The sequence below is a fragment of the Lepisma saccharinum genome, chromosome 20 (assembly GCF_977018435.1).
Source record: "Lepisma saccharinum chromosome 20, izLepSacc3.1, whole genome shotgun sequence".
In the NCBI taxonomy this organism is placed as follows: Eukaryota; Metazoa; Arthropoda; class Insecta; order Zygentoma; family Lepismatidae; genus Lepisma; species Lepisma saccharinum.
Genome location: NC_139248.1, coordinates 22579647 through 22723825, shown reverse-complemented (window position 1 = coordinate 22723825; position 144179 = coordinate 22579647). Strand labels below are relative to the sequence as shown.

Sequence of the window (144179 nt, the reverse complement as noted above, 5' to 3'; positions counted from 1 at the left end):
GAATAGAGGTTGACATTCTAGTGTGTTCGAAATGGTCACGTCATCTATGAAAAATAGATGAATTATTACTGGTACGGTGATCAATTTCGATGAATTCCTTGTGTCCTAAATCATTTTGTTACCTCAAAAAATATGTTCATGTAACCATACGGGTATTGTTTCTCCCGCATTAGTAATATGACAGTTCAGAAAACGAATAGCAACTTAACTAATAATCTCTTCAATTCTGAACAGATTTTTCAATCTTACTTGTTCATTACTTCTGAGCAGTGGCGTAGCGTTATAGTACGCCCGTACGCCCGGCGTTCCCAGATTTAAAATTTCAAAAATGCTTAAATGCTGTGATTATAAAGTAAAACGTGACTAATTTCATATATGTTTGACCTTCATGGCATCATAATAGCTATTTTTCGCGATCCGCTTGCAACGCTCCACTCTCAACACTCGTTCTAGCATCTCTTTTCAATGCCTTTCCCGGCCGGACGCCGAGCAGGTTCGGCGTACAGGACTCTATATTCCTTGCTGCCTTTCTGGAGGGAAAGCTTCGATTTCTACAGCACGTGCGTAAATGGTCTCTCTTACGCCAGCGTACGAGAGGTCTACTGTGATTGGTTCATGTGACCCTTCCTGCCTTCTGAAGCAGACGACAGCGTCAGAATTCCTACCCGGTTCTTCGTTCTTCGCGCTCATGCAACTCGTGCTATGTGATGCTACAATACGCAATATTGACTGACGTAACTTTACCAATCTCAAATATACTGCTTCTTAATGGCCACTGCATTGTATAATTTATCGCACGAACAGCGATGTGGTAGAAATTCAGCCTGTGGCTGCCCTACCACTTAACCCGCAAAACTATTATTTTTTATTGTATTTTTTCGTTATTATCAAACTACTTAATAATGTGTGAATGGAAATGTTTAGCATTCATTTGAAAACTCTTAACATCGAATGGTCTCTGGAGAAAATTATTTTAAAATGTTTATCAGCATTCCCAAGATGTAATAAACAGTGGTCTGAATTACTAATCGTCACTGTTACGTCAGTAGAGTGTACGATATTTGGATCATCCACTCTGCTTTTCACAGTGCGCCAAGACGACAGAGGTCCCTGGTTCGAATCCCGGCGTGAGCACGGGTGTTCTTTGTCAGTGTCCCTTCATCAATATCATCACTCATATTCATATTCGCAATTAACCAAAAGTGGTAGAAAAGCGAAATAAAATAAACCAAATCAATCAGTAGTTGGATCGCCCACGACAATGACGTCTACTGTTGTGCAGAGGCGCTTGTGAGTCAGGTAGGTTTTAAATGACTTGCGTCATGCAGAAAGATATAAAAAAAGGTATAGAACACCAGAGTTCAAAACATCTGTGGCATAGTGAGCCATCTAATTTTCTAGCTAAAACATGCAATGATGATGTTTTATTGAAAACCCAGCTTACTTCAGGCAAATAAACAATACCTTTGGCGACTAATACCATAAGTAAATTATTAAGCAAGAAAGGGCCGACTCTTCCTTCGGACTTGGCGTTCCCACCCGAAATGTCCATGCTACGCCACTGCTTCTGAGTGATATTTTGTCAAAATAGCTTTTAATTAGCCTAGGAATACTTCATGGACAATGAACAAAGAATTGGTTTTCCGTGTGTGTTTTAAATCATTCCTAATAAGACGTTCGTTTTAATCCAAACATTCAGTGGCGGCGATTAGGAGGAGCGGGAAGTAGGGGAAGTAGTTCTCCCGCCACATTTTGCCACTTCTTGCCCCCGCACTATGGTCTCTTTATGCTAAGCCTTTTCTTCCAAGAAAAAGTATATTGTCCTTGCCCCTCAAATGTGGGCACCCAATCTCCGCCACTACAAACATTCAGATAAATTTGTCAGTTGTACAAACCTTGTATGCTAAGAAAAGTGACCCCCAAGGAGTAAGAAAACTCTTTCAGTCAAAAACTCATACGATAAAAATACTATACTCAGGAAGATGCATTTAAATTACGAGAAACTTCACGATTGTCTACCATCGCACTTTCTATCATTGTCGCCAAATACATAAAATCAAGTATGTGCCTTGTATTTGCAACACAAACTTAAACCTAATTCACATTTATTTCACTGTATTAAGATCCATGAAGGAATGTGATTAGAATGTATGGCAGCGCATGGGTAAACACTTCCTTGAAATAATTGTGTCCATCAGAGACAAAGCGAAAGGAAATGGAACAAGATGCGAGAATAGATTAGAAAATAATAAAGAGGAAAACAAGAAAAGGAAAGGAAAAAGAAGTAACAGGAAAATCGGAAGTGTAAGAGGGAAGGGGATACATACGTCTTACATACACATACGTATATACTATATATGGTCTTACATTTATACTGCCCATCCTAATTTATGAATATGGAGCTTCTGCCCACCCGGTCGAAAATATCTGGCGCCGCCCCTGTCCACAGGGTACCGTTCCAGGACCACTTGCACTCCCCAACGGAGTACGGCCGACAACGAAGACGAGAGGAAAGCGTTAACTATTCGGATATGTGGGTATCGGCAAAGCAAACTGCATTTTTCCTCAGTGGTAATTTTCAATTGAATTTTTGAAACACCATCTTTGTACTCGTATATGATTATCGTTTTTTCAAAAATTTTGCATTGTTTGATTTCGCTAATATCTCCATCTCACGATCTCGGATCCGAGCCCTGGCCTGTGTATGAGTGTTCTTCGTATCCACACTTCACCCGTTTAATTTAATGAACGTTCATCTTCATGGCAGAAGTTAGGTAAAGTGATGGAAGAAAAATATGTAATTTCCTCACAGTGCATCTGCAGGGCACTGTGAAATCAGGAGTCCAGAGTTCTCTGTTTATGATTGTCCCTCATGACTTCCATAAGCTCATTAGCTACTTATCGCGCGCAATTAAATCTGTACAGCTAGAAAAAGTGATGGAAGGTGGTAAAAATTCAATATTTTAAAGGGGATAAACAGGTAACAAAACACACTATTTTGTAGTTTCTTCAATAATATTAATTTGGTTTTTTGAGTTCTGGGATAATTTTTTCATTCCAAATTATTTTATTATTCACTGCAGAGTACAACACATAGGAAGAAGAATGCGTGCACGTCACGGGTTCGAATCCCGGCCTGGATTGTTCTTTGTGAGGTCCCTTCATCAATTTCATCATATCATCACTCATCCTCATTTTCGTGATAACCAAATGTAACAGCAAAGCGAAAGAAAATAAACCAAACCAACAACAACAATAAGAACGTGCATTCTCTTACTCAAACAAATATAACCATTTTTATGACTGTTTGTTTAACTTACCCATTTATTTATTGGAGGCTAAGATATTTGTATATTTAAATAAAATACTACTAAAACGAGAGCAACAGAGAGCGTGAGTAAATATATGTTATTTAATCATTATATGTATATTCCATATTTGAAGAAAGAAGAAATAACATTTTTGTACGCACATAATAGGTTACCATTTCGTAAATAATAAAACTACATCCCATACAGGGGCGCCGACTTGTCAAAATTATTGGGGGGGGGGGCCTCTGATCACTGAAATAAATGAATGAATGACTCACTCCCTCCCTTTTTTAAAAATAAAAATTACGTCTTGGTAAGCAGCTATTAATGTCCTCGTGCAAATGAAATGTAATATGAAAAACGTTTAGAAAATGTTTCAAAGCCTCTTTGCATATTTTCTGTCTGCTCATTTGTTTTTAAATAACAATTAATATTTTAAGTATGCATTTACATTAAGAGGCCAACCTAACAGTTTTATGCCGGCCTCGGTAGCCGAGCGTGTTGGGTGGTCAATTCAACTCGCTTTGATCTGGTGGTCTCAGGTTCAAATCCCAGCGAGGCATGGGTGGGTTTTAATATCCGCAACAGACCTGTAAAGAAAGGACATGTGACGGGTACAAATAACCTTAGTCTTGACGTACCCATGCAAATAACGAATATTTACAATATTTAACAATTTTATTTAATTATTTGCATAAATGGTAACACAAATTGCAGGAAAATAGTTTTACTTTTTTGTTTTTGCTACGATATTTTACTTTTTAAATTTAATTTTGCAATAATAAAAAAAAACACATAACATGTATACACTAAGATATAAAGTGACATACACAACAAAAACATATGAACATGATTTCAAAATAAAGCAAAAGTTACTCTACGCACTGGGTTATTGTTTATGAACTCATTAACGAATGGTCTCAGGTCCAAATTATCAAGCACAGTTTGATGTATGTGGAGTACCGCTAAGCTGCTTAGTCTCTTCTGTCACATTGTCGATCTCAAATATGTATTCAGTCGGCAAAGAGCACTGAATGACCTTTCGGCTGTGGCTGTCGCCACTGGCACAGTGAGGAGGACCATCATGAATTTGGCAACTTCAGGTAGAAGCTCCTGGAGGGTGCTGTCTTCCAAATGTCACGCATGGTAGTTAGAACCATTTTCTTCTGTTTGGCGATATCACCAAGCTTGGGCAGGTGTAAGGAGAGCCTATCGGCATCCAAATCTTGGCGAAAGAATTCCTCAAAGTTTGTTGTGCAACTGTTCACAGCTGAGATGCATTCTTTCTCTACGGCTGTTACTTTCTCTAGTCCTCTAGATTCATGTCTTTGTTTAACACATGACTTTACTGTGTCACACACTTCAGTGTATATTGATTTATAATACTCTTTTGGAGTGTAGAATTTGTGAGGTTTGGCAGCATCAGGATTTTCAGGTCTCTTAGGGATGTGACGTTGCCGGGGCAACTCTGGCTCATCAACGAGGCTGGGTTTGCCGCCCTCTTGTGCATTTTTGCCAGAACTGCTCAAAACTCATTCGCTTTTCTTGAAAGATGTCAGTCAAGTATTTTAGTTTTGATCCACTTCTGTAGCACCAATGCGTGGAGACTGATTCTTACAGTTTACCTCTTCTATTGAACCATTAAGCCTTGTTTCCATGTTATGAAAAACTAAATATGCTGACCAAGCCAGTAATTTATTTTATTAAAAACATAAACATCGTTACGTTTAGTTTATGTTTTTAATAAAATAAATTACTGCCTTGGTCAGCATATTTAGTTTTTCTTCTATTGGACCCATCACATGGCAGTAGAGGGAGAGAAGAAAGATGTCTTGAAGTGAAGCATTGTCTCCAGGTATCCAGCACATCTTGATGCTGCGTCAGTAGAATCTTCTTCAGAGAATTTCTCAAAAAAATTGAGAAGGGTTTCATAGTTCTTTAAGATCAGTTGGATACTGGAGGCTTCCAACGTCCAGCGATGAGGGACAGATCTGTAAATAACTTTTGCAGCCCTTTAAATCTTCCCCTCATACAAGAGACACCATCGTAACACTCCTTCCCTCAGATTCTGTATGGGCAAATCCAGACGCACCAGAATGTATTTTACAACATCCAAAAGAAATTTGGACTCAGTATTCGGAATCTCGTAAAAGCCCATGAATTCCTCAAAAATGTATCAACATTTTCATGCAGAGTTCGAGTACAGAATGTCAATTGTTCACGGATGGATATGTCACAAGTTTCGTCAACCATAATAGCAAAATATTTCCGACTTTTAATATCTGCTACCACGGAGCGCAAGACAGATCTCCCTAATATATCAACGATCTCGTTCTGATTGTCGTGTGAGAGCCATTTGTAGACCGAACGTCCCATCCACTCCCCTAGTTCATGCACATCGTCTTTTGAAACTCATTTTAGTAAAAATATTAACAATACTCATAATTATATACTTAGTATATAGTAATAAGTCATGTGTTTTGCTGTCTCTGGTAATAGCCCCCCAAAGTTGATCGATTAACGGTCTCAGCCCCCAAAGTTGATGGTCTAGAACATTTCAAATGTGTATTTAAAGTTAAGTTCATGTGGCACAATTCAGAGTAAACATTACAAGAGAAGCAAAATAATATATTAGATCCTCTTAAGCAAAATTATATGGGGAGCTCTGCCCCCATATCGTTAACATTGGGGGGGCTCGAGCCCCCCCCCCAAGCCCCAAGGAGTCGGCGCCTATGATCCCATATACATGCATATTGTACAACGTGTAAAAAGTTGTGGTGTAATAAATACAGAGAACATAACTACTGCAGAAAATTTTCCCCCGAGTTCTTCAGAGAATTTACAAAGGAATCGAGGGGAAACCAATCCCCTATCTGTTACTATAGGAGATAGAATGGGGCACCTGAAATCACGATCTTCCAACCATTGCAGCAGGGTCAAGGGAGGTAGAGGCAGAAATTTTCTCATTCCCTTCAGGCGGCTGTTTCTACCTGGAACTGGTGAGGTGGAGGAAAAGCCAGCTAGAGTAGCTCCTTAATTCCAGTCTTCCCCGGTGATCGTACCAAGGGACGAGAAGCACGTGAAAAAATAATATATTGCGTATGAACTGCGGCTTCAACAAGTCAATATTGTGATTTGAAAATAATTAGAGATAATTGTTCCCATACGATGGAAGTTGTGATCGCGGCCGCATGAGAAGTAAACAATGTATCACTTCACATTTTTAAAAGCCGATAACTATTCAACCGAGAGGAATAACGTTTCGTATAACACGTTATTAGGTACAAAACAATGGCGCTGCTTAAATACATACTTTACAACGTTTACTGTACACGTATGGAAGCATATTTTAGTTGTTTCAAATGTAAACACCGTGCACTCGGCATAAATGGTGTAACTCAACGCACCTTTCATGCTGTGTACGTTATACATTGCTGGAGTAACACTCGGAAACCACAGACAAAAACGCTCCTTTGCACACTCACAGACTATCTTCACATGACGAAACTTTGCTCTGATTGGCTGTTCCACAGAATCCAGTCGAGGAAAGCAAGTTGCAATTAGAACATGTCCTATTCCTCCAAACCAGTCAAGAAGTCAGCCAGGCGGCTATGATTGCTACCTAGAAAGTTAGTTCAGCGGCAACTAGGGTATTCCAACTAGAAATCCAGTTCCGTGTGATAGGGGCTTAATATTAGTGAAACGAATACTTTGACTAATATTAATCGAATGACTATTTCAACTAACATTAGTCGAACGACTAATTCAACTAATATTACTATATTAGTCGAACGACTATTTCAAGTAATTAGAGTGCGCGTCAAATCTCCTGCATATGGCCTTGAAAGGCTGAGCAACACAAGCGAATCACAGACGTGCGGCGTTGCCTAGTTCCGTGCTGTCCGTGACAAGGCGTTTCTCTCAAACACGCTGTCTCTTTTCCATGTAAGACATGACACCGCTGCAGTGCGCTGCTATTCGCTATCGCCATATGCAGGAGATTTGACGCGCACTCTAGACCAGCGGCGGCTCAAGGAAGAGAGCCGCTGTGCCATGGCACTACCCTCAGAAGAAACGCATACCTCGCCCAAGTATTGTTAAATTAATACATGGATAGTTTACAGACAAGGAGATTCGAATCTGGCAATCGGTCAAGCTGACTTGACGACCGTCCCAACCTCCTCACTGCATCGCCAGCTGTTTCGTACCCTCGCGAGGCAGAGGTCCGTGCAACCCAAGAGCTGGCCTAGACGTGCAGAGGGTTGAAGAAGTCTCAGCGAGGAACATTTCCACCATTAGCCGGGAACAAAGTGACAGGGGTGGGGTTAGACACCGGCCGTGCCCGTTTTCGGCTGGCACGGCACGGTTTGCATGGTAGCAATTATAATAAACACGATTCGGCGATTCGGCATCGAGGAAGAGCTCGATGGCCAGGGAATATAGAGGTGAGACAAGCTGGGAAGGGACTGGACTTTGGGAATTGAGTTGGTAGAGAGAGGAGGTCAGCAAGACAGGAGGTCGATAGTGGAAGCACGCTTTGGTCAACACTTAGAGAGAAGCTTACAGAGGACTTCGCTATTTTCGATTCAGCTCAGAGACTTCAGTTAGACAGGTAATTATCCTACACCCAGCCATGATACAGGTTCAACGGTTCACAAAATCCAACGAGTTGCCATTGTCTTTTCAGTAGTTTAATTCCTTTGTGTAATTTGTACCTTTCGCATGCCAAGCAATAACTCGTCATGTCAATGACGAGTGGTCTCATCAAGAGGATGAATGATGAGTAGTTTACATGACCCCATCGATTAACTGGTTCAGATCCCTTCATTCTATAGAATGACACGATACTTAAAATTTAAATCGTAATGAATATAAAATTCTAGGCGAACGTGAAGTCGTAAAAAATATGGTCTGTAAACGATACAACAGGTTCGGGAACCTGAAAATTTGGCTTACTTTCTGCTTTTAAAGTAACACTTGAAACTTTCTCGACTTTTACTGGTGACTGATTCGCAAATAACTCTTTAATTTGTACAACTGGCTGAACACAGTGTGAAATAGGCAATTCACTTTCCATTTTGCGACTGTTTGGAACAAAATTAGGACCCTTGCTTACGGCAAATGTCTGAACTCTATCTTTAACGGATAACATATTCTTCGGCAAATCTATACTGTCGTCTTTAGTGACTAAACTATTTCTGGATGCATCCTGAACTTCTTCTTGTACCCTAGGTTGAATAATAATGGACTGAGGGAGTGGAGGCGGCAGCGGCGGATTTATTGTTTTCAAAGGTACCACTTCAACAATTGGTGCAATATCGTCGTAAATCTGCTCAATGGGCGGTGAATCATTAAGTTTGCTTAACGGTAATTCGTTGGTACACTCATGGTCATAAGTAATAGATTTCTTGCGGTGACATTGAAAATAACAGATTATGAAAATTATAAAAATACTAATAATAAATGTTGTTAATAATAAAATTGTAATTATATTATAAGGATAGTCAAAGGACTTGTTCAACAGATAAATAAAATTAGAAGCTTTTACGTGTGGAAGTAATCCGTTTAAAATAACTAAAATCGCAATGATTTTCATGTTGCTTAGGCAATCAAAACAAACAGTTCTTCAAAGCTAACACGTACTTTAAGCCTGCCTAGTCTAATTAGTAAATATTTTAACTCAACTTTTAATTATTTCTGACTCTAGGCTCAAATTATCTGCGTGATTTATTTATTTAATATAATTTATTTATTCTCTAAATTTATTAGCACTGGTTAACTTATCTTATTTTCAGGTGTGAACTTTATGTTTAAATTCTTTGAAATCAATCGAACCGTACTGAGGTACAAGGTAAGGAAAAAATTGAGACTGATTTACTCCTGACTACCTGAAATAAAATAATAACTATTATTTATGCGATCTTTAAATGCATTAAAATACTAACATCACTGAAACTTGAAGAATCTTTAATTCTCTCTACTCATTCTAAAATATGCTTAGCATATTATTGTGGCAAAGCTTTAAACTAAAACCGTTGTGGTTTAATCATAATCATTCTGCGATGGCAGAATGGATTTCCAGGATTATCGGTTGCAATCCAATATCCGAAGGAAAATACTTGTTAGTGGAGCGCAATAAATCTTGACGTCGACGTCTACATATTCATATAATATAAATATTCTCATAACTGGCGCTTAAAATAAACTTTGCTAATATAATCATATACCTTCTTCTGAAGAGTAACTATAAAATTCTAGTGATGTATTCGCTGAGCTAGTATTATTACATACTGCAAAAAACTTTTGTGCCTAAAGCACATTATTAAATAATAAGTCTGCTTTTAATCTTTAATATTATTAGTGCTATTCTATGATAAATTATTATTATGTTACGCGAGTGGATTTAAAATATTAGACCTGTTTCACTTTAATAAATTCCGTAACTTGGAGCAAACTTGTAATATTTATAGTTAAAATTTTAAAACAATCTGCATTTTAAAGTTTTTAACATTCGAAGCTACAACGTGCTAAGGATAAATATTCAACTGTCAAACGAAACAATGTTTCGGACAGGAAAAAAATATAAATATATACTAACAAAAAAATATCTCGTTAATATGTGAGAAACGTCCACGCCGTGTGATGCTCTCCTAATTCTCTTCTAGTTATTCAAAATAAGTTGGCTGTGCCTAACTTTGCTTAAAGCATATAAGTATATGTATATCTGTGTACGGATTCATTCTCGTCACTACTGCTTACCTGTGAACGGACATCTCTCGTCACTGCAGCCTAATTATACATCTATTACTTCTCAACTAGAACTTTTAATTAATCGGGCGGTTTATACCCTAAATCACGGTACGCCACTCTAACTATATACGCCTGGCGTAATAGCGGACATAATTGTACAGCGTGTCGAGGAATATAATTAGCGTTTCGTTTCTTTACATATTAACATGAATTAAAATTTTCAGGCAATGTATGCGTAAGTTAAGGTAACGTAAGGCAAGTGACTATCTCGTATAAACTTGACTATCTCCTTAATCTAAGCTCCCTTCATGAGGTGCTAGGAGACTTCAGTCATTAAGAATATAAATGAGTGGTCCTCGGGGCCTTATTCGTTCCCAAAACTATATATGTATATAAAAATGTAATATCCTCTTTGCAAAAGTCTTAGCAGTCATAGTTCAAGCATTCTAAATCCTTTACAAGTTACGGTCAGTTTTGAACCAAATTTAAATTAAACTTTTTTTAAAAAATTCAATTAATAATAATAACAAAAACAAAATATTGACTCAAACAAGCATACTCTGTGCCATGACTCGTTAAAATGCACCATAGTGCCGATTGACTCTGACTCGGTGGCACTAATTTATTTTCCTCATTCATAAATAACTTTAAAATCCACTTTTAATCCACGTTGTTAATTAATTAAAATGTTAAGGGTAAAATCGTTTACTGTTCACTGTAGCTTACTGCATCCTCATAACCAACGTTGTAATAATTTTCGTATTCAAGATTATGTAAAAAAAATTCTAAAATCACTGTCAATGCAAGAAATCTTCAAATCTAAATGCCTTTCCCTTATTCCTTATTTAAAATTCTGGATGGTAAAAATTTCCCAAGTGGGAATTTGTCGTAACCATGGTACCGGGTTCGTGAGTGAACCACAGAGCTACCAGGAGCACATTGATAGGGAATCGTCCACGGACGTCCCTGGGCCGGCCACATTTTTGATGAAATGGGCCTCCCTAAAATCCGACATGGAACCTTCCGCCACGCGGAATGCCGGATGCTCCTGATACCAAAGCGCCAGCCCGACGCGGGTAACCGCGACGGAGCTAGGGCGCAGTTCCTCCGCATTCTTACATTTCGCTGATTATCGACCCAGACTCGAGGTCGATAAATTTAATCGAATTCATCCTCATGTTAGACTAAACATCTATCATGGCATATATAAATTCTTCTCCCCCCATAAATGCAAAAAACTTTAAGCCCTATGTATTTTCAAAATTAATTTTGGCAAGGACATACTAAAAAAAACTAAACAAGTGAGCAAAATTTTGGGGTGGGATTGAATTTAAACCGGTTAACCATTTCTTTTCATTTCTACTAAAAAAAAATGAAAAGGCCCGCTAATCTCCACCACGTAACGAAAGTTGGGGTGGGGTTGAATTTTTAAACTGGCTAACAAACTCTTTTCTCATCGCATTTCCGAAAAAATGCATGAGAAGCCCCAGCAAATCCACCACGTAACGAACCTTAAAGTTCGTGGGATCTTAAGAGTATCTAGCAGGTAAACCAGTTAATCGATGGGGTGATGTAAACTAGTCATCATTCATCCTCTTGATGAGACCACTCGTCATTGACATGACGAGTTATTGCTTGGCATGCGAAAGGTACAAATTACACAAAGGAATTAAACTACTGAAAAGACAATGGCAACTCGTTGGATTTTGTGAACCGTTGAACCTGTATCATGGCTGGGTGTAGGATAATTACCTGTCTAACTGAAGTCTCTGAGCTGAATCGAAAATAGCGAAGTCCTCTGTAAGCTTCTCTCTAAGTGTTGACCAAAGCGTGCTTCCACTATCGACCTCCTGTCTTGCTGACCTCCTCTCTCTACCAACTCAATTCCCAAAGTCCAGCCACTTCCCAGCTTGTCTCACCTCTATATTCCCTGGCCATCGAGCTCTTCCTCGATGCCGAATCGCCGAATCGTGTTTATTATCATAATTGCTACCATGCAAACCGCTGACACCAAACCCAGAAGTGTTACCTATTTCCTGAATGCTCAGGAGGTTTGCATGGCACAACACAATGCATTGTAAACATGCCTAAGAGGCTTGAGACAGCTGAGAGAAAAACAAGTGAATGCCCTGGTCAACATGAAGCGTTCAGAGAGACTTAATAAAATAAACATACAATCCTATGGATTGATACGTTCGCGCCTCTTAGGAAAAATTTTCTCCTTTGAAAATTTAAAAGTCAAATCGCAAAGCTTGACATGACTCAGGTTCGCCAATTCCATATATTTTCTTAAAAAACCAAATATACAAAAGAAAATCCACCATAACTATCTGTTGTTTGCCGTAGCCTGAATGAAAACAAAAAAAAATTTTATTCCCTAAACTCTAAAATGAATAATACCCTTAATACTAACAAATTCGTATGTTTATACGATGTAAAAAACAATAATATATACTATTATAGGACTAGAAATCACTAAAGTCGTGTCGTTAACTGATAAAACTCTTAATGTAGCACATGTGAGTGCACGTAATGTATATTATGTATAATTGCTCATCAACCTGCTCCTAATCAAGAGTCTGTGATGTCTCGCCACGCGGTAGAGACTCTGTGTCTTCCGCAAGGCCAACGGTTGAAGCGTCGTGCAAGATGGAACGGAATTCACAATGTTTATGTATATTTCCACTTGATATAGACCTTTCAAACACATAGAAAAACCTTAAAAAGGTGCACAAGTAAGTACACGTAAGTAAGCATGTAAAACATTGTCACATCTCACTGTTTTGTCCGTGTGAAAACCTGATCATATCAAAGTGCGTATGTTTTACGAACTACGAAGCACTGCACTCCTAACCTCACCAAACATAAGAACTTGCATGGCTGTGTTGCACCTTCCAATGTAGTATTATACACTATTCAATGTATATAATGAGTTACACTGAAAACTGTCGCTGGTAAAACTTAATTATAGCGTTCCATTTTCTTTTCTACGTTAATCTGTACACTGTATACATATATATGGCTTGGTGAATACCTTTGTATGTCTGCACACACATAAAAAAAAAATAATCTTGCAGTATTTTATCAACTGTCTACTCTGATTGAAAATATCAGAAAATGTTCAATGTGCAATTGTATTTTTAATTATGTACCATATTGGTGAAACACAATTAACTATTTGGAAAAACATTTGCATAAAACTAAAGCATACTGTCTGCAATGTTTGAAAGTACTGTAGCTATGCTAGTTATAGCTTGCATGTGCAATTGGATATCCATTATAAAAAGCTTCTTCTTAAAACCAAAATATGCACTAACTGATGCACTGGTCAATTGACATCACTGATGCTTGTAGCTTCCTTGCAGTGTAATGTAAACTTAAATGCATATAAAACTAGTTCTTATGCATGACACAAAACTGAAAATGTGTATAAGGGCTATGGAAAAGTACTGTTTCCCATAATGCATGTTAAATGACCAAATAGATACACATGATAGAAGCTCGCATGTGTATGTGTAGAAACACTGTAGCACAATTCTGTAATTATTGTTTGTGACCAGAACTGCTGTTTGTAGAAAGTACGTTTGCTATACTTCTTCTTCTTCTCTGTGAATTGCTTGTCGTCTTGACTGCATGGGGCAATGTAAAAATGTGTAGTAAATTACCCGTAAAACTTGGGAGATGGGGAAAAATTGTTGTTCGAACTGCAAACAGTGTGGAGGGAAATTTTATCTAGCTCCATCACTAGGTGCTGTGGATAATGTATAGTCCGCTATACTGGGAAATGTATGGTTGATTACATCCTTCCTGTAAAAGGTAGTCTCCGTGTAGTAATTAAAAATGTCTGCATGTCTCCCTCAAATTGGTGGTGACGAGTCTCTTCTTGAAATAGTACTTAAAATGTCTGCATGTCACCCTCGTAGAATGATACTCAGTCTTTCTGCCTGGTAATAGACTGCCTGCGGATGTCCGTAATGAAAAATGCCCATGGATGGTGTAGGCATTGCTTGTCCCTGGCGTTCCGTATAGACAGGTTAGGTTAAATAAAGGGAAAATTATGACAAAGAAAGGAAATTGCAATAGGATGGGTATATATAATTCAAGTATGCATGTACACAAAACCAACTAATTTCCACTGCCTTTTCTTTACAATTAAATTAAATTGTCTCATCAAAATAAAATAAATTAAATAAATAACTATAATAATTGCCATAACTCTTTGAAAATAAATAAGGAAAAATTTAAATAAAATATCCAACCGTAATTAAAAATATTAATGTCCATGATTAATGTGTTGCCTTAACCTATTAATTATTACTGCGCTGCTCTGAATTAATCTGTTTAGCAAGCTGATGATGCTTATAAAAATAATATCCTAGGGTTGCGGTTAATAACACATTCCAAATAACAAAAACTAATATCGACATGGGCAAAGGGTTTAGGACTAATTCTTGAAATGAAATGTTCTTACTAATTGATTGATTAAGTTGTTTTAAAGCAAGTTCAAGCGAAGTCCATTGGGGAATAGTGAAATCAGATAAATTCTTGGGAATATTAGGTAGTAACTCAATTTCTTTCATCTTTACTTGTTCAAAAGCTAACATTCTCGTGTGTAAAATTTGTTGATCCACAATAATTTGCGAAAAATCCTGATAATTAAAAAATAAAGATTGGCCTTCGGTAAGCTGAACTGATCTGTGTGTGTTCAAATTATTATTCAAATTCTGAATCACAATAAATTGACCTGAACCTGATATTAAAATACCATTGCGTGTTCTGATAAACTGAAATAATTTATTGTCAGTAATAGACTTCACTTCAAAATTACAAAATGTAGAATTAATAAACAAAGATAAGTGTTGCAAGCATGTTCTAAATGCTACTTCTGAGTTTCGTTGAAACTCCAGGTGGTAACAAATATAGCATCAGGGAATTAAAAGGTGAAATTCAAATTTGAAACACAATAAAAATAATGAAAAACTTTCTCAATTTCAAATTTCCTTTAAACAAAAGAAATTTATCCACTCAAAACTTCTTGAGTCCGCCGTATACCTCAAATCACTTGGTCGTGTAAACAGACCCGCCGCGGAAAGGTATACTTGACCCATATAAGAATGGTGTGTCAATCCCTTAGGTATGTTTAAACAAAATAGATAGAGAATAGTTATGCTATATATTACAATATAAATACAAATTAATAGTTATTACCTACTGTACTAACATTAACATGAAGTTAATCAGTAAGAAGTAATGAATTTATAGCTGCATTGTCAAATAAGGTGCAAATTGGGTAAGTAAGCTAAATTTCCTAATAATAAATATTAATAATAATAATAAATTCCCAAATTATAACATTTGTGGTAAACCACTCTGTTAAACTTTGGAAAGGCTAACGATGCCGTGGCGACTTTTGCTGCACATGCCTGTGCCAATCACCGAGGCTTAGCCTGGCATGTTGCTAATAATCTTGATTACTCTATGTGCATAAAGTGCTAAAATTGCCCTTTTGTAGAAATTTCCCTGATTTTATCAAAATTTCGTTTGACTTTATCCTGATTTTAACCAAATGTACGTCGATTTCCCAAAAACTTTACTTACTATAAATATATCTATGAAAAACGGGAAAATTTTGCGAGAAAAACGCAAAAAAAATTCGTCTTGTTGATTCGTTGAAAATTATTGGTCGTGATTAGTCTGAAGTGCATAAATGCGACGTTTTATGCCAAAAAATTATTTATGTAGCAAAATTTATCCCTAACATTGTTTACATGAACTTCTATCGTAAAAATCAAATTCTAATGGCTATATGCGTAACTAAACTGTTCCCATAAAATTGTAATGGGCGACCGCCCCTGATGCGAAAAAAAAATATGCAAAGCCTAAGGTAAGTGTTTTCTGACTTCCAGCGTGTTCAAAGTACTCGGGAGCTTCCGTGCGGAGAAAGGAATTCGCTGATACCAGACATTCTAAATTGTGCAAAGTTGCATTTGTGGTCGCTGGACGTAACTGAAAATTTCTCTATGGCGACAACGAGAGCTCTGCAAGTTCGCTGCCGTGATCGGCGACTTCGGGTACGTTCGGGTTCCGTTCGGGATAGCGAACGAAAAAAAATCGTTGCTTTGGGCAACAAGCAAAGGTGCGGAAGAAGAAAATGCAACGCCATGATTCGCTGACCACCAGCATGACGCGTTAAAGTTTACAAAACTTTAACTTACTACAAACAAAGTTTAGTAAGCGCTGCGGGAGTTCGAAATAAAGTCAAGGTCTTTGAAATGACGTAATAAATGGAATGGAAAGAGAAAAAACTTCGTTGTGCTTGCGACAGCGTGTTACTAGAACACTTCCGCGCTCGTAATAACAACAGTTGGGAAGCTGTTAGCAAACTAAATGACTAATAAACCTTGCATAAAGTACAATCAAACGTAAAAAATGAATTAAACTTAAAATTTAAATCGTAATTAATATAAAATTCTAGGCAAACATGAAGTCGTAAAAAATATGGTCTGTAAACGATACAACAGGTTCGGGAACCTGAAAATTTGGCTGACTTTCTGCTTTTAAAGTAACACTTGAAACTTTCTCGACTTTTACTGGTGACTGATTCGCAAATAACTCTTTAACTTTTACAACTGGCTGAACACAGGGTGAAATAGGCAATTCACTTTCCATTTTGCGACTGTTTTGAACAAAATTAGGATCCTTGCTTACGGCAAATTTCTGAACTCTATCTTTAATGGATAAAATATTCTTCGGCAAATCTATACTGTCGTCTTTAGTGACTAAACTATTTCTGGATACATCTTGAACTTCTTGTTGTACCCTGGGTTGAATAATAATGGACTGAGGCAGTGGAGGCGGCAGTGGCGGATTTATTGTTTTCAATGGTACCACTTCAACAATCGGTGCAACATCGTCGTAAATCTGATCAATGGGCGGTGAATCATTATTAAATTTGCTTAACTGTAATTCGTTGGTACACTCATGGTCATAAGTAATAGATTTCTTGCGGTGACATTGAAAATAACAGATTATGAAAATTATAAAAATACTAATAATAAATGTTGTTAATAATAAAATTGTAATTATATTATAAGGATAGTCAAAGGACTTGTTCAACAGATAAATAAAATTAGAAGCTTTTACGTGTGGAAGTAATCCGTTTAAAATAACTAAAATCGCAATGATTTTCATGTTGCTTAGGCAATCAAAACAAACAGTTCTTCAAAACTAACACGTACTTTAAGCCTGCCTAGTTTAATTAGTAGATAGTTTAACTCAACTTTTAATTATTTCTGACTCTAGGCTCAATTTATCTGCGTAATGTATTTATTTAATATATATTTCTTTATTCTCTAAATTTATTAGCACTGTTTGACTTATCTTATTTTTCAGGTGTTAACTTTATGTTTAAATACTTTGAAATCAATCGAACCGTACTGAGGTACAAGGTAAGGAAAAAATTGAGACTGATTTACTCCTGACTACCTGAAATAAAATAATAACTATTATTTATGCGATCTTTAAATGCATTAAAATACTAACATCACTAAAACTTGAAGAATCTTTAATTCTCTCTACTCATTCTAAAATATGCTTAGCATATTATTGTGGCAAAGCTTTAAACTAAAACCGTTGTGGTTTAATCACAATCATTCTGCGATGGCAGAATGGATTTCCAGGATTTTGGTCATGATCCAATATCCGAAGGAAAATACTTGTTAGTGGAGCGCAATAAAATCTTGACGTCGACGTCTACATATTCATATAATATAAATATTCTCATAACTGGCGCTTAAAATAAACTTTGCTAATATAATCATATACCTTCGTCTGAAGAGTAACTAAAAAATTCTAGTGATGTATTCGCTGAGCTAGTATTATTACATACTGCAAAAAACTTTTGTGCCTAAAGCACATTATTAAATAATAAGTCTGCTTTTAATCTTTAATATTATTAGTGCTATTCTATTATAACTTATTATTATATCACGCGAGTGGATTTAAAATATTGGACCTGTTTCACTTTAATAAATGCCGTAACTTGGAGCAAACTTGCAATATTTATATTTAAGATTTTAAAACAATCTGCATTTTAAAGTTTTTAACATTCGAAGCTACAACGTGCTAAGGATAAATATTCAACTGTCAAACGAAACAATGGTTCGGACAGGAAAAAAAAAAAAATATATAAATATATACTAACAAAAAAAATCTCGTTAATATGTGAGAAACGTCCACGCCGTGTGATGCTCTCCTAATTCTCTTCTAGTTATTCAAAATAAGTTGGCTGTGCCTAACTTTGCTTAAAGCATATAAGTATATGTATATCTGTGTACGGACTCATTCTCGTCACTACTGCTTACCTGTGAACGGACATCTCTCGTCACTGCAGCCTATTTATACATCTATTACTTCTCAACTAGAACTTTTAATTAATCGGGCGGTTTATACCCTAAATCACGGTACGAACATTGTACATGCGTGTCGAGGAATATAATTAGCGTTTCGTTTCTTTACATATTAACATGAATTGAAAATTTTCAGGCAATGTATGCGTAAGTTAAGGTAACGTAAGGCAAGTGACTATCTCGTATAAACTTGACTATCTCCTTAATCTAAGCTCCCTTCATGAGGTGCTAGGAGACTTCAGTCATTAAGAATATAAATGAGTGGTCCTCGGGGCCTTATTCGTTCCCAAAACTATATATGTATAAAATGTAATATCCTCGTTGCAAAAGTCTTAGCAGTCATAGTTTAAGCATTCTAAATCCTTTACAAGTTACGGTCAGTTTTAAACCAAATTTAAATTAAACTTTTTTAAAAAAATTCAATTAAACCCCACACCCCCTATACGCCTTCATGGCGTGGTGCTATGCACAGGGGAACACTTTACCTTTTTTCTTTACCTTTTTACAATATATTGACTCAAACAAGCTTACTCTGTGCCATAACTCGTTAAAATGCACCATAGTGCCGATTGACTCTAACTCGGTGGCACTAATTTATTTTCCTCATTCATAAATAACTTTAAAATCCACTTTTAATCCACGTTGTTAATTAATTAAAATGTTAAGGGTAAAAAATCGTTTACTGCTGACTATAGCTTACTGCATCCTCATATTCGTATCCAAGATCATGTAAAAAAAATTCTAAAATCACTGTCAATGCAAGAAATCTTCAAATCTAAATGCCTTATTCCTATTCCTTATTTAAAATTCTGGATGGTAAAAATTTTCTCAGGTGGGAATTTGTCGTAGCCATGGTACCGGGTTCGTGAGTGAACCACAGAGCTACCAGGAGCAGATTGATAGGGAATCGTCCACGGACGTCCCTGGGCCGGCCGCATTTTTGGCAAAATGGGCCTCCCTAAAATCCGACATCGAACCTTCCGCCACGCGGAATGCCGGACGCTCCTGATAACATAGCGCCAGCCCGACGCGGGTAACCGCGACGGAGCTAGGGCACAGTTTCTCCGCATTCTTACATTTCGCTGATTATCGACCCAAACTTGAAGTCGATAAATTTAATCAAATTCATCCTCATGTTAGACTAAACATCTATCATGGCATATATAAATTCTTCTCCCCCCCATTAATGCAAAAAACTTTAAGCCCTATGTATTTTCAAAATTAATTTTGGCAAGGACATACTAAAAAAACTAAACAAGTGAGCAAAATTTTGGGGTGGGATTGAATTTAAACTGGTTAAAAATTTCTTTTCATTTCTAAAAAAAATGAAAAGACCCGCAAATCTCCACCACGTAACGAAAGTTGGGGTGGGGTTGAATTTTTAAACTGGCTAACAAACTCTTTTCTCATCGCATTTCCGAAAAAATGCATGAGAAGCCCCAGCAAATCCACCACGTAACGAGCTATTGGGGTGGGTTTAAATTTAAACTGGCTAACATACTCTTTTCTCATCGCATTTCCGAAAAAAATGCATGAGAAGCCCCAGCAATCCACCACGTAACGAACCTTAAAGTTCGTGGGATCTTAAAAGTATCTAGCAGGTTAACCAGTTAGCTGATGGGGTGATGTAAACTACTCATCATTCATCCTCTTGATGAGACCACTCGTCGTTGACATGACGAGTTATTGCTTGGCATGCGAAAGGTACAAATAACACAAAGGAATTAAACTACTGAAAAGACAATGGTCACTCGTTGGATTTTGTGAACCGTTGAACCTGTATCATGGCTGGGTGTAGGATAATTACCTGTCTAACTGAAGTCTCTGAGCTGAATGAAAATAGCGAAGTCCTCTGTAAGCTTCTCTCTAAGTGTTGACCAAAGCGTGCTTCCACTATCGACCTCCTGTCTTGCTGACCTCCTCTCTCTACCAACTCAATTCCCAAAGTCCAGCCACTTCCCAGCTTGTCTCACCTCTATATTCCCTGGCCATCGAGCTCTTCCTCGATGCCGAATCGCCGAATCGTGTTTATTATCATAATTGCTACCATGCAAACCGCTGACACCAAACCCAGAAGTGTTACCTATTTCCTGAATGCTCAGGAGGTTTGCATGGCACAACACAATGCATTGTAAACATGCCTAAGAGGCTTGAGACAGCTGAGAGAAAAACAAGTGAATGCCCTGGTCAACATGAAGCGTTCAGAGAGACTTAATAAAATAAACATACAATCCTATGGATTGATACGATATGGCCTTGAAAGGCTGAGCAACACAAGCGAATCACAGACGTGCGGCGTTGCCTAGTTCCGTGCTGTCCGTGACAAGGCGTTTCTCTCAAACACGCTGTCTCTTTTCCATGTAAGACATGACACCGCTGCAGTGCGCTGCTATTCGCTATCGCCATATGCAGGAGATTTGACGCGCACTCTAGACCAGCGGCGGCTCAAGGAAGAGAGCCGCTGTGCCATGGCACTACCCTCAGAAGAAACGCATACCTCGCCCAAGTATTGTTAAATTAATACATGGATAGTTTACAGACAAGGAGATTCGAATCTGGCAATCGGTCAAGCTGACTTGACGACCGTCCCAACCTCCTCACTGCATCGCCAGCTGTTTCGTACCCTCGCGAGGCAGAGGTCCGTGCAACCCAAGAGCTGGCCTAGACGTGCAGAGGGTTGAAGAAGTCTCAGCGAGGAACATTTCCACCATTAGCCGGGAACAAAGTGACAGGGGTGGGGTTAGACACCGGCCGTGCCCGTTTTCGGCTGGCACGGCGATGGAACTTTCGCAGTGTTTGACACAGTTGCCATCTTCAGAGATAAGTCGCTAAATACGCCGGATTTGTAAGACCAGTTGGGGAAGTAATTCGTGAGAAAGGTACTTCTTCTTTTCTGCCTACTTTTGGAGAAACGAACCTAGTATTTTTCCAAAGTTAAATGAACATTTTGATAATAGATACATGCTCCTAGAGGGCCATCCAGACTTTTTTTTAAAATCTCTAACTCTCTAGCCTTCTTACACCTGAAGGTTCATGGCTACAGCAACACAGGCCTTCCATCTTTCCCTATCTTGAGCAAGTTCTATATACTCTTTTCCATCCCTACCGATTTCCCTTAGGTCCATCTCAACGTTGTCCCTCCATCTTCGTCTTGGCCTTCCTACAGGTCTCTTACCATCAGGTTTCCCCACAAGAATTTTTAAAAATATAAAAGTAAAAAACCTATGGTGATGCGAGTTTCCTTTGCCATTTCGACAATTTCTTTTTACAACAAATGTCTAGGATAGCCTATATTCGACATCCAGTTGGAATACGTGTGCATGGGAGAGGAGAAGGTGAGAGGATTTGTTTTTCCCTTCCTCTTGTAATTGTTGTGTTTTTAGGGAAGTGTCCTGTAGTGTATAAAGATAGGTTAGTGAGTGAAGATGAAGAATGGATTAGTGCGTTATTACTTAAACACACACTGTTTTCCACGTTACCAAACGAGGATAAACATCTTGGCCAGTGGCGCAACCTCAAGGAGGGGACGGGGTGGGCATTGTGGATTTTTTTTTTCGATTTCTTGATCACGTTGGCACTACCCATCATAGTTGCTGCCGGTCGCCACTGAATTAGACTAATATTAATCGAAAAAAGTAGTCGACTAATTTTTCAACCAATTAGTCGATATTTTGTTTCGACTAATGACAAATTAGTCGATGGTGCCCATCACTAAGTAAACGTGGTTGGAATTCTATTATCAAACTCTCTTGGGGAAATTTGTCCCACTCCCACATGCCTCATCTACCATCAACTTAGGTGTGACGTGTGGTCATCACGACAAAGATCGAATCGTTGTTGTAGGTTTTGCATGACACCTACTCCATTCATTCGTAGTTGCACAATCTCCACATGACGGTTGCTTGCCATCGGTCCCATACTCCAATTTCCTCATGATGGTTTGTTTTCACGAACATAGACGTCTGCAGGATTTTTTTCCAGGGAGGTGCAAGCAAGGTGTATTTCTCCAAGGGGTGCAAAAGAGGCAATATTTTCCCCCATAATAATGATGCACCCTCAAAAACAATTCTTTAGTCTGAAATTATCATGTTCATTCAACACCCTCATAATAATGAACAGTGACGTGCACTGAGGACTAGCTATAGTGGAACCACAAGCAAAAAAACCTGCGCAGAAGCACATCGCGCCGGCGGGTGCGGGAAAGGGCAGGGGGGAAGGAACATTCAGCCGGCTCACGTCAGCGTTGCCAGGCCTATTGATTTCTCGGGAGAATTCCTTAATAAACTATTGCTATGGAACCTCCAACGGCCAGCTTAAAAACACGTTTCCTGCTCATCTTACTTGAACATGGAGGGGGGATGTGGAGTGGAACTCCACTCAGCCGTGAAAAGTGCTGTTTGAACTGTGAAATTATGTCAAACGCTACTCAATTGTGGTAGGACATTATTTTATTACTTTTACTACATTACTATTTTTAGATGGCTGTATTTTATCCCACCCTAAACTCTATTTCTATTTTAGTTATTTTACGTCGCTTTTGTGCCTCTACGTGTAAGTACGACAATATGGATGAATGAAAAACTGATGAAATGGATGATGTGACACAAAAACAGTGAAACGTCCTTGCCTTACGAGGTAGAAACACTGACTTCGTAGCGTGGGCAAATTATGTTATACATGTAAATTTATGTGTTTGTGAGTGTGTGTTTCTAGCAGATCGGGAGGATGGGTGGCACCCTAGCATAAGCGTTGCTATCTTGAATTATTGAGGAAGACATGCTGTCTAATTCACCAAAGATATTTCACATACTTAACGCATTTTTTCATTATGGTGCAGGACGCGTGCCCACCCCTATCGAAAGCTGTACACCGAACACCAGCAGAAGGCAAATTGATTTGTTATTGTTAGCATTCGACTTCAAAGATTGCGGAAAATCGCTGACAACGAAAGGCGGCACGTTAGCTTCATCTGTGAACACAACTTTCTACCATTTCCAGTCATAAAAATTCCTCGCGATAATAGAGGCATCCCAACCCCTTGTGTCGATGCTGAGAAAGGGCAAATTTGAGGGTGTTTTCCACGCACCATCTAACCGGAAAATGCGGAAGAGATGAAAGATGTTGGTCGGTTCCTTCGGGCGGTTTACTTTCTTTTGTTTGAAACATGTCCACTCCTGAAATGGAGATCTTCGGTATATTTTCGCCAAACACAGGGTGCTGGGTTTAGCACCATTGTTACAGAAGTATCTGTGACGTTTACACCGTAAACAATGCGCGCCACTCCCCTTTGCCCCCCTCCCAGTGCGCACAGCTATGCCGCCCTTCCCCCCCAAGAACGTCGTTCATCCGCTTCTATTAGATCATCGGATTTTGTAGCAGAACTTCTGGTTTCCAAGAAACAATCTCCCGAATTTTTCAAATCTGACCTGGCAACACTGCCCCGAACACCGATAACGGCAGGGATGTTGCGCGAACGCTTTGGACGGAAGGTTTTTTTCCTTGTGGTCGAGCTATAGTCTAGCAGAGATAGATCAATCAATCTCAAATCACAATATTTATTGTTTTGTTGAAGCCACAGTTCATATGCAACTCTTTTTTTCACGCGCTTCTCGTCCCTCGGTGCGTTCAGCGGCCTAGCTCGCTCTTTCTCCGCCTCACAGTTCTAGGTAGAAACGGGTTTTCGAAGGGAAGGGGAGATTTCTGCCTCTACCTCCCTTGCCCCCCCCCCCCCCCCGGCCCCGCTCCAATGGTTGAAAGCCCGTGCTTTCAGGTCCCTCAGTCTATCTCCTATAGGACAGATAGGGGATTGGTTTCCATTCGATTCCTTTGTAAATCCTCTAAAGAACTAAGGGGAAATTTTTCTGCAGTACTTCTGTTCTCTGTATTTACACTAATTTTTACACGTTGTACAATATATATATATATAATATGGGATGGATGAACTTTTATTATTTATGCAATTGGAACGTCTTATGTGCAGAAAAAAATTTTATGCTTTTTTTTTAAATATGGAATATATCATGATTAAATAACAAATATTTGTTCACGCTCTCTCTTGCTCTCGTTTTAGTAGTGTTTTATTTAAATATAATAATCTCTTGGCCTCCAATAATAAAAAATACGGGCTAGTTAAACGGTCATAAATAAGGATGTATTTATTTGGGCAAGAGAACGCGCGTTCTAATTCTTGTTGTTGGTTTGGTATATTTTACTTCGCTTTTCTGCCACATTTGGTTATCGCGAAAATGAGGATGAGTGATGATATAATGAAACTGATGAACGGACCTCACAAAGAACAATTCAGGCCGGAATTCGTGACGAGCCAGCATTCTTGTTCTTATGTGTTGTACTCTGCCTGCAGTGAATAATGAAAAAATTAGAAATGAAAAATGTATCCCAGAACTCAAAAAGCCAAATGAATATCATTGAAGAAAGTAGAAAAAAGGTTTGTTTAAAGGTGTGTTTTGTTACCCATCGCTTTTTCTAGCTGTAGATTTAATCGGAATAAGTAGCTAAGAGCTTGGAAAGTCGTGAGGGACAATCATAAACAGAGAATTCTAGGCTCCTGATTTCATAGTGCCCTGCAGATGCACTGGGAGGAAATTATTTGTATTTTCTTCTCTCTTCCATCGCTTTACCTAATTTCTGCCATGACGATGAACGTTGAATAAATTAAACGGGTGAAGAGTGGTTGCAAAGAAACACGCATGCAAAGGCCAGGGCTCGAGTCCGGATCCTTCAGTAACGAGATCGTGAGATAGGGAAATTAGGGAAATCAAGCAATGCAAAATTTTTGAAAAAAGTTAGTCATATATAAAGATGATATTTCAAAAATTCAATTGAAAATTGCTACTCAGGAAAAATGCAGTTTGTTTTACCGATACCCACGTATCCGAATGGTTAGCGCCTCCTCACATGTTTGTTGTCGGCCGACCTCAAAGGGGGAGTGCAAGTGGTCCCGGATCTGTAACTGATGGAGGTATATAGTGGTTCGGATCCCACATTAAACTATAGGTCTAGTCCCGATTAGCCTTTCTGTGTATAAAGTGGACTTAAAACGTCAAATCAACCATCAAATCAACCAACCGTGGGGAAGTGGTTACCACAACGCGCTACGACACCAGGAGTTCCGGGTTCGAACCCCTACCTGGACATGGGTGTTCTTTGTGTTTGTCCCTTCATTTATTTTGTCGTATCATCTTCGCGATTAACAAAATGTATCAAAAAAGCGAATCAAATCAAATCATTCATTAACTGATTGTTTGATTTGGTTTATTTTACTTCGCTTTCCGCCATTTTTGGCTAATCGCGAAGACGATACGATAAAATTGATGAAGGGGCACACACACAAAGATCACCCATTGCCAAGCCGAGATTTAAACCCGGCATCTCTGGCTCAGTAGTCAAATCAAATCGTTTTTGATTTTCGAAAGTGGGTGGAAGTTATGTGTACAATTTTTTGTAGTCATTCCTAACTTTGCAATTTTTCCTGTATTTGACGTTCTTCTTTTAGGAATACTGGGCCCTAAAAGGGGGGGGGTGGATTATGACCCGTTGGGCACGCCACTCATTGCTACCCCAAGTGTCGACGTCACCGCACGTCACTGATAATGAACATAAATTACTGTGACTGAAATGGTTTTGTTTGAGTTGATGTTTTAAGTCCACTTTATGCACAATAAGGCTAATTGGGACTGGACCTACGGTTTAAAGTGGGATCCGAACAATGATGTATATAAATGACTAGATAGCTAACTTCGCCTCTCCGCGACAGTCGCGGGTGAAGCCACTCATGCGCGCATCCATGTACGGCGGAAGAGCGGGACGCTTCATTGGCAGCTATGCTTACGAATGTTAATTTCGAGTTTTTTACAGTTTTTGTGTTGGAAACAATGTTTTAACGATGTAAAATGAATTCGTAACACATTGTGAGTTACTTCTATGCAATAAAATCCATTCACTGCTATTAAATTAATGGAAAGTCAGGCAAAAATACTTCGTGTACCATGCAAAGTGTCTATTTTATTTACAGAAGGTAATTGGAAAGATTATAATTAGCAGGTTAAACGAACCACTGCCTTAATGCAACATAAACAAGGATGTATTTAGGATCGTCCAGGAGGTCCGGATCTCCTGAAAGACTTAGCAAGTATTAAAAATAATGAATTGAAAATGTGCTTGTTTACCATTTGTTTATTTATTTCCACCGAACTTACTGGAAGGCAAGGTTTATATTGCGATCATACGGCTTTGTATGGCAGTGCCAAAGAAGATTTATGCACACTACTATTTATAATAATGTGCATAAGATATTATTCACGAAATTTACTTTTCGTTAATTGAATCTAACATAGTTTTTTGCTTTTCAAAAAATATTCCATTCTTTATTTCTTTGTTCCTTGCCAGGAAGGTTGTTTTAACAAATTTTGTCGATCTTAACTATGCGCAAGCTAGATATTGAATACAAGCTGTTACATCTAGATTCATAGATCTATTATTTTTATCTGTTCATGTAATAATAACAATACAATATTAATTTATTTACACATAATTATGAGTAAACCTATAAATAATATTAACGTATAATTTTATATATTATTGTTGTTATTGTTATTATTATTATTTCTGAATATCTTGGTTCAGACTAGGGCCTCCCCAATGGCGCAATGGTAGCGTCGTCGCCTTGTAATCAAGGGGCCCCGGGTTCGATACCCGGAGGAGGCACATAGTGGTTCGCATCCCACTTTAAACTGTAGGCTCAGTCCCAATTAGCCTTACTGTGCATCAAGTGGACTTAAAACACGAACTAAACTTGGTTCAGACCCTCAGCCTCTGAAATATATACGTGCCTGAACATAAAATATACCATTCAGTTCGTTTAATTTATTAATAAATAATAATATAAACGTTTGTAATGTTAACGGGTTTTGTACATCTAAAATTCTTTGAAATTACACAAAATACATGTTAATTTAACATTTTCCAAAGAAAAAACTTTCTTGCCTTTTTTTAACAGACAATTCCAGGGTTTTTTCAAACTGTGCAGCAGCTATGAAAAACGTTACCACATTTATTCCTCTTAAAAAAGAAATAATTAGGTAATTGCATTTTGTTTGATAAGTTAACCGACTAATCTAGGGTATATCTATTCAGAAATATGTCGCCATGAAAAAATTCCATGCCATGATTTAAAAAGAGATGCTCGTCTTCCTTGCCTTTTCTTATAAGAAGTTATCAGATAATTCTGGGGGTTTTCAAACTGTGTTGAGGGTACGCGCAAAACACCTCGATCTCAAAGTGAAGTGTGTTAGGAAATATTAATAACATATACGTGGTTTGTCCCCAGAGGCCGCAACTTCATATAAATATTTGGGGTCGGATCCTGTAGCCGAGGGGTGCCGGACCCTGTGGCCGAGTGGTTAGCTCATCGCGCTGCAATGCTAGGGGTCCCGGGTTCGAATCCTGCTAGGGCTTGGTTGTTTGTGAATGTTCATTCATCAATTTCATCATTTCATCACTTCATCACTCATCCCCCGTCTTCGCAAATTAGCCAAGAGGCACAAAACGCGAAGTAAACTAAACTAAATCAATCAATCTTAAATACAGAGTGTCGGAAAAGTCACGCAACCCGGTGTTTACGACCGTATAACGGAATAGCGAAACGGAATGAGAAGAAACGCTTTCTGCCAAGAGAATGCCCTGTACATTGGGAAAATTTAGAGAGACAAACATATGTAAGAACATGCAAGTTTTAATAACAAATAAGCAAAGTGTTGCCAAAGGCGGAAAAATAATATTTGCAAATCGTGTATATTGATGCACAGAACTCACTGAGGTAAATTATTGCAACATTTCACAATACCAACGAACAATTTGGATGGCCATCTAATGAATTTGACAGAAAAAGAACTTTGACGAAGTTTCAAAAACATTGCAGAAGGGAATAAATGGGCTGTTCCAAAAATCGATGTTTTCACAATATTACGAGGGACACTGGTAACACTGTTGGTGTCACGTGTCACTAACAGACGTGTTTCACCTCAGGCTATCACACTAAGGCACTTTTAACGACAAAGGAGAAAGTTGGTTATTCTCGAACATATGCAATACATTACACACCCCCCAAAACTGGTCTCAGCCCCCCTGTAGCCCCCCAAGATTTTTGTAGTATGGTAGACACAATTCGACCGAAAACTTTAAAAGTAGAACTTTACATTTTCCATTAAAAAAACGTCCATTGGAGCAAGTAGAATGTTCAATACATTTTCTAGTTCGGTTAGATCGCAAAGTTACTTCATTTCAATGTGTTCTAAAATCAGGTGGGGGCGGGCGGGGACAGCTGTAGATATGCCTGAATAACTTATCATTTGATATTAGGGATTGGCCAATCATGAGTCGCCAAACTTTACGAAATCTGCTGTCCTGCCTTGTACGAGTAACTGGGCGTATTCAAAGGTTGTGAGATTATTATTTGATTGCTGGCACACACAGCTAAATGTTAGAATTACTAACCTCTATAAATCGTATCTCTATATTTCGGAATAGGTCTAACAGGTGTGACAAATTATTTTTATCAGTAGGATAACATCTAAAGAATACCGACAATTGCATGAGTGTTAGCGATATTCTCTCGTTGGTTTCGTAGCTATCTATCGTTATCGCTGCAAATATTCCGAAGGGAGAAATACGATATTAAAAGAACAAGAGTACACCTACAGGGCTACCACAAAAGAAATATACACTTTCAATGTTTTATAAAACAAAAACTATTCGTAATATCGACATAAATTTTGCGCTAGTAGGTTGAGGAACTGGAAGTTTCGATAGGACACATTTTGAAAAATCATATTGTGTTCTTGAACTAGCCAAAACAAACTCCGTTACTGTCTTACAACGACATTTTCGAACAAGTTTCGGAAAACCAGCACCTACTAGACAGTCGATCTACGATTGGTACAGAAAATTTCAAACAACAGGGTGTTTATGTAAAGGCAAAAGTCTGGGAAGACCCACCGTGTCAGAAGAAAAAGTGGATCGTGTCCGTGCTCTTTTCCAGCTAAGTCCACACAAGTCCACGGCAAGGGCGAGGTTGGAATTACAAATGCCACAACAAATTATTATGTGTGCTCAAAGTTCACACAACCTTCCAAAAGTGTAGATGCAGGTATCTTACACCGGGTATGGGCTGAATTTGATTATCGTCTTGATGTGTGCCGTGTGACGGAAGGAGCCCATAATGAACATCTGTGAGTTTCCGAAACAAAACTGAAATAATTACTTTATAAAACAGTGAAAAGTGTTTCCTCATAACATAAATAGTTTTGGATTCATAATGCATTGAAAGTATCTATTTCTATTTCCCTGTACTACCTAATTCTTAAATTCTAAGAATTGGAAAGATTAAAATTGGGCTCGCAGTCCCGATAGTCTACCGATAAAACAGCTGCCTTGGTATCAAGGGGTCCATGGTCCAATCGCCGGTGGAGGTAACATTTCATTAAGTTCTTCGGATCCCACTAGAAGCTGCAGCCACAGATTCTGTAGCTTTCGTCCCGTTAGCCTCTATGCATATAGTGGACCTTAATACAAATCCGATGAACTAATAATTACACTTATAACAAAAAGTAATGGACTGAATATGTGCAGAGAAAAAATCATGACATTTTCATATCCCTACAGCAGTTGCAAAAAGCTATCAAGATTAAGAAGAAAATACTGACCAAACAGAATCGGGACATTAGTCGACTTTGCAATAAAGTAAAAATTAACTTATTGTTTCTAATAGCATGTTTAAATCTAATAATTTTCAGACATATTCCATGAAGGTTTTGTGGTTCTGTGACTTGGCTCGAGAATAGGCAATGTTTTGAAGCACAACAGTCCACTTGACATTTAGTCATGTGATCTTTCTGCCCTGCCCTGCTGACTTTTGCATGGAAGATGAGTTCATGTTGGGACAGACAGAATAACCCAATCATCGAAAGATGCAATGTGTGTTGCATATGCTTCTGCGTTATTTACTGTCATTGAAAGGAAGGACTTTTTTTCAAGACTGTACATGCTACTGAATTCTTCCTTACCATGACTCCAAATATGATTTTGAATTTGCATTGTTAAAAAATTAAAGATTTGCGACCAGCCTCCCTCCTCTTGCATATGAATGGCATATCCAAAAACAGCTTCTAAATTTGTCCTTACTGTATATATACAGGGTCTGTATAAAAAGTAATGAGACCAAATTAGGGGGGGGGGGGGAAATGTATTGAAGATATCGCTACAAATCATTAAAATGCTTCAAAATAGGTCCCTTGGGCGTCGACACACTTGTGCCAACGAGTTTACCATGCTTGAAAGGTGCCCTGGAAGTGCTTATCTGGAATGTCCTTCAAGCAGCACGTCGAAGCCGCTTTGACCTCTGCTACGGTTCCATGGCAGTGTCCTTTGAGTGCTGTCTTCACTCGGGGGAACAGAGAAAGTCCGCCAGGGCCAGATTGGGACTGTAGGGGGGCTGGGGGAGCGTTGTGATGCCGTTCTGTGCCAGGTAGTCGTTGACCATGAAGCAGGTGTGGCTTGGTGCATTGTCATGATGCAGCCTCCAATTAGCACAGATTTTTCTCATCTGCAAATCCTCGGTAATAATGGTGTGCACAGTCATTTTATCAATTCCTACACGGTCTGCAATCATTCGAACACCTAACCACCGATCTGAGTTCGACACATCACGCACTTTGTCCTCGGTTCTGCTTGTGGACGGGGACAGTGTTGCCACATGAAGGGAAATTTCCTTTTTTGAAGGGAAATTTGGAGCAAATTATAAGTGAAAAGGGAAATTTGATGAAAAATAGCGAATTTTCAGGGAAATTTTAAGACAGACAACATTAATTATATTAAACATTATAAGTGATTTCAGTTTTGAAAATGAGAACTTTTTTATTTTATTTTGTCGTATACTTTGTTCTGAGAGGAAGGGTGGAATTTCGGTTGGTACACATGTGAATCACATCTGGCTATCGTTCGGGGATGGAGGTCATTGACCATTCACGCTTATGTCCCGGCTTTGGGAGTGGGAGTCTGAGGGTATTGTTTATGTAAAGCTTTCCGCGGTTCACTGAATTTTCCTCAACACTGCACGTGCAAACAATAAAGTTCTCTTTGTCGCAAACTATATTTACTTCAGTCTTCATTGGACACTGGGTTATTCGTTTGGTTTGGTTTGAGTTGCTGTTTTAAGTCCACTTTATGCACAGTAAGCCTAATCGAGACTGGACGTACAGTTAAAGTGGGATCCGAACCACTTGTGCCTCCACCAGGTATCGAATCCGGACCTCTTGATTACAAGGCAATGACGTACCACTGCACCATGGGGGAGGCCCACTGGGTTATTCGTGTGCGAGTGTTTGGTCTGTCTTGGACAATGGAAGAACAAGGGGAACAAAGGAAACGATCTGCAACTCCAAAATATATTAGAAAACGTTGTGGAGAATTATTGGAAGATGAGAAAACACCGTGGAAACAAGTTAAAAAATTCCGTGTGGAGTGGCAAGAAATGACTAACAATACCTCTCAGACTCAATGGATTAAATTTTAAGAAACTTGCTGTGTTTTAGAAGCCCCACGTTTCATCTACGCCTTACTACGAGTAGAGCACCATTTTGTGTAGAATATTTTTAATTTTCTTCTGATGGTGTGATGAAGCCAAGGGGCATTGGCCTCCCTAAATCCAATCTCTGTTTGTGTGTTTGGCTTTTTACTTCAGAAAATCTTACTTACTTAACGTTCTTCTTCTTCTTATAAGGCGCTACAGCTCTTTATGGGCTTTGGCCTGCTCAATTACATCCTTCCATTCTTCTCTACTCAACACACATTTCTTCCAGTTCTGTGTCTTCAGTTTTCTTATGTCATTTATGACATCGTCTATCCATCTGGTTTTGGGCCTTCCTTGTGATCTTGTAGCAATAGGTCTCCAATTGTAAATTTGTTTCACAATTCTTTCTTCGGGCATTCTTTCAATATGACCCAACCAGCTCAATCTTTGTGTTTTGATAAATCTTCTTATATTATTACTCTTTATTAATGTTTCAAGCTCTTCGTTTGTTTTTATTCGCCATATATTATTAGATTGTCTCGTTGGGCCATATATTTTCCTTAATATCTTTCTTTCAAATATCATTAATTTTCGAATTATATCTTCTTTCAGCACCCAGGTTTCACAGCCATATGTAACACAGGTCTTATTATGGATTTATACAGCTTTAATTTTATTTTTCTGGAAACTAGTTTGGATTGGAATATCCTCTTATTCGCATAAAATGCTCTATTTCCAGCTGCAATCCTTTCTTTAATTTCTTCTTCGATTTCATTGTTTCCATTTACTATTGACCCGAGATATTTAAATGACTGTACCTGCTCTATGTGCATTGTATCTATATCCTCTTTTTGTTGTTGGATTTTTCTTCTTGTACATCTCATATACTTTGTCTTTTTTTCGTTCACTATTAGTCCATATTTCATTGCCTGTTGCTTTAGTTTCACTAGTGAGTCCACCATTGATTGCTTAGTTCTTGTAGTAATTACTATATCGTCTGCATATGCACAGATCTGTCTTAATCTTGTTGAAATGTTTCCTCTAATTTCCAACTTCTGAATTATTTCATCCATGACTATGCTAAATAAAGTTGCTGATAATGGGTCTCCTTGTTTTACTCCTCTATTTATTGCAAATTTCTGACTAAAATCATTGTTTCCTTTTACTACTGCTGTAGTGTTTTGTAATGTCAACTTTATTAATCTTATTAGTTTGTTTGGGACATTAATTTTCTTTAGACACGTAGGAATTCTATTTCTATTTACTGAGTCAAATGCTTGCATAAAATCGATAAATATGTTATGCAATTCAATATTATATTCATAACATTTTTCATATATTTGTCGCAGTATGAATATATTATCAACTGTAGATCTATTTGGTCTAAATCCCATTTGATATTCACCCAATTTGTTTTCTGTAATTTCAGAGATTCTATTTTGTAGAAGAATTGCAAAGATTTTGTATGCAACATTCAGAAGCGTAATTGGTCTGTAGTTATTACACTGCAACCTGTCTCCTTTTTTAAAGATTGGGCAAATGATACCATGAAGCCAATCTTGTGGCATTTCCTCTTTATTCCATATGTTGAGTATCAAATTATAAATTTTATTCCTTATCATATATCCTCCGTGTCTTATCAGTTCTGCTGTGATATTATCTGAACCAGGTGACTTATTCATTTTTAAGGATTTTATGATTTTATTTATTTATTGCCAACTTTAACGTAGTTTTAGCTTTCATCTCAAAACGAAAAAATTGACTTGGTTAAGCAATAAAATGTAAATCTTCCAAAAAAAAATACATTTAAAGTTATTGATTTATTGATTTTATTGTTTATTGGTTTGGTTTATTTTACTTCACTTTTCTGCCACTTTTGGCTAATTGCAAAGATGGGGATGAGTGATGATATGATGAAATTTATGAATGGACATTCACAAACAGTCATGCCCAGGCCAGGATTCGAACTAAGACCACTGGCATCGTAGCATTTAAAAGTTAAATTGTGTAACATTTTATACATACATACATACGAACATGGGTAAACGATAATATTTATTATTAATAATAATAATAATTCTTTAGATGAAGGGAAAAAATTGGTGAAAAAGGGAAATTTTACCCCTTGCATAGGAAAATTCTGCTTACAGATTGTGGCAACACTGGACGGGGATCCTGCGCAGGGCTCGTCTTCCACACTCTCTCGACCGTCTTTGAAGCACTTGTGCCATCTCAAAACAGCAGCTTTTGATAGGCTTTCACTCCCGAACACTTGCTGGATCATGGCCAACATCTGCATAGCCGATTTTCCGAGTCCAACACAGAATTTAATGTCATAGCGCTGTTCAATGGCACGTTGCATTTTTAAGCTTCGGCCGAGCCTATAGACAGGGGTCCACTTAAACCACAATATGAACCACACGGAAGCTCTTAGGCGACTGATGCTAGGTGCATTTTGAAGCTTACTTCATTTCATCGAACCCACCTGGAGCGAGCATGCTGCGACGTACAGTGGCCTCAAAAAAAATTGGTCTCATTACTTTTTATACAGACCCTGCACAATGGCTGCATAGATATGATCTCCGCAAAGGTTCCAAGCTATTCTAATAAAGTCAATTCATTCTGCACATCACCTCCAAATATTAATCGTTCAATTTTTGCCACCATTCCATAACTTTACCAACGTATTCTGCCTGATATCGGCAATATTTATCTGACGAGCAAAATACGAGGGTCATTTAAAAAATACGTTGTACTGCACATAACGTAAAAATACATTTTGATGAACGTAACTGGGAACACTACTCACAGTGTCCTTGAAAAGGTGAAGTAATGGTTACATGTGGCTGCTAACAAGAACTATTCTCCATATTCCATATGCTATTTCTTTTATGCCAGTGCAAGTAACTTTTTGACCGAACCACATATTTGCCATGTTTGCCAGCTGTTATATCCGGGACTTATCAAGATCAGACATGACACACAAATGTTGTGCTACCTTGCATTCAACTTAGTTCTATTTGTGTTTATATTCTTGTTATTGGGCATTGCTTTTCTGCCACTTTAGGCTAATTGCGATGATGAGGATGAGTGATGATTAGATAAAATTGATGAAAGAAAATTCACAAAGAACATCCATGCCCAGACAGACACTCACTCAAACCTGGTAATTTTGGTGGTGAGAACAAATTATCAAATGCAGTTGAGAGTGCGGAGTCTGTTCAGCCATTGCCAACATTGATGAACATTAGGAAAATGTACCAAATAAATAATCTCAGAATCCATTTTTTGAAAATTTATCTTTAATGTGACATACATTTATAAAAATACATAGCATCTTATAAAAATAAATATATGCTATATATACACATCCTCACTGATTACTAGGAATAAATAAAGATCCAATTACAAAAACATAAACAATTTGATTTTCAACAATGATAGCCTTCATAAACTCTTCATATAAAATTTACAATAATATTTTCTTTGCATGTATTAATCAAACCAACAGAATCAATTGTAAATACTTGTTAACACCACTGTTTCAGGAATTCATTTGTAAAGGCTAATACAAAAATATCATCTGTTGCTATTTTCACAGTTGTGCAATCTTCTCTGATGTAAAATTTTAGCAGGAGATGGTTTGAAGGTGGTAGAAATATTCCAATATGAAATTCATCTTCTGCAAGAATAAAGGAAATAAGTGTGTTATATTCCAATATCTAAAAAAATCACACATGGATATACTACATTCAATTCATGCAGATTTTCCAGAGATTTTGGTTTAAATATTAAATACAATGGTGCTCTGATTTTTACAATGAATGAATATTTTAGTTGCAAGAAATAGGCTTCCTAACATTAAAATTTAATCCTATATTACACTGACACATGAACCAATATTTTCAACTTTAGGAACACATGAAATGAATAGCACTTCTTGAACTTCGTATCTGGACAACTATAATTAATGATCTAGCATTGATACTAAACTCCATGGACTGACAGTCCAATGAGGGTCATGCACCTTTCAAACAGCTTTTCATTGGGTTATACTCACTCAGAACATCAAGTGTCGTTGCCACTCCTACCAGGGATTGAACTTACAATACTCACCCCAAAGGGAAGAGTACTAACCATTTTTGATTAGTGGAAACGCGAATAGCAAAAACTATTCATGGATATTTTAAATTACTGAAATATTCTTACATGGCACTTCACGAAACATAATTGGTGTGTGCGTAGTGTTAACAGCAGATGGAGGTTGTTGACAATCCTCTCCATATCTGGCCTCCACGATGGCATAGTGGTCAAGGGGTCCTGGGTTTGATACCCGATGGAGGCACATAGTGGTTCAGATTCCACTTCAAAATTGTATGTCTAGGCTCAATTAGCCTGTCTGTACAAAGTGAATTTTTTAAAAAAATAAGCTCCTAAGCACATGGAATTAGCTTAGGCTCCAAAAATTCTTGATGAGATGGCACACCCACACTAAGGGTCAGAGCACTATACAGGGGCTGCCTTTCAACTCAACATTCACAGAGGACCAAAGGTAAATATCCTGGCAAGGTTTGGACCCGTAGCCTTCATTTTGATGCTACAAGTCGCTGAACTGAAAAGCATCATTTTCTATACTGTATGTATGCAACTCCATGGAACATCTTGGTGATTTCCACTGGCACTTACTGTTTTTTTGCAGGCAAATAAGATTCTAAAAAGGATAGTATGTCAAGAAGACATTCTGTTTGGGTAAAGTACAGGAAAAGAGACTTCATAAGTTTTGTCCAGAGGCCTTCATACTTCAGAGGGTGAACTTTGCCTACATTAGTAACACAGTCTGTCCATACTGTACGAAAGATAAAAAGATAATGATGTCAATGGCAATTGTGAATATGTGGGATATAGTTGCATGCATATACAGGGTTTCCCCAAACTAAATTTCCTGACTTTCCATGTGCTTTCAAATAAATTTCAGGACAATTCTGTAATGTTTCACCTTGCTTTAATTCTGTTTGTAGTATATCGTTTGTGGGGAAATCTGAAATTAACAACTCACAGTTATTTTCTTTATAAACAGTGCTGAATCAACTTAAAATTGTGAAAAACCTATATTTATTGTATGTACAAACACCATATTTTAAATTCCCTGAGTTTCCAAGGATTTCTTGGGCAATAGGAATATATAAAATATAAAATGCAGTTTTTTTGAGCGCTCAGTATCAAATCAAGGACTCAATGAACAAAATGTAAATATTATTCACTTTTTATGTCCTCTACATGGTATGAAAGTTTGTTGGTGTCGTACAATGACTTCCTATATATATCTGGAGACCATTATTTGTACCCAAAAGCCTCATATCTCTCATATTTCCAAATTGCATTGATACTGTCAGAAATAAATTTCTTCAGCAAGAATAATATGTATCTAGAACTGACCTGTCACCTACACCGATGTATCAATATTGGAAAGCATCAGTTGGAATATATTTAGCATTATTGGCCGATACTTTTCTGGCATTCTTGTCTTCTATGGGGATGCAAAAATGACATGCAACACTTTCGCAGTGTGTGATTATCATGGAATTTACACAAGAAAGTTTTCCTTTTACTTTGCACCAGCTTTGTGTGAAATTCTTGAACATTTTAAAGCAAAACCTTTGGTAAATTGAACATAATTGGAGTGAAATTCTTACTAATATGCACTAATATCAATCAATATTTTGAACAACTTTTCATTAATACAATTTCCAAGCATCGGTATTGGAAGGAATCAGATTATCAGTTTAGCCATAAAAATATCTTCATAAAAATACCTGTAGTGTCCCCATTAATGAAGAAATCAACCAGCTTGTGTCTGATGTCTGATGCAACACTTTCCCCAGCTTTATGAATAACATGGACTGATTGATAACCAGGATTACTGTTGGAGTCTCCGTTAAATGAATTCCACAGACCATGAAACACCTCTTTTCTCCATGCTGCTGAAACATCGGCATACTCATCTGTGGAAAGATCAAAATAGTATCAGAACAGAGGAAATACGAGATTGATAGTCACATATTTTACCTATTCACTAGCTAATTAAATGATGATACTTTTTCACCGTTGTCCTATTTACATTAAAGTTAGTTTTGATTATAGGACAAAATCCAACTTAGATTATGGCTCACTTAATGTCAACACGACGTGATGCTAAGTTTCTGATTTCAACAGTGGTGCACCAAAACAGAAGACTTACATTTTCATTCAAGCATAGCTTATGCCTTGTGTTAACATATTTATGAATAGATAATTTAACCTGACCATGTATTCCACTCTGTATCAGGGTCTTCCTCAGACGAAGAACTGAGGAAGACCTTGATACAGGGTTGAAACGTTACCTGTTAAGTGTTTTTTATCTTAATAAACTGCCTTGGTCAGCAACTTAGTGTTTCTAACATTAAATTTAATAAAGAATTAAAATTAAGTCTCTGGATTAGTAAGTCCACTCTATTACACTCTATGAAGAAAAATTCACCTGCTACAGGCAGCTGGCAGAAGAAATCTGGAAATTCAATGGTAACATCTTCTAGAGAGCAGACATGGCACATGTTATGGATGCCGAACTCTGCACTAAAAGTAAATAAAAAACATGTATTTTTGTTAAAACTAAATAGCTGTTGGTCATGAGATCATACTGTGAACATTGTAACAATAACTGAACTTCAATTCGCTATCAAAACTTCATGACAAAAATGCAATTCTATAAATGTGACATTTTTTATGCATAATTGTATAACTGAATCTCAGAATATTTTAGAACAAAATAGAACTAGAATGACACGATTAAGTTCAAAACTACTGAAAGTATGACTCATGCAACTAAATTACTAAAATTTCATGGATGAACTGAGTAATTGGCTGCCAGTTGTCAATACTAGCACATCAGTATATTAGCTTATAATATATATATATTTATGAATATCCTATGATATATTACTAAAATTCAGTCATTTATAATGATTTTATGAATATCATAAAATATTAGGGACAGATATAAAATTTTTACTAATACTGATAAGGTACCACAATAACCAATATTCTATCAGTCTAATATTAGAGGGTAAATATGTTTTTCAGCTTTTCTGACACACAATTTATTATGTGCAAAAGAGTAATATCAACTGTTCTGCAGCTCTCAACCAAACCTTTGAGCTACCTGTAGTAGATTGAAAGAAAGAAAGAAAAAAAAAACAACTTAACCACAACTCCTTTGGTTCTATATATATCATGCTCCACACTCGACCAACAAACCATGAGCCATTGCACTGTACTTGTACTGACATCAATCGACCATTCCCCTATTGAAGAACTCTTACGTCAGTCACTTGTCTACTACGTCACTGTGAAGCTCCTACTTCAAGGTCTGTTTTACGAACCACTCAGTACATGCAAATACATAACCATCCAAATGGTGTGCATTTGAAGGATGAATTAGTGTGGAAAATTTAAGCTCTGGGAGAAATTATCTGCCCATTCTGAGACAACTGACATGAACTGTGGATGTATGAAGGAGTGTATTCACTTGTCTGTACATCGGTTTCAGAGCAATAATGTGATGATCACTGGTTCAAGTTGGCTTCAACTGCTTCCAATCACTTCTGTACATCAGACTAAGATTTAATGCTTTGATAAGTTCTTACATTGGCAAAGTGATTACATGGAGCAGCGATTTCCATGACTTTCTTTTATGCCACATCTTCATTTCCAGACTGTGAACATAACCCCTGAATGACAGGCTGTGAACTCTTTTTCCTGATCAACCCTCGTATTTAATTATTTATTTGATAGCATTGATTGATTGATTGATTTGGTGTTTTAAGTCCACTTTATGCACAGTAAGGCTAAACAGGACTGGACCTACAGTTTAAAGTTGGATCCGAACCATTATGGGCCTGCATCAGGTATCGAACCCGGGACTCCTTGATTACAAGGCAACGACGGGCCATTGGGGAGGCCCCTTATTTGATAGCAGGTTTGGCAGTTTTGATGACTTGTGAATCAATAGAAGCATATCTTGGTTTGTAAGGATTTGGGTGCAAGAACTGAAAGAATGAAGTTTGCACTTAATCAGGACAACTAATACAAAGGAGTAAAAAAAAGAAAAAGTGTTCCCCTGTGCTTAACACCACGCCATGAAGGCGTATAAGGGGTGTGGGGGTAACGCCCCACACTTTCCTGATCCGGTCATGAGCATGGTGGAATGACAAACAGGTGGATGCACGCGCATGGCTCTCAGCCATACGTCAGAGCTCTGACGTCAACATAGTGGCCACAGCCAGAAGAGGGGGTGCTTTTCAGAGGGTGACAAGTGGAGTTTCCGGGTTTGTTCTTTTCTGTAGACCATTGAACTGAGTGTTTCTTTTTTTGTTGTCTTAGTTTCACTTCTAGTGAGAAGAATCTAAGTGCATTGCGAAAGGAAATATGCCTAACTGTGCTATTTACGGCTGTAGCAATCATTACAAAAAGACGAAAGGAACGAATATCAAGTATTTTGAGTTTCCTGTTAAAGAAGAAGAATTTTGTTACGAATGGGTATTGGCTTGCAGGCGAAAGGACAAATAAACAATTTTATACCTCTCTCTCTCTTTTTATATATATCTATATATATCTATATCTATCTATATATATATATATATATATATATATATATATATATATATATATATATATATATATATATACACACATACACACAGACACACACACACATACATATAATATATATGTGCATGTATTGTGTGCTTTCACGTATCACATTTTACGTTGCTTTTCTGCCTACTTGGGCTGATTGCGGCGATAAGACTTCATGATCATATGAAATTTGATCAAGGGACAAACACAAATACTCTTAGCCAGTTCAGGATTCGAACCCGGTAACTTCCGTGGCAATATCGCGAGTCAAGAAGCCGGCACCCTCAGTCACCGAAGCGACTCACGTATATGTATATATTCAGTCTTAGGTGTGTGTATATTTACGTATATGTATGTATACGTACTATACATAATATGTGTATATATAGGGTTATTAATGCAGTCTGTGTTATATGCTCTTTCGTGCCTCAAATTTATTTCTAAGTTCCCCGTGCATATAGTACCGTACCATGAAGGCACATTTTAGAGGTTTTAGGTGTAGGGACCCACACATTCTATATCTCGGTCATTTAGGAGGCGATGTAATCCGTACCACGCTCCGGACGCCTTTACCCCCTCCCCCTCCCCCGTGGAAGGAAGTCTTCTATAGAATACAGCTGGATCGCGAAACAATTATTGCACAGTGAAAACCCTTCCGTTCCCAACACATCTAATGTTTCTTCTCCCAATATGGTCAAATGCTTACTCATTTAGGTATCTCCAGTGACGTGCCCAAGGGAGGGTTGGTGGGGTCATTACCCCATTTGACATTGTCCTTAAAAAAAAAGAACGTCAAAAACAGGAAAATATGGCCAAATGAGGACTGACCACCAAAAATAGTATGCGTAACCCCTCTCCCTGCCGAAAATCATTGGCACGTCACTCTTTATCTCGGACACATTTTTAAAAACAACTCACCAGAAGTTTGTATAATTTCGTATTACAGACTGAAGTAAAGCACTTTTAACACGATCAAATGAATCATGAACAAGTCCTTGAATTGAACGCTTAAAAGGAAATGATGTCAGAGACAACGCTATTTTTCTCTTGGATCCAAGGTTCAGTCAAAGAATTTCTATTTAGGAATGGTTCTAATTAACGCACATTTATATCCTCAGTATATTCTAGAACTTTGCGCAGATAAATGATTTATAAATATTGCCAGTAGTTCAACTCCACTTATTGAAGAACATTCCCTCTCGCGCCTTCCAGAGATTAAAAATTACAACGAATCGCTCTACGTGTGGCGATACCTTTGCTGTGCAGCTTCCAAATGCTGACAAGTCTCTACATAGTGCTCAAGTTTGCTGCGACAATATTGAAAGCTCAAGAAAAGTTTACGTGCAATATTATCAACAACAGGGTTATAGAACATTCTCCGTCTTACCTTGATAAGTATTTCTCCCCTTAAATTATCGTCACATTATTCAAAAACCAAAAATCCTAGTTTTATCTAATGTAAACAGAAATATTTCCTGAAGGTGTGTGTGTGTGTGGGGGGGGGGGGACTTGAGCCCCCTGATTCCCACCTTGGATACGCGCGCTATTAACAATAACAGGGTTATAGAACATTCTTCGTCTTGCCTCGATAATTGTATCTCTTTAAATTATCATCACATTATTCAAGAAGACAAGAACCTAATTTTATCTAGTGTAAACTGAAAAATTTCCTTTCCTGGAGAGGGGGGCTCGAGCCACCTGATTTCCACCATGGAGACGTGCTAGTAACAATAACAGGGTTATTGAACATTCTGCGTCTTTTCTTGATAATTATTTCTCTCAAATTATCATCACAAAATCCTAATTTTATTTAAAGTAAACAGAAAAAAATCCTGAAGGTAGGGGGGGAGAGGCCTCGAGCCCCTTGATTCCCACCTTGGATACGCGCTATTAATAATAAGAGGGTTATAGAACATTCTTCGTCTTGCCTCGACAATAATTTCTCCTTAAATTATCATCATATTATTCAAGAAGACAAATACCTAATTTTATCTATTGTAAACTGAAACATTTCCAGGGGGGGGGGGGGGTCGAGCCACCTGATCCCCACCTTGGATACGCGCTAGTAACAATAACAGGGTTATAGAACATTCTCCGTCCTTTCTTAATAACAGAAAACTTTCGGGGGGGGGGGGGGGGGCTCGAGTCCACTAAGTTCCCCTCCTTGGATACATGCCTGGCTCAGTACACCATGGTTATGGTTATTCCGCGTGTTTTGAAGTTATATTGAGTCTGTAGTTGAAATTTGTTTCACGAAGAACGCTTCTCTGTAAAGCGAACGGACTCCCTGTAGCCCTCTCCTGCAACGATGATGACATCATGCGCCGGAAGGGAGAGTTTTCAGGATCGGCTTGCATCCACCTCTTTAGTCTTTACACCATGGGTCATGAGTGGGGGTGATGTGATCAGCATCACGCCCCTGACCGCCTTTACCGCCCAGGGTTTCCCCCAGGTACCCATGTTATTCGACGTTGGGTGGGCGCTGAGGCCGCTTCCATCGTTAGAAAAGTTCCCGGATTTCAACCGGCCAGGGATCGAACCCGGGACCTTGAGCATGGTAGTCAGACACGTTACCGACTGAGCCAGCGCGGCCAAAGGAGGTAATGCAGAATCAAAGTATATTCTCCTCTTAAACAATGACAAAAATAAATGTATTCACAAACTGTGAGATGCTCACCTGACTTGTACCTGAACAGGATATGGTTTAATGGGTTCGCATTGAAGCTCCACAGTGTGATCAGTCTTTCCTTTGAACAGATGCCCCATCATCACAGGACTGATGGCTCCCCATGCTTTAGGGACATTGAAGAACAATGCCAAGGCTATAATAAGAAATTACTTATTTAAGTATGTGAATAGTGTTAAAGTTGCTCTTCAGTTACCACCAGTAGCGTACGCAGGATTTCATCAAGGGGGGGGGGGTGTTATTTCTAAAACTTTTTTCCAAATTCACATTACCATTGTTTTATTATACTTTAATTAAATAATAATAATCACAATTAATTAATAATACTTATAATTAATTAATTAGCTGAATTAATACTAATAATACTACAAATACCACTACTACTACTAGTAAGTAGTAGAGACCTATATAAATATAGTATTTATGAAAACAATAGAACGAAATTACTTTCTAGTCATTCGATATTTATCAAATCCTGGGAGCATTGTTTTGTTTCTTTGTTACGAAATAATTGTCTGGTCAACGAGGTGAGACATTTCAAGGGTGAAGAAGATCAATAAATACAAGAAAATATATTAAAATCAATTGAAATAATCAAAGTATGGAACTCATCCAAGGAGCTGCGGTGATCTGGTCGGTAGAGCGTCTGACAAGTGACAATCATGCGGGAGATCCGGATTCGATTCCCGAAATTGGTTGGAATTTTTCCGGCTTTTTCCACGCATAAATGTCCCCGATAATTCACATCTGGATTATCTCGCTGTTCTTACCAACAAAACATTTTACAATAGTTAAGCTTATTGTGGTTTTAATAATTGTCTAGTCAACAAGGTGAGACATTTTAAAGAGAGACATTCAAACGAGCTGTGGTAAACAATATAATGGGAACGCGAATTGGTGACTGTATTCTTGCCCGCCTAGCCTTTGTCTATACATTAGCCTCTTGCAACGTACCAACAACTTTATTTAGTTAATTCTCATTGTTCACACACACAAAAATACATGTTCGTTGAACACTGGCGTACGTAGAGGGATGGCTGATGGTGTTCCAGCCCCTACCGAAATTTTGATAAAATCAGAATTTACAAATAAAAATCCGTTAAGAACTTTAAAAAATCAAAATATGTAAATGCGAAACCTCTTTTAAAGTGAATCCCGATTACCATTTTTGTCATTGAATACAAATTTAATAGACTGAAAAGCTCCAAAAATACGAAATATTTTATTATGCATCCTGCCCTCCAAATCGAAGCCATTTGCTATCCACATTTACTATTCCAGCCCCTCCCAAAAAAAAAAATCCTGCGTACGCCAGTGTGTTGAACATTGTTGCAACTGAGATACAAAACAACTGTTTTCTCTTTTAAATCATAGTTACCCTAACCTAACCTCATAAACTCGTGGTTATTTTCAAGGCATCACTCTGAAAGACGCGTGTGTTTGGAATGCTGTGCTTTTCTCCATGCTGCACGGAAATAATAATTCAAATTATTATATTATTATTATTAGTAGTAGTAGTAGTAAAAGTAGTAATAGTAATATTATTGTACCAGATCTTTGACTGTGAAAAATTGGCCATTTAATTTTTCTCCACAGCATTTGTCATAATATTTCACAAGCTCAAGGGGAGGGGTTAAACCCCGTAACACCCTCCTTGCGTACGCCACTGGTTACCACAAACTTAATGGTATGGTTCAACAAATATGGCCTCAATACATCTAATAATTCCCTTAACAATTGTGAAGGGTTGTGTCCTTCCAATAATCCTCTGTGTCAACAATGTCAAGACTAGTTTATAAATCTTTGCAGAAGCTACATTCACAGTTGAAATGGTACGAATAATGAAGACCATGTAGAGTAATAGTAATATAAGGAAGGAGGTGTTTCTGGACAGACAGCCTCATTAATGGAGAGAGCATGTGTAAGTATCAGGCTCCCGTGTAGCCAAGTTGTTAGCGCTCTCACCTTTGATATGAGCGGTCCTGGGTTTGATTCCCAGTGGGAGCCCCCAAAATTTCAGCATTGTCCAAGCATCATGAGGACAATTAATGGTGCTACTTGAAAAGAAGTAACAGCTCATCACAAAAGCCAGAAAAAGGAGTGATGAGACCTGATGCAATGAGCACGTATCACCCAATAAAAAGCTGCTCTGGCAGGGCCTGACCCTTCCGAGGACTGTTGCACCACAGAGTTTACTTTAGTTCTTTTAGCACGGGTAAGTTTCCTGAATTTCACAAGTCTCTCTATGTCTTGCTCTTCTTTGCAGCATTTCTGTAAGATGATGCACTTAGCCACCAGAAGCATCTTGCCACAACCCTCTTGCTCCTACTCGAAGCCTGGATTTCCCACAGCTTAAGGAAAGTTGATCCTTGGGAAAGAGCCATTTCTTGTGTCCCCACAAATAGCTACTGCTATTCTCCCTACAGTGTGTCTGATTCCCCACGCCTGCACCAATCTCACCATATCCACAAGATTGAAAATTGTGCGTCATCTGCTAGTGATACAACTCAAAAGAAATTTGTGTGGCAATTCTATTCCTGGCAATAGAATGAAATAACGACTTTACGTGATGTAATGAATATTTTTACCAATTTTATTATAACAGGAACTATGCTAGAGGCATTGTATCATTACACTTTGAATAATGGTAGCACTGTCAATTGTCAAATTATCTGCGAAGACATGCATTTCAGATGCAAATGGAAAATTTAATCTGTCAAGCTATTATATTTTTAGCTCTTTTTACTTTGTAACTCAATGATGACCAAAATGTCAGTTATCAAGTTTTACTCCAGAGCCCTTCAATTAATAATTTTGTAAGAAAGGCATTTTAATACTATTATTAGACGTTTAATGGGTTTTCTGTTAATTGATTGTTGAAGAAAATAACGAGTAGTATGCAACAGCAATAACAGAAGAGTTATTTTCTTCATGTTTCATATCTTTTGTCTGCATACAGAGTTAACATTGTTATCCCCTAGCTGCTTTCTATAAACATTTTACCTCATAACAGTGATGATTTTTAATTATTTCAGGTAAGTCGACAAGACTGCTTCCATCTTTCATCACATTTCTTTGTTGGGCCTCCCCAATGACGCAATGGTAGCATCGTTGCCTTGTAATCAAGGGGTCCCGGGTTTGATACCTGGTGGAGGCACATAGTGGTTCGGATCCTACTTTAAACTGTAGGTCCAGTCCCGATTAGCCTTACTGTGCACAAAGTGGACTTAAAACACCAAATCAAACCAAACCAAACATTTCTTTGTTCTGACAGCAGGTGGCTTTTTACTATTCGCACATACTTAACGAAACTTCAGACCAGTATGCACTTAGTCAGGTAAGTAGTTATTGTTATTGAAGATTTCCTGAGGAACTTCTGAACTGTGCTTGATAATAATGCACTTAACATTTTTTGTAGGGAGAATAAGAAACTTGGAAAAATGCATATTTGCAATGCATGCATATGTGCACTCACTCACTCTCTCTCTCTCACGCACACACACAGATAGAGAGAGGGGGATTGATTAGGTAATGGACTATTTTTTTTCTTTAGAGTGGCCTTCGATTGTCACAATTACCAATTGCATGCAAATAAATAATGCATTTTTAAGTATTATGTTTTGAAGAACCAACACTCCCTTTTCCAGGCTTTCACTTTTAATACAGAGGATCAAGATTATGATTGCACCAGGTGAAATTTTTGGAAGACATACCTACTTCCACTATTGTTACTGTAATCTTGATCATCACTAATTTAGAAATTATAGAATGCAAGTAAAACATACATACAAGAATAATAATACTGAACTCACCTCGAATACATTGTAACTTTTCATCCGCATCTTTCACGTAATCAAGACTAAATTTTACATGCACTTTCCTCAGTGCTGTATTGTTAGTCAAAAGTTTCTTGTATGATTCCAAAATTTCTGTAAAGAAGATGAGAAAGTGTGTTGGTTTTGAATTATTAAGCACCACGTATACAAGCTTATAGCACATTTTGACATATCATTTCTTGCAACAATGAGAAAAACACAGAAGTCATCTGACAATTTTTCTTCGAACCTGGGCACTTTGATTGGCTCACAGAAAAAAAAAATCATGGAGATAAAAAGGTTACATACTGAAATATATATATTTTTATTTTTTATTAATGTGCTTCACTCCTGCAATGAAGATTCAGGAGCGACATATGTAAGAAAATCCCGAAAACTTTGACCTTCTGTAACTGTAAAACTAAAAGGCCCACAGAAAAGTAAAAATGATGTTATCTCTTACCTAGGCTACAAGTATACAAAATTTCATGGAGATCCATGTCGGTGGGCAACACGAACTAGGTGATTTGACATAGAATGACCTACAGGGAAAGCTGGTTTATATGTACACAAATCAAACTTCATGAAATGCAACAGAGAATTACAAATAATTTTATACTTAACTATTTGGTAACAGTCTTTCACATTTCTCTTCACTCGAGACACTGACTTCACTCATTCTCCCAGTTTTACTCAGTTTCAGAAGAGGCTTGTTAAGTTTCTTGATGGAGGATGTCAACTGAAATGTAGTTTCATTTGCCATCATCCCTGTCAGACTCTGCTTTGGTGCCCTTAGCACCTCTTTCACCTATAAACAAGAAACAGCAATTATAAGGAGAGGCATACTGGGTACCACAGCCAGTATATTCATCAGGTGTTTCTAGAAGAATGCAACGTCTTGTTCCTATTTGTGCTGAGAGCCGCTTTAGGGAGAATTCACACAGAAGTGGAAGAGAAAAGTGGCAAGTGACACTTAACCACAAACTACATCCTAGTGACACTATGAATTGATTTATTGAAATTGAATCCCAATATCAGATATCATTTCAAAGAGTCCGGGAGTCCTTTGAGATATTATTTTTTTATGAATAAACCTTAATTATTTCCTTGCAAAAAAAATTACAGGTAAGATTTAAGACTGTCACGATTTTTCCCTTTCTTCTTTTTTTCATTGCCACGTACATAAATGGATTACAAAACAATTTAGAACAATGAAATAGTAAGATTAGAAAAGGTAAGCTGCAAAGAAATATAACAAAACTTAGAATTATTGATGGTAATTTTAATGTACATATCAGTTCAGTACGTGCCCTCTAGTTTGGCTTCGTTTGGTTCGGCCTGCCCTTACTGATTTCTTTTTTTTTTTTTTAGTTTTGTAGGCCAATAATATCTTTTAACAGTTCGGTTTTTACTTTTGGCCTACGTGTTGTCTACTCAGTAAAAGGAATACTGTACAGCATTTACTTTTTTTATTGTCTCATATAAATTAGTGACAGTGTTTATACCGTTGTGTTTTGAGATTTTCGTTTCATTTTCATACTTAATGAACCAGCTATCAACAGTTTCATTTGTGAGTGAAGGTAAAGAAAGTAGACGACACCTGACGAGAAAAACATCACGTTGTCGGTAAGTACGAAGTAGGCCAGATATAGTTTGTTATTTGTACAGTAAAATACACTTCAACATGGTTTAAACTACCATATAACTAATTTTAATGTATGACCGTACCATGTATAGGATTTATTGGTCTTTTTGCATTACTTTGGTTCATTCGGCCATTTTTTACTTCAGCCTATGGTTCGGTCCCGAGGCGGCCGAACTAGAGGGCGCCTACTGTATGTGAAAGACTCTGTACTGGTTCAAAGTGATATTAGCACTTCTCTTTTAAAAAATTAATACGCTTTATTCTAAAAACAAATCACTTCATTTAGTACCTTTTTGTTGGAAAAACAGGCCAGCAAAACATGGTACATTTTAGCTCTGTCTTGCACATCCACATCGTCACAGAAGAACATGAATGTTTTCAAAACTTCAGACAACTCTGAAAAATAATGCAAAGCAATAGTTATTACGGTAGTTAAAAAGTAATAGAACAATATACTAGTACCAAACAGTCCAAGAAAATGTTAGAATATAGGTATAAATGTTATTTGACTCATTATTTGGTAGAACAATAGAAAATTTTACATAGCAGTTGGTGGGGCAAATTCCTATAAATTCATACCTTTATCTAAGAGCTGAATATTGCACCACATCTACATACTTACCATAAAAGAAAGATCCTGTATCATATTGTTTCATGAATTCATAGCAAAGTGATAATATTTGATGTCCTACCAACCAGCTCAGTGAGTTAACCAACTCTTCAGATGACAACTGCTGATGAAGGTATGACAATATTTCCTGAAAGAAAGCCATGTATTACATCTTCTATTCTATTTTTTTTAAAACTATATACTTGCTAGATCAATATAACAGTTTAGTTATTACAGTAATGTGTGATTTAAACCATGGGAGTGTAACATTTTGATAAACTTACAATCATAGCAAGTTGAGTTTAAGCTGAGGTCTGTTCGAAAAAGACTTGCATGGATTTTTTTCTAAATAATCATCCATTTTTATATATTTTTGTGCAAGTCTTTCTTGAACAGACATCATACATTCAAAAGAATAGTGTGTATTATTTAAAACAACACTGATTTAGTGGTAAGTTAAAACATTACAAAATCCTTTTATTCTTTATTTAATATAATTCAACAATACGTGTTGTTTTATTATACATATACCGGGTGGGGCACCTAAAAGTACCACTGGAAATATTTCGTGAACAACAATAAATATTGAAAAACTGCTTTTGCAGATATATAGGTATGAGAGGGGCTTATGATATTAGTGGACACAATACGTTCAACTACGTAAGGAAGTACGATTCTTAACATAAACTTAGTTTTTTTAAATGAAAACCCCATTCTATTTTCAGCTCATTTGAAAGTATGGAAAAATCATTAAGAATGGCTTTGTTACATTGTAATATGTCAAGTATTTCTCAAGTAATTGTAACCTGAAGTTGAGCATGAAGGCACATCCTTCATTATGCCTGTTGGCAGAGCAGAGTGCAGATGCCGTCATGCATACAGCCTGCACGCATGTGCTGCATTTTTCCTACACTAAGAAAATCCATCAGAACTCCTTTAATAGTGGTTTTGGAATTTTTTTTAAAGATACATGTTTTGTTCAGAATTGAAAAAGGAACAAAATTGATTCTTACCGTTTTTTTCATATCTCGCACTTATAACGATAAAAGTTGTTTTTGGACTTTTTGGGTCGCCGTTTCGTTTATGCCAGAACATATTTTTGTTTTACATTTCTAGTTTACACTTTAAAACTGCTTAAGAAAACCCAAGGATTCTTTGCTGTTTGTAATAAAAAACTTCTAAAATAAACTAGCGGTTAATAAATTTTTAATTTGCCCTGGAAAGCTGGAGGGCTTTGTTTTTACATAGTTAAAACTAATACAAAAATTACCTCCAGTTGCCTTAGATTAATCTTAGGTTAGTAACATAGATTAATAAACAGAAAATAAACACTTTAACCTCAATTAAAAGAATATGTTCGACCTACTTAAGAAATTTACTCAGCGCTGAGCTTTCACTTTTACTGTAATCAACACATCCGACGATATAAAAGTACACATCTCGAGAGCTCTCTGGGGGGGAACACTATTGGCAGAAGCTCCTTGATGTCTTCTTTCCCTCGAAGATCTTCGACGTCTATCCCTTGAAGTAATTCACCACCGAATTCATAGTTCAACGGTCGAACTTGGTCTCAACGTTGCCACCTCGATTAGCAAATTCTCAGTTCACAACTACACACTTGCAGTGTTCTTTTCACTTCTCATGTTATAAAAGTTGCCACGAGAAAAACAGTCTGTATTTAAATACAATTCCGTGAGCTCTTTTCCCAATCACGAGAACGTTCAAATGTCCGGAACACAGGTCACTGTTAACTGTCCACTAGGCAGACGACATCTACAAAAACAGTCCATGAAGAACTAACTGCAACTTGCTGCCAATAGCACAATCAAATTCGCGAATTCTCCATACCCAGAGATCTCGACGCCAACTGCTGCATGTAAACTTCTGCAGCCAACACGCAAAGTAACGTGGCTTTTCACTCAAAGGCTCTACAAACACTGCTCGAAAAACTTCACCCCGTTTTTCTTTGTCCCTTTACACAATGCATAGTAAGGACAGTTCATTTTGCGTGAGGGGTGTTAATCTCTCTAACCTCGTTCTTGGAAGAAATAATCAGTCCTCAAAATAATCGGTTATACACTGTTATGGAGATACATCTAGTGAAACTATTTCATGACCTTTCTGCAAGGATTCTATGCATATTTTACACTTTACTTGACATTCTGGCATATAAAGGGGGGAAAATTATTGCCTGTGTGACATCATACATCCAAGATGGCTGCCTCTGCAGACATTAACAAACAAAAACTACCCTAACTCCTTTAGGAGTAATTTTGACCATTTGTAACTTTGTTGGGTTTTTACATGAACGGAAGACATGTGTATGAAGGATGCTTTCATTTGGAGGCATGCAATCATGTATTACAAATGTGTCAGAAACCATACATGACGTCCGAAATCCAAGATGGCCACCTTGGAGGTTCTGCACATGATATACTGTCCATATCCTGATTTAGAGTTCGATTATCAGATTTTTCCACAGGCATTTTCTGTTAATAATTAAAAAGTGAAAATATTATTATAATTTTTATAACTACAGTAGTGTCTAAAAGTTAAGCATAACTAAGATATGAGAAAATGTTTTATTAATAAAGTGACAGAACTGCATAAAACATAGTGAAAATTAATCAAAACGTTATATGGTAGCTATACAATAGAGTAAAATGCATGAAATTAACATTTTTTTTTAGTGCAAAGACGCACATGCAAAAAATAAGAAAATATAAGATACTTCCTTGACGAAAGAAAGTGGCTTGTGATGGGGTGAAGTTATTCCTAACAGCTACACAACCTTGCAATGACGTAGCATGATGCTATTTACAAAGTGGTTCAAGAGTTCTACAGACAGCTGGTTCCATTTCCCATGAAGAGGAGAGCGGAGCTCTAGAAATGTCTTTGTTGGAGGATCGCGAGCTAACTCTTTTCCTTAAGACACTACAGGATTTATGTCTGGGGACCTTGTGGCCAGTCCATGCGGTGGATTTATTCACCTTCAAGAAAGTCATCCACCAATTTGGTTCGATGCACACATGTATTATCATCTTTTCATCCTTGAAGTTGAAGTCTGAGCCGACTGCGCCTCTGAAAAGTCACACATGTTGTTGGAGTACCTCGCTTCTGTGCCTCGGGGTTTTAAGATTACCTCCAGCAGAGACGTGCAGCTCTGTACGTCCATTGAGCATGATGTCTTCCCATACCAAATATTCCATCTTGACCAAACTGATCCCTTTTCACGATATTCCTTGGATTAAATCGTGATCGAGGTTCTCTCCAGATTAATGTGCGATGGGAATCATTTTCCAAACTGAATCTGAACTGATCTGTGAAAGAGCATGTTCCTCCATTCGTTCAGGGTTCAATTTCGATGATGCTGACTCCACTGTAAGCGGGCCATTCTGTGCACTGGTTCAAGCAGGACACACATACAGACCAGCTGTCATGAGTCTCCGGTACACAGTTTGGTGAGAGAAACTCTAACCCCTGAGGTGGCTGCAAGCTTTGAGGACAGTTGCCTTGCAGGCATCGTCCGGTTTCGTCGTGTAGTTAATGCCAGATATCAGCCCTGTTGCGGCGCTGCTACTCGTTTACAACCTTGTTCCGGCCTACCATGAACACCTACTGTGTCTTGGAACTGTCGTCAAAGCCTGGAAATGACTGTGGCACAGTCAACGCTACCGTGACTTCAGTCTGAGTTTGACCTGCTTCCAGACGTCCGATGATTCTTCATTGTCGTCTTTGTGCCATGTTCTTACTGTACATGAAACACTTTACCAAGAGATTGTCCTCCGATCACAATGAGCGTTCGATACAGAATGAGGCACTCTTATTCTGATATGTTGTATTTTGTTTACCTTTCAATCACGGGCCTATTTGACACTAGCAGTACTGTTGCCTATGCGCGTAAGGTGAGGTACACTCCTTGGTACTTATTTATGTTGATCGTGCAATTCTCCCCCTTCCATTTCTCTACTTTTTGGACACTACCGTATTATAGTAAAGGAGTAATGACGTCGCCTGTGACTTCCTCATTCAACATTCTCCGGAGCTCTAGGCAGTGTCAATATGACAGGAATGATCTTCTTGTCATCCTCATTTTCTCTTTTCCCATCAACAGCCTATTGGATGATTCTTTTCTGGTTTTATTTGACTCCAATACTTTGAAATAACTCGTTCTGATAAAAAGTGCGAGGGGAACTTTGGTTGGAGCAAGACCTGAGCCTTTAACATCCCTTTTCGCGAACAGATATAATCATAATTTGCTGAAATATTTAATTTTGGTGTCATGCAAAATCCTATCATCATATTCATCTTAAAAATCCTGTCATCATATTCTGTGTGTAAGAGACACCCAAATATCAACCTCACTTCCACGAAGTACACCCTGGACTGCATTTAGCAGACTAACATCGCTCTGATGTCTAGGGCCTCCCTGATGGCACAGTGGTATCATCGTCGCCTTGTAATCAAGGGGTCCAGAGTTCGTTACCTGGTGGAGGCACATATAGCGGTTCAGATCCCACTTTAAATTGTAGGTCCAGTCCCAATTAACCTTACTGTGCATAAAGTGGACTTAAATAAAACACCAACTCAATAATCAATCAATCAATGCTCTGAGGTCTGGATCCATGGAACTTGAGTTGTGTGCTGCCCATATGTGTTTGTGATTGTCCTTTCATCTATTTCATCATATAATTCATTTGCATCTTTGAAATTAGTCAAAAGTAGCAGAAACGAGAAGTAAAATAAATCAATTCATTCTTTCATTCTGTCATCTTGTTCATCAAATCCAGGAGAACCAAGATTCAAGCACATCATCTTCTGCGCCATCAAATGAGTTCAACAACAACTTTTTTGCCTTCTTTGCAAGTACAAACACAAACTGGGATACCATTAATAGATAGTGTGAACGCTGCCGCCAAAGTGACCCTCACACCTTTCACCAGGAGGAGTTACTTCCAAGTATATTGGAGTGAAATAAAAGCAGAAAAGAAACATCTAAATCTACGCAGCCCAATAGGCTGTTGAATGGAGAAAGAGGAAAATGAGGATAACAAAAAGATCATTCTTGTCATATTCACACTACCTAGAACTTCAGAGAAGATTACAGTTGACATGTGGTTGTGGAAAGAGGAAATGCTCATGCATATGCCGGGATCAGTCTCTGCGACGTACTGAACTGTGTCTTTGTAGTGCAGATGAAGAAAACTGTGAAAACAATGACTTACAGGACAGAGACTCATATAAGAGTGACGAGGAATTTGAATAAAGTGACTATATTGATGATGATATTTCTCAAATGATTACAACCACTCTCAATCTTGATGACAGGTGAGCTGCTTAAATTTCAAAAGGCAATGTGGAATTCACAGGTGATGTTATTACTCCATTACTGTAATATTTATAATAATAGAAATGATACTGATAATAATAATAATTAGGGGTGTAAGGTGTGATCCTTCCACGTAGGACACCCAATTGTCAACCTCACTTCCACGTAGTACACCCTGGACTCAATTTTGCAGACAAACGAGGCTCTGGCGACTGGCCCTATGGACAGTATAATTCTGTGTGTTGTCCTGTCTTTGTTATTGTTTGTCCTTATGTGTGCTGAGTGTCCCTTTAAAGCCTCAGTTTTTAACGGAAGTGAGAATATTTTAAGATTTTTAGTTATGCAACGTTAGAGTTGTTATTTGTAACGGTAAGGGGCTGGACCCCATATATTGTGACGGGTGCAAAATAGGCTAAGTGCTGACGCACCCAAATTTTTATAATCAAATTCCAAATTCAAATAATAATAATTAAAATTTCTCACTTGTTTTTTATTAACAGAAAATGCCTGTGGAAAAATCTGATAAAGGATAATGAGGATATGGACAGTATATCATGTGCAGAACCTCCAAGGTGGCCATCTTGGATTTGACGTCATGTATGGTTGTCATGTATGTAATACATGATTGCATGCCTCCAAATGAAAGCATCCTTCATACACATGTCTTCCTTTCGTGTAAAAACCCAACAAACTTACAAATGGTCAAAATTACTCCTAAAGGAGTTAAGGAGTTAGGGTAATTTTTGTTTGTTAATGTCTGCAGAGGCAGCCATCTTGGATGTATGATGTCACACAGGCAATACGCCACAATAGTAGGCATCAACAAAGTATCACAGGCAATAATTTTCCCCCGTTATATGCCAGAATGTCAAGTAAAGTGTAAAATATGCATAGAAACCTTGCAGAAAAGGGCACGAAATAGTTTCACTAGATATATCTCCATAACAGTGCGAGATATGAAAGAAAAATTATATTAAAGAGGAAATAAAATAAAAAGAAGACTTAATTCAGGAAATGCAATATAATACTACAAGTAAAATTACTATTTTATATATTTTAACTTTTAATTTCTTAGAGAAAAATAACATGCATTTCCTGAATTAATTCTACTTTTTATTTTATTTCCTCTTTAATATAATTTTCATTTGTTTATATTATTAAGCATATCTTTTATCAATATTTCATAAGATTTGGTTGCTTGCAAAAGTTAATCCGTTTATCTCCTTTTTAGTAATAGTATTTTATTTATATATCATGTCAGGTTAGAAAAAAAGTTCGTGCCTCAGTCCAAGCAATAAGTTGTGTAATAATTCTGTTTGTTTCAGCATTTGACTTATACCAATCATCCGTATACCGTCTCCTTCCTTCCCTCCCCTCATGAAGCTCGTCCATTCTATCGGCCAATTTTTTGCTTGCAGCTCGAAAAAGAGAATCAGAATTCTGTAACTTTTTAATACCACTTATTTTGCGAAGATTATCCATAAAAATCATCTTGCACGGTGGACGAAATTCAGGCACTATTTTGCTTAACTCAACGAGTCTCGCAACATCCTCACCTCCATCGACTGTGTATTCAAAAATCTTGTATAGCAGTTCAAGTGGTAAGTCAGTTATACAAGTTGTCATTTTTTACAAGATGTTATTTAAATAGAAGTTTCTTGGTATTTATATATAAATTTTCTCGGGGAAAAACACAAAACTCACAATCAAGTCAAAATTTAATAAGATTCTATTTACTAGAAAAAAAAACACTTTTAAACTAAGTTAGTTGTTTTCCACTGCACTATTTGAATTTTTGAATAATCACATGTTAGTTATGAATGCATTGTTGACATCCTGTCTACGTCAAGCAAGTTACATGATCCTCTATCTCTTTTTATAGAGAAAAAAAAATGTCACGACCTTCCCAAGCTAGTATTATTGACGTGAGATTCTTAAGAAGTTGACGTCACATCTACACACACGCACGCACACTCGGGGAATGCAAAACTATTGATTTTGTCAACAACTAAGTTAGATGAGAATTCTTGCCAACATTTCTGTGTTGCAGAAGTTTCTTTGGAAAAATAATTGCATTTAAGAAATTATTAGACCCGTCTAGTTCGATATACTTTTAGACATATTGTGGAATGCAATAGTAGAACTGTGTTTTTTGAACTTCTGCAACTATAAACAAATTTTTATACAATAAAATTGGAATTTGAACTCTTGCGTAAAACAAATTTTCAGTTTTTATACTTGTAAAATCAGCTAAAATCAGTTAAATTACACTAAGAGAACTCACTATGAAATTGTTAGATTTTGGGGAGAGGAGGGTATTTACTCGTACCCCCTTCTCTGACTACTGAGGAGCACTGGAAAAACACCTTTATACTCTTCAAATATTCTCGCAATATTAACTAATTTGTAATACGAAAACCCTTTAAGTATCCTAAGCGCGAACCGCATCTGAAACAGTAAGCCAATCAGAAAACACCACAGTAACCCACAGATGTCTGTCAAGTAAACCGGAAGTAAACCGGAAGTAGACCGGAAGTAAACCGGAAGTAGACCGGAAGTAAACCGGAAGTAGACCGGAAGTAGACCGGAAGTAGACCAGAAGTGGACCGGAAGTGGACCGGAAGTAGACCGGAAGTAACTTAGCACTTAATTTTAACTTAGCACTTCGCTTTAATTATTGAAAAATAAAATTTTAGCAAAAGTTATAGAGGGATTTTCAAAAATTAGCAATTTTGCACTATGAAAATTGGAATTTGAGCTTTGACTTTTTTTTTGCGCTTGTATTGTGTCACTTTTGTAAGAGTCAAAGTTCGATTTTGAGTATATTACTGTATAGGTGTACACAATAAAAGTAAACCAAAATTTCGGGGGTGGCCTAGAACGAAGCGTTCTCCCTACTTACTTGTTAACTCAGAAAGATGTATCAGAACCTTTTAGATAATTTGTCAAAACTTACTTATGTACAAACTAGACATTTTATTGTAACCTGCAGTTGTTGGAACCTAACAACTTTCCTAAGCATAACACATAGTATGCAAAAGAGTAACATGTTTGTTACGATACACGAATGGCATCTAAAGGGGGATATGCATGTTATGACACACAAATCAACTTGTGAGAATGTTTGTTTCAAGCATCAACTTCAGGTTACAATTACTTGAGAACTACTTGACGTATTACAATGTAACAAACGCCATTCTTAATGTTTTTTCCGTACTTTCAAAAGTGCTGAAAATAAAATGGGGTTTCCATTAAAAAAAACAACAACTAAGTTTATGTTGAAAATCGTACTTCCTTGCGTAGTTGAACGTATTGTGTCCACTAATTTCATGAGCCCCTCTCATACCTATATATCTGCGAAAACAGTTTTTCAATATTTATTGTTGTTCACGAAATATTTCCGGTGGTACTTTCAGATGCCCCACCTGGTATAGTGACTTCTCAAACTTCTCATTCTTACAATCAGACCCAGTAGAGTTGAATTGAGAATTAGATTAAATATACATTTATATTCATTAAAAACAAACAAAATGGCATAATTTTGTACTAAATCACATGCAATTTGCAGAAATGCCAGGTATTTAAACTTACCTAATTTATCGACAAACCAATATAGATATATTCCTATATTGGCCGATAATGATAGAGTATCAATTAATCTGTTCCACTGGGATTTGAAAATGTGAAGTTAAATGAAAATGCAGAAGGGGGGGGGGGACATGATACAAAACTAGAATATTGTTAGAAAGGTAGATGTTTTAATTTTATCATGAACAAACCAAAATCTAACTTCAGAAAAATATAAACTTTTCAGTGGATTTACAAATCCAACATCTTCTGGAAAATTAACACTGTAAAAGCAGAAACATGTGGTAAACGATATTCTTAAGTCTTAAGTACTTTGTGCAGAGTAATTTTTTTGCAATATGTACCTTTGGTTGACAAATCTCAGACTCCTGTTTCGAAGCCCTCTGAAATATCTGCAGCACATAGTGGAAGTTCACATGTGTTACTTCCATGTGAGGCTGTGTTAACGCACACACCAGCATACTCAGTATTGTTGATGGTAGCTGTGATGTTGGGTACAAACTAGATATGCAGTCAAGGAAGTACAATACAAATGGTGTGAATGAAATTTCCCCCAATGTCATCGCAACCAGAATTCTGAAAAATAATTGACAAAGTGTACAAAATATTAAGGCCTATCCTAGTTCTTTATTGTGATAAATCCATAATGAATCTAAGATACAGTAAAACAAAATTGGTAGATTTACATGGTAAAGCTGCAAGGTGGACCAATAGAAATCCATCATTTTTCAAGATATTAATAGCAAATTAATTAACAGGTGATACTGATTCAGACAAAAAAAAAGTTGTTACAACTCTAAAATTTATTTCTTATATAATGTCAGTACTTGTAAACTGTTGCCATCCTAGTGACAGGTGTTCATTGAAACAAGTCACTAGTTGGTGGTGCTAGCTCTGTTCGTGAAGCTACACCACCCAAGGTAGATGGGCATCTACCTTTTGGGTACCATAGGAATGTTGTTTCCCTGCAAACTCCATCGAAAATGTTAACTCATTATATGATGAGGCTTTATTTATTAGCACCTTGTGATATGTTGACAGTGGGGCTGAGCTGATACCAATATCAATGTATCGGTATCGGCGAATACCAATAGTATCAGTACCAAAATTGCGAAGTCTAATTATCCTGCAAACTATACAAAATTTGAAGTTTTCATTTATTTTGCAACAGCAATATTGGGAAAAAAATGGATTTGTACTTACACACTAGCTATTGTAATATTTTGATGTAATTCTCGAATATTTTAAGGCAAATTGATGTCTCTAATTTAATCAACAATTTGAACAACTTTCAAACATCAGTATTGGTGGGAATCAGTAAGACTGTTGGCATCAGTACGGGTTCTAAGTGGTACTGGCTTAACCTCAATTGCTAGTGTCAGTCTTTTCTTTTCTTCACTGAAATATCATGTTTTCCTTCACAAGATGCACATGAAATGAAATTCTGCCAGAAAAAAAACAGAAATTTATTGATGATCATATGCCACAAGGGACTATAAAACCTAAACTGGTAAAAGAAAAGGTGCAATAAGAAATTTCTCTGGAACATTCTTTAACACAGATTACATCCCCAGATGTTTTGAAGTCTCAATTACAAAGTGATCATTGCCGGATTGACTGTGGTAACACAAATTACATTTGACCATGTAACTCCCATGTGATATGTTCCACCTCCACTGTTTTCTGACTTTTAAAACCAGAGCTGGCTAATATTGTGCTGGCTCACCACTAGACCTCACAATGTTGTCAACACTGAAATTTTGGAGCCAACATCAGGAATCAAACCTGAAACTGCCTGCACCTAAGGCAAGAGTGCTAACCACGTGACTACACAGGAGCCCTTTGCAAGAGAACATTTGTGAGCATTGTATGGTGACCCACCCTAAAAGTACCTTCATATTTACCTTGGAATTTCCTGTTCCATGTCATTCTTGTGATCCAGAAGATATCTGTACAGGACTCTCAACACAGCTGACTTTGTACGTACAGAAGAGGCATACTTGGCTCTTCTCTGCAGCATTTCTACAGCCTGCAACAACACCATGGGTGTTTTACCTAAAAGAGAAATAATACTAATTCTTCTTGGATCTACATGTTACTGGTGTAATGTGCAGGAATCGCACGATTTATCCTTCAGACATTTATTTTTAAACCAGAAATATGCAGTTCTCTAATTCTAATGTCCCTAGTGTACAAATAGAAGAGCAGCAGTTATCCAGTTGGTTGTGCATCTGGATATCATAAGGAAGACCTGGGTTCAATTCCCTGGATGGGTGGGGAATTTTTCCAGCAATGCCTCTGCTCTGGGGTTCACCAAGCCTCTAATAAATGGCTGCCTGGGGAAACACTGTGCTGATCACATCAACTCTACAAACTTAATTATTTTCAAGGTTGGCAACAGTACTCTCTAGTTAACTTACCATGGGTTTTGTGGACTCCTGGCAGTTTCCCTATGTTTTCCTCCCAAGGCAGGTTCTTTACTCCTTTTACAGTGCTTTTAGAAGTTGGGCAATGTTCAGGATAGGTTCTGGGTATGGTCGGTAATGGAAACATCTTTGACATTAGCAATTTCTATAGTATAGGGTGTGGCAATGAATCAGGCGATTTTAAATACTCCACACTAAAGACAAAATAATACATAATTAAAACATGATGAACTACTTTATTCATTGAAGAAGAAATACCAAAAGAAAGTACAATCTTTACATTTTGATTTATTTGAAGTAAACATTAGGGATACTAAGATGACCTCCATTTTGTTCTACACACACTATAAGTCTTTTGGGTAGCTTAAACATCACATTGCAGGGCAGAAATTTAAGCCACCTCTTCCCGGATCCAATCTTTAAGTTTGTTGAGGGTGTGTAGGGATGGTGGTTGGAAGACTTTTGCTTTCAAATATCCCAACGAAAATAATCAGAAATGCACGTTGTGCGTACACGTATTATTTTTTAAAAAAAATTACAGCAAATGTGCTTTGAACCTCGTTCCATGAGTCTATCATAATTAAATGTTAAATCAGGGGCTTAAATATGGTTGTAGTCAAGTGTTACCTCTGACGTACAATTTCTTGCCTGACCCACATTATCGTGGAAAAAATAGTTGCCATGACTTTTGCTGCAACCCTCGTAAAATCGGCGGACTCGTTTCCTACGCTATTGTCATTATAATCACACACAGTGTGAATGAAATATGTAGTGTACAAACCTTTTTTATGCTTTAACATTGAACTTAACAATATAAGTTTTTTCTGCTGCGTTTCTGCTCCATCAAAACAGCTTGGGAAGAGGCAGTCCACTCTCCCGATGGTAGCACTAAGCCTTGTATTTCTCGAAAGGTAATCCTGCAGCCATCCTAGGAACACCAACCGGACTGATGCAGGCAGTGCAGGGTGGTTTGAATTCGACAACAAGTTCTGTACATGCGATTCATGGTCTGCAAACTCAAATATTTTATGGCCAAGGTTTTTCTGAAACAAGGATCATTTGAAAATTAAACTAAATATTGTATAAAAATGTTAAAATTCTCTATGTACACAGTGACACACCTTGTGTTGGAAAAATTTTATCCACGTATAAACAGAAGCAATGTGCCGCTTATATTAGTGAATAAAAATTATACATGAAGTAGAACTCCGATTTTACATTTTCCTGCCTTATACATGATTTGAATAGAGATAAATATAAACACATTCCTAAATTCGATATCTTCCTGCATTTTAATGCTTCCACCTTGATCCCCTGAAAAATGCAAAAATTACTCTTCAAGGAAGGGAGGGAGGGGAAGAGAGAAGGATAAATAGTTATTGATACGGGAATTGTAAATTTAAAAGTGGCAACACTGTCAGGAAGAGGTGATAACACCATGCATGTGCTATCAGGCAGTGGGCATTGTCAGTTGGGACCCATGTCGATGTGTGGAGTACCAAAAGTGGTCGGTGCAGAGAATGCTGTTGGTAATGTACGAGGTTGAAAGGAACACCATTTTGTGTACTGGCCTAAAACATGATCACGAAGGTAGAAGAGCAATTGTAGATCAAAATCCAGGTGGCCTGTGACAAAAATGTACAGGAATGTAATCAAAACTTGCATGAAGCCTGTAGCAACAACACCTAGCTGTATCTCATTGTTGCACAATGGTGACAATATCAGGAACCCAGCATGATGCAATTTTCTCATGTTGAGGTTGTTCTCACTGACGCACACCTCATGAAGATAGCCACCTATCCATTGTGTAACAATCAGATACAGTTAGGTATTGTTGTGGCATGCTTCATGCAAGTCTTGATGATATTCTCGTGCAATTTTGCCACTCGACAGCTGGATTTGGATCCACAATCGCTGTTCTACCTTTGTACACACATTTTAGGGCAGGACACAAAATGGTGTTCATTTCAACCTCGTACGTAAACAACAACACTCGCTGCACCGAACACTTTTGGTACTCCACACACGGGCATGGGCCCCAGCTGACAATGCTCACTGCCTGATAGCACATGCACAGTGTTTTCACCTCTTCCTGACAGTGTTGCCACTTTTCAATTTACAGCCCAAATATACAGTCCTGATCGTGTATTTCATTGTTACCAAATGATGCTTGAGGAAGTTTAAATAATACAAAGATTTGTCTCATCCTCAACAAATAACATGCTATGTGTGTGTGTGTGTGTGGTGGTTCCCAATGCAAATGCTAGTTTTTAAAAATACAAAATTGTAACCAAAAATTGCACACTGTTTCACAACAGTCATTTACGCTTAATAAAGAATCAAGAAGCTAAAAAATAAATTAAAAATTGATGGTGGAGCAATCCAATATAAAATTACAAACAGGGATGATATATTACTCTCCAAAATTAATGTATGTATGGGAAAAACTAGAAATTTATTTTAAGAACACCTGTTCAATTTTCTTATTATTGTCAAGAACACCAATACGATAAAATTGTGAAAGAAATTTATTGACAATATGTAAAAAATTTAGTTGCTGCATGACTTAATTATACTTTGTGCTGACAACATGACTTATTATACATAAAAGCACATGTGCTTCAGTGTATTAAAATGTTCTTGCAAGCAACCCTTGCCAAAGAAAGAGAAAAAAGAAGAACAGATGATTATTTAAATGCATATAAAAAGTAAACACAAAATCAATAACGTTTCTTGAGAAATATATTTCAATTTCATCATGCATTTTTCTACTTTGCGGTCAGTTGGAGTAAGGATAAAGCAGAATTTCAAAATGGCATGCATTATTATGGCAACTTACCTCTAAATGCACAACTACATGAAAGACTGGTAAGCTAAATGTGTGCATGTGATTCAGCATTAGAGGCTTCAGGATCTGGATGGAGGTTTGCAGATTTTCTTGACTAAGCATTATGTCTATTATTTGAGTTGAAATGTAGACAGCTCCCTGGGCAGTTGTAAGATGGAGTTGGTCCAAAAGAAAAGACATAACCTGCAAGGAAGAGAAATTTGAAATCAATAAGTTAACATGATATTCATACTATGGGAATGAGAGACGCGGTAATAGATAAATCAGGTACTCATGTTTTCCACGAAGCTGTTTTTAGTTATTTTCAATTAATCTTCGTAGCCACTGCCACCATCCTCATTGGCTACCGAAATTAATTGAAAATAACTAAAAACAGCTTCGCGGAAAACGTGAGTACCTGATTTATTAACATGATAGGATCATCATCTATGAAGCTCTTGTATCACAAACCAGGCACGAATCTAGAAATACATTTGGGAAGGGGGTCCGTACCAAGCGTCTCAGAAATAATATAATAATAACAATATCAAAGTTTAAATTAATATTGTAATTATATGTTAAATTTAAATTAAATTATTGGTTAAATATGCAAATTAATTAATATTGTATTGTTTATTACACAAATAGGTAAAAAGAGATAATAGCACATATTCATTATCTAGCTTATACATAGTTAACATCGCCAAAATTAGTATAATAAAAAGTGCCCTGGCAAAGGAAATTAATGTAAAAATAGATAAAGAATTTAATATTAATTGGAAAACAAAGAAAAAAATGTTGGATCTAGTTGACAAAAAGTAAAGTTCCTGATTAATACGAGGGTCACTATTTATATTTTGAGCCTTGGCAACACTGATTGAAGTTAGGCACAATTTGACGTTTGCACGGAATCGTCTGGCATTATTGACCATAACGTACTTCAAATGTTTTGTCACTAGCTTCATTTGTGTTGCTTATGTTGCCTTGGAGATTGCGCGACAACAATAAAATGGAATTAACTTGTGAACATTTTCGTGCGATGATTTTTTACGATTTTCGACGTGGATTATCAAGACAAGAATGCATCGATCAACTTACTTTCACATTTGGCGATGAAGCCCCGTCCTTTGCCACTGTGAAACGCTGGTATAACGAATTTAATCGTGGCCGCCATTCGCTCACCGACGAGATTCGCGAAGGTCGTCCAAAATCAGTTGTTGTTCAAGAAAACATTGATGCTGTGCAAAACCTAATACTGCAAGATCGTCATGTGACATACTGTGAGATTGAAGCAACCATAGGCATTAGTTCCACCAGCATATATAAAATATTACATGATCATTTAGCTGTGAGAAAGGTATGTTCTCGTTGGATCGCACACAATTTGACAAAAACTCAAAAAGACTCTCGCGTCAATTGGTGCAAACAAATGCTCAATAAATACAATTGTGGTGCTTCAAAAGACGTATATAAGATTGTAACAGGTGACGAATCATGGATATATGCATATGAGCTGGAACGTAAACAGCAGTCGACTGTATGGGTGTTTCAAGATGAACCCAATCCAACAAAAGTTTTTCACGCTCGAAGCACATCGAAACAAATGGTCGCCTGTTTTTTCGGGAAAACTGGTCATGTGGCAACTGTGCCTTTAGAGGAACGTAGAACGGTCAACTCTGAATGGTACACAACAATTTGTTTGCCAGAGGTCTTCGGTCAAATACGGAAAACAAACAAATCCCGTCGGATCATTCTTCATCAAGACAATGCCAGCTGTCACACATCTCATCTAACAACCGACTTTATGAACAGTCAAAAAATCGAATTGATGGGTCATCCACCGTACAGTCCTGATTTGGCACCCAATGACTTCTTCTTGTTCCCGAATGTCAAGAATAAATTGTGTGGACAACGATTTTCGTCAGCAGAAGACACCGTTGATGCGTTCAAAAACCATATTATGGAGGTGTCTCAAGAAGATTGGAAAAACTGCTTTGACAAACGGTTCGAATGAATGCAAAACTGTATTGACCATAAAGGAGAATACTTCGAAAAACAATAAAGCAGTTTTCAATGCCAAATTCCTGTTTTTTCATTGTTAGGCTCAAAATATAAATAGTGACCCTCGTATTTTATGGTTATTATAATAAGTAGTAGGGTTCATAAATCTTTGGAACTGTCCTTCAAAGCAGAACGGTCACAATATAATCCTTGTCTTCCAATAAGTTCAGAGAAAAGAAGTAACCATTGATTATAAAACAAATACGAAAGAAGTATATTTTCATTATTTTGTACTTGGTCTCTTGAGGGTGGGGGGTAAGATTCCCACTTACAACATCAAAATCTGCATAATTTCTAGGATAATTAGACCACAAATATGTTGCATGGAATTTTTGCAGACCCCATGAAACAACTGAACTCCAGAAAGTATCGGTTCAACAACACTGGCATCAGTCCTAATCATCTCATAATGTTAACAATCAAGTCTGATTATATTGAAACTAGATTTGAAACTTTAACAAAAATATCTAAGTATTTGTAATAACATAGTTTCAAAGGAAAGAAGTTGTGTAATGGGTGTAGCTACAAGGAAAATTGAATATTCAGAGTAAGGGGGATTACAATTAGTACATGATTATTTCTAGTCTATGGTTACTAACATTTAGGAAACAAACATGATTGCCAGTTGAGTAATGACACTGACACAGTATGCATACCTGGTTTAATTCTGAAGGAGTGAGCTTTGGTGAACATGCTTCCTCTAGTGCGGAGTCAGTTAATTCTGGGAAGAGCCTTTGTTTCCTGTAAGTTATACAATCTATTACTGTCCAATCTGCAATTTTATTACAGAAAATGTAATCCTACAACCAGAATTATAAGAAAAGAAAACCGTTAATGTAGTAGTAATTTAGCTCAAAAGTAAAATTGAAATGAAATACTTACATTGACAAAGAAGTGCTATCAGTAAGAGTATTTCTGATAATTAATGATAAAAGAGCCATATATTGTTGGTGGGCTACACTGTTTTCCATTACAGTCACTGTGTAGATACTATCCATGGAATCCTTCAGTATGCCCTGCAAAATAGGGGGAAAAGTTCTTATGAGTGACAGTACTTTCTAATAAATTGTCTGTACATATGTGACAATGATAATTATGAGTGGACCTTAAACAAAAATGCAATTTTTGGTTGTACACAATAAATGAATAATGAATGTATTTATTGGAATGGAAACCACATGTATTTTTTTCATTTAACTGCCTTCAATATTCATGACCTTGTCCCAGAATTTCACTAGTACCTGGATACCATCTGCATAGTAAGATTTATTAGTAAATCTTAAAAACAAATACATACAATAATTGACTCGGACATTATTTCATGTGATGCAACCAGTGTAAGGGTCCCTCCACGATATTTTATCATCATCAATTTAAATAGTAATGCTTGGTTGCTTGCTTGCTCTCTCATCAACCACTCCTCTGGCTAAGATTCATTGATGACATTTTTCTCCTCTGGACACATGGCGAACCCTCCCTCACAACATTCCTAAACTGACTAAACGAGTTCACTACCCTCAAATTCACCTGGTTCCACTCCAAAGACCAAGTGACCTTCCTAGATGTGGACATCCACATTGCGGGAGACCACTTGGAAACATCCATACACATCAAACCAACCAACCACCTCCAGTATCTCCACTACTCCAGCTCACACCCCTACCACACCAAAAAAGCCATCCCATTTTCCCTTGCCCTCAGAGGCCAGCGCCTCAACTCATCCCCCTCATCCTGCCAAAACTACAACCTACGCCTGCACCAAGCCCTAACCAACCGTGGCTACCCCTCCACCCTCATCAACAAACAAATCACTAGAGCCAACTCCCACAACCGCACCAAACAACCCAAAACCAACCCTCCAACTCTGATCACCCAATACCACCCTCACATTACGAAAATCAGACATACCCTCCACTCCCTCCTCCCCATCCTGCACAGTGATCCTGAGACCAGAGACATCTTTCGGGATAAACCTAGGGTCGTCTTCCATCACCCCCCCCCCCCCCAACCTCCAAACCTTCTTGGTCCGAAACACTCCCACCCCTTCCGCACCACTTCCCCCAGCCCACAGGTGCAACAAACCCAGATGCAAGACCTGCCCCATACTCATCACCTCCCCCAGCCTCCTGATCCCTACAGCGGCAGGTGAGTTCACCCTTCACCCTAAGGGCACCTGCCACTCATCCAACCTAATTTACACCCTCATCTGTCAAATCTGTGGCAACTTCTACCTAGGCGAAACCTCCACCCCCTTGAATCTAAGGATAAATAATCACCGTTCCTCCACCCAAAACTCCGATTTCACAGTTGCCATCCACACCAACAGCCATAACACCACCTTCAATAACTGCTTCCGTGTTGCCATCATCCACCTTTCCCCCCCCCCCCCCCACTTTGACACATCTTTCCGCAGACGATGGGAAAGGGCCTATATAGCAGGCATGCACGCCACTATACCCCCCGGACTCAACCTAGCCAACCAGTAACTCTTTCCTCTCCTCCCCAAAACTACCCACCCACCTTACAGTAAACACTGGCTAAAGTATTTCGTGTTTCCTTTCAACTGTTTCTGGCAACACTGACTGTAGAGACCCTACGGTCAGTATTCTGTGCCTCTACTCCAAGTGTCGTCGATCTTTTACCTTCCTTCTTGAAAATGCGACTCAGATCGCGAAATATTGAATTATTTCTATTCGTGTGGTAAGTGTTTACTGTCTCCTTCATAATTTGTATTTATCCGCCCTTCTGGCACCATTTCTGACCCTATTCCTGTGTTTTATATATATATATATATATATATATATAACTTTCACGCTTAACTCTCAAGAAGTTCCTTGTCGCACACGTTGAGAGTTCCTGAGCAGGGGTTTTCATTGTGAGCAGGAACAGCCCAACATCATACAGTACTGACGTTACACATTCATTGCCATAAAAAGCCTTCATTCTCTGATGAATGTCAATTGGGGGACACAATTTCTGCAGTTAGAAACTTGGTCACCACACGCAGTTTCAGGTGCACCGACATAGTATGGTTACATGTTGCCATTTTCCTCGCTCTAGTTCAGCAATCCCTGGTGATAGAAGTTTGAAACTTGGAACAGAGAAGGGGGAAAGTCTGAAGATCTCAGTGCATGGTTGCTCAAAATCCAAAATGTCTTTACACAGTCACAAAAAAATAGCAGGCATTACTTCTCACCCTGCCCTCGTACCTTGGTAAATATGCGTTTCCGGACATATGTTGATATGAACTTTTTTTGTTCCTTTACTTATCAGGAATCACCTCCTGAAGTTTGTCCCTATAGTTTCTGTTCACCCTGTATACTTATCAAGAACCAAGAGCACAATGAAATGTAATGCTAGTTAGTAAACAGTTAATACAATACATTACATAAATTACAATACAGATAAACTGAAGCATCTATCATGTAAAAATCATTGCTTTCTTGTTGTTTTGAAAAATATACCTGCCTTACACTTGGTTCTACAATTGATTGATTTGCTTTATTTTACTTTGCTGTTCCGCAACTTTTAGCTAATTACAAAGATGAGGACGAATGGTGATAAGATAAAATGGATTAAAGGACAATAACAAACACACCAGAAAATCACATGGCACGAGCCCTGCAGAGGATGATACTGGCCATATGTTGAGATGCCAGAACTTTGTAAGTTTGCAAAATGAAGTTCAGGGTGTACTACATTTTAGGAAGGTTGACATTTGTGTGTCCTTGCAAAGGGCCACCCCTTACACACCCTTTGTTGTGTGAATTTTAGCCATAACAGAAACAAATGTTCTTATTAATGATATTAATTATAAGATGAATGCACCATTAGCAGAGAATTAAGCTCATTATGATTACTTACAGGAAAGAAGGATTCCATCTCCAGCAGGCAAGTTGCAGCCACAGTCCTTGCATAGACATTTCTTGTGTTGTTGACCTGATTAACAAGATTCCACAGGAAGTCCAAGTGCTCCGACAACATACACGACAGCTCTCTTCCTCCAAACTGATTTTAAGAAACAAAATTAATATGTAAAACCAGGAAATGTGGTCGAACTAAAAAAAATAAACATACATTAGGGCAGATTTAGTGTATGACATATTAATTGGTATCAGACAACATAGGCACATTGGTTTGTCAGTAAAACTGCTGAGAACTTTACCAGTACGATATTTTTGCCTAAATAGCCTGTAACTTGGAGCAGAATCGTGTCATTTTGTTCCTTCTTTACAAATATGAAGGTATAACTCCTTTACTCTGTTCTTCATGAAGTAAACGTCAAAATACAAACTTTCATTTTCTTGAGACTGAGTATATATTTTAAGTCCACTATATGCACAAATAGGCTAATAAGGACTGGACCTACAGTTTAAAGTGGGATCTGAACCACTATGTGTATAAGTTAAAAGTTGTTAAAAATATTGATTAGTACTAAGCAGTTAGTATTTCACTCAAATAATAAGCATCAATTTACCAAAGTTTTGCTGTAACTTATGAAAGAAATTGGATAAGAATATTAAAATACCTGTTATGTAATAAAAAACTAGTCTTTTGACATAATATTGGTGCAAAATTAATAGGAACTTTGAATTTTACATAACTTCCAGGATAATTACACTTTGCCCAAGTGCCATGTGGAATACGATAATGATCAAAATGCCAGAGAAAAGTATCAGCCTGTACAGGTACATAAAATCTAATTGATACATAATATCATGGCAAACAAATTTAATCCTATTAACACTTAGAAAAATCTAATTGATACTTTCCGATACTGATACATAGCATTGTTATCAGCTCAGGTCTACCTACAAAGAAGACAATTTTTGTGTTGTTTATGCATTTCAAAACATGCAAATCAAACTACAATTTTTGATTGGCTTGATAGTAAGCCTTGGTTATGCATTATATATAGAGCCACATATATTTGGTAATTAAAAAGCCAAATTTCGGTACAAAATGGTCAATTTCAGGTTCAAAAGCAGTAAATAAAATTTCGGTGTTACAGCAGTGAAAAATTGGATCAAAAGTGGTACATAAAATGACATTTTGGTTTTAATATCGTGAATATAATTCTAAATTTGATTTAAAATCTATGCTTATTGCACAAAATAAACATATCACATCTAATAGCACATTTATGTAGTTACCAGAGTATTAAGTTTATTCCTGTATGAAGGGGTCCATTTTTTACTTCTCAAATATTTACAGCAGAATTAATCAATTTTCTGTGAATTGCATCACTCACAGGATAATTCAAACTTCAGAAAGTGTCATGTTGGTAAATAAACTGCATCATTTTGTGACAAAACAGGGCAGGAAAATGCACCTCACACCTTTCAGAAACATGAAAAATTAGCATTACAATGTGTTATTTCACATATGCATGCCTCTAATTATATAACATTGCACTGGATTTTTAAAAATACCACATTCTTTTCTATCTGAGAACCCTAATAGTACTGATCACATCACTTTCAGTATGATTGAGAATGCATGGAGCTCTCCTTCCACACCTCCTATGTGTCTGGATGGTATAATGCACAGAAGGCTAATGGGGACTGGATTTACAGTTTAAAGTGGGATCCGAATAACTGTGCAATGTGAATCCACCAGGTAGTATTGAACCTGGGACTCATTGATTACAAGGTGACAAAGTTACCACTATGACATGGGCAAGGCTCTAGGATTACCATACAGGGTAAGTCAAAATGATGGACCTGATTACAGAAATTTATTCTGTGAAATCTAATAAACATATGTTATTGTGAAACATGCGTTTCGAAAGGTTAACTTTCAAAGTTTAGTTTCCACGCAGTGTTTCCACTTTCTACCGCTAGGAGTCAGCAGCGAGCAGGAAAATGGCATTGACTGGAGAACAGAGATCTTTCTGTGTGCCCGATTATTATGTGAACAAGTCTGTGATTAGTGTGCAACGGCATTTCAGTACCAAATATCGGAGAGAACCACCTACGGGGAAGGCCATTCGTAAGTGGTATGAACATTTCAGAGATTCGGGCTGCATCTGTAAACGAAAAACGACTGGCCTTCCGTCGACTGGGGAAGAGACAGTGGGACGAGTGTGCACTAGGGATGGCCAGTTCCGGATCCAAAAATTTTTCAGATCCGGTACTTTCGGATCCGAAATTTTCAGATCCGGATCCAGAACTTTCGGATCCGGATCCAGAACTTTCGGATCCGGATCCAAAACTTTCGGATTCGGTACTTTCAGATCCGGATCAGGTACTTTCGGATCCGTTTTGCCATTTCACATGCGCTTCTTTGGAAAGTAAAAATGTGCTTATAACATATTGTTACCTGCTAATATGTACATATATATATATATATATATATATAATACATACATATATATATATATATATATATATATATATATATATATATATATATATATAAAATCAAATAAGGTAAAAGGAAACACTCACCGGACAGTAGGAAAATTCAAAATTTTCGCTAATTTATAGCATCATCGGTGTGAGAAGAAACAGAAGACGGAACCGGAAGTTGGGGTCCTGCAGAGTTGCCAGGTCCCCATTGAAGAAGAAGCGGTGCGTAGAACGAAAAAAACACTGTTTCATCACCAGGCTCGTCGTAAACTGTGAGTGTGTAGGATGAGTTGGGAGGGCGGGAGGGTGGGTGAGGGTTGGGCATTACTGGGTGGCCTTGTTCAGGCCAGGTGGAGTGGTTGCACTCATGGCCGATATATAAGCCCTCTCCCATCTTTTGCGAACAGAGGTGTTGGCTGGTTGGGGTAGGAGGTGGATGATCGCTACCCGGAAGCAGTCGTTGAAACTGATGTTGTGGTGGTTGGTGTGGACGGCGACAGTGAAGTCCAGGTTGTGGGTGGAGGAGCGGTGGTTATTGATGCGGCCGTTGATGTTTCCCCCAGGTAAAAATCACCACAGATGTTGCAGGTGAGGATGTAGATAAGGTTTGAGGCATGGCAGGTCCCTTTGGGATGGAGGGTAAATTTGCCAGTGGCCGTGTGCACCTGGAGGGTGTGAGAAGTGATGAGGATGGGACAGGTCTTGCACCTGGGTCGGTTGCATTTATGGGCAGGGGGGTGTTGGATGTGTGGTGAAGGAGTGTTGTGGACCAGGATGTTTTGGAGGTTAGGGGGGCGTTTGAAAACCACCCTGGGTTTGTCGGGAAATATGTTTTTGGTTTCGGGATCACTGTGGAGGATTGGGAGAAGAGAGTGCAGTGTGTGCCTGATTTTGTTGAGGTGGGGATGATATTGGGTGATGAGTGCAGGTGGGTTGGTGGCAGCAGGTTTCTTGGTGGTAGTGGTATGTGAGGCAGCTCGTGATATTTGCTTGGTGACCAGGATGGAGGGATATCCACGGTTAACCAGGGCCTGGTGTAGGCGGAGGTTATAATTCTGGCGGGAGGTGGGTGAAGTGTTCAGGCGCTGTCCCCTGAGGGCCAGAGAGAATGGAATTGCTTTTTTGGTGTGGAACGGGTGGGAGCTGGAGAAGTGTAGGTATTGCATGTGGTTGGTGGGTTTTATGTGGATGGAGGTAGTCAGGTGTCCTCCCTCGATGTGCACGTCCACATCCAGGAAGGTGATCTGGTTGGGGGAGTGTGTCCAGGTGAATTTTAGGGAACGGAAGTGGTTAAGTTGGTCCAGGAAGGCTGACAAGGATGGTTCTCCATGTGTCCAGAGCATGAAGATGTCGTTGATGAAGCGGAGCCAGAGGAGGGGTTGGAGGGGTTGGGTAGCCAAAAACTCTTGCTCAAGTTGGCCCATGAAGAGGTTTGCATAGGATGGGGTCTTTCTGGTACCCATGGCTGTACCTCGGATCTGTAGGAAATTTTGGTTTTCGAAGGTGAAGTTGTTACAAGTGAGGACAAGGTGGGCCTCTTGTGAAAGCTCTGCCCTCCTACCTCCGTGACACCAACCACTTCCTCCAGAAAATCAGCACCCTCCCGCCATTGCCCCCAAATAACATCCTTGCCACCATTGATGTCACTTCCCTCTACACCAACATACCTCACTCCCATGGCCTCCGCTCCATAGAATTCTATCTCAATAGCAGACCCAAACCTCACAACCCCAGCACCAACTTCCTGACCCACTTAGCCCACTATATATATATAGTGTGTGTGCGCGCGTGCGCGATTTGTAATTAATTAATACACTTACTAGGGAGGTCTAAGTCTCCCCCTCCGATTTCCATGAAACTTGGCAGGTGTATAGAGGCCCCCCCCCTCAAATGTCAAGATGAGGAGAAATTGAAGTGGGGATCTGACCCCGAAACCACGTAAATGTGGCATAGGAAGAAACAGGGGGCATAGGGCCTCTCTATACACCTGTCAAATATCATGTGAATCGGAGGGGGACACAGGGGTCAGATGATTCCCACGTCAATTTGTCATCATCTTGACATTTGAGGTGGGTTTTGCCCCCTAAAACAGTCTTTTAGCCGAAACAAAAAAACACGTATTTCTTCCTTTGGGCCCCTCTATACACCTGCCAAGTTTCATGAAAATCGGAGGGGGATACAGGGGTCAGATCCTTACTTTAATTTGTCCTCATCTTGACATTTGAGGGGATTTTGCCCCACTGAAACAGTTTTTAGCTGAAACAAAAAAACACGTAATTCTTCCTTCGGGCCCCTCTATACACCTGCCACGTTTCATGGAAATCGGAGGGGAACACAGGGGTCAGATCCCCACTTCAATTTGTCCTCATCTTGACATTTGAGGGGGTTTTGCCCCCTAAAACCGTTTTTTAGCTGAAACAAAAAAACACGTATTTCTTTTATTGGGCCCCAGTATACACCTGCCAAGTTTTATGGAAATGGGAGGGACACAGGGGTCAGATCCTCACTTCAATTTGTCCTCATCTTGACAATTCAGTGGGTTTCGCCCTGTAAAACCGTTTTTTAGCTGAAACAAAAAAAAACACGTATTTCTTCCTTTGGGCCCCACTATACACCTGCCAAGTTTAATGGAAATGGGAGGGACACAGGGGTCCGATCCTCACTTCAATTTGTCCTCATCTTGACATTTGAGGGGGTTTTGCCCCCTAAAACAGTTTTTTAGCTGAAACAAAAAAAAAACACGTATTTCTTCCATTGGGCCCCACTATACACCTGCCAAGTTTTATGGAAATGGGAGGGACACAGGGGTCAGATCCTCACTTCAATTTGTCCTCATCTTGACATTTGAGGGGGTTTTGCCCCTAAAACCGTTTTTTATCTGAAACAAAAAAAACACGTATTTCTTCATTTGGACCCGTTTATACACACACCTGCCAAGTATCATGGAAATCGGAGGGGGACACAGGGTCAGATCCTCACTTCAATTTGTCTTCATCTTGACATTTGAGGGGGTTTTGCCCCTAAAAATGTTTTTTTTATCTGAAACAAAAAAACACGTATTTCTTCCATTGGGCCCCACTATACACCTGCCAAGTTTCATGGAAATCGGAGGGGGACACAGGGGTCAGATCCTCACTTCAATTTGTCCTCGTCTTGACATTTGAGGGGGTTTTGCCCCCTAAAACAGTTTTCTAGCTGAAACAAGAAAAACACCTAATTCTTCCTTTGGGCCACACTATACTGCCAAGTTTCATGGAAATCGGAGGGGGACACTTAGATAACCTCCCTTGTTAGTCTTACACTTTGTAATTATTTAACACTGCATATATTATAATGTTTTATTTTAATTTGTAAAACTGTAACTGTAGAACAATTGTATAATTTTTGTATAACATTTCTATCTTGTTATATGTGTTAAAGGTTTCATCCTGGAATGGAATGTCTCACATTTATGTGTGTTTTCATTTCCAGTACATTCGAATGAATACATATTCGTTTCAATGGCATTTACAAAATCACCTCGGACATTTGTGCATGAGTGTGTTAGCCGATGCGTAGCAAAGTATTTTAGGAACAACACTTGAAAAAAATTCTTGTAGGACTAACGAAAAATTTCTTTGTAATCGAAGATCATAATACCTTTTAAGGTGTGGTAATATTATAATGGGATTGAGATACGAAACTCTCGGATCCGGATCCGGATTTTCGGATCTGGATCCAGATCCGAAACTTTTGGATCCAGATCCGTATCCGTATCCAGATACGAAACTTTTGGATCCGGATCCGTTTGGCCATCCCTAGTGTGCACATGTTTCGTGCGGAGTCCACAGAAGTCCACCTACCGGGCAGCGAGAGAACTTCAACTTCCACAGAAAACTGTCTGGCGGGTTTTGCGGAAACGTTTACAAATGAAACCTTACCACTTGCAACTAGTTCAAGGCTTAAAAGACACTGATTATGCTTTGCGCGTGTCCTTCTGTGCTGATTTCCTCGCATTAATGGAAACGGATGGGTTCTCTGAGAGGTTAATTTATAGTGATGAAGCAACTTTTCACCTTTCAGGGAAAGTAAATAGACACAACGTAAGGATTTGGGGAACTGCTAACACCCATGAATTTGTGGAACACGAACGCGATTCTCCCAAAGTGAATGCCTTTTGTGCTATTTCCCATGGAAAGATTTATGGGCCCTTTTTCTTCCATGAACGTACTGTGACAGGACTTGTTTTCCTTGATATGCTGCAACTATGGTTCCTTCCACAGCTTGCAGAGGTTAGCGCACATTTCATTCTCCAATTGGATGGTGCCCCTGCGCATTACCATGGCAGCGTTCAGGACCATCTCAATGGGGCATTGGAACAACGTTTGATAGGCCGTGCATCTCCGGAGGATCGACCTCTCCTTCATTGGCCACCTCGTTCCCCCGACTTGACCCCATGCAATTTCTTCATGTGGGGTTTTGTAAAGGATCCTGTTTACGTATTACCACTTCCAACAACATTGGATGACCTGCGTGCCCGCATCACAGCAGCCATTGCTGATATTGACCGCAACATGCTACACAAGATTTGGAAGGAGATAGACTATCGGCTTCCGTGTTACGTGAGATGTTCACATAGAACACTTGTGATTTGTTTGAAAAAAATTTGACAGTTTACCTTTCTTAGCACATGTCTCACAATAACATTTGTTTATTATATTTCACAGAATAAATGTCTGAAATCGGGTCCATCATTTTGACTTACCCTGTATATTATAGGGCTGAGATGATATTGATACCAAGTAGAACCACTGTCAGAAAAGTATTAATTTGAATTAATATACTGATATCTGCTAATACTTTTGTGGTATTTTTGTCTATTGCACGGTCTGCAAATCTGCCATGCAACATTTTACGGAATCAATTTATCCTGGAAATATGTAAAATTTGACTTCTCATTCATTTTGAACCAGCACTGTGAAGAAATGAGAAAAAAATAATTGGAGTGCAATATTAATAAAAATTTTGAATAACTTTTAATTAGTAAAATTTTAAAATATCGGTATTGGAGGAAAGCACGAACAATATTGATATTGGTTCAAACTGATATTGGGTCAGCCCTAATATATTTATATATAAAATATGATTTTTTTTTCTGCTTTACCTTCTCCCACATCTGTAATAACGTTGTGGTTATTGACACTAAGCTCTGTCCTTGGATAACAGCTGAGTTTTCATTTTGAGCAATCTGGAAGACATTCTGAAAAGAAAACACAAACAATGTGATACCAACTTCACAACTCACATGAACACCCTGTGCATCTGTACGCAGCATCTCATTTCATGCTAAAGTTATTTCTTGAAAAGAAGTGTTAATTTAAAAAAAAAAATGCAACTGGTTAATTTCTATTAAGGTTATTTAACATTGCCAGGGTGGCTACAAACAAGCAGAAATGAAATTCCCTGACTTTTCCAGGTTTTCCAGGACAAAATTTGCATTTTTCCCTGACAATTACAAACTAAACTAAATCGATGTTTTTGCAAATAGAAATAATAAACTCATACAGATCCACGTATGGTTTTGTTAAGTACCAATATTATCTTCTATGAAATTGACTTAATTTCTCTATTCTCTATGATTTGAATTCAGACTGCAAAATAGTGAATTTGGAAAATTATTACAATAACAAGCTAGGGAAGGATTACGGAATTTTGTCATACGCAGTACGTTTAAAATAAAATACTTGATTATTTTTAAAGTTAAGACTAAATGAGATTAGAGTGAAGAGTGATTGACTAAGAAATACATTTTGTAATTTATGAGTCCCCTTATCCAGTCTTGGTATTATATGTTGATATTTCCACTGAGGTTTGGAACCCTCTGCTTACAAGAACCATGAGTGTGGACTCATTTTTCAATGCATAAAGCTACTTCTCTCTTCTCTGTAAAGCAAACAACTTAACTCTTGCATACAAGTGAAACAATTGTATCGAACAAAATAAAGTGTCATATTTCCTTACATTATCAATGGGATTTCTGCTTCAGTACAGTATATCCAATTGAAGTACTGTGAAACTGACAACATGCAGTTATAGGCTACCATTAATGCTGACGAAAAGGGTATGTAGGTATTTGAAATTTAACGCAAGGAATTTATAGAATTGCATTGCATGGGTACCTGATTTAGCTAACCACACATTAAAACAGGAACACTCTAATAATAAAAGCTTCTGAAAGTTCATATACGAGGGGCATCCTGAAAAAAGCACTAGTGGTCGGAGAGCGACACACACACATGCAGGCAGGAAGAAGTGACATGTAGCTGTAATCTTGTACAGTTGCAATGCAGCCATTATAGGACAGTTCTAGGTTAAAGATTGCAGCTCTCATACAGTCTCCCACCGAGCCTTGCCTACATTGCACACTCAGAATTTGGCACAGAGCCACCAGCAATCGTGTGAGATGTGCAGATCGGACGTCGTGAGTGATAGTATGGTCAGACGATGGTGCAGACAATTCACGGAAAGCCAATCGAATGTGCACAACCCCATACAGCTGAGTACACACGGGCCCTTTGCATCACTTCAGGTGAGAGATCTTGGACCACTCCCTGTACAGCCCTTGCCTTGAATGTACCGACTTTCATCTCTTAGTTCAACTGAAGAGGTTTCTGGCAGGGCAAGGATTTGACAGCTACACTGCGATACAGATAGTTCCAGCCTTTGCTGTCAGACACATATACCATGGGCATACAAGATTTAGTACCATGCTACGAGCTACGACAAATGCCAGATTATGCCGAAAATTAGGCTAGGACTCACTGTTACTAATGCAATAAATTACAACTGATATTCTTGTTTTATTTATGCCTAATCGGTAGGGACCTTGATATTTTGTTATTTTTTTTTCAAATTGGTGTATTTTCTTATTTTTCTATTTTTTACTATACGGTGTTATTTTTCCTAAAATTCACATTTTCATTTTAGCTCATTTTCTGGCAAATATCTGAAATTATACCTTCATGGTGTTTTTAAACTACTGTTTCAAATTGTAAGTCACATGGCTTACACCTCTTCGCGAGAGTTTGATATCTTGAAAGTTATTTTGGGAACGTTATTTTCCATACCACTTTTTTAATTTTAAGGTAAGGATTTTACATAATGGAATTTTCCCCGTATATACTGCAGGGTGCATAATGACCTTAAGTGGCGACGCACCCAAAAAATTAAAATCAATCAATCTCATGTGAGAGATACCGATATATTATGGCACCAAAAATTGGCATTATCTTTTTTTGACTTGTTACTGTTACGTTTCCCAAAATTTGCGTTTTTGGTTTAGAACATTTATCTGCCAAATATACCAAAACTTAATACTCCATTGTGCTTTAAACTATTATTTTCAAGTGTAGGTCACATGGTCTACATAATTTCGTGACAGTTTGATATGTTGAAACAGATTTTTGAGGAAGTAAAAGTAAAGTGCTCCGCTGCACTTTTCCATGAGGGTGTATAGGGGTGTGGAGTTAGGGCCCCAAAACTTTCTTGATCACGAAGGTAGGGGTGATGTGATCAGCACCATGCTCCTGGCTACCTTTATCCCTCAAAGTTTCCTCAAGGTACTAGCTTCATATGATGCTGGGTGGGCGCCGGAGTAGTTTGTATATGTGGAAAACATCCCGGTTCTCCCCCGCAGGGGATCGACCACGGGTCTCTCGCATAGTAGTCAGACGCCCTAACGACTGAGCACCATTAGGTATTACTCGCTCGACAAATGCCGATGGTGCACACTTAGCTTGGTAATTCAAAACATATCTCGTGCGACAAATATGAAGATGTGGGTTCTGTGTGATGGTAGATATGCACTCGATCTCCTGTTAGAACCCTGCTACTTTGCTCTGTGATGCATATGGTTTTGATAGTTGAAAAAAATCGTGGGAATACATGATTTAATGTGGCTGTCTGAATTATTCCATGTACGTATAACTCTATAGTTTACTCTCGAGTAAAATGTTGGAAAACTTGCATGTTCTATGTACAAAAACATGGCCTAGAAAAGACAAGAATGTTGGATTTCATGGAATTTTTCGTTCTTTTAGGACATTTCTTTTAAAAAAATCGCTAAAAACGCCAACAATTCGCATTATTTGGATATTTCGAACGGGCGAAAAATGTGTCCAGACATCACTGCACATTCCTAAACATAACTTCGCACCAATTACCATTTTTCACGGTTTTGGCGTTTGCGAAAAATCAATGTCTGTACTAATTGGAAATTACTTTCTGGCCACCCCTCGTATAAATCAGTAGATGGAATGTAAAAATTTAGCAGGGCTGGCAGAGAAAAGGCAATTCTTGAAGAAAGTGATTTGCTTTTATGATGGAATGATTCGTATGATGGAATGATTCGAGTAAATATGATATTAAAATATTTACCTATTTATTATTAGTATTTTATTTCATAATATTGGACATTAACCTTACTCAGTGAGAGATTAATGTCCATCTCTTACGAGTTTAGAACAGAGAGTGGCGTTAATTTCATTGCAATACTAGTGTTGCAGTAAATTTGAGGTTGGGAGCATGGACTTGCCAATTTTTATAACGTTCACCAATGCAGATTTATATTTCACTTTTTCGTGATAGTATTCAATATATATCCCATTTGGTTGGATTCTTCTTGATATCTAAGAATAGTGCAATGCCATTGTAAATGTATGTTAACTTGTGCGAAACCAGTAATATGTCAGGATGATGAAAGAAAACCTTCTTAAGCACTGCTACATTAAATAAGGTGAAGTGAGCCAGAAGAGTAATAAAATTCCAACAGCTCTTCTTGTTTATGCATGCGATTTTTGTTGGATGTTGCAGTCCATGCAATTTCTGTCGCATGTTGTAGTGACATACTTTGTCGGGTGGCGATATTTGACAAAAATCGTATGAATCAATGAAACCTATTTGTTTCCATGTTCCTTCAGTTTGCCCAACAAAATGCCTTACTACGACGTCCTACAACTATCGGACGGCGCCACCTGCTCTTATCCCCTCCATCTGTTGACAAATTCCCTTACTACTCCCATACGGACAAGAAAAAATGATGATTCTATGCATTTTCCATGTAATATTTAGAGTCTTAACCTTTACTCCCCCGATGATACCATATGGTATCACCAGAGTAAGGTCGTACTCGCCCGATGATACCATACGGTATCATGGTGCTGATTACAAAATGAATGTGCTTTTTGAACCTTCATACTCTTATGTTTGGGTGGAAACTGACACAGGTCTGGAGTAAGCCTGGGAAATTCAAATTGATGACCAACCTACCCCCTTCCCCCCCCCTCCGCAACATATCCATGAAACATTTCAGAACAGAGATTCACATTTTGGCTCATTGTTCAACTTGTATGGCACCCAGGAACATGAAACATGTTTTAATCTCTTTGGAAACGTCCATTCTTTGAAGAGAATACTAAGGTTTGTTCCTTCTCCAAACTAGCGGGAGAAGAGGGGGCAAACTCCAGATTTTTATGTTTTTTTCATTAAAATTTGGCGGTCGCACCCCCCCAAACCCCCCCTCGGTTCGGCATTCTGAATTGTACACGGTTGCATGCTCTGATGTTTTAGCTGCAAAACAAAACTTATCCGAAGTAGATTGCTCCCATAGTGCCCGAGTTATAACAATTTTCCTCCAAAAATTCAAATTACTTATTTTTCGTAAAAAAAAATAATCACATTTTGGCTTATTATTCAACTTATATGACACCCAAGAACATGAAACATATTTCATTCTCTTAAGAAATGTCCATTCTTTGAAATGAATACTAAAGTTCGCGCCTTCTCCCCAAAATAGCGGGAGAAGAGGGGAGCAAACTCCAGATTTTTGTTTTTTCCATTGAAATTCGGGGGACGTGCCCACCGCCCCCAAGACCCCTTCCACGGTCCAGTGTTCTGAATTTTACACGGTTGCATGCGCTTATGTTTTAGCTGCAACACAAAAGTTATTCGCAGTAGATTGCTCCCATAGTGCCAGAGTAATAACAATTTTCCTCCAAAAAGTGTCCAAATTTAAAATTCCCACCCATAAGCCCGGGCGAGAGAAATTTCTCTCTCTTTCTCTCCTCCTGCCATCACCGGTTTCTGGCACCGTGGTTGTGTTGCTCATAAAAGGGGTATAAAAGTTGAGGCCGAAACTTACGAACGAGATTTCCTGTTCCCGTGCAGAGTTCCTACTGATATCTTTAAATAAATAAAAAAATAAAATAAGAAAAAAAGTCAATGAAGACGAAATTCCCTGACATTTCCCTGACTTTTTTTGACACCTCAAATTCCCTGACTTTTCCCGGTTTTCCAGGTTTTCCAGGTCTGTCGCCACCCTGATTGCTTTTCTACTACTTACATAAACAGGAATGATGATGATTAGATTAAATAAATGGAAGATAAAACACAATGAAATGTCCATAACTAGGCAGGGATTACAATGCAAAACCCTTGGAGGGAATATCCAAAGCCAAATACTCAATAAATCCAGTATGATTATTTAAATTGTTTTTATTTGCAATATGTGATATCTTTCTTTTAATGAAACAATAATTTTTCAGTACAATCTAATTGTTTGGTGCATGTTTTTCCACTAATTTAACCTTTACACTGCCGAGTGGGTTTGCGAAAGTAACCCTTCTCTGGCCGTGGACTTTGGGCACGATTTTTAAATTTTTACACCTATTTCAGGAAAACTTTATATCTCGGAGACTATTTGAGCAATCACTTTGGGTAACTTTTGTTTTGCAGCTAGAACATCAGGGCATGCAACCGTGCAGGAATCAAAACGACAAAGGCAATAAGAAGGGTTAAGTGGGCCGCGGCCCCAACTTTCAATTAAAAAAATAATAAAAACGGGGATTTTTTCACATATTTGATAATGTAATGCATCCAGATACATGAAATTACTTTCATTCGGTTGAGAAAGGACCATTCTTTGAAAATAAGGCTAAAGTTTGTGTCCCCTCCCAAAAATAACGAGGGAAGAGGGGCAGGGGCTAACTCCCCATTTTTACGATTTTTTCATTGAAAGTTGGGGGCCGTGGCCCAACCAACCCCTCTTATTGCCTTTGGCGTTTTGATTCCTGCACGGTTGCATGCTCTGATGTTTTATGTTTTAGCTGCAACACAAAAGTTACCGGAAGTAGATTGGTCAAATAGTCTACGATTTATAACATTTTTTGTCAAATACGTGTACAAATTTAAAATTCGCATCAGCTTCCATACGTAACTTTGGAGTCGGGGGAGGGAGGTCCTGGGTGGGTGGGTTTTCTTCCACGTGAAATTTCAAAGCTTTATCTGAACATCTGTCAGTGTTCACAACCTCACATACAAGTATGAAGGTGCTAAAAGCACATGAACTTTTTAATCAGCACGATGGGTCACCAGTGACCCTTTGCCGAGTAAAGGTTAAACATATACACAGGGTGATTCATAATTGATAGTCCAAACTGTGAAGGTGAAGGAAAAAAAACAAAAAAAAAACAACAACAACATGGGTCTGCAAATCAGTTTGCAAGGTGAATGGGAATGGTTTGTTAGGATGTACAACTGATGTGGTTTATGCATGATGGTGCATGGGCACATTTTGCTGTAACTGTGCAATGACATCTAACTTCAATTTATAGTCAACAACGGATTAGTCAAAGTGGGCTTCCCAGATCACCAGACTTGAATCCTCTTGAACGTTTGAGGCTGGGATCTGAAAAGCATCGTGTATATCTCTCCCGTTGAGACAGTTGCAGAATTGTAGCATTGGATTGAGGTTGCCTGTCACCCATAAGAAATGAACTGGGTGTGTTCTTGTGCGGATCCATGGGGTGGGCAATAGGGCCATTCACCCCTCCCAACTTTAGCTTCTGGATGTGCAACTGCTGGCACCAAGCAATACATTCTCACATTCCCAATTATCTCGCAAATGGTTCATTTGCGAACTCATGTTTACAGAGACTTTTGTTTTGCTTCTACTTGTGCACACTCACAGTTTCAACCATCACGTTTGAATCACCCTGTATACATGTGTATACATATATTCTTACCTTCTTCACTTCTATAGCTGCTGTAAAGAGAATATGAAGAGCAACTGACACGATCTATTCTAAATAATCATTTTTTTATAATTTTTACATCTGAACAAAAGAACATTGAATACTTACTTTGAATGTTGATATGACTAATTCTACATCAGTGACAGAACAGAGCAGTTTATCTGATTCCTCTTCTATGAAAATAGCAATTTCTAGCTTTGAACTGGTTCGCCCTTTCTCCTCTATAAGGTGCTGGAAAGATAAAAGCTTCATGATGCAAGTATCAAAATAATTTTTAAATAAAATCATTGTAATAGTTCTGAAAATTTAATGATTTTCACAAATTTTATTATTGGGAAGGGGTTTAGAGTACTGAAAACACACAAGCATCCGTGCTTCCCAGTTGTTCTTAGTTTATGGTCATCTCAGATATGGGGGTAATGCCGGATTTTCAGGCAAGGTACAAAAGGGGTGTCATGCTTGAGACAAGATATGACTTGATCAGGTATTGGAAGTATTTAGGGGCATTATTTTAATGCTAAGGGCCCTAAACCAGAGCTGCCTGCCGAACAACAAAGGCATTTAGGGATGTAATACTCCTATACATCTCACATCATGTGATATTGTAACAACAGCAGTCCACATCCAAGATGACAGTAAATGAATGGCTGTTAGCAAACAAATATGCACAAAGGTGTATATGGAAGTGAAAATCATTCTGCTGAAAAAATGCAGCAAATAATCACCAAGTAAATGAAGTATGTGTTAACAGACGTAAATAGTAATTGAACAATGAAAAAAAAGCATGTGTACCATATTTAATTCAGAATTTTTAATTTGAACTTGGGCCTTAAGCATACAAACTTGTAAATGTCACGTTGGTTTTGAGTTTACTTTATCCTCTGATAGGCTAATCAGAAATAGAGCTACAGAAAGTGGGATCCGAACCAGTATGCAATGTGGATTGAACCCAGGACCCCCTTTATTCTCCTCCTTCCTCGATGGCCTAGTGGTATCATCATTGCCTTGTAATTAAGGGGTCCCAGGTTCGATACCTGGTGGAGTCACATTGCACAGCGGTTCGGACCCAATTTTAAAAACCATTGAGAGCTACGGTAGTCTAAGTGATAGGACATCTCACTACCATGTGGGAGACCCAGGTTAGATTCCCAGGGTGGATGATCTAGGGTCAGTATTTTTCTGGTCTTGTCCTCACGCAAAGCAGCTACGGGACTCACCCAGCCTCAAATCCATGGGTACCTGGGGGCAACTCTTGGGGGTAAAGGTGGTCGGAGCATGATGCTGATCACATTACCTCTAAAATGGCCGAGATCGAGAATATGTGGGTAGGGCCTCACATCCCCTAAATGTGCCTTCATGGCATGGTGCTATATGCATGGGGAACTTTACCTTACTTCCTCCATTACAAGGTATCAACAGCACTAGGGCATTTAAAGCAACCAACTGATATTAGATATCAGCAGCCCAGTCTAGTTCACAGCAGTTTTGACACCAGGTTTAAAACAGGCACATACTGGTGTCAGGCTGGTGCAAGGAAATTGTGCCCTTGTGCAGTGAATCACTTTCTTTCCTTCTTTCTCTCTTTCCTTCTTCTGGTGTCCATACCATTTGTACTATGTCCTAGCACAGTGGACATGATAACCAATCAATGAAAGATGACAGTAGCAGGCAGGCATTTGTTAAATCGGTAACGATTAGATAAGCCGGAGACGGATTTCTTCAAATTTACAGGAGAAAAGACGAGAAAGTACTTACGGAATTGCGTTCTTGTGGACTTTCTGAAGCCGGGGAAATAGTTTTTTCGAATCGTGCATTCGGTTATGTAACCCCCTGTCAGTGTAGCAACTACGCGGTAGTTTGACAAGATGTTAATATTTTTTTGTTGAAATTTATTTTTCTAAATTTTCCTAACCTAACTGAACCTAACCTAACCTTACGTGAATGGTTTGTGGAACAATTTTCGATTCAAAACGTTTTGTGAATAGCTTGTGCTATTATTATAGCTGACAATACTGCATATCAGCTGACGACAGACAACGTGAGTCAAGATTTGGCCGCCGAATTAGCAATGACAAATAAAGAATTATAATGTTAAAAATAACGTGTTTTTCATGGGGAAAAAAGTGATCCCCAAGTTGAAAAATGTTCTGCTATGGATATGAGGTAAGTAGAAATAATTTTTATTTGAAATAAAAACGAGTTGAATGTGTCTCCGACTTATCTAACTGGTACCGTTAAATCTTCTGAACTTGAACACTGCTATTCTTGCATGTGATGGTTACTTGGTTGAACACAATTTCCTTGCATTAGCCTTACACTGGGATCAACCTGCATTACACCTAGTGTCAAAAAGTGCAGCAACTTGAAGGTGTATGCTAAAAGCACTAAACCTGACCTGCCTAACCAACTTGAATAGAATCAGAAATAAACATGTCAATACGTTAGGCAGGTTAGGTTTAATGCAGTTAGCTTGCTCAAGAGGCAATAAATATGTGATGTCTTAATATCATTGCTGACTATATATTTCCCAAGTAGACGCTAACGGATCATGACAGTAACGGTTCCTAATGTTTTATGATTTATTCAAATTCTCCTAGCAGGAAGACTAATTATCATAGAATTTTGACAATCATTGTCACACGAAATTTGAACCTTCCTTAAAGTAATGAGTACTGTTTGGATTTCGAAAAAAAAAGTTATTGATGTTGAAAAAACAACAACTTAAAATTATCTTACGCAAGCATGCGCGCTTCCCATGGACAATGTATTTTCCATTCACAAGTGACTGTAAGTATCGTAGACTAGTGGGAATCAATGCAGAAGTAAATCGGAACCTTAGTAGTAGAATGCATTTAGGGACTTTATTTTAATGCTAAGAGAACCAAACCTGGCCTGCCTAACCTAACTACGAAAGCATATAAAATCTTAAGGGTAAAATTTAAGTATCCCTGAAACGCATTTCTTCAAATTTACAGGAGAAATTACTTACCGAATGCAGTTTCTTTAGAATTGTGGAAGTTCAGGGAAGTGTTTTCTCGCATCGTTCATTCAATTTCCCCAGTAAATCATCTATTTTTCGATATAAATGTGTAACCGATGAACGAAAGCTCTTGCACCCATATACTTCCAGGTGGATGTAGCCTGTGTGTGATGACGTAATCCCTGTCAGTGTTTCCAAACATGTGTTTTTGTAACTGAAGAAAGTACGTTTCCGCAAATGGTTTGTGGGGCTATGTGTCAATGGTTCGTGGGGCTATGCGAGAATGGTGTGTGGGGCTACACATATTTCTTTCATAACCAATTTTTAACTATTGTAAGGCGTTCATTCCACTTAAGATCGTTCGCTGCGGGACAGCGTAGGTTCGAATCCGGCTCTGGTCGGAATTTATTTGGCCTACGTATAGGACCGGTGGCATCCCACCATCGTGAGGAAATTGGGGAGCTTTGAATGAGTAAGCGTAATCCGGTCCCGGAGACCTACTATAACTGCTGGGGATACATCAGGCTGTCCCCCCCGCTATTCCAATACTGGTTGCAGATCTCCACGCTTAGAGGTGACGAACGAAAGCGTGGGAGGGAGACCGGCAGTCGGTAGGTAAGCCAAGGCCCTTCAGGGCTGTTGCGCAAAGGATTATTATTATTAACCTATATGTGACCCTACCTAACCTAACCTTACTGGAAATGGTTTGTGGGCTATGTATGAATGGTTTGTGGTACTATGCGTCAATGGTTTGTGGGGCTACGTAGGTATTTTTTGGTGGAGTGGGGTGGAAACACTGCATGCCGACTACAGTAGTGAAACTGTGACCGCCATTTAGTGTGTTACTGAAGGGAAAAAGAAACTAACAAAACTTACTTCATACCTCGAAAATATAGATTATTTCCGTGAAAAAAAACGAAAAGGCTCCTTCAAGAATCCTTAGGAATGCAGAATACGTAAGTACCAATGTGAAAAAGAAGAAAATAAAGGAATTTCAGGCGTTTCGGGGATACTTAACATTTAATATCTTAAGTAATCTCGAAAACTCCGCAGTATATGTTAACAGAAGTAAATCTAAATCAAACCATGTTAAAATTGCATTCGTAGCATGATGAACTCGCGGTACTCGCAATAAAACAAAAGGAACTTCGGCCGAATTTATTATTCTTATTAGGTCTATGTAATATGTAAGTGCCAGTTAGCAGTTGTTAGCATATCACATGAGTGCAAGTCTGATTATCAGAGTTAGGATTTTTAGGTGCGCACCTATTTTTCGTAGTGAAAGTCAGACCTCTCTGGAAGGACTCAGTGTGTGAAATGTTGCCTCAACGTGAGAATGGAGCTAATTTTCCAGCACCTTTTTTTCCCTTTTTTGATAACCTTTCCCCTTCCCTCCCTTTTCTGGGACAATTATCTATTTTCCCCCTTTTTCGTGTTCTTAATCGCTTTTCCTCCCCTTTTTGTGTCCTTTTACTGGTGTTTTTAAATATATTTCCTCAGCAAATCATTGAATTTTTATTTTCTTTTTCACTACACTTTTCTCTTTAAGATGTTTTTACATTGTTAACCAAAATTGAATGTATTTAAACTGTGCTTGATTGTTGCCTATTTGAAATCAATAATGGAAAGACTGCTACTGATATGCACCAGATTGCCGTTATTTTTTTTAAGATAGAAGGAAGAGGGAAACACAGTTTGGTCTTGGAAGCAGTGAAGCAACAATGTGTTTCTGAAGTGGTGGGTTTCACCTTTCATGTGTGCGCAGTGGACAGATATTGTTTGTGGATGTAAGTTCCTTACCTGCTTTTTCACTCTCTTAGATCCTGTTAGTGCATGTACTTTACCATGCCGAAAGTGCCCAGATCCCGATTTCTCAGTCTGGCTCAAGAATTTAAGCACGAGTTCATAGAAAGTGATGGAACCGTTATTTGATGCACGGTTTGTGATACGGGAATCACATTAGATAAAAAACACCAGAGAGATCACATCCAGCAACATATTTCCAGCTCTAAGCATCAAAAGAACAAGAATCTGCAAGGAAGTAAATCTCAGCAGCCTCTCTTACGCAATGCATTTGAGCAGTGTTCTTCCAAGAACCAAAATTTAAAGGAATTTAATGTTGACTCGTGTGCATCTTTCCACTCAACAAGGTGAACCATCCGGCATTGAAAGGGTTCCTTGAAAAGTACACACGGTTGTCAGTGCCCGATGAGAGTTCGTTACAGAGAAACTATATTGAACCTGTGTATGAAGAAACTGTTCGTAAAATTAAGGTGAAAGTGTCAAATTGCGATATAGGTGTCATTCTGGATGAGACGACAGACTCAATGCACCGATATGTTTTGAACATTTTGGTTTTTCCTCTGACAGGTGAGGGAGGAAGTTAAGCCCATGTTACTAAACATGTATGAGTTGCAGAAAACCAATGCCAGTACAGTGATGTAGTAATTTATGGATTTCTGTCAAAAACTATGGCCCGGTGGAATTCAGTTCGAAAAAGTTGTAGTTACTGACCAGGCTCCCTACATGCTTTTGGCATTTAACCAATTGAAGCCGTTGTTCCCTAAGTTAAAGCATGTAACCTGTTTGGCTCATGCCCTTCACAGGGTTTCTGAATCTATTAGGAATGAATACAACATTGTAAATGAGTTCATATCTGATCTGAAGATAATACTCCTTAAGGTCCCGAGTCGCATCCTTGCCTACAGAGAAACTACCTGCCTGCCCCTGCCACATTTCCCCATCATTACTTGCTGGGGATCACGGATTGAGTGTGCTGCATTTCTGTGTGAAAATTTTGAAAAAATTAAGGAGTTTGTGGTTTCCCTGGATTCAACTGATGCAGGTGCAATTTTCAAGGCACAGCAACTTCTCCTCCCAGACAAGATAGATGATTTGCAAGAATAACTATTTTGTGTACATTCCTACAAGTACCTGAAAAGGAAAAACAATGGGATATCTTTACTACTGTGAGGGGGCAGTTAGATGCTTTTGCCAGAGACAAACTTGAGGCTAGTCTTGACAAAAATCCGCATGTTTTGGAATTTGCCACTTCCACAGAGTTGCCATTCCGAGTGAATACTAAGTTTGCCCCACTTGTTTCTGTGGATGTAGAGAGAAGCTTCAGCTTATATAAAGATATTTTATCTCCGAAAGGAAACAAACTCAATTTTAAAAAATTAGAAATGCTTAATTTCGTAAGGTACAACAGCTTTGTGTTTTTCCCTGACTCTGGTGAATAACTGTAACACAACCTATGTGTGTGATGTGTACACAGATTCGAGTGAATAGATTAGACTAATAAAATAGGAGGGAAAGTTTTAATAAGTAGTATAATTATCAGCACCTTTTTTTTTGCCCCAATCAGCACCTTTTTTGCCCCTTTTTGGGTCTTATTTTAGCACCTTTTCCCTTCCCTTTTCCCAATGAACTTTTCCCCTAAAAATCCTAACTCTGCTGATTATAACTCGAATTATACATACCTTCAGAAGTTGATCTAAAAGTCCACATTGTTTTCCTACGTTCTCCGATTCAAGTTCAAAGCCTAGAATTTTTAATTTCTTATGTAAGTCTGAGATAGTTTCGTCAATTTCAATCATTATTCAATGCAGTTATCAATCTATTGATAGTCACAAAATAAACATTTCGAATTTCATCCTTCAGTTGTTTCCAAGTGTTTTGCGATTAATAATATATACAACAAGTATGGGCTTCGAAGTAATGTGAATTCTTGTTGTATAAATTAGAATCTGCTAGCATTGCAATATTCAGTTGTTTTTTAATGGAGTAGAATAGTTGTGAACTATGTTCATATGCTAACGTCGTAATTCTGAACCAAATATTATGGCAACATCAAAAACTACGAATACGTACAATAGGCAAAACTGGGAAGATGCAGTAAGTATAGGCTTGCATAGGCTTCGATTTATTTCAAACTTTGTTTCCTTTTTCATATTTGAGAATCACGCAATCTTGTTTTGGCAGTTTATAAAATATATCAGTCATTGTTTTAGCTCATTTAGAGGAATAAGATATTCCATTCTGCCTGTAATTACTGTTTTTACATTTTTATTACAGCAATTTTGGCGCCAAAGTTCCTTAAATATACTTTTCCAAGGTGGTACTAGTTAGATATAGCGGAAACACATTTAACTCGTTTATTTTCAAATGAATTCATTTCTACTTACCTCATATACATAGCGGAACACTTTTTAAACTTGGGATTACTTTCTTTTTTCAATGAAAAAAGCGTTATTTTTAACATTATAAGTACAGTAGAGCGTCGATTATCCGAACGACCGCTTAACCGAACTGTGTACTCGCTCACTTTCAGATATCTGTAATGAAAAAAGTACGTGACTTAGCTGCTCGTAAGCGTGTAGGCTTGCTTAGACAGACCAAAATAAAGGATTTTTTTAAACGTTAATTTTGTGTACTGTGTGTATTGTTCATGCAAAATGCGTATGAAATATGTACATATTTTTGTTTAATAAACTGTACCACATACTATATATTCCTACTAAAGTTGCCTTTGTACGTTACTTTGTAATACATACTTAAAGAGATGCCTGTTTTTATGAATAAATTTACTGTACAGTACTTCTTTTTGGCAAATAAACATGTACAGTTCGATTATCCGAACAAACCAGTTTTCCGAACACCCATGTCCCCCAATTACTTCGGATAATCGACGCTCTACTGTATTTATTGGTCGTTGCTAATTGGCGGCCAAATTTTGACTCACGTTGTCTATCGTCAGCTGATATGCAATGTTTCCAAACTTATGAACCGATAAATGCCGCACAAACTATTCACAAAAGGTTTTTAAGGGAAAATTGATCCACAAACCATTCACGGAAGTTTAGGTTAGGCAAACAGAAAATTGAATTGGAAAAAAGAAAATCTGCTCACACGTCATCTTGTAAAACTACCGCATGGTTGTTACACTAACACTTATTAACCGAAAAATGATTGTTTTTAATCCACAAACCATTCACTGAAGGTTAGGTTAGGCAAACAGAAAATAAAATTGGAAAAAAAACCCTGCTCACACGTCATCTTGTAAAACTACCGCGTGGTTTCTACACTTGACGGGGGGTTTTGTAATCAAACGCATGGAACATTTGATTCACGTAGTGGATGGTAATGGTGGCACGAACTATCGTGCAATGGAGACGTGAATGTCGAAAAATACCTTATTTGCAAGCTGAATAACTTGCACAATTCGATAAAACACTTTTCCCAGCTTCAGAAAGTCCACAAGAACTAAATTTCGTAAGTACTTTCTCGTCTTTTCTCTTGTAAATTTCAAGAAATGTGTTTCTGATATATCTAATCGTTACCCCGTACTTAACGTCACACATCAGTACTTTAGCCTTTTATATTAATGCTCAGAGAACTAAACCTGACATGCCTAACCTGAAGAAAGCAAAATAGTTTGTTATTTTCCTAATCTTGTTTTTATTGTATTTCAGGAATTTCCAATTTTGTGCCAAACTTGTCTTGGTGATAACCCTTATATTCGCATGGTAAGTTTGTGAAAATTCTCTAATTTTTCTTTACTTTTCCTGTTTCCTGTCTATGTATTTAAAGAAAAGAAAGAGAACTGGATATTTTTTTCAATGCCTAATTATTTGTCAATATTTCTGTCCTGTTTCTTCAGCTGATAATGTGGTAATTATGCGATATCGCCCGAACACCTCTCACTCATTTTTTTCGTTAATTTTAGCATTGATACTTACCTACTTACCTATTTTGCATTGCCGAAGATTCTTTAAGGTGAAGTTATGCCTTTTTTCATAAAATAGTGTCAACTTTTCATATTACGAGTCATTATTTGTCTTCCTTGTTCCGCTTGGGTGACAGACAATATGGCATGCACTCGTCATGGATCATCGCACGTCGTGCTTGTGTTTTGTCAATTTGGAGTGGGTATGCAGTGTTTCAGGTAAATTTCTCGTAAGGAACAGACAGCTGAAATTTGCTAGTTCATTTAATTTGAATATTCGTACTTACGTATTGTGCATTGAGAAACATTGCTGAAGGTAGCATTTCGCTTATTTCATGGAAATAAGCTCCGTTTGCGACATATCGAGTAAGTTTTCGTCGTTTCTTGTTGCCTTTGGTAACACACAAAATAGCGGTCACAGTTTCACTACCGTACTCTGGGCATGCAGTGTTTCCACCCCACTGCACCCAAAAATACCTATGTAGCCACACAAACCATTTCCGGTAAGGTTAGGTTAGGTATGCCACATATAGGTTACAATAGTTAAAGATTAGTTTCGAAAAAAATATGCGTAGCCCCACACACCATTCTCACATAGCCCCACAAACCATTTACGGAAATGTACCTTCTTTAATTACAAAAACACATGTTTGGAAACACTGACCGGGATTACGTCATCACACACAGGCTACTGTCTGGCTGCCTTAGCCGAGACCATGGACGGAAGTGCGCATGCGCCAACCGGACAAATTCAGCGGCTAAATAGGGGTGACGGAGCTTTGGACAGGAAGCGGGTTCCTTGAAAAGCGTCTGCTGTAGAAACAGCAATGAAGTTTCAACGTAGTAACATCGCCGCCAAAATACATACAGAGATGTTTACGAATTATGTAAGGGTTAGGTAAGCCAGTCATATACTATATCAGCAAACAGAACATATCAGGAAGATATTCATATCGTCTCATTAATAGATAAACTTGTTTGTAAACCAGTAGCTTTATTTTAGATCATTCAAGTAAATTGATCTTCTTAGTAAATATTATACAAAGTAATTATCACAAATGTACACAACATTAATCAGTAATTCAATAATAATAATATTGTTGTATATAGTATTATAAATATAAATGTAGTAACTGAATGGCTTGTGACATTTTCTAGCATAACGAGGGTGTTTTTTAGAATGTGCAACAGGGGCCAAAACGTCCCAATTTTCCTCATTCCACTTCGAAACGGTCTGTTGCGAATTGTAATAGCTATCACAAACACAACAAAGAAAGCGGTAATAAACCCAACAAGCGAACCCACGCAAGCGAAATACCACAGGGTAGTTTGGCGAGTGCTTCTCCCTGCTTCCCCTCTCGCGTTTGGAATCTTCCTTTCCAGGTAGTTTCGTCTTCCTTGGCAGGACTGTACATCCACTTGGAAGTAAATGGATGCAAGAGCTTTCGTGCATCGTTCACACATTTATATCGAAAAATAGATGATTTACCGGCAAAATTGAACGATGCGAAAAACTGCATTCGGTAAGTAATTTCTCCTGTAAATTTGATGAAATCTGTCTGTCCCTGATGAGAAATTTACCGTGTTTCAACCTTCTTAACCGAAAAATACCTACCTTCGTGTTCATTGTGTCATCACAAACCATTGACGGATAGCCCCAAAAACCATTCACGATAGCCCCAAAAATTACACTGGTCAACATGAAATTTGTTACAAGGAATGTGAATGGTGTTCTAAGTTAAGTCGATGGTGCTGAATTCAAAAATGAAATCAGTTTTTTCCTGTCGGGCTCAGTTTTCTTGTTACACACTAACCTGTACCTAATGCAATTCATGAAAATTCTGCCTTTTGGGCTGTGGTTTAACCTATATTTACTCTACAGATATTGTTGAATAACAGTCATTATATGACAATAGAATGACCAACACGTTCCTAAGGCCTGGGACCTTCCTCCAATTGCAACAAACCAAATTGTGAATAAGAGAGAGGCATGGCAACACTGTGGATGAGTCATGTCCGAACACGTAGAATCGCAGTGTTGTTTGTTGTCATGTGCATCTCGCATTGTGAGTTCTGACTTAGTGGGAAGTGACTGCCTTTGATTAGGTTGTGATTTGAAGTTTCAGAAGTCGTGTGTAGTGTTAGTGCATAAGAAAATGCCTCCTACCTGCATAAATAGCCCCAATTAATTTTTTTATATATGTGGAGAGTTGACATTTAAGTCACAAAAGCGACGAATTACCCCTCTTATAAAGAAGTGCTACGAACTTTATTTTGGGTGTAAATATGGGGACCAAGACAAAACATTGGCCTCCCACATATGCTGTTTGACCTGTGTTACACTTCTGACAAGCTGGTTAAAAGGATCACGTCGCATGTCGTTTGCTGTTCCCATGGTTTGGAGGGAACCATCAGATCACACAACAGACTGTTATTTCTGCCTGACGAAAATAGCTGGAATCACGTCGAAAACAAGGAACATTGTGCAGTACCCAAATTTACTATCAGCCATGAGACCTGTATGTCACAGTGAAGAATTGCCGGTACCAAAGCCTCTTGAGAATGTGACTGTGAGTGAAGATGAATGTCGTGACCAACACGGGGAAGAAAGTGCAAGAGGTGAAGAAACTGCTGACCCAACATTTAAAGTGTCCGGTTCATCAGTGGAGCCACACTTATTGTCCCAAGGTGATTTGAACGATCTTGCGCGGGACTTACATTTCTCTAAGCAACAGTCTGAACTTTTAGCATCGCAACTGAAAGGTTGGAATCTCCTCGCTTGCGATACGAAAGTCTGTTTTTTTCGTGACCGCCATACAATTTTCTCAGAATATTTCTCCCGCGAAGGAGACATGGTTTTTTTGTAATGACATCTCATCCGTTATGGATTGCCTTAGCCATGAATACAGTTCACACGATTGGCGTCTTTTCATCGATTCCAGCAAAGTTAGTATGAAAGCTGTACTTCTCTATAATGGAAACAAATTTACATCAGTACCAATTGCTCATGCTGTTAACATGAAGGAGACGTATGAGAACTTGAAACAGCTTCTGACAAATATCCAATATGAGAAATACAATAGTGACATATACGGATATCTGAAGGTAATTGCAATTCTGCTTGGTATGCAGCTTGGGTACACAAAGCATCACTATTGTGGGAAAAAATGGCCTCTTCGCAGAGAATTAGTGCCTGGAAAGAAGAGCGTGGCAAACACTCCTCTTGTTGACCTCAAAAATGTGTATCTCCCTCCTCTGTACATAAAATTGGGACTAATTAAAAACTTTGTGAAAGCCATGGACAGAACTTCACAAGGATTCATGTACTTGCAACGGAAATTCCCAAGAATCAGTGATGTCAAAATTAAAGAAGGAATATTTGTAGGGCCTCAAATAAGGGAATTGATGAATGATGAGAATTTCATTCAACATTTAACAGATGTTGAAAAAATGGCATGGTTGTCTTTTACAAGTGTATGTAAAAAGATAAAGCAGAGAAGTATCGCGATATTGTACATGGGCTAATTAGATCATACCAACGTATGGGTTGCAAATGTGTCTCAAATTACATTTCTGGACTTCTTCACAACTAATCTTGGTGCCGTTAGTGACGAACACGGTGAACGGTTTCACCAAGACATTGCTCTAATGGAAAAGCGGTATCAAGGCAAATGGAGTGCCGCAATGCTGTCCGACTACTGCTGGACCTTACGAAGAGATGTTCCCGAGGCAAAGTTTCGTAGGAAATCGGGAAGGAAACATTTTTAGATATGTTTATACACTTTCATGTTACTCATTTGCTTCATTCCTTTGTATACTGACACAGATTTATTACCTTTTACGTTTGTAGCACTTTTGTGAAATCGAGTCCTTTCGACAAATACACACAGAACATAAGCTGAGGTAGGAAAATACAAAAAAAAACATTTTTACAGGAAATCTGAGCCCGATGGAGAAATTCTGAAATTAGATCTGCATTCAAGGGCTCAGTAACTTCTAGAAACAGCTTCTTTTGTTTTTGTAACATTCACAAATATTTTTTTTGTAGACCAGTGTTATTCATGATATCCCCAAAAACCATTTACGATAACCCCAAAAACCATTCACGATAGCCCCACGAACCATTGACGGATAGCCCCAAAAACTATTCACGATTGCCCCACGGACCATTTCTGGCAAGGTTGGGTAAGGTAAGCATAGTTAAAATATATATATGTATATATATATATATATATATATATCTTTAAAAAAAGGCACATTTGGAAACACTGGCGAGACCGCGTGACTTTCGACGCTCGCGCCATCTGCAGGTACATAATGGAAACAATGGCATAATGTTGTCGCTTTACGGAAAATGCAAGTTCCTTTCATAAAAAGTGATTATTTCTTGTTCTGCAGCATTCTATGTTGAAGTTTTCAGTTTCCGCGAAAGAAAATACCTCCAAGAACTTCAACAATGCTACAGAAACTGATTTCAGTAAGTAGTTTCTCGTGTAAATTTGAAGAAATCCGTTCGGGCAATATCGCATATTTACCGATAATGTTAAGGGGGGATAGGGACAATTTCACCTAGGTCCTTCTCTCTCAGGCAGCTCGGGAGCACTGTTGCCAACTTAGCTCTTTTGGAGCCAGATCTGGCTCTTTTGTGCACTTGTATGACTGTGAACTGTGGCACCTGCCCCCTGCCCCACTATGATGCCATCACTAGCCCTGGTCCACATAGACCAACTTTTGCCATGAGTATACATTTTGCACGTGACGTGATATTATTATATTGGCTGTGCCACTCCCACCCCCTCTTACCTCCCCAGCTTTTTTATATAGCGCGGTGGCTGAGGTGAAGATGACAATATTGTTATCCGGTAATCCCTTATTTTTGATTTCATACTATCATCAGTGGATTATTGAGATGGGTGATGCGGTCAGATCTGCGTGGTCAAAACTAAGAATAGATTGTCATCACTTTAAAGTTACCAGTTATAGCAGCAACCCACCCCCTTGACAATAAAATTACCAAGGGACGCACTTTACGTAGCCTTCTTAAATCTAACTCCTTGAAAGTCAACTTTAGGTCAATTTAAGGTGAAATTTAGCTCTTTTATGCACATCAGGTTTGGCAACATGGTAAAAGTTCGTTATATCAGAGACACGTTTCTTTAATTTTACAGGAGAAACTATTTACGGAAATGAGTTTCTCTAAGGTTACTAACGTTCGTCGAGGTATTTTCTTTCATCGTAGAATCTATTTGACCAGGAAATCATGTATTTTGCAAGAGAAATATCTCACTGATGCACAATTGCCATTGCTTTCATTTGCTTTTCCGACGTGAAGCGTATGTGATGACGTAACCCCCTGAAGTGTTTCCAACCCCCCTTTTTTAACTATGCTTGCCTAACCTAACCTTATCGGAAATGGTTCATGGGGCTATCCGTGAATGGTTCGTGGGGCTGTCCGTCAGCTACCCGTGCATAATGTACAATTTGCACATGACTAACACGATAGGTATTTTTTGGTGAAGAAGGTTGGAAACACTGAATACCCACTACAGTAGTCAACCTCAGCTCGCCATATTGTGTGTAACGAAAGCTAAGAAATCGAAAGAAGTACTCTGTATGTGAAAATTTGTGTTTCTTTTCATGTAAAAAGCATAATGGCACCTTGAACTATGTTCCGCAATACACAATTGGTAAGTACGAACCATGCAAAACACAAAACATCAGATTTTAATGTGTCTCCAATATACCAAACATTTGCCGGCAACACTGCCAAATTCGCCATAGGGGCCAAGGAGAAGTGCATTACACTTATGGGGGAATTATTTTATTCGTTTTCTTAAGAATATCAAACTTTCGATGGTGGATAAAAGCGTATGATCGGGTAGAGGATCCATTGAAGATAATATTTGTCCTTGGAAGAGTCAAAACTCTCATTTGTTTGGCTGTAAGTTGAATTTGAAGTTGTTTCTCCATAAGGAATACCTGGGATTCTGTAAATGTAATTAATCTAATTTGTCAAACATCGTATCTAGCTTAATAATCAACTTAGAAAACTGCTTCCACTTGCAACATGGGGAGAAATTTATACTCTCAAATTCTGTCTGGATTTTCTTTAGTAGCAGTGTCCATTCCGACGATATTGAAATAAATGCACACCTAGTGTGAAATTGTTCCTCTTCACCTTAAGCAATGTTTTCATTAGGGATTCGGACTAGTATGAAATTTCTTTTGACAGTATAAACTCCAGTACATTGCCTCCCTGATGGTATAGTGGTAATGGTGCCAACAGAGCCACTTCCAGTGTGTCCTCTCCTTTCAAAAAACTGTCATGATGTTCCCATTCTGAAAATATGCATCTTAGAATTCCTTCTAGAGCATTCACGTGAATCTTTGTGTGATTTGCTTTTGCCATTGTGTAGATAGTTTTGTGGCTATGTAAACCTATTAAACTATTCCAAATATCTAGACAACAGCAAAAGCAAATCGCACAAAGATTCACACAAATGCTCAAGAAGCAATTCTAAGCAGATGTCATTTTTCAGAATTTGGAATATCGTAGCGGTGTTGTCAAAAGAGAGGAAATTTAAAAAATGACTTTGCTGGAGTTGTCCAAAGGTCAAGCTAACCCTTAACTGTGGTGCAGTTATGTACCCAGGCACGTATCCAAGGAGGGGCTTATAAGATAATGTGATGATAATTTGAGAGAAATAATTATCAAGAAAAGACTGAGAATGTTCTATAACCCTGTTATTGTTACTAGCGTGTATCCAAGTTGGGAATGAGGTGGCTCGAGCCCCCCTCCCCAGGAAAGGAAAATTTTCAGTTTGCTCTAGATAAAATTAGGTTCTTGTCTGCTTGAATAATGTGACAATAATTTAAGGAGATACAATTATCGAGGCAAGACGAAGAATGTTCTATAACCCTGTTATTGTTAATAGCTTGTATCCAAGGTGGGGATCAGCTGTCTAGACCCCCCCAGGAAATGTTTCAGTTTACACTAGATAAAATTAGGTATTTGTCTTCTTGAATAATATGACGATAATTTAAGGAGAAATTATTGTCGAGACAAGACGAAGAATGTTCTATAACCCTCTTATTATTAATAGCGCGTATCCAAGGTAAGAATCAGGGGGCTCGAGGTCCCCCCCACCTTCAGGAAATTTTTCTGTTTACATTAAATAAAATTAGGATTTTGGCTTTTTGAATAATGTGATGATAATTTGAGAGAAATAATTATCAAGAGAAGACGGAGAATGTTCTATAACCCTGTTATTGTTACTAGCGCGTATCAGAGGTGCGAATCAGGTGGTTCGAGCCCCCCTCCCCAGGAAAGGAAAATTTTCAGTTTGCACTAGATAAAATTAGATTCTTGTCTGCTTGAATAATGTGACGATAATTTAAGGATATACAATTATTGAGGCAAGACGAAGAATGTTCTATATCCCTGTTATTGTTAATAGTGCATATCCAAGGTGGGAATCAGGGGGCCCGAGCCTCCGCCCCATTTCTCTTTACATTAGATAAATTAACGATTTTTGCTTCTTGAATAATGTGTCGATAATTTAAGGGGAGAAATACTTATCAAGGCAAGACTGAGAATGGTCTATAACCCTGTTGTTGATAATATTGCACATAAACTTTTTTTGAGCTTTCAGTATTGTCGTTGTCGCAGCAAACTTGAGCACTATGTAGAGACTTGTCAGTATTTGGAAGCTGCACAGCAAAGGTATCGCCACACGTAGACCGATTCGTTGTAATTTTTAATCTCTGGAAGGCACAGGAGGGAATATTCTTGAATAAGTGGAGTCGAACTACTGGCAATAGTTATAAATTGTTTATCTGCGCAACGTTCTAGAATATACTGAGGATATAAATGCACGTTAATTAGAACCATTCCCAAATAGAAATTCTTTGACCGAACCTTAGATCCAATGAGAAAAATGGCATGTCTCTGACATCATTTTCTTTTAAGCGTTCAATTCAAGAACTTGTTCATGATTTATTTGATCATGTTAAAGGTGCTTTACTTCAGTCTCTAATACGAAATTATAAAAACTTCTGGTGAGTTGATTTTTAAAAATGTGTCCGAGATAAAGAGTGGCGTGCCAACCATTTTCGGCAGGGAGAGGGGTTACGCATACTATTTTTGGTGGTCAGTCCTCATTTTGCCATATTTTCCTGTTTTTGACGTTCTTTTTTTAAGGACCTTGTAAAATGGGCTTATGACCCCATCAACCCTCCCTTGGGCACATCCTTGATGATACCTAAATGAGTAAGCATTTGATCATATTGGGAGAAGAAACATTAGATGTGTTGGGAAAGGAAGGGTATTCACTGTGCAATAATTGTTTCGCGATCCAGCTGTATCCTATAGAAGACTTCCTTTGTTTCGTGCCGATATATGACAAGAATGCGGAAGCTGTGACAGACAATTTTGAACACTTGCGAGTGCTTAGGCCTCAATATGAACAATTTGGTGGGTTTCGGCTTTTAAAAGAGTTGCAAACAGGGGAGGACAAGACACATTAGTGGTGTTCAGGCTCGAATCAGAGAAATATTCGAGAACTGTCTGCGTCCAGTTCGCAGCACACAGTTTGAATCTCGTGTTGTCGAGTGGATTGATTGTCCATCCCGTGCATGTGTAACAGCTTCGTAAAAACACTTTTGGTTACCTGGTACACAGATGTTTTGATGCCTGATGAGAAGAAATGGACGAACACACATACTAAGATGGTTCCGGCACACAAAGTTAATGGAAGCTGAGGAGTCGAGTGGTAAAAAAATGTTCCGATTTCACGTTCTGATTAAAATCACAGCCTTAAACAGTGGTGACGATTTAGGGGATAGTTGCCACTTAATCCTAAGCCTTGCTTGTCTAACAAGAGAAAGTAAACTTTCCTTGCACCCCCTTCCCCTCAGGTTTTGTAACCAAATTGCCACCACTGACCTTAAACATATAATTGTGAGGTTCTATCTATACCCCTTAAAAAAATTGTGTTCAGCCCCCCCCCCCCCCCCGAAAGGAATTCCTGGATACGTGCCTGTATGTACCAATTAGGTTATGTACGAAATACGGGTTATGATGTATGAGATGTGAGACACCATATATGGAAGCTTCTAACCATATTTTAGTGTAGGGTAACATCTAAAAATCTAAGCCTTGTTAATAACATATACTGATTAGCACACATTGCTTTTTCTTAAAAATCTTGTGATTTGTATGTTTCTTATTGAGATCTGGATTTTTCAAATTACAGTTTCATGGTAATAGTAATATAGTTGTAAAAGACATGACTAATTTTTCATATATTTCGTGAATAGTGTTAGAATGAATGTTAAGTGCAGCATAATAACAGCAATTTGTAACATGTATTTCTGTTCGAATTTCAGACCAAAGAACGGTATGGGAAAGAATGCAAAATATGTTCCCGACCCTTCACTGTGTTCAGATGGTGCCCTGGTGCTCGAATGCGCTTTAAAAAGACTGAGGTGTGCCAGACGTGCAGTCGGTTGAAGAATGTGTGCCAGACTTGTTTGCTGGACTTGGAATATGGACTTCCAATCCAAGTGAGGGACACAGCTCTTAAAATAAGAGACGACCTACCTCGTTCAGAGGTCAATAAGGAGTACTACATTCAGAATACAGATAAGGAGGTATGTTCTATGAAGTGTTTGTTTATAGTATGCAAAGGTTTTAATTGGAATTTTGATGCCATTAATAAATCTTTATTTAATGCAAACACCTAATTATAAAAATAAGGATGGACAAATACAAATTTCAACGAAACATCCAGCCTCGAGCAGGACTCAAACCTGGCTCTCTGGCACACCATACCATAACTATACCAACTGAGTTACTGAGCCTGCCATGGCATCGCCTGATTTTTTGCTTTTGATCAAGTTTCTGCATAGTACATCGGTAAAGCAATAGCATGGTATGCGAGTGACCCAGGTTCAAGTCATGGTGAAGCCTGCATTTATCGCTGAAATCTTAAAGTACTTTTCAGGTTGTGCATGTGAACAATGTTCTCTGATTGATTGATTGATTTGGTGTTTTAAGTCCACTTTATGCACAGTAAGGCTAATCAGGACTGGACCTACAGTTTAAAGTGGGATCCGAACCACTATGTGCCTCCACCGGGTATCGAACCCGGGACCCCTTGATTACAAGGCGACGACGCTACCACTGCGCCATCGGGGAGGCCCAATGTTCTCTGAGATAACAGTTGTTTCACAAGAAGTCAAGTTGTTAGATCTTAACACCAACTATGAAATGTCAATTCATGGCACAGTGGGTGTTTATTTTCATCCAGTTGTGCTTCTGCTATTAATTTTTATAAGTTCTTGCTTCTCAATAAATGAGGTTTTACATAAAAAGGGGGAATCCCCGAAAAATGCCCAACCTCCACCCGCATACATTTAGGAATATGCTTTTATCACCCTGGTGTCTTTAAATCAAAACCAGGTTGCCTGTATCCTCGGAATTGTGGTTCCCCTGTATTTGGTTTTACAATTTAATAAAGTTTTACAATGTAAATGTACTTGATTGATTGATTTGGTGTTTTAAGTCCACTTTATGCACAGTAGGGCTAATCGGGGCTGGACCTACAGTTTAAAGTAGGATCAGAACCACTATGTGCCTCCACCAGATATCGAACCTGGGACCCCTTGATTATAAAGCAACGACTATACCACCGCACCATCGAGGAGGCCCCATAAATGTACTTGAGAGATACTTAAAATGAATACATAATACTTAACCCTTTGAGTCCCAAGGCCATTTTCACAAGTAAGCTTCACGGTCCCAAGCCGATTTTGAGCAAAATGCTGAGTTTCAATTAAATGAGTATAGATCGGAGACTAATTGCCCTAGAGAGATGAGTGATATACCGTTGTACACAGAATGAACCAGAGATTCAGACTATATGAAATGTATGCAAGTTCGGCATATATATGGAGGGGAAAGGGGGGAAATCCCCTGAAAATACTTTTTTTTTTAAAAAAATGGGGTTTCGCCCCCTCCCGCCCCCCGAAAGAAAGTACATGACAGTGTTGACATGCACATGGAAATGATCGCTGACATGTAAGGAACACAAAAATATTTGCATTATTATCATATGACCAATGTAACTTGAGTTGTACCTCCCAAAAGGAATGGTGGGCACGCCACTGATTCAAGCTTCAAAATGCAGCGGTACCTTGAAATGACTTTATCTCAAGAGACTATTTGCCCTGGAGATATGAACTATATACCGTTGTAGGCAGAATGAATCACAGATTCAGACGATATATAATTTATGCACATTCGGCGTATATATGGAGGGGGAAAGGGGGGAAATCCCCTGAAAATACTTTTTTTTTTAAAAATGGGGTTTCGCCCCCTCCCGCCCCCCGAAAGAAAGTACATGACAGTGTCGACATGCACATGGAAATGATCGCTGACATGCAAGGAACACAAAAATATTTGCATTATTATCATATGACCAATGTAACTTGAGTTGTACCTCCCAAAAGGAATGGTGGGCACGCCACTGATTCAAGCTTCAAAATGCAGCGGTACCTTGAAATAACTTTATCTCAGAGACTATTTGCCCTGGAGATATGAACTATATACCATTGTACGCAGAATGAATCACAGATTCAGACGATATATAATTTATGCACATTCGGCGTATATATGGAGGGGGAAAGGGGGTAAATCCCCTGAAAATACTTTTTTTAAAAAATGGGGTTTCGCCCCCTCCCGCCCCCCAGAAAAAAAATATATGAGAAGTTCAAAATGCACATAGAAATTATCGCTGGCATGTAAGAAACAGAAAAATACTTGAATCATTGTCGTATGACCAATGTAACTTGAGTTGTAACCCCAAAAGGAATGGTGGGCACGCCACTGATTCAAGCTTCAAAATGCAGCGGTACCTTGAAATAACTTTATCTCAGAGACTATTTGCCCTGGAGATATGAACTATATACCGTTGTAGGCAGAATGAATCACAGATTCAGACGATATATAATTTATGCACATTCGGCGTATATATGGAGGGGGAAAGGGGGGAAATCCCCTGAAAATACTTTTTTTTTTAAAAATGGGGTTTCGCCCCCTCCCGCCCCCCGAAAGAAAGTACATGACAGTGTCGACATGCACATGGAAATGATCGCTGACATGCAAGGAACACAAAAATATTTGCATTATTATCATATGACCAATGTAACTTGAGTTGTACCTCCCAAAAGGAATGGTGGGCACGCCACTGATTCAAGCTTCAAAATGCAGCGGTACCTTGAAATAACTTTATCTCAGAGACTATTTGCCCTGGAGATATGAACTATATACCATTGTACGCAGAATGAATCACAGATTCAGACGATATATAATTTATGCACATTCGGCGTATATATGGAGGGGGAAAGGGGGTAAATCCCCTGAAAATACTTTTTTTAAAAAATGGGGTTTCGCCCCCTCCCGCCCCCCAGAAAAAAAATATATGAGAAGTTCAAAATGCACATAGAAATTATCGCTGGCATGTAAGAAACAGAAAAATACTTGAATCATTGTCGTATGACCAATGTAACTTGAGTTGTACCACCAAAAGGAATGGTGGGCACGCCACTGATTCAAGCTTCAAAATGCAGCGGTACCTTGGAATGACTATAGCTCAGAAACTAAATGCCCTAGAGATATGAAAGATATACCGTTGTAGGCAGAATGAATCACAGATTCAGACGATATATAATTTATGCACATTCGGCGTACATATGGAGGGGGAAAGGAAGGAAGTCCCCTCAAAAATACTTTTCTTAAAAAAAAATGGTGTTTCCCCCCGCCCCCCGAAAAAAAATGTCAAAATGCACAAAATGCAAAATTTATGCAAATTTGGCGTATATATGGTGGGGGAAGGGAGAAAACCCCCAAAAATTATTTTAAAAAATTGTTGAAATGTTTGAAATTTATCTTTTCCCTTGAAAAGAGACGCAAAAGAGAAGTCCCTTTTCCCGCCTTTTCACCTCCATTTTCATGAAGAAAAAAAAAGGGCAAGAAACATTTCTGTTAAGTACATGTGTTAGGAACAATATAAAAAAGAAAAATCGAAATTCTAGCCAAAAATAGAAAAGTTATAACGTAAAAACTACGACCTTGACACAGCATCTCGATCGAGACGCTTGGGACCGTGAGGCTTACTTTTGGGTATCTCGATCGAGACGCTTGGGATCCAAAAGGTTAAAGGCACAATATTAGCTACTTCATAAGTAAACAATATATATCTAAGAGGTAAAGAGGGAAAGGAATTTTGATAGGCCTATAAGATTTGCATAAAAGTAGGAGTCTGTTGAGGATTTCCTGGAAATTGAGGAAATATAGGCTCCTGGAAATATCAGGACAGGACAATTGTGTAGTTGGGAATGTATTCAAGTTTGTTTGATCAGTTTTCTGAGAGTGCAGGGAATTGGCATTCTTAGGGTGTCAGGAAAGAATAAGGATAGTGAGTTTTAGGTATTCAAAATTATTGGGTTTGTAAAGCCTAAGGAAAGGGAACATCTCCATTGGTTTTTATAATATAATAATCAAGGTTAGAGCTGTGCGACTTTTCAATTACAGGCCTCGCCATTCTTTAATGACTGCCCCATCCCCTTTTCCTGCAGTAAACCCAGCACATGCCACATTTGACAGTTGTAAGCATTGCCATATCTTGTTTTCTACTGTCATAGTTAAAATGACCATTTTGAACCTTTGTAACCTTATACGTACAAAACGTTTTTTGCACATGTTTTAAAATTATATTTATTGGTTATGTAAGTATTCATGTAAATAAAGCCTTGGCATTAATTTTTTGTGGAGTATGAAATCATGTTCTGACCAATTTTTTTTTTCATTTTCTATCATATTTTTGATTCATAAAAGTAATTTATGAGTAATTATTAGTTAATCATATTAGTTCATCTTTTATTATTTTTCATGCTATTAATAGTTAACAATGTTCTAATGTGTGCAGTTTCCATTCATATTAAATGTAATGTGAATTATACTCTGCCTCTGGAATCTGTCTACCAAGGCCATGCATAACGTTAGAGAAGGGGAGGAAGCAAGTGGGTGGTTCATGTTGCTACAAAAGGCTGGTAACTGAAGCTATGTTTTTTTCCTCCATAAACTTGCATGTTCATTGGTCAAGCCCTCTTGAGTTACCACTTGCGCAGAGACTTGTTTACATTGGCTTGCTCCAGAGATTGTCAAGACAGAGTGTACATTGTCTTCAAGTTTGAGTTGGCAACACTATTAATAGTTACACAGAAATAAATCTGCATGAACATCACACAGGTACTAAACATTTATGTTTGCATTATTTCTATAGCAGATGGATTTAAAGGTGGGGGGAGGGGGGGAGTTTCAATCCAAGACTATTTATCGAAATAACTGTTACAGTTGAGAAATCATAAAACATGCTCTTTATTTCTGTCTTGCTCAGGTCACAGGAGGTTAACAAAAATTAATAAGGATGAAAATTTGTGGGGACACTCCCCCTTCCCCCCCATGAAATTATGCCTATGATTTTATATATTAAAAGTTTTTTCTTTTTTACAGGTGGGAAAGATAGACCCAACCACTCCTGCAGGTGCAGTTGGGAAATCCCAAGCTGCCAGCGATTTGCTTTTGAAATTAGCCAGAACCACCCCCTACTACAAGAGAAACAGGCCACACATTTGCTCCTTCTGGGTGAAGGGTGAGTGCAAACGAGGGGAGGAATGTCCGTATCGACATGAGAAACCTACAGACCCAGATGATCCCTTGGCAGATCAGAACATCAAGGACAGGTAGGGTTGGCTTTCTCTTCTTATGTATTTGCCTCCAGTTTAACAGGCAGGTCCACCTGATGATGTAGTGGTAATGCCATTGCCTTGTATTCAAGGGTGGAGGAACATCTCACTTTAAACCAGAGGTGGACAGAGAAAAAGTCAATAAATTATACGCCTGGTCAAGAATTGTTGCTTTCACATTGACTGACTGATTTAGTTTATTTTTCTTCACTTCTCTGACCCTTTTGACTAATCACGAAGATGAGTATGTATTGTGGTAAGATGGATGAAGGGACGACAACACGAGTCCCACATAAAATTATACTGACTGTAAGTCAAGACTAAAGAGCCTTGCTAGTCTGCCAAATTCAGTCCAGGATGCATTAATAGATAAACATGTCTAATTCTCTTGTTAAATACAGCTTCATTTTTCATCTTAACTTACCTTTTGATAGGGGTTTTTCATTAGATAAATATTTACTAATTGCTAATTTCCAACTTTTCCTAAGTAGGGGTCAAATGAATATAGGTTGAGGCACATATTTTTGGTAAATAAAAAAGCAATTTCGGGTTCAAAAGCGGTAAATAAAATAAAATTTCGCTGTTATAGGGGTGAAAAAGCGGTATATAAAATGACATTTTGGTTTTTAAATTGTGGATATAATCCTAAATTTGATATAAAAACTGCACTTACTACACAAAATAAGCATATCCCTTCTAATATCACGTTTATGTCGTTACCAGAGTGTTAAGTTTGTTCCTGTATAAAGGGCCCCATTTTCGTTTCTCAAATATTAACAGCAGAATTTTCCGTGAATTGCATAACTTGCAGGATAATTATGACTTCAGAAGTGTCAGGTCGGTATATAAACTAAATTTCGTGTTTAAGAGTCTATTTCGTATTATTTCGTGACAAAACAGGGTAGGCAAATGCACCTCACACCTTTCAAAAACATGAAAAATTAACATTACAATGTGTTATTTCACATTTCGTGTTTTCGTCAAAAACGAAATATGCAATATGCATGCTTCTAAATATAGGTTAAGAAACATGAAGAAATAGTCAAGCATTTTGGTAGACACTCTGGTCTAATGCTGGTGATGTGTCGACACTACTAATGATAACATTTTTCTTCTCAGGTATTATGGAATAAACGACCCTGTAGCTGAGAAGCTTCTGAGAAGAGCTGCTGCGATGCCGAAACTGGATCCACCAGAAGATAAGAGCATAACAACGCTGTATGTTGGAAACTTGGGTGACAAAATTATGGAGAAAGACCTGAAGTAAGTTTCTGCTTTGTTTCTAGTTTTAGAGCATCATACCTGTGGGCCAGGCCTCTGTAGTGTAATTGGACATTGTGGGAATGGAATTATTTCTACACTGGTTTCAATCCACAAATAATTATTCCAAATAAAATGATAATGTACTGATGATGATATTTATGGTTAGCATGGTAAATGCATTAGTAAAGTTTATTATTTCCGTGTTGCAGTATGTGTTGGTTTTCTGATTGTCGTATTTCACCGCATAATCCTTGTAGATTTTGTGCCATGTTGTTGTGGTGTGCGACCATTATGTAAATCTTTTTTTTCTTTTAATTTTTCTGGTATTACCAATATTTAAAAATAATTTATTACTGTATAAACTGTAATACTTAAAATTAAATGTAGTAAATATCAACGCACATCATTTCACTTTGTGACAGTTTAATGAAAAGTTTCACACTAAACTAACTAACTCACTCCCTAGCCTTCTTAAACCCGAAGGTTCATGGCTGCAGCAACACAGGCCTTCCATCTTTCCCTATCTTGAGCAAGTTCTATATACTCTTTTCCATCCCTACCGATTTCCCTTAGGTCCATCTCAACGTTGTCCCTCCATCTTTGTCTTGGCCTTCCTACAGGTCTCTTACCATCAGGTTTCCCAACAAGAATCCTGTAAACTACACTAACAAATTAATTTATGAATTTGACATATTAATGAATTTCCACCATATTTAATTAACTCAGCTGGTATTTAATCAATGCCAGGTGCTTTGTTATTCTTTAGCCTTTTAATAGCATCTTTAACTTCAGTCAAGTTAGGTTCTGGAACTAAAGGTTCTGCTGTGTGTACTTCATTTACTTCTGATTTATCTCCTACATGAACATTTAAAAGGTCATTAAAGTAGTTCTTCCATCTATTTAGAATATCGCTTGGGTCAGCTAGGAAATCACCGTCTTTATCTTTTATCAAGTTTACTTTAGGTTGCCACCCCTTTCTAAACTTATTTACACCTTTATATAAATCTGATATTTTTATTTTTGCTGTTTGTTTCAATTTCGTTAATTTTGCTTTTCAAGTAATCTCTTTTTTTACTTCTAAACGTGTGGTTAACTTCTCGCTTTATTCTATTATAATTGTTTAGATTTGTATCATCAGAGTTATTTAACCACCTAAGTCTAGCCTGATTTCTTATTTCTATTAGATTATGACATTCATTATCAAACCATGGCTTACTCTTTCTCGGTTTATGGTACCTATACTTTCTTTAGCTGCTGATTCTATTGCATTACCTATGTGCTCCCAATTCTTATTTACGTCTGTTTCATTTATATTTTCATCATCATTTAAATCCTGCAAAACATCAAATCTATTTGACAGTTTACTTTGGTAATCTTTCTTAATTCTTTCATCAGTAAACTTTCCTGTATCAAATTTTAGAACTTTTAGATTTTGTTGCTTATGATTTATCACTGAGAGTCTTTCTCTTAATTTAGCAATTACTAAATAATGGTCACTGGCACAGTCAGCACCTCTATGTGTACGAACGTCAATTATACTAGTATGCCTTCTCTTATCAATGAGAATATGATCTATCAGATTATGAGTTTTACCATCTGGAGAAGATCAGGTATATTTATGGATATCTTTATGTTTAAAAGTGGTACTTTTCACAATTAAATTCTTTGAGGTTGCAAAAGTAATCAATCTTATACCATTATCATTACTTAATTCATGAAGACTTTCTTTACCAATCGTGGGTTTAAATGTCTCTTCTTTGCCAATCTGTACATTACAGTCACCTAACAGAATTTTCATATCATATTGAGAAAATTTATCAAAGACCTGTTCTAACTCTGTATAAAAATCATCTTTAGTATTATCATCTTTATCTTCCGTTGGTGCATGTATGTTTATTAAAATAATTTTACACCACCTACCCTGTAAAACTGCATATGATATTCCTATCATTAATAAATTCTACTGTTTTAAGAGCCGAGATAATTCTATTATTTATGAAAAAGCCTGTTCCAAAATTATGATTTTCAGTACCACCATAGAAAAAAGTATAATTTTTAGTTTTACAATTGCCTTCTCCTGGCCACCTAACTTCCTGGACAGCTACTACATCTAATTTATACTTAACTATCTCATTAACTGTACACTGAAATGCCCCAGGCCGGTAAAGGCTCAGAACATTCCAGGTGCTTAATTTAATATCCTTATTCCTAACGTAGATCTTATCCTTAGTCCAGGGACCTCCCAAAGTAGTCTCCACCCGGAGATCCGAACGGGGGACTATTTTACCTCCGGAATATTTTACCTTGGGAACATCCATGGCCTTATATTGCTGTTTCTTGACATTTTTTTTACAGTGCAGAGTTGTCAGCTCTACGCCTAACCCCCAATATGAATGGAGGAACTACTACATAAGACAAACACAAACACATTAGACAGCACAATTACTACACAAGACGAACACAAACACATTAGACAGCACAACTACTACACAAGACACACAAACACATCACAACTAATATACAATATAAACGCAAACACACCACAACTACTACACAATATAAACATAAACAAACTACACACCACAACTACTACACAAGACAAACACAAACAAATTAGACAGCACAACTACTACGCAAGACAAAACAAACATACTAGACAGCACAACTACAACACAAGACACATACATACACATCACCGATACTACACAAGACAAACAGAAATACATTAGACAGCATCACTACTACATAAGATAGACACAAACACACTAGACAGCACAACTACTACACAAGACAAACCCACATACAAACACACCACAACTACTACACAAGACAAACACAAACACATTAGACACCACAGCTACTACACAAGTTTCACACATTAGTTGTTATTGATTTGTGCATTAGAGTCGAAATATCACATTTGAGAAAATTTACTAGAATGTTGCAAACTACGAACTTACAAACTTTAGTCTTTCTGTTTCGGAAGATTCTGCGTCGTTATCGTTGGTTTCGTTATATGACTGCCTACCTATTCTCGTAGCACTTCTGGCAACTGGAGAATCGCAGGGGACCAACTTCCTTACTTGGATTTTTACCTTTCAGGCTTAAACCACATACGCTAACTCATGAAAAATGTCAAAAAACAAGTCTGGTGTTAGTAAATTCAGATTTTTATTAATTTTTACATGCAAACATGCTTGAAATTTGTTAGAAAACAATCCGATTCACATGCATCGCAAAAACTTACAGCCACCGCTTCCATTAAGCTAAGCCACAGAATATCTCCACCCTCCTATTCCTCTATTTTATACAATGCGATTGCCAATATGACTTTTCTTCGCAGTGCTGTCAAAGTTATAATTTGTACAGCGTGATTATTTTTATATACAACATTTTCAACTAGAGAACTTATGATCTGTCATAAATTCCCCGGGGTTGGGAAATTTGACTTTCTTACTGAGAATCAAGAAGAAATGTCAAATACTTCGTGCATTACTAAAATTATGACATTGTCTACATGCAAGAAGTTAGTTACAAAACAAACACCACATAAACAAAGATATAACATGTAAGATTATGACAAAATATCAGATTCATATATTAAATAACTTAACATGCATAAACACAAAACAGAATACAATATGTACAGTGTGTATGCATAATCGCAGAACCAAATTTGTACAATTTTCAAGCATAAACACAAAACAACACACGTGCAGTTTACATGCATCAGTAAAAAAAAAGAAAACACATCATGTACAATTTGCATGCAGAGATAAAATCATCACATATGCATCTTGCATACATAAATAAGCATAAATTAGCATGCATACATTTAAAACATGCAATAGATAATGTATGCACAAACTCCACATATTACAAATATGGTACCACTAAAATTTACAATTGTTATCATGCTCTCATTAAATATAGTTACACAGCATCATACAACTGCTCCAAACCTAACTCATGAAGTTGCAAATCGTTACGCATGCTTAAAAGTTTGTTTATCCAAAGTTTTTGTTTGTTCAATGAACAATGCCAAACTTGGATATTTTTTACGGAAATATTTGCAATGTCTTTTCCAGTGTTGCAGCATATGGCTTTCACTGTGTTATCATCATGAGTTTGCATACAAACAAAAGGACCTTGGTATAAATTACAATATTTTTTTATAATGCAAGTGATAGTGTCACTTTGAGGATGCAGTTTTATGAAGATCAGATCGCCTTGCTTTACTGGATTTTTTGTTGCTTGTTTTTCATGCTGTTTTATAATATGTTTTTGTCTCTTATTGAAACTACATGTTTCTGCCATAAGCAGCTTATTTTTCCACATCTCTACATCAGGAATGCGATCCGTTAGTACTTTTTTACAGATATATTGAGGTTCAATATTTAGCCTGAGTTCTATAGGAGCATAACCTGTACTGGAACAAATTGAATTATTTAACAGATGTAAAATGGCAGCAACATGGCTAGACCATTGCTTATGTTTACCATTGCAAAATATACGCATCAATCTATTTATTTCCTGGTGATATCTCTCCACTAAGTTGGCACTTGGATGATAACTGGGAATGTAAAAAATTTTTACATTGAGAGCATTCATACCTTTTGTAAAATGTTCTGCACGAAATTGTGGACCATTGTCACATATAATGATTGTTGGTATTCCCAAATGGATGAAGTAAGAATGTGTTAGTTTTCTAGTTACGATGGAAGCTGTACTATTGCCAATAGGATATGCCACAAGATAACGGCTAGCAGAATCTAATACTGTTAGTAAATATTTTTCACCTTTGGAGGAACGTATGAATGGACCTTGTAAATCAATAAATAATATTTCACCTGGTTTTGAGGGTTTGTGCATGATTTCCAGATACTTAGGAGGATGTTTATCTGGTTTATTTTTCATGCAAATTTCACAATCAGTGATGTGAGATTTTGTGTCTCTTTTCATATGAGGCCAGTAAAATATTTGGTAAATTTTACCGAGTGTCTTGTCTGTACCAAAATGACCACCTTGATCATGATACTTGTGCAGTACAAGATTTACTAATGATTGAGGCACGCATATTCTTATCCGGTTTGGATTGTGAAAATCTTTGATGCTAAGTAGATCATTGTGAATAAGGTATATATTCTTCCAGTTTCGATGTTTGCTCTGTTGTGAACTTTCACAACCAGCGAGAACAGATTTAACACCACTGCAATACGGATCACTATTTTGTTCATTAACAAAATTGTTTTTATCACATATTAATGACTCATCAAGATACTCAAAGTTATTCATGAATATGAGTTCATTATCACGGTCATTAAAAGATCGGCTCAACAGGTCTGCCAAGAGGTTTTCTTTACCTCTACAATATTCGACATGGAATGAGTACTGTTGTATTTGAATAAACCATCTAGTCAGCCTATTGTTCCAAGTGTGTGCAGATTCTAACCACGTGAGGGATTTATGATCTGTGATAACAGTAAATTTTCTACCTAACAATAGTGATTTAAATTTGTCCAGTGTAAAGAGTATTGCTAACACTTCTACTTCAGTGGATGTATATGATTTCTCAAAAGGTTTCAAAATCCTTGACACGAATCCAATCGGACACAAGTTGTTGTCTATCAGTTGAAAACAATATCCTGCAATGCCTATATTTGATCCATCAGTTTGAACAAAGAATGGTTTGTTCAAATCTGGATGGTAAAGCATTGTTTCTGCAATAATGGACTGTTTCAACAACTCAAAGGAGCATTGTGCACTTTCATCCCATTCCCACTTTTTGCCTTTTTTCAATAACTGGTACAAGGGATGTGCCATGATGGCATAATCTTTAACATATTTTGATAGCCAATTAAAACTTCCCAAGACTTTCTGCAGTTGCTTGATATTGCAAGGGACAGGTAAGTCTTTTATGGCTTGAACATACTTGGGATATTTCTCATAACCCTGTGCACTGATAGAATGCCCTAAAAATTCCACCTTGACTTGACAAAACCTACATTTGTCCAGTCTCAGTGTCATGTTGGCATCTTGTAACTTGTCAAAAATAAGTCTTAAGTGAAAAAGATGTTGTTCGAAAGACGTGCTTTTGACAATTACGTCGTCTACATAACATACTGTAAAAGATTCCGTACCTTCCAAGGTTCGTGTCAGAGCATTAATGAAAGCAGACGTTCCATTGATTGATCCGAACACTACCCTTGTGAACTGGTAAAGTTTTCCCTGAAAACTGAAAGCAGTATACTTTCTTGCTTTGGGGTGTAAGGGGACCTGCCAGAAAGCATTAACCAAATCTAGGGAGGACAAACATTGACATCCATGGAAACTCATTAAGAGTTCATTTATGTTCATAGGATGTAATTGCTCAAGCTTGACATGTTTGTTGATATTTCTTTGATCTAAGCAGAGACGAATGCCTCCTCCGGGCTTGACTACAACTAGGAGAGGACATAGGTACTCTGATTCAGAATATTCAATAATGCCTAAGTTGAAAATTTGTTTTATTTGCCTGCCAACTTCATCCCTATATGCTAATGGTATTGGATAGTTTTTGTTAACTATTGGTGTGGAAGTATCCAGTTCTATTGTGTGTGTATACTTGTTACAGAGACCTGGTAATTCAGAAAACAATGTTTTATATTGTTTTAACAACTGAACTAAAGCTATCCTTTGTGACTCATTTAAATGTTCACACTCTTTAACCCTTCTCCACAAGTCTTCATCAGAAGGATGAGAGGATGACCGTGGGGATATGTTAGATACAGAAGGTCTGAAATGTAACTCTTCTTCCGGACAACTTTCATTTGAGACAGCGATAAATTTGGAGAATTTGCTTTCTTCGCTCGATTCCAAGAGTAAGCCTCGCTGGACAAAGTCTAAAGTACTATCAATATTGTATAGGACATCTAAACCGAGAATAATGTCTACTTTTAAATGTCTGACTACCAGGAATTTAATGTAAAAGGAAAGTCCACAAATTTCCACGTTCAAATTAGTGGAACCTATTAGCTTGTCTTTCCTTTTCCCTGTATAGTCTACTAATTTTATACCTGTAACTGGCAATAGCCGTGGTTTAGAAGCCTGACTACAAATAGACTTCCACAGGATTTCTGAGAGAACACTGACCTCAGCGCCACTATCAAGTAAAGAAGTATATTCCTTATTGTTTATTCTTACTTTTATGTGAGCAGAAGGTTTACGCTTGCTATTAGTATTTATGGGTTGCTTACAATTTTTAATTTCTGCACTGTAATCTATTTCATCACATTCACTTAAGTTTATAAAATGAATAGCAGGATTTATCGCATCACTCACATCACCTGCTTTTTGACATGAGCTCGTAACTAGTTTAACGAGTTAAACTGGTGTATGTCTGCCTGGACTGTGATTTCATTTTGATTGATATCATTGAACAGACCTTTTTGTTTCAAGAAATCAAAAACTACATTCGTCCCAGACTTTGACCAATGAATTAAATCAATTCGGCCATTCCTTGGATTTCCTAAGTGTTTTTCAAATAGATCTAGTTTTATACTAGAATCTGCATTCAAAAACAGATCACTAATATTCACTACAATGAGATTCTCATCATTACCTAACTCCATTAGAAAATTATTCCACTGACTCCACTTACTCCACAAATCAGGATTGTCAGCAGTTAATAACTTTGGGATTGGTGGTAATGTGAGTAATATTAACTGATTCGTTAAAGGTAATAACTTGTGTATTAAACCTTTGAGGTCACTTTTCATTTTGTGTAGCTCTGTATATCTCAAAAAATCATTGGTGCCAATAAGCAACATCACTTTTTTACCAACTTTGGTATCTGGATGGATTTTTTGGGATAGGTTGGAAATAGTTTGGCCACTAGTACATAACCCTATGTTCCGTTTACCTAGTGAATCATATGAAACAGTGTAGTTTGCCAAGGTTTCTGCTACGCGGATCATCATGGAATCACCTAGCAAATGAACATTATTGTACAAGGGTTCAATGGCCTGTGCTTCGGTGTTTGTTTTGACTGAATTGTAAAATTTTTTGTGTGTGTGATTAAGATTACTAGAGTTGGGTTGTTGCAAAGGAGGATTAGCAGGTACACTCATGACACCTCCCTCTCGACATGAGCGACTTACTCGTTTCCCGAAAAAGTAGACTTATTAGCATTGGTGACTACATTTCTTTTCGAGTTACGCTGTGTGCTGGAATGATCAACAACCTCGCACTTGAGTTTGTCACCTCTGTCTTTAGACTGATCAGTACATTTAGTTTGAATAACTGCTACGTTTCTATTACTATCAAAGTTTTTAGTTCTACTGTTAAATACTGCCTGTGGCCTTTCACGTAATGAAGTTTTGCTAAGGGCTTCGGAATTTTCTATTACCGTGATGGCTTCACTCAGGTCTGTAACAGGTTTCATAATGAAAATTTCCTTGATTTTGAAAGGCATCAAAGTAGCAATTTGAGCTAGCCTTTGTGCTTCGTCAGTGGTAGGTTGAACAATCTGCAAAATTTTCCATTGGTCCATGAAAAATGTTAGCAGTGACCCATGAACAGACTTTTGATACTGGGAATTCAAGATTTTGGTGAGCATCGTTGTTTTCCAATTAGAATTTTGATAATGATTCAGAAACTGAATCTTGAATGATTGGTAATCTGAAAATTTTTGCTTTGAGATCTTGTACCATTGCTTAGCATCCTTTGTTAGCAGCGTTGGTACATAAGTCATAAAATCTGTTTCTGCTATTTGAAATAACTCGAAATTCTCTTCGACATCATCTAAGAATTCAGATGGGATTAGTTCACTAGAAACTCCAGAGAATTTCGGAAACCTATTTAATTGATCTGACTTCAAGAAATTTCTTTTAGTAACATGTGAGGAAACTTGATTTTCTTTGCACCTAGAAACACTCTTACTTGTTCCATTAGGGAAAAGTGTTGTTACACTATCATTATTATTCACATTTACTAAGGGAGACTTTTTCCTAGACCTATTCTTTTTTCTACTCTTAAGCCCAGATGAATGACAGCTAATTGTGCTGGGTGAACTATGTGAATCACTTTCCCGAAACCTGTGTACCATGGTAGTAGTTGAATTCTGTAGAACTTTAACTTGTTGAGCTACACCTGACAAAACGGGCAACACTGTATTGTTCACAATACCCACTAAATGTTCTACCTCATGGGAAACATTACCATTTTGTAATTCACTAGTTTCGATGGGAATATTTTCACTTGTATGGGATTTACCAGCAATAAAATTAAACCATTCTTCAGCTTCTGATGGCTCTTCAGTAGATTCCTGGTGATCTACAGGTGAAAATGCAGGCTTCTTTTTGACAGACTCTGGTACTTGTACTTGACGATGACACCATACAGTCTTGGCTTGATTGTTTTCTATTCTTTCTTCCAGTTCAAAAAGTTTGTTTTTCACAACCACCAGTTCCTGACGCAATTCATCCTTTTCTTCTATCAATTTTCTCACTTCCATGTCAACTTTATGGGTTTCACTCCTAACCTTCTCATTCCTAGAAATGCATTCTTGCCTGTATAGGGACACATGTTTCTGCATGACATTCAGTCGAATGTTCATATCAGCTCTTATATTTTTTTCTAGATTCCTTAGATCACTCTTAAATTCTGATTTCACTTGTCCTAACTCCTGTTTAAGTTCCTCTTGTGACTTCGAGATAGCTCGTAATTCAGCCAATATTTGCTCCATATTTCTTATTTTTCACGTAAAACCACTTAAATTCACTTTGCACCAAACAAGAACTAGTTGAACACTATCACAATCGTGGAATCACATATTTCGTTTTTGCAAACTAGTTGCGATGATAATGTAAAATATTTCACATTATAATCTTTAGACGAATAATCTTTGAGACAGCGTACTGAGTCTCATAAAATCTTTTTATGGCCGCCTACCTATTCTCGTAGCACTTCTGGCAACTGGAGAATCGCAGGGGACCAACTTCCTTACTTGGATTTTTACCTTTCAGGCTTAAACCACATACGCTAACTCATGAAAAATGTCAAAAAACAAGTCTGGTGTTAGTAAATTCAGATTTTTATTAATTTTTACATGCAAACATGCTTGAAATTTGTTAGAAAACAATCCGATTCACATGCATCGCAAAAACTTACAGCCACCACTTCCATTAAGCTAAGCCACAGAATATCTCCACCCTCCTATTCCTCTATTTTATACAATGCGATTGCCAATATGACTTTTCTTCGCAGCGCTGTCAAAGTTATAATTTGTACAGCGTGATTATTTTTATATACAACATTTTCAACTAGAGAACTTATGATCTGTCATAGTTATATGATGAAAGGTTATAAATCAATTTTTGAACTAAAAACAGGGTGCAATGATTATGGGGAGATATACGGTAATTTCGAAGGACCACTGCCTTCATTAACATAGGTTAAGATATCTGGTTGGCTGTAGTAATCTAAGAGAAATCAGTACAACTGCCAAATGGGAACAAAGAAAGAAATACAGTGGAACCCCGATTTTATGTTTTCCCGCTTAATACGTTCATCCAGTCAGGCATCTTTCCCCACACAAGCTCATTAATCTGCCACTGGTGTGCATTTTTTTATTATTATTATTGCCTCTATCTGCATGGGAAATGTTGCTCGTATGTCAGTAGCATTGAGGCAAGAGCGTAAAGCAGTGATCCCCACCCCCTTCTTTCTTTCTGCAACTTCGATATGAGAACACATCAGATGAGACTTTTGTAAACAACTGCCCCTCCACCACAGTTCATCTTCACTTCCCCTCCCTTATCGCTGGTTGGAGTGGTGTCTGTGTTCAGCCAGCACCTGTCACCAGTGTTTTGTCTCGTGGCTCCAGAGCAATGACTCATCCATGATAAAGGGAAGAAAAAGGGCATTGTTTTGAATCTGGCCTCGAAAGGTTGTTTTGCTTTTGAAGATTAAGAAACACCAGTACCAGACACACAAGGTGACATGAGTCAAAAGACAAGCTAATTTTTTCTCGTTTTGCCTTCTGATAAACATCTTGAACACACAGAACAGTACAGGAAGGAAATGCACATGATGCTAAAATAATATACTCCATACTTTTCTTGGGAACCCTTCACCTGCACGAAATATTAAATGTGGAGGGGGAGACAAAAAAACTATTTACGGGAAAACTATTGGTGAAAGGTGTGTTTGCACTCCGCAACACTGCTAAATCCAACAATAAATGGTGGATTAATATGGATATAAATAACAATAAGTGGCATGCCAAGGGGAGGGGTTGATGGGGGGTCATAACGCCTCTTTGGCCCAGTATTTCTAAAAAAAAAAACTAAAAAAAACAAGAACGTCAAAGGCACGAAAAGATTCAAAATGAGAGCTATGGAAAAAATATACGTAATACACCTCCCCCACCCTTTCAAAAACCCTGGGCACATCACTGATAACAATTCTCTGTATTGTGATGTCAAAAAATGTGTAACTTTGACAAAGCTTATTTTCAGTTCACTTTATGCTTTGGGCTCATCGGGACTGGACACACATACAGCTAAAGTGGGATCTGAATCATTCTACATGTCTCCACTGTGAACTGAATCCAGGACACTTTGATTACCGTATATAAAGATGCTTGACGTCCAACTATAAATTATCCCCCCTCCAATTACCCGATACTTCTAAAACTAGCAACTAATTACCAGTTTACAGAGTAAATGAAGATCCCATAAATTGAACCTAATAGGCGGCAGATAGAAGCAGTCATCCACAGTCCCGAAACTCGAAAGTGAGTCACGTTAATCTGCCATTGATTTTTCTCAGCAGGTCTTGCTTTTTTCCACCTAGAAATTCATAATCATACTTCTTTACCATTGTTGAATTATTTTTGACAGAATATAACCCCTAAAAGTTGATTGTGAAGTCGTTTCTTACTGACACTTGAGTTTCACCCCTCCCCTATGCTTTCCCGCATTTTACATTCTTTTATTTACAGGCCCCTGAAAAACGTAAAATCGGGGTTCCACTGTAATGTGTCATCATCTCCACCCTCCATTACATAACCTATGTTAATGAAAGCAGTCATCCTTTGAAATTAATTGGAAATCCAGTACAAACTACAACGTGGAAATGCAGAGCTTTTTATTCAATTCATGCAGTCCATGTCATTACAAATTAGCTATAATTTATAATTTTTATTTGTAGTTGTTTGAGTCCCATCTAATTTGGAGCATAATCACTATGTACAGAAGAGTAACAGGGAGAGTAAAGTGATGAAATAGGTTAGAGAACCAACACAGAGTAGAATTTATGCCCCATTTGTAATTTGAACTTGAAGCCCCTGGCTTTGCAGCACAAAGTGAATAATATTTTGTCTAAAATATAGAATAAGGTTACAAAAAAAAATAATAAAGTAAGGTTCTGTGGGTTTGTACCACATGGACAAGTTAAAAGATTTTTGTAAATTTAATCCCTGGCAGTTGGGATAGTAAGTACTATGTGCATCTGTCATCATACTGTGGTGATTTTATCATATCAATTTTCATATGTTCTTATACCTTGTAGGTATTAATGTGTAATCAGATTGAAATTGATTAAATAAGATAAGCATTAATGCTTGGATACTTTGAACATAACATTTGCAATGCTGCTAAACCAAACTTTTTCATAGAGAGATTTCTGAAATTTTTCAAGTTGCCAGGACTTCTGTTTTTGTTGCATGCATCCATTGGTGTTATATTTCTATTATATCTAATTAATATTCAATAAATATGAATAGTTGCAGTAAACCAGATCAAATTTTCAGAATACACCACTGTTCCACATGGAGACCTAGATCTGTTCCGTGTAGTAGGTGATCACACATGGAAAATTTTCTGAAAGTTCCCTTCATAAAATGGCCCTGGGGTGGTGCCAGCCTTTTATCTATGGTTTTGATTTGATTTTGATTTTTTTTATTTAGCGTCGCTTTTCTGCCACTTTTGGCTAACCGTGGCAGTGAGAGATGAAATTGATGAAGGCATACTCGCACAGAACACCCATACCCAGGCCAGCATTTAAACCTGGGATCCTGGTCTTATCAATTGGTAAAGCCAGCAGGACCATGTTCTAATAACATGACCTCCACTCTTGGCAAGATATAGAATGTGTATATTGTGCAGTGCATGGGCTTTTGCATTTTTTTCTCTTTTTTTTCATTAAAAGTAAACATGCACTTGTATCTATTTAAACATTATGCTCATGATGTTCCTTTTTTCCTGTTTCAGAGACCATTTCTACCAGTATGGTGAAATTCGCTCCATTACAATGGTTCAGCGGCAGCAGTGTGCTTTCGTACAGTTCACCCAGCGAGCATCTGCAGAACTAGCTGCCGAGCGAACCTTCAACAAATTGATCCTGAACGGCCGCCGACTCACAATAAAATGGGGAAGGTCGCAAGCAAGACAAAATATTCCAGTTGCAAGGGAAGGTGAAACTATGCAAGAGGAATTGGAGCCTGTTCCTGGACTTCCTGGAGCCCTACCGTTACCACCGGATGAGCTACATAACAACTTTTTCAATCTGAGCCAAGCGAGCACATCTCAGCCTCAGCCGACACTCGCTCCTGCCCCTCCTCCTATGCTTGTTCCGCCTCCGATGCCTCGTCCACCTCCCGGAATACGCCCTCCCGGACCCCCACCTTTCTTTTTCCCGCCACACTTACGGCCCCCGCTGCGACCTCCTCCTGGCGTGAGACCTCCTGGCTTTGCTCCGCAGCATGTCATACCAGGCGTGCCTCAGCTTCCAAACCCTGCACCTATGGTCCCTCAGGCATCCCCAGGCATGCAGTTGAAACCAGGAATCCATTATCCATCCCAAGACCCGTCTCGTATGGGTGCGGCACAAGTTATAGGCAAGGGGAATTTAGGTTAAACATTACTAAACTCCCACGTGCAGAGACTGTTTATTGTAAAGAGTCTATAATTGTATCTATATGTGTGTACTCTTGAGTAAAAAAGAATGTATTGAGTAAAAAAGTGTATTTTATATCACAATGTTTTATTTTATATGAGACCATCTCCTTTTTACAGAAATTGGCAACTGATAAAAGAACAATGCATTGAATTTTGACAAGAAATCATACCTGCTGTAATGCAGACATTTTAATTAATGCTCATCCTGTATGTACTATAAATGAACAGTGTAATAATGCAATTATTTGTACACTTATATTAATTTTGCATGAATGTGCTGTTACAATCCACAAATAATTATGTGATGCCCCCTCAAAATACACTATTTCAGTCTGAAATTATCATTTTTCTTCAACGAATTATAATAATTAACATAAATTACTGGCTGAAATGAAATTGTGTGTGAATATATCATTTTTAAGTGGACATTCATTTTCAACTAGGGAGCCATGGCCCACCTTTGCACCCCCCCCCTTCCCTCAATGCAGATAATCCTTGACTGACCCTAATAGTTTAAAGTCCCGCACCATGGCTGTGGGGAGTAAGGCATCATGCTTTGGGCTCAGGCTACAGGACATGCAAGTTTGTCTCTCCTGGGGGAAGTGGAACAACTTTTCTCCTGAGATTTTGCCCTATCTATGGAATTGGTAGATACCCACCATCATGAAAAAATTGGGGAGCTATGAATAAGTAACGTAACCTAGTCATGGAAACCTAGAACAACAACTGGTGATTTGTTGTGCTGACCACACGTCACCCTGTAACTGGTTGGATGTTGGGAGTGAGGCCAGCAGTCGGTATGTAGGGCCTGGCCCTCACTTGGCTGTTGCACTACGGGTTATTATTTTTTCATTGATAGTTCATAATGATTTTTAGTTTTGAGAAACTGCTTCCCCCGCCCCCCCCAAAATAAACTGGAATGGCAAGGAGAATGCAGTCTGCAATTACTAAATTAGGGTAGGATTCAAACCTAAATTTTAGGGAACGAAGTGTTCTGAGTTTACTCCTTGTGGATTATGAGCCTCAGTAAACATAGTAAAGGAAAAAGATCTTTACCATCTATACCAAAGAAGTCACCTTGTCACAATAAATCCCTTGGTTCTTGGTCTATTTCCACACTTATTTTCATGGATGAAAGAATATGCCTCATATTTTCAGTTATGTAACTTCAATCATTCAGTATTATTGATTAAATTTGTATTTCATTTAACATTTCCCATGATGTCTTTGCATCAGCCAATGATTGTGCTGCTACAGTATGATGCAAAACCTTATCCTATGAATCTTGGAGGCCAAAAGCAAAAATGAAATTATAGTGCTCCTAATATTTTGGTTAGAAATGAAACGTGCAGTGTTTTCAGCGGTTTTGAGAGGAAAATTGTGTGTATACATTACTTCCCAAGGCATGTTTTAAATTTCTGATTAAATTTTACAACAGCTAAGAACGTTTCACCTATGAACTACACAAACATATTTTTTTTTAGGTGGATGGTAAACCATATGCACATATGCAGTACACACATTCAGACCTGGGATGGTGATGTCTAGTGAGAATATTTTCAACAATGTATCTGCATAAAGTGAATGCCAGCTCACCCAGCCTTTAATCAATGTGTATTTGGAGGTAAAGGTGGCTGGAGTTTGGTGCTGATCACATCACGTCATCTATTGCCAGGATCCAAGAATGTGTGGAGCCCTATGTGCCTTTATAGGATCATGTCTACTTTTTTAAACCTTAGTATGCTATTGGACTGGTGCACATTTGAGAGCATTGCTGATTAACTTTTAAATTCAATCTCATTTGGAACCAATGCCTATAAACTAACTGGCCTCGGTAAATTTCTCGTATCGGACAAACGGCTGAAATTTGCTAGTTCATTTATTTGAATATTTGTACTTACGTATTCTGCATTGAGAAACATTGCTGAAGGTGGCATTTCGCTTATTTCATGGAAATAAGCTCTATTTGCGACATATCAAGTAAGTTTTCTTCGTTTCATTTTGCCTTCGCTAACATGCAAAATGGCAGTCACATTTTCACTACCGTACTCAGCATGCAGTTTTTCCACTCCACTGCACCCAAAAATACCTACATAGCCCCACAAACCATTGACGCATAGCCACATGAACCATTTCCGGTAAGGTTAGGTTAGGTAGGGTCACGTATAGGTTACAATAGTTAAAAATTGGTTTCGAAAAAAATATGCATAGCACACACACCATTCTCGCATAGCCCCACGAATCATTGGCACACAGCCCCACGAACCATTGACACATAGCCCCACAAACCATTTGCGTACCTTCTGCAGTTACGAAAACACGGTGTTTGGAAACAGCAGGATTACGTCATCACACACAGGCTACATCCACCTGGAAGTAAATGGATGCAAGAGCTTTCATGCATCGGTCACACATTTATATCGAAAAATAGATGATTCACCGGCAAAATTCAATGAAAGATTCGAGAAAACACTTCCCCGAACTTTCACAAGTATAAAGAAACTGCATTCGGTAATCGGTAAGTAATTTCTCCTGTAAATTTGAAGAAATCAGTTTGTCCGATACAAGAAATTTACTCTGGCCTCTTTTGGAACCAGTGACGTGAGTCTACCACAACTTCTGTGGGTAAAATTTCAATTTTTGAAAACTACATGTCTGATAGCCATCTGCCCGGAGAAGGTTCATTTAGTCAAAATTTTCCATTGCAAAAACCATAAGAAAATATTAAAGGAAGTTTTTTATTTTTTATTATTGCATTTAAAAGATATTTAGAGTACTCTCTTTTCCAACAGCACTGTGAAAATTGCAAAGTATGTGTGTTGACTTATCCTAGATGATTTGTGCTCGTACATTGGTCTTTTTGTAGTTTAGGTTGATATTAGCCTGCAGCAATTGTAGACATTTAGTTTTTCGCTTCTTTATCTATGTTCTGTGTAATGGTGGCATGGCTGAATATATCTGATGGTACAGTGAAAGGAGATACAAGGTGAATAAACATAATATCTTTTACTTGTTTTTAATAAATGTGAGTTAGTATCATTTGCGTAGCACAAATCCCGATGATGATATTTTTCGTTCATTTTCTTACAGCCTACCACGAATCATGACATAAAGCAAAACTTACCTTACAGTGCAACTCCTTTGGCAAAATGGAAGTTAGGTGTGGTGATTTTACATTCTTTTCCAATTTTGATTCAGGCAACTTAAGTAGAGTGGAACTGGTTTCAAAGGGTGAACCTGGTGAGTATCATGTGAATATTGAATGTCAATATAATGTTTGATGATATAATGCAATTCATGAAGGGGCACCCGCAAAGAACAACCATGCCCATGCTGGGATTCGAACCCGGAATCCCTGGTGTCTCAGCATGCTGTTCTAACCACTCTGCCACGGAGGTCCGAGAGCATTTTTAATGTACATGTTACATTCTTTTTTCTTTATAACAAAGATGTGATAAGTGAAAACATTGATAGTCTATTGATATTTTTTTATTGTCATGCTCTGTTGCTTCGTGTTTATATATTGTTCTTTTAATTAATGTAACAAAATGTACTATTGGGGCATTCCAGTGTTTTATGTGACATTTACACATAAAATGTAAAGTTCTAGACTTGTGATGGGATTAAAATATTCATAATGACCGATTTTATAGAATTATGAAGTACTTTGTGTGTCTGCTAACAAATAAGAAAAAAAGCTTCAGTATGATGACATAGCCTGAATGTATTAAAAGTATTAACAAAAATGTGTTACGTATGTGATGCTTTTAAAATGTATCAAATTATATACATTCAAAAATGTTTTAACCTTAACCTTTACAGTCCCGATCGGTCATATGCTGACCGATGACATTTTTGGCCACAGTCCCGATCGGTCATATGCTGACCGATGGCATTTTTGGCCACAGTCCCGATCGGTCATATGCTGACCGATGACAGTTTTGGCCACAGTCCCGATCGGTCATATGCTGACCGATGGCATTTTTGGCCACAGTCCCGATCGGTCATATGCTGACCACTGGAACAGAACATTTTTTCGTCGCCTTGCAACCCTGTTCACTTTTGATGCTCATGCCTCCAAGTGGCTGGAACTTGAAACCATGTTTCAATATGCATCGACAGGGATGCTGGTGTTCTTCAGCTCCCTAATGACGTCAGTAGCAGCTGCTAAATTTACACCACCTCTTTGTCGGTGCAGTAAAAAAGGAATCAAATGACAAAGCTCACAGAAGTGAGTTGGCGCCATTGTAAATGCTTGTTTACAATAATTGTTTACAATCTTATGTGGAAGCAGGTCATTGTCGAAGGGGGAGGGGGCATTGTTGTCAAAAATGTTTGCGGCAATAACTTTTCAGCGGGTGAAATGGACTTTGCACAATACTTGCTTCAGAAGACAACCACTCCTCTTTCGGAAGGAAAATGAAGGGGGGTGGGGGGTGGGGGAGTAAGAGATAGGATCAGGGCTAAAAATAAATCGTGTAATTTTTCCAGCTGACTGTCCCTTTTAATTTTAAAAGGATGCTTCATTTAAGTTCACAGAGACGTTGCATTAATGTCGTGCACATAGTTATCACGTGTTTGCGAGTGGATTGAGATATCTTTTTGTTATTTGATCATCGTGGGACTGTAGGAGGTATTTTTTACTCTTTTTGTGTGTGTGTGTATTGTGTGAACATGAGTTCGACTATACAGCTAGAGGATTTGGAGAAGGAGGTAAACAATATACTAGACGGTTTTGACACAGATGATCAATTGGAAAGCAATGAGGAGTTGCGGGAAATTGTACATGATAGGGGTGAACGTGTTAGTGACTCGAGTGGAAATGAATCAAGCGATTCAGAGGATGAAGAATTTCTTCCAGAGACATGCCATGGGTGGGCAGTGTGGGGCCTACAGTCCCCACTTTTGACATCTGAAAGTAACAGATATTATGAACAATATTTATCAACAAACCCAGGTGTCACCCATCAGCAGGAAATTTCCACAGGAGATATGCTTCTTTTCCTTGAAATTTGTTTGTCAACGGGGCACAACAAAAAGACAAACATATGCATCTAGGACACTGTTACCGGGTGCACCATAACTTATGAGGACAACATACAGAGACGGAGGAGAGGAGAGAGATGGTGCACGTTCAGGTTCAACCTTCGGTAAGTTTTTATTTTTACTTCCAATTTCGTGTATGTATATTTTGAAATTCCTGTCTTTTTTTTAAAAAAAAATGTGCGTGTTGCCAACCCTTGTCGAAAATAACTCATGCACTTAGTTTTCTTTCATTTTTTCTTCAGATGCCAAAAGGCATTAGAAACAAAATAAATATTGAATTATAATGTAGACATGTTGCAAATAGGACATAGAATTTGTTCCTGTCCCATGTCTCAACAGTGAGGGGGGGGGGGGGCAATATTTTTTTTTAAATTATTTTTCAATTTTCACATTTGAAGCCACGAATAGTAACAAATACATACAGATAGCAACACTTCATCTTTTCTATGTCAAAGTACATTTTTTTCTTAGTGAAATGTTTCTTGTTTCACTAAATTATCTGCCATAGGAGGGAAGCTATAACGATATTTGCTAAACCTTACAAAACTCGTTTAAATGACCTGGGACAGAGGTAAAAAGTGCATAAGTGCCATGGGACTGTAAAGGTTAATACAATTAGATAATCATTTTCAAATTGATGTGATTTTTTATGTATGTGGATCACTTTTCGTGCATATGACATCATCTCATACAAGAAGAAAATAAGCTATTTTAAGGAATTAAATATTTGTTTGTTTTTGTATGCAAGTTTTTTGTCATCATGTGCAGACAAACTCTGCCAGCTGTAAAGAATTTTGACATTTCTGGTCTCTTTACAGAAGATTCTGTGCAAGGCGAAGTTAGTGAGAAAGGGCCTTCATACGAATACAATGTGTGGACAAGACCAGATTGTGCTGGGACGCGATTTGAAACATCACACAGAACATGGTTTCATTTTGGTATGCGGGGTAAGCTGGTTTAACATACTAGTGAATCAGAATAAGCTCATGCATTGCATATGTGTCGCTTTTAATTGTAGTAAGGGGCTGGGCCCTGCATCATATGATGGGTGCACATAGCGTAGGTGCTGACACTCCCAAAATGTTCAATTTATTCGTTCATTCACTTAATGCTGTAACACAAATATTTCCATTAGATTTTCATGATACAATTCATACTTTCAGATGTTATCAGTGTAGCAGATAACACATCTGGCTGTTGTAAAACAGAGCAAGTACCAGATTATAGAGAAATGCTTGTCAATATTTTAAGTAGAGCCGAGCCAACACTATCAAAGTTTAACCTATCTATGTTTAAACATTCATAATTGCACATGAAATAATCCTGAGACCATTTTAAATTGATTCTGATACTCTTAACAATACAACGGATATGATACTATACTTAACGCAACTCCAACTGGCGGCTGACCTTGAAGGCTATTTCTGGCCCTTTCTGTCCCCCAATCATTTTCGGGGCATGTGATCCGATGGGTGTTAACAAACTCAGTTGCGAAGTAAAAGCTTGCCAAGTGTACTTCTGCTTCTACCAGATGTCTTTATATGACTCTGTGTCCGCCTGCATTCCGACCTGTGGGTGGTCCTACCTGAAACTTCATCGTTCAGGACCGTGTGTGCAGTTGTACCATTAACCCTGCTAATTTCTGGTGCTGACAATACCATTGCCCGAGAAGACTCTTTCTCGCTTTACGGTACATTTGGCAACAGGTGCTGGACCCTTGTGACTCGAAAATGCCCGATCTCAGTCGAAGAAAATTCAACTGATGGCCGATTCACTGTTTTTCCCAGCTGCCAGTTGGAGTTGCGTTCAGTATAATGCCTGAAAATTGCATCAATTAAAAGTTGCTCAAAATATTTATTAATTATTAGTGTGTAAGGATTCCACTCCAATTATATGCATCGATTTATCAAGAGTTTTGATTTAAAATATTCAAGAATTATACCAGAATATTAAGATGCATGTTAGGTAGTCATAAAATCAAGATTTTCACACAAAACTGGTTAAAAATAAGAACAACTTTCAAATTTTGCATAATTTCCAGGGTAATTAGATTTTGTGAAACTGCCCCCGTGGCATTTTTGCTGTCAACCTGAAAGACCAAAATGCCGGAGAAGTATCAGTTGGTATCGGTAAATAAATTTCAACCAATACTTTCCAATATCAGTACCACTAGTATTTGCTGATATTGAAACATCAATTTAAGTTCATTCCTAGTAAGGGCTGAACTAAGAATTGTTACTTTTCACCTAGACTTATGTATAAGTTGATATTCAATTTTTGTCAAAGTATCTTGGTAGTATATATTTATTTTTTTGTTATCATGCTTTTGTGCCACCATTAGCTAATCATGACTACAAAGAGTGATGAATATGATGAAGGGACACTCTTAGGCAGCTTTCAGACTGAAGCAACATGCAAACACATGTTGCTTGGGAACGAGCCAATCAACAACCATAGCAGCATGACAGGCTGCACTGCACAACCCTGTGTTTGATTGATAAGTTGCATGTCGCCTCAGTGTGAAATCTCCCATAAAAAAACAAGGCAAGGCAAGGCAAGGCTGTGACCCAACCCCAGGACCTTCAGCGATGAAACCATAGGTCAGTGAGGTCAATACTTATTTGTAAGAAAACATAGTTTCTTGAATTTCATGTTAATGTAAATAAAATTATATGTCAGTGAAATGTAATGGTTATTTATTTCAAATTTAGGTGGTCCTCCATTGTCTACTGTAAAATTTAACATTATGAATATGAACGATAAGACAAGGCTATTTGTTCAGGGTATGCAGCCTGTGTATAAAGTTGTTCCCGAAATGTTGTGTTGGCAAAGAATACCTGGGAAAGTTAAGTTTACTGTAAGTATTTTTTCTTGTTTTTAATTCTCTTTTCTTCGCCTCATTTTTATTATTGTTTTGATATTGAATTTGTGTGTTATCAAGGATTGAGTTTATTTTTGCATCCTTTTCACCTTTACGACAGGTCTGTGATTTGTCACATAGTGTATATACAGGGTGGCTGAGAAGTAACTAGGCATTAAAAATGTACTCTAGTTTTTGTAATATTTAAGCCATCTCAATGAAACAAGGCTTAACAATGTTACCATTAAGCAATCTCAATAAAATTTTCTGTACATATATGAACATTATGGAATAGGATTACATATGTGCCTACAAATTTCACAATATGATGATGTTTGGGTCATTGGTCCATATTTTCTGCATGACACCATGAATGGCAAACACTACCTAACAATGTTGCATGTGTATATTTGGCCCATCATATCTCACTGGGGGAAACATTGGTGAGCTTGTTTTCATGCAACACTGCACACCACTACATTTTGCACTTACCGTATGGGCCTGGTTAGACCACAATTTTGTGCGACATTGGCTGGGATGACGAGGACCTCACGAATAGCCTACCAGAAGTTCATACCTCGCACCCTGTGACATTGTTTTTCTGTGGGGTTGGGCAAAGGAGGAAGTGTACAAGATCAAACCTCACACTGTGCAGGTACGGATTCAGGATGTTTTTCAAAACATTCCGACAGAAGACTGTGGATTCCATGCCCATTTGATGGAGGAAGCTGGTGGATGCCGCTGGTGCCTACATTGAACTCTGAGCTGGCACATGTGTAATCCTATTCCACAATGTATATGTGCAGAAAATTCCATTGAGATTGCTTAAATATTACAAAAACTACAGCAAATGTTCAATGCCTGGTTACTTCTCAGCCACCCTGTAGATACATATATAAACTTCTAGAACACCAGAGGTGCCAGGTTTTGAAAAACATTGGATGGGCTCAAACACTTGATTTATAAATTCACAAAAACATCTCATAAATCCTCTGTTCCAAGTTCTTCCCTTCCGAACACTAGGTGGGAGTATGATTAGCAACACTGGGAAGTTTCGTTGGAATTGAATTCAATTAAAGCATGTTTCCAGTTAGAAAAGCTAGAAGAAATTGAACAAGGGTCCCCTTTGATGGGAAAAAAATAGTTTTTATCATTGGCTTCCTTGCACATTTTACACAACACCACTTTTTTTTCATTGTAAAAATCCACAAATGTTTATCCTGCCATGAATTTTGAAAAGTTCCTCCACCAACATTTTTTGCTTTCTCTTCACTTGAGATTATAAAATCATGATCCCCCTAATTATTTGAAGACAAACTTGGTAAATTAGTACCGAACTAAATTTAAATCCACAGTATCATAACACTGGGCAGAGTATTGTCCACACAAACCCAAACTTTCTTCAACCGATTCGTTCCTTGTGAATTGTTTTTATGCATCCTTGCTTATTTTTTTTTATTTGTTATTTATTTACTGATTTCAATAAGCCATCCACGAATCACTGTAACAAATACATGATGATGATATTAATAATAATAATAAAATGACAAATTATTGGGAGGGCTCAGGCCCCATTGGCCCATATAAGTTGGCGCCACTGTAGAACACAATACACAAAACACAAAGACCAACTGTCATATCTAACTGCAGACCACTGCACAGTGCCTGATCAAAAATCATAATGTAGAATAGATGTAGAATGTAATAAAATATCTCTTTGACATGAAAGTAGAGTTAAATTCTTTGAACCCATACTTTTATGAAGATAGAATGAAGATATTAAGATGGACCTGAAGCGAAGTGCCAAGGATGGTCAAGAATGGATTGATTTGTTCAGGAAAGGGACAGGTGGAAAACATCTGTTGCTGCTAGAATAAGCCTTTTGGTTTAGGATTGCAAGAGAGTTAGTTGACTACTATTTTGATCTAGTCAAAACACCTATAACTCATTTATTTTGTCCTTTTTAACATTGCTACTTATTCTGCATTGCGGAACATTCTATAAGGTGTAATTATGAATTTCTCATGAAAATAATTTCAATTTTTCATATTACGAGTAATTATTGTTGTTCCTTTTTTTCGCTTCCGTGACACACAATATGGTGCAAGCGTTCTGGATCATCGTGCGTCGTGCTTGTTTTTTGTCGATTTGGAGTGGGTATGCAGTGTTTCCAACCTTCTAAACAAAAAAAAAATACCTACTTCCGTGTTATTAATTTTCTATTTTTTCTCGTGTTTGAAATTATGGTAATACCTAAAATTTGGGGTCGTATAACCATTGATGGATAGCCCCACGAACCATTCATGGTAAGGTTAGGTTAGGCAAGCATAGTTAAAATTTGGGGTCATAGAACCATGCACGGGTAGCCCCACGAACCATTCACGGTAAGGTTAGGTTAGGTTAGGCAAGCATAGCTAAAATTTGGGGTTATGTCATCTTCTTGAAAAAACAAGGGGTGGTTGGAAACAGTGACAGGGGGTTACATCATCAAACGCACGGAACATCCGGTTCTCGTAGAGGAAGTACATGGAAGGAACAGCAATTGCGATATTTTTTTATACATATAAACATGAATTATCGCTAAAAAAGATGAAACGATGACAGAAAATACATTCGGGAACTTCAACAATGCTACAGAAAGTGATTTACGTAAGTAGTAATACGTAATAACGGAAATAAAGTTCAGTTGGTTATTATTCGAACAGAATAACAAAGTAAAAAATGACGTTAAATTGAAAGGATTTAGTGTAAAACACAGGAAAAAGTTTGTTTTCATATTTTACTATTTAAACCAAATAATAAATGGTTTTACATTTTAAGAGTTCTAAAGAGACAGTTTTACACGAGATGTCACACAACATAAACACTATGAATATAGGATTTTCCTTGAACAAGGTGTGTAAAAGGTAATAACAAAGTATGTATTCCAATACACTACCTGTATGAAATGTAAAAAAAAAGTAAGTTCTGCTGGATATTCACTTATCTAATGAATTGAGTAGAAAAATAAACCAAGGATATAATAATAATAATCATTATTATTTCTACTATTCACATTTTATGAATGGTCTGACCCCCTCCACCCTACAAAAAGTTCTGGTGATACCCATGGCTCTTACTGCTTGGATTAGGTATCATTGTGGATTTAAAAACCAGGTCTGGGAAGTAGGGTGGGGTGATTGCCCCCATCATCCTTCTCATGGATCTGCACCTGTTACCATATGTACATAACTATTTTAGTTAATGCATGGAAAAATGGACTGACTCTTGAAGTGTAAGTAGTTAGATTATATTTCTCCCATGCAGTTCAAACTTATTATGTTTTTTTTTTACAGATGGAGAATAAGAACCTTGCGCTCAGCTTTAAGATACAAACACCAGAAAACAAAGTCTCTAGAACTTACATGGCATTCACATACCCTTATCCATATTCTGAACTACAGAGTATGCTGAAGTGTGTAGATAAGTATTGTGAACAGTTTGGCATCCTCTACAGCGAAAACAAAAACCTCGACAACATCTACTACCACAGGGAATGCGTGATCCACTCACTGGACAAACTAAGAATTGATCTGCTAACGATTTCATCTCATCACGGCATAACGGGAGAGAGAGAGGATAGGTTAAAGAAGCTGTTCCCAGACAAGAAAGTGCAACGACCATTTAAATTCCAGAACAAAAAGGTTGTGTTCATCAGCGCTAGGGTGCATGCAGCGGAAACCCCTTCAAGTTTTGTGTTCGAGGGATTCCTCAATTTTATCCTCAATGCAGAAGAACCGATTGCGCTTTTGCTCAGAAAGCGATATGTTTTCAAGCTGATTCCGACTCTTAATCCAGATGGGATCGTAAGAGGTCACTATCGTACAGATGCAAGAGGGGTAGACCTAAATACTGTGTACAGAAATCCATCTCCGAAATATCATCCTTCAGTTTATGCTGCAAGAGCCCTTATACGTTACTACCATTTCGCTGAAGAATTGGATGATGTCATTAAGTTGGATTATGATTATCCTGAGAATGTACAGTCAGAATTAGATTGAGCAGTTTGATTATTTTCATCCAAAGGGGACTTGGATGGATGTGTGTGATATGAGTTCTTAGAAGCAAATTTTGTAAGTTTTATCTGCAAAACTGCAAGGAATATTTCATTACCTGCACAACTAGAACTGAACAATACTTCTTTTGTCTCATTATTAATATTTTGTGAATGTAACTGTGTGAATTAAAACTTTCAAACCTGGTCTAGAATTTAATATATGTTCTGCATTTTTCCATATTACTGACAATCAATAACCAAAAATACAACTTTTGGTTATTTTAAGTGTTCATTAAACGTTGTAATAGATGTGTGTATTTATCTGAAAAACTGCAACAAATATAATTCATATTTCATTACCTGCACAACTAGAACTGAATAATACTTCTTTTGTCTCATTATTAACATTTTGTGGTTGTAAAATGAAAACTTTGAAACCTGGTCTAGAATTGAATTTATGTTCTGCATTCTGACAATCAATAACCAAATATACAATTTTTGGTTATTTTAAATGTTTATTAAACATTGTAATAGATGTGTGTATTTTAAATATGCTATTGTTGTACAAAAGGAAAGAGAAAATAAAGGACTGCAAAGTTCTCTAAATATGAAGCTGTTAATTTCTTACTTGATTTTCACAGAAGCATACTGATGAAGGCTATAACCTTATAGTCAACAATTTTTGAAAACAAAAAAGTATATTTTCTTTAGAATAAATCAATAAATTTTGGTTAAGCAGCTATCAAAAATATTATTAAGGTAACCAAAAAAGTTCTTGTCGTTCTAGAGCAGTGATCAACAAAGAGCAATACAGTGGATGGTACGTACCTTTAGGTTCCAAAGTAATCTCCATCAGCATCCAACACCTTTTGCCAACGTTCCTGCAGGTGCACAATACCCTGGTGATAAAACTCGGCGGGCTTGGATGCAAAGAAGTCCGTGAGTGCGTTCCACAGGTCTCCCTCATTTGCGAAGGATCTCCCACGGAGGTGGTTGTCGAGGGAATGAAACAGGTGATAATCTGTTGGTACAAGGTCCAGTGAATATGGTGGATGGCACAGTGTCTCCCAGCCAAGTTGCTGAAGGGTCTCCTGAGTCCTCTTTGCCACATGTGGCTTGGCATTGTCATGCAGGAACAGCACACCCTTGTGATTCACCAATGTCGGCTCCTTCTGCCGCAATGCACGGTGCACCCTTTGCAGCTGCTGAGAGTAGAGGTCAGCAGTGATGGTCTGACCAGGTGGAAGGAGCTCGTAATGCACCACTTGCCGACAATTCTACCATACAGAGAGCATAACCTTTCGTGGGTGCAGAGGTGGTCTTGAGGTGTGAGGAACAGGGTCACGTGGCGACAACCAATGTGTGGTACGCTTGGGAGTGTCATAGAGGACCCACTTTTCGTCACCAGTGAGCAAGCGATCAAATATGGGTGTGTTCAGGTGCCGAGTGAGCAAGGACAAAAAGGCTGTCACTCGTTCCTTGTTGGCTTGCTTAACGTGGATGACTTCCCTATCCCATACAGGTGCAGTCTGACTGTTTCAGCGGAAACATGGAATCTTTCTGCAAGTTCATCACATGTTAGACCACTGTCCTCCTCGATGGCTGCTTTCAGGGCCTCGTCATCCAACACATGTGGTCATCCACTGCGTGGTTCATCCAAAAGGCTCACATCTCCCAAACGGAATTTCTGGAACCAATGCCTGGCAGTGTGTTCGTTCACAGCATTCTCCCCAAATGCGGCGACTTGATGCGGCAGCTGACAGGCCCACTTTAAAGTCATACAACAAACACATGTGAACAAGCTGCTTCGATACCTCCATTTCTCTTCGACACTGGACGAGCTATGACTGCTGTGTGTGCGCAATGTGCCTGTATTACTGACAGTCGATGGTCAGACTAATTCCCGATCGCTTGGCAGGCACGTGCGTAATTTCGTTTCCTCTCTGTGAGCGCATGATTAACGGGACGTCAAAAAAAAAGCAAGAACTTTTTTGGTTACCTTGTATTTCAGTTGATTAGAACTTACTGTGCTACTTACCTCTCATTACAAATTTATTGTATTTTTCTTCTTTTTTCAGAAAACAAGGTTTTATAATACATCCAACTTAATTCAATCTCTCAAACTGATATGTAAAACATTTTATGATGAACTTTTGAAGATCCTTGAATTGCAAACGTGAAGTTTGCAAACAAGGCAACAATGGGTCACTGCCATAAAGGTGGTCCCCCTGCCGGTTCTTAGCTTGCCCGGACTCTAGGCTGTGAACTTTGACAACCACCACTTACTTCTAGACTTGCATAGATCATTATTAAGCTTAAGCAGAAGTGGATAATAATAATGTAACCATGAGAGAAAGAGAGAGTTGAGAGTGATTGAGTAAGTGAATCTGTGGAAACTGCATGGAAGGATATATTGGCAGTCCTCCCTATCCTTTTATGCAGACTTCTGGCACTCTACTTAACTTTTGCCATATCTTAAGATATGTAAGCACAACCATTGGGCCAACGTCAGCTTTTACGTGGGAAAGCTTGGCTTTATGTTGATTGGCAAATTGACGTTGGGCCAACGGTGGTTGCCAACATTTTCCCAACCACGGAAAAGTGAGTCAAAATCAGTTTTAAAAACAACTTATTCATGCTAAGACAACTTTCAGGAATATGCTGTAAATTCTAGAGTGTCAAATAAGTGACATGTAACAGTGCTTCTTTTCAAATATTTCAGTCATAGCACATACTGGAAATATAATATATTTTTAATGAAAGTAGAAGCTATTTTTAACTTGCAGTCACTCACCAGTTCTTTATCAGCCACCATGGATGAAAGATGCAGGGGTGCCCATCCCCCCCAAGTCTCATGACGTGCTTCCTCCCCAAAAAGGTAGACCATTGCCCCCCGTTTATGCCGAATTAATCACTCAAATTATTTTTGTCAGACAAACTTTGCAGAAAAATATAATACCAGAGGTGCAACCACGAATTTTTGTTGGGGGGGGGGGGGGGCAAGTACCAGGATATACGTACCAATAATAATAATAGAAATTATTATTATTATTACTAGTGGTAGTTGTAGTAGTAGTAATTATTATCCTCATAATTTACGCAAAACAGGGGTAGAAGTCTATGCTAAAGCATTTGTTTGGAACAAACGATTTGTTCTAATTCAGTGTAATTCTAATTCTAATTCAAAATGCAAATGCCAAATATACAATATGTGGGTATGGATACTGGAAAATGAATATTTCTTTATTCGATGATCCAGTATTTGCTGACAAATTACAAGAGTAATGGAAGTATTGGGAACAATTAAGGGCGAAACAAATAAACATAATTAAGTGGTGGGATGAATATTTAAAGCCAGCTATCACACGATTTTGTAGACAATATAGTCGGGAAGAGAAGCAGGATTGGAATAATAAATACAACTTTTACTATAAAGTGTTATGAAAGCTAACCGATAAGGGGCAAGGGGGGGGGGGGGAGTGCAACAAAACATTAAACAAGTACAGGCAATATTGTTGAAATTACACGTGCAAAATACATAGTAAACTTCCTTTTGATCCTCTTGAAATGGCCAACATTAGTCATGTTCTACAGGAACGTAATCGTGGAAAACGCCAAACGATTCATAAGATAATAGACGACAACAATTCCGAACATCGTAATGCGACTGAAATTAATGAAATCTTTTACCGCTTTTATTACTTTAGATTTCAAGGAACAAATTATGATCCAGTTCAGGAAGAATTATTTTTACAAGTTCCGGAATTTTTTTCTGTTAATGATAACTTGTGTATTGAAAAGACCTTTACAGCTGCTGAGGTGTACGAAGCGATTCTAGGAATGAAGAATAACTCATCGCCAGGAATAGATGGTATTCCCATAGAATTCTATAAAAGATTTTGGTCACTTGTAGGTAATATTGTGACAGACTGGTTCGTGATGTCATAACTACATATAGACATATGACCATTCAAGGTCACCATGGTATAGTGGCATTGGATTTTCAAAATGCTTTTGTTACGATACAGCACGAATTTTTATATGCTGTATTTCTAAGGATGGGTTGTAGTCCAAAATTTGTAAATGCGATTAAGAGTTTATATACTGATGCCAAATCTTGTGTAAAAATCAATGGTTTTTTTTAACTAAGACATTTCCTATACAAATAGGTGTAAGACAAGGTGATCCCATGTCTATGATAAGTTTTTGTGTAGCGTTAATGCCATTTTTAAAGGCACTGGAAATGCAACTGCAGGGGTTAAATATTCAGTCAACAACGATAAAATTATTTATGCTGATGACGTCACTGTGTTTGTACAATTGCTGATAGATATGGAAATACATGAAAATGTGATAGAAAAATACAGCTCTGTGGCTGGCCTAAAGCTTAACTATTAAAAAACTCATTGGATGCACTTAGATGCTACAAACCACCCATATCAAAATGATAAAATTAAAAAAGTTAATGCCCTGAAAATACTTGGAATAATTTTTACCCACTCTTTACAAGAAATGATTGCTCAAAATTATTCAATATGTATTGCTGGCCTGAAAAGTGTGCTTAAACAAAACAAACTTCGTGTCCTTAGCTTCATTACCAGGGTAGCCTTTGTAAATATTTATGCAAGTTCAAAGCTCTGGTTTGTTTCACGAGTGCTTCCGATGAGGAAATTGGATTTTGAACAGATAAGGAGTGCGATAAACTGGTTTGTCTAGGCACACCAAATGCTGCGAGTGAGTCACGAGAATGTATGTCTACCAGTACTGTGCGGGGAACTTAAGCTGACTCACGTGGAGTTAAAGAGCCAAGCTCTCCCTGTACAAGCAGATGTGTCAATGTCAGTAAACTTCCCAGACAGTTTAATGGGTGTGATACTTAAGCAGATTTTGTACACCACACCACTGCAGTCTCCGATCGCTATAGCCACAGTGCCACCGCATTTTAAATATTTACAAGAATCAGTGCTCGAAATTTATTATATACTACTTTCAGCGAAAACTATTGAAATACCAAAGGTATCTCAATTATAAAAGCCACATTGTTTGGCAACACTGCCTAGCTGCAAGATAATGATTAAACAACCTACCCATCCCTGTCACAAGATATGGAACAATGTTCAAGCACCACATTTATCACCCTTGGTAAAATCTGCGTGGTACAGGATATAGTGGATGGAAGAGAAATTACATAAATTAAAACTTTTACAAGACCCACTATGTTGTAGGTGTAAACAAAATGGTTCGATTGCACACTGGCTTAGTGAATGCATATGGAACATGAAACATGGAAATATCTATGTGTGTTATTAGGAAAAATTTGTTGCACCCATCCCAATGTGTTTACTGTGTATAACATAATGTTACCTACATTTTCGTATTTTCCATGTACCAAATTGTGTAGTGTCCAATGACTGGTTGGACATTATATATTATTTGTCTGCATATATAAAGGTATAGATTTTCATGATAAATTTTTAATACATGTTAAACAGGAATATCATAAAATGTCTCAAAATAAAAGAAAAATATTATTCGCACATTTTTTAAAGGTGCTGATCGAATGTTAAAGTACAGAGAACTATTGTTATCCAACAAGTGTAAAATTACTGTATGAAAAAAAAAGTGGTAAGCAGAGCATGCTACAACAGCAGGGGTTCCGGGTTCGAGTAAACAAAAAAAAAGTCTGTAACGCGTCTGACTACCATGCTAAAGGTCCCGGGTTTGATCCCCGGCCGGTTCAAATCTGGGAACTTTTCTAACGGAAGTGGCCTCGGCGCCCACCCAGCGACAAATGACATGGGTACCTGGGGGAAACCCTGTTGTTCACATCACCCCCAGTCACAATCCGATCAAGGAAGTGTGGGGCGTTACCCCCACACACCCTATACACCTTCATGGTGTGGTGCTAAGCACACGGGAGCACTTTACCTTACAACTTTTTTTTAGATCATTCGGTGCCCATGTCCGACTCCTGCCGCCCCTACCTACAGCTCTGAACTTGACGAAAACGAGAAAAGCAGATAATGCGAGCGAATCAAGCAAGAAAATTTTACAAAACGTATTTTTATTTGCATAAAATTTGAAATCAAAGGGGTAATTGCTTTTCTGTGCCCCCCCTGCAGGTGCCCTTGTCCGTCAATGTTTGCCCTCCCTTGCTACCCTAGAATTGACTTCCGTCAAAGGTTGGGGGGCAATGACCCCTCTGCCACTCCTGTGGTTGCGTAACTGTATAATACAGACATATTTAAGCAATATATGTTTACTTTAGATATTTTAGGCTCACTGCCATTGTTAGTCAACCTTATTGTGCACAGTTTGTCTGCTCGACTAACCTTGTATTAATGCCAATAGAATCCCCCCCCCCCCATCCAAACCGATTCTAAAGGCATAAGAGGTGATCTTTAATTTCAACCCTATCGCTGCGATCATCCACAGCATGGAATAGGTAGGTAGAAAAACTATACATAATAACCAAAATTAAAAATCAATAACAAGTCAATCAAATGATACAATCCCCACCAATTTTGTGTGAAGATACGAGAATATGGAATCATATATTGAATTGGTATAAAATTTTGACCATCCGAAAAATTCCCATGACGCAGGCACGTCATGAAACCCCCTGTGGGTACCCCTGGAAAGATGTGTTTGGAATTGCTTATTGTTTGTCTCTTTAGCTGTAGTAGAACAAGGGCATTCTTACAGGTATTATTGTGAAGGTGGTTAAACAACGTTATGTGCAGACTAAATTCCATGAAAGGTGGAAAACTAAAAGGTTTTTGTGCTACCACATGAAGGTAGGTGCCTTGAAAACAATGATACCATGTGACTGAGAAAGCGCTGAGTATTTTTTTTTCCATAAATAATTTGTACTATTGTTTACATTTGGCCTCCCAATAAATTATGTATATGGATGGGTTAAAGTTACAGTGGTGTAAGTCACTTTTTGTTTGAGAAAAAAAAGAGTCTGACTCACAGCACTTTGCTGATCAACACAACAGCTGTTTCCTTCATCACTAGACCTTAAACTGTCGTCTGTTGACAGTTGAATGAATCTCTGACTTACTTCACGTTTTCTGTTAACAGATTGACTTATCTGGATCTGGTTTCTGTGTCACACAAAATTATAAATTCTTTATTTTTCAGTACGGCCAAAACTATACCGTTGGGCTTGGCGGAAAACCACTATTGCCTAGTGGAAGGAAAAAAAAACACGTTCTGTTGATATTCATCTCGCTATGCAATTGAATACAATTCAATCCAATATAAGGGGAGAATAGTCTCTGGTGAAATATTAGCTAGTTACGTAATACGTATATAGTTACAGACAAATTCAAGCTTAAATCGTGGATTTAATCATCGTTTTTATTGTAAAAGTGTTCTGTGTCATTACAAGACAGTACATTTATTGAAACGTAAGTTAATATTAAATAATCTTGTGATTTAGAAGATAAATCAGTGTTAAAATCTAGATAGCATGGAAGGCTCTGGGCTATCCAGATAAAGTTTCTTGCTTGTAAGAAATTCAACAAATTTCATTTAAGTGAGGGAAATGTCTAGCGAGGAAATTATTAATGAAAACAGAGAGGACGTCCAAATGGAGATGAATGAAAAAGTGGAAGTAAAAAAGGATATGTCTTCAAATAAAGATGGAGAAAATATGGATGTTGAATCGGTTGCTAAGCAACCAAAAAGTCAGAACACAAAATGAAATCGAGCAAAAGTTAGTGGAAAGGAGGAATCTATAAATGCTCCAAAAATTTTCAAAGCAAACATATTAGAGCGCACAATGCAATCAAAGGATAATGTGAATAAAAATGACTTATACTATCCTGGGCACGATGGCCCATACATTGTTCTTGTTGAAGGCATGGAACACAATGTTGGTAGCTTTAGTGCTATTATGTTAGGTAGTCACTTAAGAGAAGCTAGAATTAAGGTGAATTATGTTATGGCATCGGGTCCTAATTGTGCAAAGGTTTACTTTTTAAAATCCAATGATGCAAATGACTTTTACTTGAACAAAGAGTTTCAGAAGAAGTATAAGGAAAATGTCAAAATCTCGAATGGGACTAATATATGGGTTACCGTTACATATAAATTTAGAAGAAGTACAAGATGAAGCAGAGGCTGAGAGAAATATTCCAATAATCAAAATGGAAAGAATGAAGAAGAAGATGTATCAAGAAAATGGGGAATTTGTGTTCAAACTGACCAAATTGATCAGCGTAACGTTTCAATCACAAAGGTTGCCCTCGCATGTAAAGCTACTCAGTAACATATTTCAGGTGCAACCTAAAATAAAATCTGTGATGCAGTGCAGGAACTGTTTCCGTTTCTCTCATATAAAGGATGTTTGTAAGTCCAAAGCGATATGCCCAAGGTGCAGTGATTATGAACATGATGATATATGTGCTGCAGTACCTAAATGCATAAATTGCTCAGGAAATCATCTTGCAACTGAGAGATCGTGCAGTAAGTGGGAAGAGGAAAGAGAAATTCAGAAGGTGATAGCATATGAGGGCTGTTCATATCAAGAAGCAAAGAGAAAAGTTAGTTCTAGTAGTTCATTTATGACCGAAAGAGACGATTATTCTTATGAAAACATACTACAAGATTTCCCAGTGTTAAAAACAACTAAAGCAGAGTCTTCCTTTGTACAAGCTCCAAGTTCAGCAATTACGACAGATAACAGATATGAGGTGCTGGCCACTCTAAGAGATGAGGAATCAGGGACATCAAGAAACTTATATTCTTGGAAATCTTCTCAACCTCAACTTTACAACATGAACAATAATTATGCTGATCGAAGACTTGGGAAGATATTTAAAAATAAAGAGGTTATGATAAATAAAGGTATGGAAAATCTAAAGTCGTGTGACAAACCTAAAACCCAAAACGAACAAGAAAGACCAGATTATATTTTACTAAATTCCCAAAGCAGTCCAACGTCAGTGACAACAATGGAAAAACGAAAATTACAGACTAGTATCCCACAATATGACTCAAAAGCAAATAATGATTAGTTTATTACAAGTTATGGCGAAACTAACGTCGAACTTAACTGTGGATGATAATCTTCAGAGAATTAAAATATTCTAGTCGATTGTGGAAATATTACTTCACAGTTATTGAAACTAATTGAAGAGCTTGAATCATATGAAGATGCTCAACATTAAATATAATAATCAGTAAATTATCACATGCAAAATATGTTTTTGTTTGTGTAATGGAATTTATGCTCGTTTCCTTCAAGAAAACTTGAACTCATGAAACTGATAGAAGAGCATAATCCTCTCATTATATGTGTGTGTGAAGTATGGGGGGATGGAAGAGTTTCAATTGAAATAAAAAATTATCACGCAGTACTTAATCAAAAAGGTGGA

The 144179-nt window shown here is 37.8% G+C and overlaps 3 protein-coding genes across 5 annotated transcripts; 2 read left to right on the top strand and 1 right to left on the bottom strand.

The window, feature by feature from the left end:
• Positions 1-35420: 35420 nt before the first annotated feature.
• Positions 35421-90772, bottom strand: LOC146003552 (AP-5 complex subunit beta-1-like). Of its 2 annotated transcripts, XM_083141848.1 has the most exons (18): positions 90595-90772; positions 84241-84363; positions 77208-77303; positions 69579-69722; positions 66597-66730; positions 66371-66455; positions 63666-63857; positions 61608-61869; positions 60305-60455; positions 58745-58976; positions 49496-49631; positions 49163-49269; positions 47853-48036; positions 47226-47342; positions 43405-43549; positions 38572-38666; positions 37868-38056; positions 35421-35736 (listed from the first exon to the last, which is right to left on the bottom strand). In XM_083141848.1, exons 1-18 carry the CDS (start codon positions 90709-90711, stop codon positions 35585-35587), a joined length of 2661 nt encoding a protein of 886 aa, XP_082997974.1. In that variant the 5' UTR covers positions 90712-90772; the 3' UTR covers positions 35421-35584. The 2 variants fall into 2 exon arrangements, with proteins under 2 accessions (XP_082997974.1, XP_082997975.1); XM_083141849.1 differs by lacking the exons at positions 35421-35736; positions 38572-38666 and having other exon boundaries at positions 37921-38056.
• A 108-nt stretch (positions 90773-90880) lies between these two features.
• LOC146003551 (pre-mRNA-splicing factor RBM22) lies at positions 90881-122926 on the top strand. Its single transcript, XM_083141847.1, has 6 exons — positions 90881-91009; positions 92587-92640; positions 102228-102491; positions 107416-107645; positions 108768-108911; positions 122165-122926. Exons 1-6 carry the CDS (start codon positions 90956-90958, stop codon positions 122808-122810), a joined length of 1392 nt encoding a protein of 463 aa, XP_082997973.1. The 5' UTR covers positions 90881-90955; the 3' UTR covers positions 122811-122926.
• Positions 122927-124129: 1203 nt separating this feature from the next.
• Positions 124130-135384, top strand: LOC146003550 (cytosolic carboxypeptidase-like protein 5). 2 transcript variants are annotated; one of them, XM_083141845.1, is made up of 5 exons: positions 124130-124254; positions 125942-126091; positions 128716-128844; positions 130609-130754; positions 134093-135384. In XM_083141845.1, the coding sequence occupies exons 2-5, from the start codon at positions 126001-126003 to the stop codon at positions 134795-134797; spliced, it is 1071 nt and encodes a 356-aa protein (XP_082997971.1). In that variant the 5' UTR covers positions 124130-124254; positions 125942-126000; the 3' UTR covers positions 134798-135384. The 2 variants fall into 2 exon arrangements, with proteins under 2 accessions (XP_082997971.1, XP_082997972.1); XM_083141846.1 differs by having other exon boundaries at positions 124143-124231.
• The last annotated feature ends 8795 nt before the right edge of the window (positions 135385-144179 follow it).

What these genes read in the sequence shown, in the direction of transcription:
- LOC146003550 (XM_083141845.1), top strand. Translation starts at nt 126,001, where the DNA reads ATGGAAGTTAGGTGTGGTGATTTTACATTCTTTTCCAATTTTGATTCA. An exon ending in GGTTTCAAAGGGTGAACCTG is followed by an intron (nt 126,092 to 128,715) that starts GTGAGTATCATG and finishes GTCTCTTTACAG; the next exon opens with AAGATTCTGTGCAAGGCGAA. An exon ending in GTTTCATTTTGGTATGCGGG is followed by an intron (nt 128,845 to 130,608) that starts GTAAGCTGGTTT and finishes TTTCAAATTTAG; the next exon opens with GTGGTCCTCCATTGTCTACT.
- LOC146003552 (XM_083141848.1), bottom strand. Translation starts at nt 90,711, where the DNA reads ATGATTGAAATTGACGAAACTATCTCAGACTTACATAAGAAATTAAAA. An exon ending in GATAGCACTTCTTTGTCAAT is followed by an intron (nt 66,456 to 66,596) that starts GTAAGTATTTCA and finishes TATAACTTACAG; the next exon opens with GAAACAAAGGCTCTTCCCAG. An exon ending in TGAAAGACTGTTACCAAATA is followed by an intron (nt 47,343 to 47,852) that starts GTTAAGTATAAA and finishes TCTTCTTTACAG; the next exon opens with AAATTTTGGAATCATACAAG.
- LOC146003551 (XM_083141847.1), top strand. Translation starts at nt 90,956, where the DNA reads ATGGCAACATCAAAAACTACGAATACGTACAATAGGCAAAACTGGGAA. An exon ending in ATAACCCTTATATTCGCATG is followed by an intron (nt 92,641 to 102,227) that starts GTAAGTTTGTGA and finishes TTCGAATTTCAG; the next exon opens with ACCAAAGAACGGTATGGGAA. An exon ending in GATCAGAACATCAAGGACAG is followed by an intron (nt 107,646 to 108,767) that starts GTAGGGTTGGCT and finishes TTTTCTTCTCAG; the next exon opens with GTATTATGGAATAAACGACC.